Here is a 116,075-nt window from a genome sequence, read left to right as displayed (position 1 = left end):
AGCACAACCCCCTCCTCCCCCTAGATTTCTATCTTTCCTTATCATTGTATACCCATATACCACAAAGTCTAAAGTTGGTTTCAACCAAGTTTCCTGAATACACACTACATCCGGTTTTACAACCATTTCTTTAATAAAGTGCTTGAATTCCTGGCTATTGGCCAGTAAGCTCCTTGCATTCCATTGTAAAAGAATCACCATAATTAGTATTAACCAACACATGACACTTCCTGGCTTGACTGATTACTGAGGTTCTCCCTCACTTCCTCCCATGTCAGTCCTACTAACCCTAAATGGTTTACTGCTGCTTTTACCACCAGCTGAATTTTGTCACTTTTTGACTTTACCTCAGCAGTACTATTAATCACTCCTGCAATGAATGTTACTAGAGCCTTTTTGTCTACATAAATCCTGTCATTTGTTCTTTGTTGCATCTCTCGTATCCCTATTGCTCCCTGTTCATTAGGAGCATTATTCTGTTCTCTTGACATTCTTACAGCTTCTGCATAAGTGATCTTTCTTTTCACTCTTATTTCATGAATTTTAGTCTCTCGTCTCACAACCTCACACCCACTATATGCAACATTATGAGCTCCTCCACAATTGCAGCATTTTGGTTGAAATACTGTTCCGCACTTTCCATATTCATGATCACCCCCACATCTAGCACATCTCCTCTGCCTTTTACAGTTTTTAGCCACGTGTCCAAACCTTTGACAATTATAGCACCTCAATGGCTTTGGCACATACACCCTTACTGGGTAACTCATGAAACCCAGGAACACCTTCCTTGGCACTCTTTCTTCTTCAAATTCAATCAATACTGATTCACTTTCCTTTTTCACTCCCTCCTTTGTTGTTTTCAGTCTTTGAACATTCATTACTTTCCCTCCTTTGATATTCCTCTTTATCTCCTCCATATTTATACTCATCGGTATCCCCGTGATCACTCCTTTACAACCACTGTTTTGTGCTCCCACCCTCCCAGAGTATTCCACCTTGCATTTTCCTATCTCTTTTAGCTTGAGTGCTTTCTCAAGTTGTTCCTCATTCGCACATCTTACCAATAAGTTGCCATCATTAAGGACTTTTGCAAATACTATTTCCCCTATCTTATTTGTCAGAGTTGTTGTTAGCACAAATGGGTTAATTTTCTTCATATGTCCCTGAGCCTTCTCATTAAACCTAATTATGACAACACCTCCTCTCTGAGCTTGTTCATCTTCCTCACTTTCAGAGCTTTCTCCACTATCATTTCTTATTCTTTTATTCCCTTTGTCTTGGTTTTTATTCATCCGACCCCTCACTACCTCCTCATTCCCTTTATTTCTCCCTTCACAATAATCCACCTCTCCCCAGCTGCCTACCTCTGGTCCCAAGTCTCTATCCCTCTCCTTCTCCACTTTCTTTCCCTCAACCCCGCCTCTTAGCTTGTCCGCCATTACCAGACCCACACGACCCCCTCCCAGCAATTTCTGTTCCTTCCCCACTCTCTTTCCCCGCAACAGGTTCCAAAACACACTCACGCATCAAGCAAAACACAGCCAGCTTCCAGCAGCAGCCCACACTCAAGCACCGGTTCCATTTCCTTTCTTCCTTTTTCAATCTTTTTATTAGTTTCATAAAAATAAACATAACATAGTAGTAGTACAAAGTTATTGGGAAAACATTGTTATAATTAGAATAAGTGATTATAAAGCCAGATAACACTTAAATAATAAAATTCCCAATCATATAGGATACAAATGAATAATATAAAACAAAGAAAAATATCTATAAAGACATGAAAAAAGGAAAAAAAAATAACCCCCCAAAAAAGCTAATCTAAACAGAGTTAATCAACTAAACTAAAAAAAAAAAAAATGCACACACGAGGAAATCTGCAGAAGCTGGAAATTCAAACAACACACATCAAAGTTGCTGGTGAACGCAGCAGGCCAGGCAGCATCTCTAGGAAGAGGTACAGTCGACGTTTCGGGCCGAAGGTATAAAAAAGGGGCTGTTTTGTAACATTCTAAAACAAAGGAGAAAAGAGAAAACCTTAGTGTCGACGACTCTGTTCCTCTCAACCAATATTACAAAGAAATAAAATAAGTTTGGAAATGGTCAACTTACATTCATCTGAAAATGTTGAATAAATGGCCTCCAAGTCTTTTCGAATTTAATAGAGGGGTCATAAACAACACTTCTAATCTTTTTCCAAATTTAAACACAGCGTAGTTTGAGAAAACCAATGAAATGTGGTAGGAAGATTAATTTCTTTCCAATTCAGCAAAATGGATCTTCTAGCCGTGAAAATAAGAAATGCAATCATCCAACGAGCTGAATAGTTTAAATGATTTGATTCTATCATTGGTAACCGCAAATAGCAGTAATTAGGCGAGGTTGTAAGTCTATATTCAAAACCGTTAAAATAATATCAAAAATATCTTTCCAATGTTTTTCTACAAAGGACATGACCAAAACATGTGAGTTAAAGAGGCTATCTCGGAATGACATCTATCACATATAAGATTTATATAAGAGTAATAACGAGATAATTTATCTTTGGACATATCAGTCCTGTGCACTACTTTAAACTGTATCAACGCATGTTTAGCACATATAGAGGATGAGTTGACTGAAGAATTTTTTCCCATTTTTCAATCGGTACAGTGATCTTAAGTTCTTTTTCCCAATCAGTTTTAATTTTATGAGATACATCAGGACATAAAATCATAATTAAGCTATAAATAATAGCTGCAACACCTTTCTGAAAAAGATTTAAATCTATTATTTTCCAAAATATCCAGTGGAGATGAATGTGGAAAATTAGGAGAAACAGTAATTAAAAAGTTTCTAACCTGTAGATATCTAAAAAAATGTGAGATCTAGGTAAATTATATTTATTAGAAGTTGTTCGAAGGACATAAAACAATTATCCAAAAATAAATCACAAAATTGTACTATACCTTTGATTTTCCAATCTAAATAAGCTTGATCCATAGTGGAAGGTTGAGAAAAGAAATTAGATATAATAGATATATGCCATCCCCTTCTCGCAATTCCTCCGTCTCCGCCGCATCTGCTCTCAGGATGAGGCTTTTCATTCCAGGACGAGGGAGATGTCCTCCTTTTTTAAAGAGAGGGGCTTCCCTTCCTCCACTATCAACTCTGCTCTCAAACGCATCTCCCCTATTTCACACACATCTGCTCTCACTCCATCCTCCCACCGCCCCACGAGGAATAGGGTTCCCCTGGTCCTCACCTATCACCCCACCAGCCTCCGGGTCCAACGTATTATTCTCCGTAACTTCCGCCACCTCCAACGGGATCCCACCACTAAACACATCTTTCCCTCCTCCCCTCTCTGTTTTCCGCGACTCCCTTGTCCATTCGTCCCCCCCATCCCTCTCCACTGATCTCCCTCCTGGCACTTATCCTTGTAAGCGGAACAAGTGTTACACTTCCTCCCTTACCACCATTCAGGGCCCCAGACAGTCCTTCCAGGTGAGGCGACACTTCACCTGTGAGTCGGCTGGGGTGATATACTGCGTCCGGTGCTCCCGATGTGGCCTTCTATATATTGGCGAGACCCGACGCAGACTGGGAGACCGCTTTGCTGAACACCTACGCTCTGTCCGCCAGAGAAAGCAGGATCTCCCAGTGGCCACCCATTTTAATTCCACATCCCATTCCCATTCTGACATGTCCATCCACGGCCTCCTCTAATGTGAAGATGAAGCCACACTCAGGTTGGAGGAACAACACCTTATATTCTGTCTGGGCAGCCTCCAACCTGATGGGATGAACATCGACTTCTCTTCCACTGATGCCCCACCTCCCCCTCGTACCCCATCCTTTTTTTTTACTTTTTTACACACATTCTTTCTCTCACTCTCCTTTTTCTCCCTCTGTCCCTCTGACTATACCCCTTGCCCATCCTCTTTTTCCTCCCCCCCCGCTTGTCTTTCTCCCCGGACCTCCTGTCCCATGATCCTCTCATATCCCCTGTGCCAATCACCTGCCAAGCTCCTGGCTCCATCCCTCCCCCCGCTGTCTTCTCATATCATTTTGGATCTCCCTCTCCCCCTCTCACTTTCAAATCCCTTACTCACTCTTCCTTCAGTTAGTCCTGACGAAGGGTCTCGGCCTGAAACGTCGACTGCACCTCTTCCTAGAGATGCTGCCTGGCCTGCTGCGTTCACCAGCAACTTTGATGTGTGTTGCTTGAATTTCCAGCATCTGCAGAATTCCTGTTGTTAGATATAATAGGACTTGTTAAAATAAATTGGTTCAACCCAAAACGTTTTCGAAATTGAAACCATATACATAAAGTACGTTTAACTATTGGGTTAACAACAGGAATTCTGCAGATGCTGGAAATTCAAGCAACACACATCAAAGTTGCTGGTGAATGCAACAGGCCAGGCAGCATCTTCAGGAAGAGGTACAGTCGACATTTCAGGCCGAGACTCTTTGTCAGGACGGAGGGTCTGGACCTGAAACGTCGACTGTACCTCTTCCTAGAGATGCTGCCTGGCCTGCTGCGTTCACCAGCAACTTTGATGTGTGTTGCTTAACTATTGGGTTATCCATTTGTTTATACAATTTTGAAAGAATAAAAGGAAGCTAAGTCCCTAGAATAGAACCCAATGAAAACCCTTGTAAAGAATTACATTCAAGATTTACCCAATGTGGACTTGAAATTACATCCAAGTCCCGTAACCAAAATTTTAAATATCGAATGTTAATTGCCCAATAGTAAAATCTAAAATTCGGGAGCGCTAACTCCCCCTCTTTTTCAGATTTCTGTAAATGCCTTTTACCTAACCTAGGGTTTTTGCTTTGCCATATATATGAGGAAATTTTTGAATGAACATTATCAAGAAAAGATTTTGGAGTAAAACTTGGTACCGATTGAAATACATATAGAAATTTAGGCAGAATAATCATCTTGATAGCATTGACCCGACCGATCAGTGACAGAGACATTGGTGACCGGTTAGTAAACAAAAGTTTAATCTGATCAATTAAAGGTACAAAAATTAGCTTTAAATAAATCTTTATGCTTTTTCGTGATTTTAACCCCTAAATATATAAAAGAGTTAGTAACCAATTTAAATGGTAAATATCCATAAATAGGAACCTGCTTATTTAGGGGAAATAGTTCACTCTTATTAAGGTTCAATTTATAACCAGAAAAGTTACTAAATTGAGCCAACAAAGATAAAATAACAGAAATTGATTGCTCCGAATTGGAGATATATAATAACAAATCATCTGCATATAATGATAATTTATGTATTTCATTTCCACCGGTAATACCAAAAATGTTGGGCGAGTCTCGGATAGCAATTGCTAAAGGTTCAAGGCCAATATTAAATAATAATGGACTAAGAGGGAATCCTTGCCTAGTACCCCGAGACAGACGAAAAAAGGGAGATCTTTGATTATTCGTACAAACCGAAGCTACAGGGGTATAATATAACAATTTAATCCAAGATATAAGTATCGGACTAAAATTAAAATTAAAATTTTAAATAATAAAATTAAAATTTTCCTCTATTCTCTCTCCTTGATTGTCTAGAATATTCAAAGAAGCAATCAGATTAGGTAAATTACCACAATCATTTTATGAAGCTTCTATTTCTTTAATTCTTAAAAAAGAATAAAGATCTTACTGATTGTGCATCATATAGACCGATATCTCTTTTGAATGTAGATTCAAAATTTTTTTCAAAAAATTTAGCAACAAGGTTAGAGAAGGTATTACCTCAAATTATCTCTGTGAACCAAACAGGATTTATTAAAAACCGTTATTCTTCTTTTAATATCAGGAGGTTAATGAATATTGTTTATACCTCTTCACTTAACACTCTAGAATGTATTATTTCATTAGATGGTGAGAAAGCTTTTGATAGAGTTGAATGGCTATATTTATTTAGTGTGTTCGAGAAATTTAATTTTAGACCAGTTCGATTTCCATACCTCAGTTTCTTTGTGTATATAGAAAACTCAGCAGCTGTTTTAATGCAGAAAGCAGTTCCCATAAACAATATACTCAATATCAACGTATATCTAATGCCAAAGCACAATCCTCTTACAAATGAAGATATAAAACACAAGAGATTCTGCAGTTGCTGGAAATAGAGTACAGAGACTCACACATACACAATGCTGGAGGAACTCTGCAGTTCAGGCAGCAGCTAAGCAGAGCAGTACGCAGTCTGGACATGCTGAAGGGGCTCAGCCTAAACGTTATTTATTTATTCTTCTCCACATTTGCGGCCTGATCTGTTGATTTCCTCCAGTATTTTGCAGAAATTAACCACGTTTTTTTTCAATCAAACAGTTTCAAAATGTTTCTGATCTTTCATTGGTAGCCACATCCTGCCGGTCTGATTCCTCTTCCTCCTCCTCCTTGTAAATTCTAGATGCCATCTCTTTCTGGAGCCCCAAAGCCCTGACTCAGACTGACAACTCTTTGGTTTCTGACTCTGCTCCATCGAAGATTCACTCGCTAGTCTGCTGTCAGACTTTAGAGGCGCATTGCAACAACCCAGCTGTCTGAGGCACAGTCCTTTGAAATGAGTGAAAATGATGCAAAACTTTGAAAAGAACGGAGAAGAAGGAGTTTAACCAACTTCATCCAGAGCCCTGAAGGACGTCAAATCCACAGTGAGCTCATTGTCTTATTTAGCCTGGAGAGAAGCATGCAGGAAATTCATGCACATGTATAGGATGATGAGATGATGATGGTCGTATGCATAGCCAGAGGCTTTTTCCCAGGGCTGAAACGGCTAACACGAGGTAGGAATAGGTTTAAGCTGCTTGGAAGTAGGTACAGAGGAGATGTCAGAGCTAAGTTTTTTAAACAAAGAGTGGTGTGTGTGTGTGAATGCACTGCCAGTAACAGTGGTAGAGGCAGAAACAATAGGGTATTTTAAGAGACGCTTAGATATTACATATTACATAGATGTTAGATAGTACATGGAGCCTAGGAAAATAGAGGGCTATGCGGTAGGGTAATTCTAAGCAGTTTCTAGAGTGAGTTACATGGTCGGCACAACACTGCGGGCCAAAGGGCCTGTAACGTGCTGTAGGTTTCTGTGATTCCATGAAATTCAAGGGAAATCTCTTCTCCCACTGTGCGGTGACTAGTTGCAACCTGTCATCACAGGGAGAGTGAGAGGGGAACGGCAGGGACAGATTTTGGTATACTGATATGGAACAGAAACAAGGGCAGGGACTAGATGGGCCGAGTGGACTCTCTAGTGTACATTGCGAGTGTGGTAGAGACAGTAAGTACCTGAGACACGGGATTTGATAGAGAACTGATTTATCATTCACAGATCCACAATATTAAACACCAGTCTAATTTAAGGCTAACATCAGCAGAACAGACTCCTCCAATGCTCAGTGACCAGAGTTCAGTCCTGGGTGCGATGAGCAGCCGCAAGAACTGCAGAATCTGACACGGAGCAGGTGAAAGGCGGCTTCCCAGTGCGAAGCTGCTGGAGTTTCGGACATAATGAGGGATGTTGTCACGCTGCATCAATCGCAGGGTCAAACAGTTAAACAAAAGCTGGCCAATTGCATTAACAAAAGAGAGAGAGAGACAGAAAAAAACTTACAGGATACTGGATAACTCGGAATAACCTGGGCAGAAATTCACTGGGCAAGGATTCACTGGGCCGACAGAGCCCCGAGGGATTAACACTGCCCCTTTAGATCTACTCCAGGGCACGAAAGACTCCGTGCCCAGATTCGGGACAAGTTTACAGGTAACCAATTTGATGAGAGACAAACTTAATTGGATACCTACAAAGTCTGAAGGAGAATTAATTAGAAATATCCAAGGATAACTGCGATGGGATGGAAAACTATAGAAGACACTAACGTATAAAAACCCCTCCCATTATGGCCGGCACCTGACGGCCCAGTACTGTCTGCAATGTCCTTTGGAATTCTGAATTAAGGACAGGATCCAAAACATCTCTGGTTTCTCCGGACCATATCCCTCCCAAACTACCAAGTGTTGTAGTTGTCCCTTTAATTTCCATGAATGAAGCAGTCCATGGGCTGTGCAGACTGACTCACCGGCGATAATCCTTCGTGGCGAGGGGTGGGGGAGGGGAGAGAGAGGCATGTGTGGATTCCGTTTCAGGGCCAAGTAGGGACAACGCAAATATTTAAATTCCGATTCATGTAAGGTGGGATGAATTCTTAGAGAACGAGGAAGCTGTAATGTGCATGTTGCTGGGGCAGTTTTCTTCATGACTTTAAAGAGACCGATAAAGCCAGGGACTAGTTTCCGCAATTCCAGTTTGACGGACTTAGGTTGAACGGAGACCCGCTTATCAATATTGAAAGAGGGGCCTATGTCTGAGTCCATGAGGAAGGGCATCATCACCCTCATCTACAAGCAGAAGGGGGAAAGGGAGGACATTAGGAATTGGAGACCCATCTCTCTCCTGAATGTGGACTACAAGATCCTGTCCAAGGCTATCGCCAACAGGGTCAAGTCTGCTCTGAGACAGGTGATTCACCCGGACCAAACCTGTGCTGTACCGGGCAGGAAGATCTCAGTCAGCCTCGCACTGCTGAGGGATACCATCGCCTACGGGCAGGACAAGGGGGTGGACGCCTGCCTGGTCAGCTTGGACCAGGAGAAAGCCTTCGACAGGATATCGCACTCGTACATGGTGGACGTGCTCTCCAAAATGGGATTTGGGGAGGGAATCCGGAATTGGATCAGACTGCTCTACACAGACATCCATAGTGCAGTCCAGGTCAACGGGTGGGAAACAGACAGCTTCCCCATCAGGTCTGGAGTCAGGCAGGGCTGTCCCCTCTCCCCTGTCTTGTTTGTCTGCTGCATAGAACCCTTTGTGGAAGCCATCAGGAGGGATGAGTACATGAGAGGGGTGACGCTGCCAGGCAGTGGAGGGACCCAAGTGAAAACCTTCCTGTACATGGACGACGTCACCATCTTCTGCTCTGATCCGAGGTCAGTTCGCAGGTTGATTGGCACCTGCGAACAGTTCGAGCTGGCGTCGGGGGCCAGGGTCAACCGCACGAAGAGCGAAGCCATGCTCTTCGGCAACTGGCCCGACCAATCCAGCGTCCCCTTCACCATCAGGTCTGACCACGTGAAGGTGTTGGGGATCTGGTTCGGAGGGGCTGAGGCGTGCAACAAGAACTGGCAGGAGCGGACTGCCAAGGTGAAACAGAAACTGGGACTGTGGGGAGGGCGCTCCCTGTCGATAACGGGCAAGAACCTGGTCATCAGGTGTGAGGTGCTCTCAGGGCTGCTGTACTTGGCGCAGGTCTGGCCCGTCACCCGCTCCTACAGCTCGGAAATCACCCGGGCTGTCTTCAGATTCGTCTGGGGATCGAGGATGGAGCGGGTGAGATGGACCGTCATGCACAAGTCCCTGGACAATGGGGGCAAGAACGTCCCCAATGTCGCCCTCACCCTGATGGCCAGCTTCGTATGTGGCTGCATCAGGTTGTGTGTAGAACCCAGGTATGTGGGCACCAAGTACCACTATGTGCCCAGGTTCTACCTGTCACCCTGGCTACGAAGGATGGGTCTGGCCCCACTCCCGCACAACACCCCCGTCAGCTGGTCTGGCCGCCATACCTGTTCTTCGTAGAAAAGTTCTTCCAGGTCAACGTCTTTGACCACAGGGTCATCAGGCAGTGGTCGGCACGTAATGTCCTGCAGGCACTGCAGGAGAAGGACGTGATGGACACGGTGGGGTGGTTCCCTGAGCAGACTGTCCAGTTCATCTGGCAAAATGCCTCATCGCCAGATCTCACCAACAGGCACCAAGACCTCGCCTGGCTGGCAGTGAGAGGGGCCCTCCCAGTCAGAGCCCTCCTGTACGCCCGGAACGTCATCTCCACACCCCACTGTCCACGGGAGGACTGCAGTGAGGAGGAGTCCGTGACCCACCTCTTTGCACACTGTGGGTTCGCGGAGAAAGTGCGGAGGAGAATTGAGAAGACGGTGTCGAGATTCATGCCCAGCAGTTGCATAACCGAGGAGTCCCTGATTTACGGGCTGGTCCCGGAGATGGAGACCAATATCCAGTGCTGCTGGCAGATCACCAACTCGGTGAAAGATGCTCTTTGGTCGGCCCGAAACTTGTTGGTCTACCAGCACATGGAGATGTCCGTGGGAGAATGCTGCCGACTGGCACATTCTCGGCTGCAGGAGTACGTACTGAGGGACGCACTGAAACTTGGTGCAGCCACGGCGAAGGACCGTTGGGGAAGGACCACAGATAAGGATTCGTCACCCGCGGGAGTAAGAGGGGTCGGGTGGGGAGGAGTATTCCCCTCTTCAGCGGCGTGGGTAGGTGAATGAACATGGTGCCACAGGAGTGGCTGGAAATGTGGAGAGGTATAGACCGTAAACAAACTTCGGTAAAGGAATGACAGTCATTGCTTGGTTTTATTGTATATGGGTTTTATTGTCGACTAAGGTTTGAGGGTCAACGAATGATTTATTATCAACATCTTTATTTTGAATAAGGACTGAGAGAGTCAACACATGATTTATTGTAAATAACCCTATTTTATTGTATAAGGACTCAGAGTCAACGAATGTTTTTTTTTGCAAATAATTTTAGTTTGTAACATTTCTGAATAAAGTATATTTTTCGGGAAAAAAATCTGTTCTTATTAGTTTAATATCCCCTTATCTGGGGACCATATATTAAATTGATTTTTAGAAGAGGGAAATGGAATAGGGGCTTGTTCCGTCCACTCCGCGCATCGACCCGGTATTGTAGTGCCTCTGGGAGTGGTGCATCTCCCCTCGGGGAGGTTAAACAACAAATAAAGACTATAATTCAGTTATCCGTACGCATTAACCTTCTTAACCTTTTTTTCCTATTTCTTCGTCGTACTTTTAAATATAGTATTAATGGTAAGACTCTTGGCAGTGTGGAGGATCAGAGGGTCTTGGGGTCTGAGTCCATAGCACAGTCAAAGCAGCTGCGCAGGTTGACTCTGTGGTTGAGAAGACATTCGGTGCATTGGCCCTCATGAATCGTGGAATTGAATTTAGGAGCCAAGACGTAATGTTGCAGATATATAGGGCCCTGGTCAGTCCCCACTTGGAGTACTGTGCTTATTTCTGGTCGCGTCACTACAGGAAGGATGTGGAAGTCATAGAAAGGGTGCAGAGGAGATTTACAAGGCTGTTCCCTGGATTGGGGAGCATGCCTTATGAGAATAGGTTGAGTGAACTCGGCCTTTTCTCCTTGAAGTGACGGAGGATGAAAGGTGACCTGATAGAGGTGTATAAGATGATGAGAGGCATTGATCGTGTGGATAGTCAGAGGCTTTTTCCCAGGGCTGAAATGGTTGCCACAAGAGGACGCAGGCTTAAGGTGCTGGGGAGTAGGTACAGAGGAGATGGCAGGGGTAAGGTTTTTACTCAGAGAGTGGTGGAGGCGGATACGATAGGGTATTTTAAGAGACTCCTGGACAGGTACATGGAGCTTAGAGAAATAGAGGCTTATGGGTAAGCCTAGTAATTTCTAAGGTAGGGACATGTTCGGGACAACTCTGTGAGCCGAAGGGCCTGTATCGTGCTGTAGGTTTTCAATGTTTCTATGTGTCGTTCCACTGCTGTGTGAGACTGGTTGGTGCAGGAGGGAGATTCTCTCTGTGTCTGACCACGGGAGTTTGTGATGGAACTGTTGGGAAGGAGCTTCACGCTGTTTCTGACCCCCTTTCTTTTACAAAATAGCTTTATTATAAAATCAGTGCTACAATATATACACACCAGTGACTAACACAATTACTACTCTACAAATAGACAAAGGACATTAAACTGAAATGTTTCTATCTATGTCAATGATGGCATTATACACCGTGGAGCCCAACGTTCCCGGAGCGACCACGGATATAGGCAAACAAGGGGCTGCGGTCTCACACGTTACATGTACATGTGGTACACGGTCTCCTCTAGCCTGCAGAAGTGACATGCGGCTGGGAGATCCGTGTACAATCTAAAGCACGTATTAAAGTCCACAGCTTTATGCAGCAGCCTCCGCCCCAGATCCCCAAGTTGCATGGGAAGAACTCCCTCATAAAGGGACTTACACTGGGAAACAGCTGTGCCTGACCCTTTTTTATATATATACAAAATATCTTTATTACAAATTCAGTGTTATATATACAAACCAGTGACTAACACAACTACTTCACTACAAATAGACAATACACATTAAACCAAAATGTTCCCATCGTTATCAATGATGGCAATTACACCCCGTGGAGCCCAACAGTCCCGGGACGCCTCTAAGGTTGCCGTGGACTGCGCGTGTTCCTTATCAATATTTACCCGAGCACGAACATACCCCCTAAACATAGCCAGGCAGTGCGCCCGGGGAGAACCTCCTGCTACCCTTTTCCAGGAGCCACGGATGTCTGTTTTCGCCAGCCCCAGGAGCAAGTTGACAAGGACATCCTCATCCCTCTGTGCCCCCCTCCTTACTGGATGAATATATATAAATAGGGTGGGACTGAAATGCAACCAGAAGGCGAGAAGCAGCCCACGCAAATACACAAAAATGGCTTGCAGCCTCACACACTCCATGTACATATGGTGCACGCAGAAACAACATGCATCTGGGAGACCCGTGTGCAAACTGAAGAACTTATTGCAGAGCACCGCTCTATGCAGCAACCTCCACCCCAGATCCCCAAGGTGCAAGGGGACTCGTAAAGGGACTTCCACTGGGGAACCCCCAGTGTCTGATGCTGGGAGTGTATGATATGACAGTGTGGAGGGAGCCTCACTCTGTGGTCTGACACAGGAATTTTGGGATGGGTCGGCCTGGAGGGAGATTCTCGCAATGTCTAACACTGGAGAGATTTCTCTCTGTGTCTGACCCCCGTGGTGTGCAATGCAATGATGCAGAGGGAGCTTCACTCAGTATCTGACCATGGGAGTGTGTGATGCGATGGTCTGGAGGGAGTTCTCACAAAGTCTGACAATGGGAGTTTCTGATGGGACGGTGTAGATGGAGCTTCACTCTGTTTTTGAACCCGGGGGTGTGAGATGGGTCGGTGTGGAGGGGGCTTCACTCAGTGTCTGATCCCAGGAGTGTGCGCTGGAACTGCGCGGAGGAAACTTGACTCTGTGTCTGGCCCCGGGATGGTGTGCCGGGTCTGTGAAGAGGGAGCTTCAGCCCGTGTTGATTGCTTCTGTTCCCTTCTCTTGTTCGTGACCTCGGTGGACGCGGGTCAGATATTATACAGTATATCAGCTTCCAATCTCTTTTGTCGTTTCTGTCTGCGAGAGCAAGAAGAGCGCACAGGAAGGTGGGGGTCAGGATAGTGCGAGTATCTGGGGTATGAGGAAGCAGTGGTCAGCCTGGATGGGGATGGGGAGTGAAGAGATCCTGGGGACCAGACACCACCAGACTGACATCCCTCAGCCTGGAGCTGAGACACTGCTGTACCAGTGTGAGAAGCTCAGACACATTACTGCAGTTCACCGGGTGCGGGGGGCAGCAGTAACCCCCGGTCACTGTTTCTCCTCCAAAGAGACTCGAGTCCGATACCAAGGCAGGAAGTTACAGCGGTTTATTGAATTCATCATGACAAATGTAAATTAAACAATGTGTGAGCTGCTGACGTGCGGGAATAAATAAGCTGCTCCCGACTCACTCACAGTCACACACAATTAACCGACCAGCGACAAAGGGTGACCGGTTGAATAATCAGTCCCATTTCTCACCGTCACTCTGCATCGGGGAACCGATGAGTATAAAATCACACTGCAGGGCCGTGTCCGAGATCGCTGCAGATCCAGGGTCACTGCCGAGGGATTTGTCAATTTAGCATCATTATATCGGCCAGACTGCCGAATGCACCGTCCTCAGCAAAGGGAGCAAAAGGATTCTCTCCCGGGATAATCCCACCTGGGAAACGGGTGTCCCAGACGAGCCCCGGCCACCATGCTCATAGTGTCTCTGTAATTCTCAGGGGTCTCACGTGTGTGTGTGTGTGGGGGCGGGGGGGTGTCTAACGAGGACATCCGGTGGAAGCAGCGCTAGCGAACAGGAGGCGGAAACCCGTCACTACGGGAGCCAGTTCCGTTAAAACCGTTGGGAATTAAACCTGGCGCTCGGCCATTAAAGGGCGGGAGTTAAAGGGGAGGGCGAGGAATCGGCCAAAATGTCCCCATCCCGCGGGCGGGGATGTTCACACATTCAGATGTTCACACAGTCACTCTCAGTCCGGGTCTGGGTTCCTGCAGAGATCTCAGTTCCTTCTCCCCGGTCTCACTGAACTGATTCCCCACCAGCCTGAAACAGATCGAAGAGTAAAGATGAAATAAACAGATTACACAACAGTGTCAGTAACAGGGGACTGGGGTTAATGTTTCAACAACACTCACAGACAAATATCACCAGAAAACCCGCGGATCCGCTGATATTTTATCACACTGAACATTAACACAAACACTCACCCGATCCGCTCCAGACTCGGGAGGGTCAGTATGAGGCGGCGGAGAGCGGGGACAGATCGGTCTGTCAGCGAGTTTAATCCCAGGCTCAGCACCGTCAGTGATGGGTTTGCACTGAGAGCGGAGACGAGATCCTCGGCACCAGAATCTGTGAGACCGACACCCCACAGCCTGGAGATGAGAGAGAGTGAGGGTGAAGGACACAGAGAGAATGGAGACGGTACAAATCCCCGGTGTTTATCAGTAACACAATTACTGATCACATTAATGTTCAGTGTCAGACACCCAGTGACTGTAAACACAATCTCCCACAGTCTGGTACTTACCCCAGTTTCTGTATTTTACACTCCGGGTTCCTCAGAGCCGCAGACACCAGTTTCACTCCTGAATCTCGCAGCTGATTCCACCCAAGGCTAAACACAAACAGACAAATTGATGAACAAAGTGATTCAAACCGTGGGTCTGAGGGAATTTCTCTCACTCGGATATTTCAGGAAACATTAAACCCTTCAGTAAATCACTGATCAGAGTTCCCATCACTGTCAATGTCCCTCACTGCCCAGCTCCAGGGTATTCACCGAATGTCAGTAATTTAGTCTGTCGATGTGACCCTGCAAACTCCACATATTCTGTCTCATTCCCCGATGGTGAGAAAAGTGATACTGATGTGAGAGGGTCAGGAGGGGCAGGGATGAAGGTGGGAGAAAGTCCCACAGTGAGGAAGATTTGTAAATAGGGAAATGTCGATGGGAGATGGTGAAAGAAAAAGGAGGAGGAGGAAGAGGAAGAGAGATCCACCAGGAAGAATGGGGATGGGGAACAGTAACAGAGAAGGGCGATGAAGAGAGAAACCCAAGAAAAGAATGGGGATGGTAATTAGATTGCCCACAGGAGGAATGGGGATGGGGAAGAGATCCCCAAGAAAGGAAGTGGAATGGAGATGAGAGGGTACCACCGGAGGGTCCGAGGGGAAATGATGATCCTGCAAGACGAGATGATGCAGTCATAGTTTCATAGTTTGTACAGGAGGGGTGGGTATCTGCCCCTAAGATCATAATCGAAAGAGGAAATGTGCCCATGGGGTCTGGGTATCTGGCGGTGAGCACAATCACACAGGTGGACTGATGGTGATAGTCACACACGGGGAAGGGCAGGGGAGGACAATCTCACAATGGTGATTCTTTCCTTCTCACTGGGCCAGTCTGCTGACGGTCTCTTGTCCCTCACTGGGAAGGGGTGTGATTCTCTGACCCACCTGCTTGGGTCAGTGTCTCTATGGGTGTCAGTAACAGTGAGAAGTAACATTGTCAATGGACGTGTCACAGGCAGCGAGAAACACGGCCATTCCTGTGATTTACTACCATTAAACCAATGGCCGTTGTTCACTGATCTGATGAAGTCTCCAACATCCCTTCACAAGGAACCACAGAACCCTCCCATCCTTGGGGAATTACTGACCGATCCCCTGGTCATTGTCACAATTCTTCAATGTCTGATTCACTACAGTTTTACAATGAAACAACACAATGGAACAGTTTTACAGTTCAGAGTGAGAGATAAATCAAGTTACCCCAACTCCTGGCACTTGTGCAGCCCGGGTCCCAGCTGCTGGATTCCTTCACACTGAATGTGGCATCTCTGCAGGTTGAGGTATTTTATTGTATCACAGAGTCCAATGACATGAGACAGGACCACGCAGTCAATCGGGGTCAGTGTCACTTTACAGAATGAAAGTATTTCCAGAGACCCCAGTGCGGCCTGAGCCAGTCCACAATTCTGAGACTCAAACAGGTAGTGCAATGTCTTCAGGAGGTTCCTTTTACCAGCCTCACTCGTGTTTCCACTCTGGCGTTTAACCTCCTCCTTCACCCAGTCAATCACCCGGCAGGTTGTTTGATGAGGAAATGGACCCAGAAACTCCTCCAGGCCCCGAGTTGTTATTGGAGAGGAGAGACCAGCAACAAAATGGAGAAATATCTCAAATCGGCCATCCGTCGTGCTATGGGCTTCAGTGAGGAATTTCAGGATATCCCCGGGATGTGGATTCAGGAACTGAGCGAGCGCAGCTACAAACTCTTGGATGGTGAGGTGTGGGAATGTGTACACCACGCTCCGGGCAGAATCCTCTCTCTCCAAAAGCTCCATCAGGAACCCAGACAGGAACTGGGAAGGCTGCAAATTGTACTTGATCAAATCTCCACCTGTAAACAGAATCTTCTTCTCGGACACTCCTCTGAAGGCCATCTGACCAACCCTGAGTAACACATCACGGGGGTTCTCAATCTCACGGCCGTGGTTTTTCAGGATGTTGTAAATATAGTAGGAATATAGTTGGGTGATGGTCTTGGGAACTCGCTGTGGGTCCCTGACTCTTTGTGTGAAGAAGGGGCCCAGTGCCAGAGCAAGGATCCAGCAGTAAGAGGGGTTGTAGCTCATGGTGTACAGGATCTTGTTCTCCTCAACGTGTTTGAAAACAGCTGCTGCCACCGTCTGATCTTCAAAATGCCTGATGAAATACTCCTTCCGTTCCTCACCAGAAAATCCCAGGATTTCAGCCCAGATACTGATCTCTGCCTTTTCCAATAAATGTAACGCAGTGGGACGGGTGGTCACCAGCACTGAACACCCTGGGAGCAGCTTGCCCTGGATTAAACTGTACACAATGTCAGACACTTCACACCACCACTCGGGATCTGGGCACTGGTGCTTGGGTTCTGTATCTCTCCGACTGTCTGCAAAATTGATTCTGTGTTTGAATTCATCCAAACCATCGAATATAAACAGCAATCCCTCTGGGTTCTTCCAGACCTCTGTCAGGAAATTCCCAAAGTAAGGATACTGATCCAGAATCAGTTCTCTCAGGTTTTTTCTGCAGTTAATGGAGTTTAAATCTCGGAATTTGAAACTAAAGACAAACTGGAATTGTTGGTATATTTTCCCCGTGGCCCAGTCATGGACAATCTTTTGTACCATTGTTGTTTTCCCGATCCCCGCGACTCCAGCCACTGCAGCTGAACTCCCTGCTTTGGAATTACTCTGGGAAAAGCTGCTTTGGATCAGTTGATCCGTCCGGATTTTTTCCAGCTCTCCACGGAGATGTTTTTCTCTCCACTCCTCGTGGTCTCTGCCTCTTGCCAGCAGCTCATGTTCCACCAGTGTCCGATCTCGAACAGTAGAAATGACCGTGAGCTCAGCGTATCGATCAACCAGCTGGAAAACCTTCACCTTCTCCCTCATCAGGATCGTGTTCACTCTCAGTGTTTCCGTTTGTACCTGCAGAGTCTCCTTGTGTTTCTGTTGAACATCTTCCATGGGAACAGACAGTGGACAAACTGTTAGATGCCTCAACTCAGAACTCAGTATTTAAGTACACAAAAGTTAGCTCAAAGCTATTGCATTAATTGGATTTATCAATGGATGTTAGTACAGTAAATTCGATTAACAGACCCCTAACTGGACAGAGAGGCCTGGTCTAGATAAACACCAGATCATCACATTTGCACAATAATTGGGCTGTGAAGGTGAGTATTTCCCTGGTAGTTTACTGACCCTGACTGTCCCGTACTGGACAAACTCCCACTACTGTCACAGCTGTTATTCCTGTGGATGAAACTTTTAATCCCCAGTGTTGATGTGGTGTATGGAGATGTAGAAAAGGATGGTGATGTGTTGGGCAGTTTTGACTCCCCGTTGTAGAGCCTTCCAGTCCGCCACAGTTATGCAGCATGTCGGCCTGCCCTCTGCAGCACAGCTGTAGAAGGACGCGAGTGTAGATGAGAGTACAGGTCAGACAATGTCTGTGGAAAGGGGAGAAAGGGGAGATGCTACTGGTCTGTGACTTTAAATACGTTTCAAAACCATGCTAATTACAGGTCGGGTGGTTAAGAAGGGAGCATAGACCGAGGAATTTCGGTAGCAGTTGGTTCAGGATTTCAGCTGTCACAGGACCTGCATAAAACATAGAACAGCACAGGAATAGGACCTTCGGCCCACAAAGTTGGTGTCAGCATGATGCCAGATTAAACCCTGATATTTGAACATTTTCCCCATTTAGATAGTAGTCCGCACTATTGTTCAACACTTCTCCACGTTTCTCCACACCTTTTGTTAGATTTTAAAAGTTTACCTATCAGCCAACCTCCAACTCACTTTTGCTACATAATAATGTCTTTTCTTGGCTTTTACACAGTCCGTAACCGCCTCCTAAAGGTTCCTTTCAATCAAGTACCCTGAGAGGGTCTGGGTATCACAGTGTGTCAGGAACCGTCAAGGGGTGTGTGTTATCTAACAGACGGTCAGGACCCTGTCAGAAGTTTGAAGGATCCTACAGTGTGTCAGGATGTTGCCTGGTGTATGTGGCGTCTCACACTGTGTCAGAACCCTGTCAGGTGTGTGTGGGGTCTCACAGCGTGTCAGGGCGTTGCCTGGTGTTTGTGGGGTCTCTGAGCGTGTCAGAACCTGGTCAGTGTCGTGTTGGGTCTCACAATGTGTCAGGACCCTATCAGGCATGTGTGGGGTCTCACAGTGTGCCAGGACCCTGTCAAGCGTGTGTGGGGTCTCAGTGTGTCAGGACCCTGTCAGTAGTGTGTGGGGTCTCACAGTGTGTCAGGACCCTGTCAAGCGTGTGTGGGGTCTCAGTGTGTCAGGACCCTGTCAGGAGTGTGTGGGGTCTCACAGTGTATCAAGACCATGTCAGGGGTGTGTGGGATCTCACAGTGTGTCAGGACCCTGTCAGGGGAATGTGGGGCTCACAGAGTGTCAGGACCCTGTCTAGGGTGTGTGGGGTCTCACAGTGTGTCAGGACCCTTTCAGGCGTGTGTGGGGTCTCACAATGTGTCAGGACCCTTTCAGGCATGTGTGGGGTCTCAAAGTGTGTCAAGACCATGTCATGGCTGTGTGGGGTCTCACAGTGTTTCAGGACCCTGCCAGTGGTGTGAGGGGGCTCACAGTGTTTCAGGATCCTGTCAGTGGTGTATGGGGTCTCCATCGAATGTATTCGGCTGTGATAGGGAGCGTAGGAAAATATCGATTGTGGACATATTTACTTTAGAGAATGTGACAGGGTAGAAATGATGTTCTTCAATAATCAGGGAGTGTATCTGTTTGATATTCAGAAATGGTTGCGGGAAATTCACTGTCGTGTCTGTTCCCTGAGCAAACAACATGAGGATTAGTGAAGAACAAGCTTGTGGCGATTTACCAAACCCATGGTGCAGGGAAACTGAGGGGTTCCATTGACCGGATGTGGACTGGAACATCATTAACAGAGGTGACAGCGAAGTGAGTAGTTTGTAAACTTCCTGATTTGTCTATCTCTGGTCCCAGATTTAAATTATTATCTTTGGGATATGTTCTTGTAAATGAGAGAGACTGAACCAGCATTCTGGCCGAGGTTCCTTGTATTTCTGTTAAGAGCTTCGAATACTCAGATAAAACATGGGCTGATGCAATGTTAATAAGTTTTCTGATATTTGTCTTTCTGACAGTCTCTCCTCTGTTAAATGTGGCATTGTGTGATCCAACTCAGTCTGCGATGATGAAGCCTCACAATCTCTTGAGCTCATGCACTGCCCAGGCTCCATATTTACAGACATGATGGGCTTATGGATGTAGTGAGCTTTCCATCCAGACGGTCACAATTTAACTAATTGCAATATTATTTATAGATATTTTCAGTCCTTTGCACTTTCCTTGCTGTGATCCCTCAACCCTCGGTTTCCCTGTCCTAATTCCCATCTCTCACCCTTCCACAGTGTCCATCACACAATGCCGGCAGACAGGAATTTCAGCTTCTGTGGACTGAGCTGAGGAATTTGTCCCCCAATCTCACCCTCTCTAACACTGTAGCAGTGTTTGCACTAGGGAGTGCAGATGTGAACACAGCAGTGTTCATATGCTGCTCTGTGGTTGAACAGACCAGTTGGGATGTTACCTGCTTTTCTAATTAAAGTGATGCTATTATTACTCTTCTGTGACTGGAACTTCAGTGGACGCACAACTCTAAGAAAAGATCATCTGCAGGAACTGGGGGAGTTCAGAAAATGGTTAAGGATGACGCTGTTCAGGAGGTGGCAGTGGCTGGCAAGGGAAGGTTTTGACCGTTTGGTGTGAAGAACTATATTTTTTTCCATTCTCTTGATCGCCCCTTTCTCCACTCAGACTCCGTATCATGGTCCGGTCCCTGAAGTCCGCATTTCGGTTCATAGTCTGGTCCATCAACCCTTGCTCCAGGTTTTCCTGTCTACCCTGTTTCCGTTCCTATTGAGCACTAATTGAGGCAGCTGAATCTCATTGGGTCTGGCTGCATAAATACCTCCAGAGACCAGGGTGTGGCTGCTGGATTGTTCTTGTCCTTACTCCTTGTACCCCTTCCCCTGGTTTCTGTTTCCTCGCCTGAAGCCTTGCCTTGTCTTACCAGTAACTCTTGCCACACCTGAATTCTTGTCTTGGAGCCACCCTGTATCTATGTCCCTTCCTGTCCTTTGCTTCTGTTGGGTAAATCACTCCAGATTGCTGTTACTCTGTGGGTGGTTCTGTCCCTTACTGTCCCTTGCCTCCATCAGGTAAGCCAGGCCAGATTGCCATTACCCTGTGGTGGGCACTATCCCTTCCTGTCCTTTGCCTCAGTCAGGTAAGTCAGGCCAGATCGCTGTTACCCTGCGGTGGGTTTTGTCCCTTCCCGTCCCTTGCCTCCGCTGGGCAGAGATCCGCACCCTGCCCAGGTGTACCGCGCCCTGCCCAGGAGGAGCTGCAAAACCTCAAGTCTCTAGCCGAGCCTCACCCCAAGCCTCAATCTTCTAGTCTCAAGCCTCTGGTCTCCAGCTTCACCTCAAGCCTCTGGTCCCCAGCCTCGCCTCAAGTCTGAAGACTCCAGCCTCGTCCTGCCTGCCAGCCATGTCACATACTTGCCGAATTCAGGAATCTGAGCCAGAGGCAAAACCCAGGTTCTGTGTCCTTGTCTAGTCTCTGGCTCGGAGTCCAAGCCCGGGCTCCTAGCTCTCCTGTTCAGTCCTGTTCCGGGTTCCCGGTTTTCGTGTCCATGTCCTAGCCCTCACCCTGTATCCTAGTCCTGTCCCTAGTACTTGCAGGGGCCCTGGCTGAAATATTTAAAATGTCGCTGTCTACAGGTGAGGTGCCGGAGGATTGGAGAGTGGCTCATGTTGTTCCATTGTTTAAAATAGGATCGAAAAGTAATCCGGGAAATTATAGGCCAGTAAGTTAAACGTCGGTAGTAGGTAATTTATTGGAGGGAGTACTAAGAGACAGAATCTACAAGCATTTGGATAGACTGAGACTTATTAGGGAGAGTCAACATGGCTTTGTGCGAGGTAGGTCATGTTTGACCAATCTATTGGAGTTTTTTGAGGACGTTACCAGGAAAGTGGATGAAGGGAAGGCAGTGGATATTGTCTACATGGATTTCAGTAAGGCCTTTGACAAGGTCCTGCATGGGAGGTTAGTTAGGAAAATTCAGTCACTAGGTATACATGGAGAGGTGGTAAATTGGATTAGACATTGGCTCGATGGAAGAAGCCAGAGAGTGGTGGTAGAGAATTGCTTCTCTGAGTGGAGGCCTGTGACTAGTGGTGTACCACAGGAATCAGTGCTGGGTCCATTGTTATTTCTCATCCATATCAATGATCTGGATGATAATGTGGTAAATTGGATCAGCAAATTTGCTGATGATACAAAGATTGGAGGTGTAGTAGACAGTGAGGAAGTTTTCAGAGCCTACAGAGGGACTTGGACCAGCTGGAAAAATGGGCTGAAAAATGGCAGATGGAGTTTAATACAGACAAGCATGAAGTATTGCACGTTGGAAGGACAAACCAACGTAGAACATACAGGGTTAATGGTAAGGCACTGAGGAGTGCAGTGGAACAGAGGGATCTGGGAATACAGATACAAAATTCCCTAAAAGTGGCATCACAGGTAGATAGGGTCGTAAAGAGAGCTTTTGGTACATTGGCCTTTATTAATAAAAGTATTGAGTATAAGAGCTGGAATGTTATGGTGAGGTTGTATAAGGCGTTGGTGAGGCCGAATCTGGAGTTTTGTGTTCAGTTTTGGTCACCAAATTACAGGAAGGATATAAATAAGGTTGAAAGAGCGCAGAGAAGGTTTACAAGGATGTTGCCGGGACTTGAGAAACTCAGTTACAGAGAAAGGTTGAATAGGTTGGGACTTTATTCCCTGGAGCGTAGAAGAATGAGGGGAGATTTGATAGAGGTATATAAAATTATGATGGGTATAGATACAGTGAATGCAAGCAGGCTTTTTCCACTGAGGCAAGGGGAGAAAAAAACCAGAGGACATGGGTTAAGGGTGAGGGGGGAAAAGTTTAAAGGGAACATTAGTGGGGGGCTTCTTCACACAGAGAGTGGTGGGAGTATGGAATGAGCTGCCAGACGAGGTGGTAAATGCGGGTTCTTTTTTAACACTTAAGAATAAATTGGACAGATACATGGATGGGAGGTGTATGGAGGGATATGGTCCGTGTGCAGGTCAGTGGGACTAGGCACAGCCAAGAAAGGTCAAAATGCCTGTTCCTGTGCTGTAGTTTCTATGGTACTATGGTACTTCAATGTCTGTGTCTTGCACTTGGGTCCAGTCCCAGCCACCCCCTTATGATACTCCGGTGGGGATCTATAGTTGCAGGCCCTAGATCGGTGTGACCTCTTTCCTCAAACCCACCTGCTCTCTGCCTCTTTCCTCAAAATGTCCTTTGAAAACTCTCTCTTCAGCAAACATGGTTCGCTGTGTTCTCTGTCACAGTGCCAATATTTACCTGGTCAGATCCTTGTGGCTCAACAACTTAACAACCCTATGCAAATTACAACCGCTGGTGGAAACAAAGTTCAAGTTTCAACTTTATGAACTCTGTTTCAGCCTCATCTGGGCCATTGCGTACCATTCCGATCACCCCACTACCGGAGGGGTGTTGAGGCTTTAGAGACGGAGCAGAAGAGATTCACCAGGATACTGCCTGGTTTAGAGGGCATGTGCTACCATGAGACGTTGGATAAAATTAGATTGTTTTCTCTGGATCATCGGAGGCTGAGGGAAGCTCTGACACAGGTTGACAAGATTATGAGAGGCATAGATGGCTTGGACAGAGAGAATCAGTCTCCTGGGGTTGAAGTGTCTATTATTAGAGGGCCTGCAGTGAAGGTGAGAACGGGTTTGATTATTGGGGATGTGAGGGACAGACTCGTGGATGCCTGGAATGCATTGCCTGGTACCGTGGTAGAGGCAAATTGTTAGAGACTTCTAAGAGAGGTTTGGACCGGCACATGGATGTGAGGAAGATGGAGGCATACGGACGCGGTGTAGGAAGGAGGGATTCGAATTTGGGTGTGTTTGATTTACTTCTTAGCTGGTTCGGCACAATATTATATTCCTTAATGTCCTATTCCTGTGTTATACTCGTCAACGTTTAATGCACGTTCACTTACCTTTCAGCTCACTGGGCACCTCTAGTAAACCTTCAGCGGGATTTGATTGATGGGAGGGATCAAAACCTGTTTGAATTTAAACAAATTGAGGGAATGATGTGTAAAATTTTAAACTGTGATGTGTTGCAATCCAAATTTGAATTAATCTCTAATATTATCTCACCATGTTCCTGTATTTCCTTCAGTATTTCGTCTAACTTTGGGGCACCAATCCGCATTTTCACAAAGGTTTCCCACATCACCCTCCGGGCGTGGGAGCCTTTCTCCATCACCAGGCTCAGGAGGAGTTTAGAACTGTCCGCCCACTCTCCCTTATCAGCGAGATCAGAGATTTTCTGTGAAGAGTAACGGTGAACATATTGGGGACTGAGAGATTCACACAGAGAATGAGAAGTAAATGATGTGCTCTGTACCGGGATCACACGGAGCAGTCACCCGGACGGGTGCTGATCCTGTCTGCACATGCACTGTACATTCTGAGTGCAGAGCACACGGAGAGACATTCACCGTGAACCTGGTCCACCAGTCAATGAGATCCTGGCTGGTCTGCGATCTCTGAGTTGACGTGGCTCCAAATCCGTAAATAATTCCTTACTGGATTTGACGGTATAAGACAGAAATCAGAAAATAATGATCACAGAGGAAGAAAGAAGTCAGGAGGGTTTTTGTAACACAGTGAACAGTCTCAAAGAAGTTGTAGAAAAGATGATGTGATCCATCTGCTTAGTCTGCCAGTGTCCAACATGACAGCGGATTACCAGTTGACACCTGATGCCTTTTCTCTACCTTTTCCAGTGGAGGTTTATTCAGTGATTACACATTACGACATGGCAGTATTTTCCAATCCACTGCTTGCAATTACAGATTGTAACACAATCATCTCCACCCAGAACAGAACACACTCCAGCTCCTGTGGCACCCACTGATGATGCCCCGGTTCTCACTGACATCCTGCTGTCAGGCTGCACAGTCTTCCCAAACCAAAACCTCCCATCATATTTCCATTTAATACTGTGAGCCCACACAACTGTTACCTGCTCAACTCACTCCGAACACTGAGCAGCCACCCACCAGTCCGCGGGGTCTACTCACCCCTTTCTATCACTGGTTCAGATTCACATACACATGTTTGTGATTGCACGCACAGTATTTATTTCTGAGTTGTTCGTTTATCTAATTTAATACACGATGAGTCAGAGTTCTGACACCCATCAGTCCTGTGATGTGTGAAAATTCAAACCCATTCTCCCTCCCACTCACCCGATGTTCCTCTCCACTGAACTGATTCTCGGCCGTTAACGCCAGGCTCACTCCATGCACCCCTCCTTCCATCGCCTGCTCCAGCCTGTCCCGGTAGAAATCCGTCAGCTGCAGCAGCTGGAAATCATCCCAGCCTGTCAGGAGCTCGGTGATCACTGAGCTCGGATCTGTGAAAGGAAATGGGGGAAATTAAAGAAATTACTGACCACAATATTGGGCAGCAACTTTCTCTCTGGAACTTAAAGATGGTGTGGCAGGTCACAAAACACAGTCCGAGATATATATGGTAGGGGGAGCATGGTATGGAGAGCAGGTCCAAGAGGGAGGGGTGAGAGATCTGGTGGTGGGGACGGTGAGCCGGAGGTGGGACAGAAGGAGCGGAGGGACAGGAAGAGAGAGGGAGAGAGAGAGAGAGGTGGTGGAGTGGGAAGGGAGGTGTGGGGAGAGATGGAGAGGAGGGGGAGAAGGGAGGAGGGGGAGAAGGGAGGGTGGGGAGAGACGGAGAGGAGGGGGGATGGGAGGGGTGAGGAGAGATGGAGAGGAGAGGGGGAGGGGTGGAGAGACGGAGAGGAGAAGGGGAGGGTAGAGGTGAGGACAGAGGGAGAGGAGAGGCGGAGGGTAAGCGTGGGGAGAGAGGGAGGAGAGGGGGAAGGGAGGATGGGGAGAGACGAAGAGGAGAAGAGGAAAGGAGGGCTGGTGAGAGATGGAGAGGAGATTGTACTTCTTCCACTTGTGACTGTGTCCCCCCGGAGATGTTAGTTCTCTCTCTCTCACCTCTCTGCTGCTTCACAGATATTTTGAGAGTTGAAGATACTGAATTAAACCCAGATACAGAGTCAAGGCAATTGCCAACATACCCGTGACCTCTCCTGATGTTGATGTCTCAGGAATTCCTCCACTACCCACCCGTTCAGCCATGTCGAGGACAGATGTGGTCAGATTTTGCTGTGCTGTAACAAGCAAAATTAACAGTAGAATATCAGGCATTAATTGACCTATAAAGGAAAGCACTGTTTTTATGAAACATAACAACACATTTCCAAACATCTTGGGCCGATCCACCGAAGACTTGATACGACCTAATGTCCCTGCGGCAATCCCCCCCACAGACACACAATACTCAGTTCCATTCTATCCCTGCTTTGGTCCTCCTACCACTGGTGGCCCTGTGGTGAGTAATGGACAACGGTTACAGCAGTGTGGGCTGAAATATTTCTGCAGACCAATGGGACATCTATTTCTCTCGTCACTGAATTATACAGATTTCTCAGTCACACCTGATTCTCACTGTCTCTTTTCAGTTAAACAAATCCTGGCATTGACACCTATGGCAATATATGGGTTGAGTCTAAAAAGAAACACTCTGACATCCTGAACAATGCAGTCCCACACATAGCATCACGGCATCTTGTCCAGAACCACGACATTTTTTCCGGCAGGGTTTTAAGATCATTATTAGCACCTAATCTCCGGTCAAGATTTATTTACGCATTCATTTGGTTATTATCGGAGAGTTACATGGCACCTTGTTACACACAATGTAGACCCACCATGCATCAAAAACAGCAAGCTGGCAAAAACAGGTTTACGATAACTAAAACAAAATGCTTGAATTATTGAACAAGCGGACAGTACGTTGATACTTCATCTCGAAGACGGTGTAATCAAAGCTCAGCCTATCTGTAGCAGCCATGTATCTGCTGCCTACCTGTGTTGTATTCTGTGTTGTGTACTTATGATTGTCTTATGCTCCGGAGTGAGGTGGGGTAGGGCAGGGTAAAAGCGAAGGGAATCAGTTACATATTTGTGCTTTGTTCACTGCTGGGAACTGACGGATGTCATATCTTTCATTATTATCCATTCAAATACACTGAACTTACACTATGGTACCCTTCAGTTTCATCCCTACAAGATTGTATGTTTGCTGATTTCTCATAAAGGATTGAATACACCAACCTTTACAATCACCAGCTTTTACAATCCATACTGTAGTTGAGGGCACCTCATACAACTATAACACCCGTTGCAGTTGCCAACAATGAAATTCGGTTTGGCTACATTCTCGACAAATATTTCTCAATCTGACAATTATTTTAATAATGAGACCATAAGATATAGGAGCAGCAGTAGGCCATTCGGCCCATCCAGTCTGCTCCACCATTCAATGATAGACTGATCCAATTCTTCCAGTCATCCCCACTCCCCTGCCTTCTCCCCCATACCTTTTGCTGCCTTGGCTAATCGACAACCGATCTGTCTCCACCTTAAATACACCCAATGACTTGGCATCCACAGCCACCTGTGGCAACAAATTCAACAGATTTACCACCCATTGGCTAAAGTAAGTTCTTTGCATCTCTGTTCTAATTGGAAGTCCTTCAATTCTGAAGTTGTGCCCTCTTGCCCTGGACTCCTCTACCATGGGAAATCACTTTACCATATCTAATCTGCTCAGGCATCTTAACGTTCGGAATTGTTCTATGACATCTCCCCTCATTCTCCTGAACTCCAGGGAATACAGCCCAGGAGCTGCCAGGCGTTCCTCATACAGTAACCATTTAATTCCTGGAATTATTCTCATGAATCTTCTCTGAAGCCTCTCCAATGTCAGTATATCCTTTCTAAAATATGGAGCCCAGAACTGCACACAATACTCCAAGTGTGGTCTCACGAGTGCCTTATAGAGCCTCAACATTACATCCATGCTCTTATATTCTATATGTCCAGAAATGAATGCTAACATTGCATTCGCCTTCCTCACCACTGACTCAACCTGGAGGTTAACCTTTAGGATATCCTGCATAAGGACTCCCAAGTCTCTTAGCATCTCTGTATTTTGAATTCTCTCCCATCCAAATAATTGTCTGCCCGTCTATTTATTCCACCAAAGTGCATGACCATACACTTTCCAATATTGCATTTCATTTGCCACTTCTTTGCCCATTCCCCTAATCTATCTAAGTCTCTCAACAGGCTCTGTTATTCCTCAGCACTACCCGCTCCTCCTCCTACATTTATTTCATCGGCAAATTTAGACAGAAATCAATTTATCCCATAATCCAAATCATTGACATACATTGTAAAAATCAGCGGTCCCAACATCAACCCCTGTGGGACTCCACTGGTAACTGGCATCCAGCAAGAATAGGATCACTTTATTCCCACTGTTTTCTGCTGATCAGCCTACACACTCAAATTTCAATGTGAAATCAATCATATTGTGATCACTGTTCCCTAAGGTTTCCTTAACCTTAAGCTCTCTTATCACCTCCAAATCAATGCACAACACCCAAGCCAGCACAGCCAATTCCCTAATGGGTTCAACAACAAGCTGTTCTTAATAACCATTCCTTTGATATTCTACCAATTTTCTGTCTTGAGGTCCAGTACTGACCTGGTTTTCCCAATCGAATTTCATGTTAAAATCCCCAACGATTACTATGACATTGCCCTTCTGACTGGCCTTTTCCATCTCATAGAACATAGAACAGCACTGTACAGGCCCTTCGGTCCACAATGTTGTGCCAACCCTCAAACCCTGCCTCCCATATAACCTCCCACCTTTAATTCCTCCATGTACCTGTCTGGTAGTCTCTTAAATTTCCCTAGTGTATCTGCCTGCACCACTGACTCAGGCAGTTCATTCCATGCACCAACCACTATCTGAGTAAAAAACCTTCCTCTACTATCCCCCTTGAACTTCCCACCCCTTACATTAAAGCCATCTCCTGCTGTGATTTGTAATCCACATTCTGGCTACTGTTTGGAGGAATGTATACAACTGCCATTAGGGTCTTTTTGGGATCACAGAGACATGGCTCCAGGGTGACCAAAGATGGGAGCTCAACATTCAGGGATATTCAATATTCAGGAGGGATAGACATCAGAGAAAAGGAGGTGGGGTAGCATTGCTGGTTAGAAAGGAGATTAACACAATAGAAAGGAAGGACATTAGCCTGGAGGACATGGAATCGATATTGGTAGAGCTGAAAAACACTAAGGGGCAGAAAATGCTGGTGGGAATTGTGCACAGGCCACCTGACAGTAGTAGTGATGTTGGTGATGGCATTAATCAGGAAATGAGAAATGTGAGGTGTGGGGGAGACGGAGAGGAGAGGGGGAAGGGTGGAGTGGAGAGGATGGTGAGGAGAAGGGGAAGGGAGGGTGGGGAGAGACGGAGAGGAGAGGGAGAAGGAAGGAGTTGGTAGAGATGGGGAGGAGAGGGGGAAGGGAAGGGTGGGGGGTTGGAGAGGAGTGGGTGCACGGAGGGTTGGGGAGCGACCGAGAGGAGCGGGGGAAAGGAGGGGTGGAAAGAGACCAAGAGGAGAGCGGGAAGGGAGGGGTGGGGAGGGACGGAGAGGAAGGGGGATGGGAGAGGTGGAAGAGATGGGTGGGAGAGACGGAGAGGCGAGGGGGAAGGGAGGGGTGGCGAGAGATGGAAAGGAGATTATACTTCTTCCACTTGTGACTGTGTTCCCCTGGAGATGTTAACTCTCTCTCTCATCTCTCTGCTGCTTTCACAGATGGTTTCTGAAGTGCAGATACTGAATTAAACCCAGATACAGAGTCAAGGCAATTGCCAACATACCCGTGACCTCTCCTGATGTTGATGTCTCAGGAACTCCTCCACTACCCACCCGTTCAGCCATGTCGAGGACAGATGTGGTCAGATTTTGCTGTGCTGTAACAAGCAAAATTAACAGTAGAACATCAGGCATTAATTGATCTATAAAGGAAAGCACTGTTTTTATTAAACATAACAACACATTTCCAAACATCTTGGGCCTATCCACTGAAGACTTGATACGTCCTAATGTCCCTGTGGCAATCTCCCCACAGTCACACAATATTCAGTTCCCTTCTATCCCTGGATTGTGCACTTTTCCGGGACTCCCCGGAGTATCTGCTAGCTATATTGCAGACAAACCATTTTTAGGAACCAATCTTGTGTCTTGGACATGAGGTGATGCGTCAAAGGAATGGTAAGCCAGGTTGAGCAGACAGCGCCCACTGCTTTGGTGCTCCTACTACTGGTGGCGCTGTGGTGAGTAACAGACAACTGTTACAGCAGTGTGGGCTGAAATATTTCTGCAGACCAATGGGACATCTATTTCTCTCACCACTGAATTATACAGATTTCTCTGTCACACTTGATTCTCACCGTCTCCTTTCACTTAAACAAATCCTGGCATTGACACCTATGGGAATATATGGTTTGAGTCTAAAAAGAAACACTCTGACATCCTGAACAATGCAGTCCCACACATAGCATCACAGCATCTTGTCCAGAATCACGACATTTTCTCCGGCAGGGTTTTAAGATCATTATTAGCACCTAATCTCAGGCCAAGATTTATTTACGCATTCATTTGGCTATTATCGGAGAGTTACATGGCACCTTGTTACACACAGTGTAGACCCACATACATCAAAAACAGCAAGCTGGCAAAAACAGGTTTACAATAACTAAAACAAAATGCTGGAATTATTGAACAAGCGGACAGTACGTTGATACTTCATCTCGAAGACGGTGTAATCAAAGCTCAGCCTATCTGTAGCAGCCATGTATCTGCTGCCTACCTGTGTTGTATTCTGTGTTGTGTACTTATGATTGTCTTATGCTCCGGAGTGGGGTGGGGTAGGGCAGGGTAAAAGCGAAGGGAATCAGTTACATATTTGTGCTTTGTTCAATGCTGGGAACTGATGGATGTCATATCTTTCAATATTATCCATTCAAATACACTGAACTTACACTATGGTACCCTTCAGTTTCATCCCTACAAGACTGTATGTTTGCTGATTTCTCATAAAGGATCGAATACACCAACCTTTACAATCACCAGCTTTTACAATCCATACTGTAGTTGAGGGCACCTCATACAACTATAACACCCGTTGCAGTTGCCAACAATGAAATTCGGTTTGGCTACATTCTCAACAAATGTTTCTCAATCTGACGATTATTTTAATAATGAGACCATAAGATATAGGAGCAGCAGTAGGCCATTCGGCCCATCCAGTCTGCTCCACCATTCAATGATAGACTGATCCAAATCTTCCAGTCATCCCCACTCCCCTGCCTTCTTCCCCATACCTTTTGCTGCCTTGGCTAATCGACAACCTATCTGTCTCCACCTTAAATACACCCAATGACTTGGCATCCACAGCCGCCTGTGGCAACAAATTTAGCACCCATTGGCTAAAGTAAGTTCTTCGCATCTCTGTTCCAATTGGAAGTCCTTCAATTCTGAAGTTGTGCCCTTTGCCCTGGACTCCTCGACAATGGGAAATCACTTTACCATATCTAATCTGCTCAGGGATCTTAACGTTCGGAATTGTTCTATGACATCTCCCCTCATTCTCCTGAACTCCAGGGAATACAGCCCAGGAGCTGCCAGGAGGTCCTCATACACTAACCCTTTAATTCCTGGAATTATTCTCGTGAATCTTCTCTGAACCCTCTCCAATGTCAGTATATCCTTTCTAAAATAAGGAGCCCAAAACTGCACACAATACTCCAAGTGTGGTCTCACGAGTGTCTTATCGAGCCTCAACATCACATCCATGCTCTTATATTCTATACGTCTAGAAAGGAATGCTAACATTGCATTCGCCTTCCTCACCACCGTCTCAACCTGGAGGTTAACCTTTAGGGTTTCCTGCATAAGGAATCCCACGTCTCTTAGCATCTCTGCATTTTGAATTCTCTCCCCATCTAAATAATAGTCTGCCCATCTATTTAATCCACCAAAGTGCATGACCATACACTTTCCAAAATTGTATTTCATTTGCCACTTCTTTGCCCATTCCCCAAATCTATCTAAGTCTCTCTACAGGCTATGTTATTCCTCAGCACTACCCGCTCCTCCATCTACATTTATTTCATCGGCAAATTTAGCAGAAAACATTAATCCCATAGTCCAAATCATTGACATACATCGTAAAAATCAGCGGTCCCAACATCAAGCCCTGTGGGACTCCACTGGTAACTGGCATCCAGCAAGAATAGGATCACTTTATTCCCACTCTGTTTTCTGCTGATCAGCCTACACACTCAAATTTCATTGTGAAATCAATCATATTGTGATCAATGTTCCTTAAGGTTTCCTGAACCTTAAGCTCTCTTATCACCGCCGGATCAATGCACGACACGTAATCCAGCACAGCCGATTCCCCAGTGGGTTCAACAACAAACTGTTCTTTAAAACCATCCCTTTGATATTCTACCAATTTTCTGTCTTGAGGTCCAGTACTGACCTGGTTTTCCCAATCGAATTTCATGTTAAAATCCCCAACGATTACTATGACATTGCCCTTCTGACTGGCCTTTTCCATCTCATAGAACATAGAACAGCACTGTACAGGCCCTTCGGTCCACAATGTTGTGCCGACCCTCAAACCCTGCCTCCCATATAACCTCCCACCTTTAATTCCTCCAAATACCTGTTTGGTTGTCTCTTAAATTTCCCTAGTTTATCTGCCTCCACCACTGACTCAGGCAGTTCATTCCAACCACCAATCACTCTTTGAGTAAAAATAAAGTCCTCTACTATCCCCCTTGAACTTCCCACCCCTTACATTAAAGCCATCTCCTGCTGTAATTTGTAATCCACATTCTGGCTACTGTTTGGAGGAATGTATACAACTGCCATTAGGGTCTTTTTGGGATCACATAGACATGGCTTCAGGGTGACCAAGGATGGGAGCTCAACATTCAGGGATATTCAATATTCAGGAGGGATAGACATGGGAGAAAAGGTGGTGGGGTAGCATTGCTGGTTAGATATGAGATTAACGCAATAGAAAGGAAGGACATTAGCCTGGGGAGGACATGGAATCGATATGGGTAGAACTGAAAAACACTAAGGGGAAGAAAATGCTGGTGGGAGTTGTATACAGGCCAAGTAACAGTAGTACTGAGGTTGGGGATGGCATTAAACGGGAAATTAGAAATGCGAGGTGTGGGGAGAGACAGAGAGGAGAGGGGGAAGGGAGGAGTGGATGTCACAATCGTGGGGTATTGCGTGCAAGGGTGGACCCAAATGCAAGACACATCTTGTGAGGTTACTTAGATTTAGTTTATTGTTCGATACCAGGAGAGCAAGGCAGGAGCAGGAATAGCAAACTGGACAAGGTCTCAGGACTACGACTAGGCTGGGACCAAGGGTCTGGGCTTAGACTCGGAACCGGCTCCCAGAACTAGAGGAGACATTAAGAGGCCAGGGTATGGACTCCGAGCCCGAGACTGGGCAAGGACCCAGTACCTGGGTCTTGCCTCGGGCTCGGACACCAGAACCAGGCATGGACATGACATAGGCGAGGGAGGGGAGGAACATGGGAACACAGAGCCTCGGTCTCGGGAGAGCAGGTACATGGAACCATGGACACATACACAGAACGGGACCCCTCCTTGGGTACAGGACGTAGGGCCGGGACTCATGACCCTCCGCGGGGCAACGGCAAGACGGCCTGACCTACACCACAGAGGCGAGGACAAGACAAGATAAGACATGACTCCTCACGGGGCAACGGCAAGACAGCCTGACTTACACCACAGAGGCAAGGACAAGACAAGACAAGACATGGCTCGTCGCGGAGCAACGGCAAGACGGGCTGACTTACCCCATGGAGGCGAGGACCAGACAAGACAAGACATGACTCCCTGCGGGGCAACGGCAACACGGCCTGACTTACCCCACAGAGGCGAGGACAAGACAAGACAAAACCAACATGAATAAACACCAGACAGTACCTATATAGCTCCGACGATGGAACTAGACCGAAATGCAGGCGGGGGCTGCAGATGAGGGCTAGAGGCGAGAGAGGCAAAGAAGGGATTCAGACATGGGGGTAGGACAGGAATCACAGACCACCAGGCCAGGACTTGACTCAGAATTGCAAAGCCGCCAGGGCCAGAACTTCACTTGGAACTTGAATGCCGCCGGGAACAGGACTTGACTTGCTACTTGAATGCCACCAGAGCCAGGACTTGATGTGGAACCTCCAGGTAGTGTCAAGCTCTCGACTCGGTACGGGAACAGTAGACAGCGGTTCTTGATTCCCTCCGGCGGGTTAACTGACAGACCCACCTTGATGAGGAAACTTTGCAGGCTCGCTTTGACGAGGTACCTGAACAGGGTTGCTCCGGTGAGGAAAAGGCGAATTACCGGCACACGCTTCAGCAGAGACTAGGCTTCCTCCGGCCAGATGACATCGGCACACCGTACCTTAGATGACTTTGCCGATGCTCCCGCGCCGAACGGCTGAAAGCCGGAGACTATAAACTACCGGTTCAGCCGAGCATTTATTGCCTCAAATCACCAAAGTCGAGGGACACGGGAAAACAGGGATTTTAACATAAACAAGGTAAATTAAAAGGGATCCCGATCCGGACCATGACAGTGGAGAGACGGAGAGAAGAGTGGAAAGGGAGGGGTGGGGAGAGACGGAGAAGAGAGGGGGAAGGGAGGGGTGGAGAGAGACGAAGAGGAGAGGGAGAAGGAAGTGGTCGAGTGAGAAGGAGAGGAGGGGGGAAGGGAGGAGTGGAGAGATGGAGAGGTGAGTGGGAAGGGAAGGTTGGGGAGAGATGGAAAGGAGAGGGGGAGGGTAGGGGTGGGGAGAGAGGGCGAGGAGAGAGGGAAGAGAGGGGTGGTGGAGGGAGTGGAGAGGGGGAAAGGAGGGGTGGTGAGAGACTGAGAGGAGAGTGGGAAAGGACCGGTGGGGAGAGATGGAGAGGAGATGAGGAAGGGAGGGTTGGGAGGGATGGAGAGGAGATTGTACTTCTTCCACTTGTGACTGTGTTCCCCCGGAGATGTTAGTTCTCTCTCTCTCACCTCTCTGCTGCTTCACAGATATTTTGAGAGGTGAAGATACTGAATTAAACCCAGATACAGAGTCAAGGCAATTGCCAACATACCCGTGACCTCTCCTGATGTTGATGTCTCAGGAATTCCTCCACTACCCACCCGTTCAGCCATGTCAAGGACAGATGTGGTCAGATTTTGCTGTGCTGTAACAAGCAAAATTAACAGTAGAACGTCAGGCATAAATTGATCTATAAAGGAAAGCACTGTTTTTATTAAACATAACAACACATTTCCAAACATCTTGGGCCTATCCACCGAAGACTTGATACGACCTAATGTCCCTGCGGCAATCCCCCCACAGTCACACAATACTCAGTTCCATTCTATCCCTGCTTTGGTCCTCCTACCACTGGTGGCCCTGTGGTGAGTACTGGACAACGGTTACAGCATTGTGGGCTGAAATATTTCTGCAGACCAATGGGACATCTATTTCTCTCGTCACTGAATTATACAGATTTCTCAGTCACACCTGATTCTCACTGTCTCTTTTCAGTTAAACAAATCCTGGCATTGACACCTATGGCAATATATGGGTTGAGTCTAAAAAGAAACACTCTGACATCCTGAACAATGCAGTCCCACACATAGCATCACGGTATCTTGTCCAGAACCACGACATTTTCTCCGGCAGGGTTTTAAGATCATTATTAGCACCTAATCTCCGGTCAAGATTTCTTTACGCATTCATTTGGTTATTATCGGAGAGTTACATGGCACCTTGTTACAAACAATGTAGACCCACCATACATCAAAAACAGCAAGCTGGCAAAAACAGGTTTACGATAACTAAAACAAAATGCTGGAATTATTGAACAAGCGGACAGTACGTTGATACTTCATCTCGAAGACGGTGTAATCAAAGCTCAGCCTATCTGTAGCAGCCACGTATCTGCTCTCTACCTGTGTTGTATTCTGTGTTGTGTACTTATGATTGTCTTATGCTCCGGAGTGGGGTAGGGCAGGGTAAAAGCGAAGGGAATCAGTTACATATTTGTGCTTTGTTCACTGCTGGGAACTGACGGATGTCATATCTTTCATTATTATCCATTCAAATACACTGAACTTACACTTCGGTACCCTTCAGTTTCATCCCTACAAGACTGTATGTTTACTGATTTCTAACAAAGGATCGAATACACCAACCTTTACAATCACCAGCTTTTACAATCCATATTGTAGCTGAGGGCACCTCATACAACTATAACACCCGTTGCAGTTGCCAACAATGAAATTCAGTTTGGCTACATTCTCAACAAATGTTTCTCAATCTGACGATTATTTTAATAATGAGACCATAAGATATAGGAGCAGCAGTAGGCCATTCGGCCCATCCAGTCTGCTCCACCATTCAATGATACACTGATCCAAATCTTCCAGTCATCCCCACTCCCTTGCCTTCTCCCCCATACCGTTTGCTGCCTTGGCTAATCGACAACCTATCTGTCTCTACCTTAAATACACCCAATGACTTGGCATCCACAGCCGCCTGTGGCAACAAATTCAACAGATTTACCACCCATTGGCTAAAGTAAGTTCTTCGCATCTCTGTTCTAAATGGAAGTCCTTCAATTCTGAAGTTGTGCCCTCTTGCCCTGGACTCCTCGACCATGGGAAATCACTTTACCATATCTAATCTGCTCAGGCATCTTAACATTCGGAATTGTTCTATGACATCTCCCCTCATTCTCCTGAACTCCAGGGAATACAGCCCAGGAGCTGCCAGGCGGTCCTCATACAGTAACCATTTAATTCCTGGAATTATTCTCATGAATCTTCTCTGAAGCCTCTCCAATGTCAGTATATCCTTTCTAAAATATGGAGCCCAGAACTGCACACAATACTCCAAGTGTGGTCTCACGAGTGCCTTATAGAGCCTCAACATTACATCCCTGCTCTTATATTCTATACGTCTAGAAATGAATGCTAACATTGCATTCGTCTTCTTCACCACCGACTCAACCTGGAGGTTAACCTTTAGGGTATCCTGCATAAGGACTCCCAAGTCTCTTAGCATCTCTGTATTTTGAATTCTCTCCCATCCAAATAAATGTCTGCCCGTCTATTTATTCCACCAAAGTGCATGACCATACACTTTCCAATATTGCATTTCATTTGCCACTTCTTTGCCCATTCCCCTAATCTATCTAAGTCTCTCAACAGGCTCTGTTATTCCTCAGCACTACCCGCTCCTCCATCTACATTTATTTCATCGGCAAATTTAGACAGAAATCAATTTATCCCATAATCCAAATCATTGACATACATTGTAAAAATCAGCGGTCCCAACATCAACCCCTGTGGGACTCCACTGGTAACTGGCATCCAGCAAGAATAGGATCACTTTATTCCCACTGTTTTCTGCTGATCAGCCTACACACTCAAATTTCAATGTGAAATCAATCATATTGTGATCACTGTTCCCTAAGGTTTCCTTAACCTTAAGCTCTCTTATCACCTCCAAATCAATGCACGACCCCCTATCCAGCACAGCCGATTCCCCAATGGGTTCAACAACAAGCTGTTCTTAAAAACCATCCCTTTGATATTCCACCAATTTTCTGTCTTGAGGTCCAGTACTGACCTGGTTTTCCCAATCGAATTTCATGTTAAAATCCCCAACGATTACTATGACATTGCCCTTCTGACTGGCCTTTTCCATCTCATAGAACATAGAACAGCACTGTACAGGCCCTTCGGCCCACAATGTTGTGCCGACCCTCAAACCCTGCCTCCCATATAACCTCCCACCTTTAATTCCTCCATGTACCTGTCTGGTAGTCTCTAAATTTCCCTAGTGTATCTGCCTCCACCACTGACTCAGGCAGTTCATTCCATGCACCAACCACTGTCTGAGTAAAAAACCTTCCTCTACTATCCCCCTTGAACTTCCCAATACTTACATTAAAGCCATCTCCTGCTGTGATTTGTAATCCACATTCTGGCTACTGTTTGGAGGAATGTATACAACTGCCATTAGGGTCTTTTTGGGATCACAGAGACATGGCTCCAGGGTGACCAAAGATGGGAGCTCAACATTCAGGGATATTCAATATTCAGGAGGGATGGACATCAGAGAAAAGGAGGTGGGGTAGCATTGCTGGTTAGAAAGGAGATTAACACAATAGAAAGGAAGGACATTAGCCTGGAGGACATGGAATCGATATCGGTAGAGCTGAAAAACACTAAGGGGCAGAAAATGCTGGTGGGAATTGTGCACAGGCCACCTGACAGTAGTAGTGATGTTGGTGATGGCATTAATCAGGAAATGAGAAATGTGAGGTGTGGGGGAGACGGAGAAGAGAGGGGGAAGGGAGGGGTGGCGAGAGATGGAAAGGAGATTATACTTCTTCCACTTGTGACTGTGTTCCCCTGGAGATGTTAACTCTCTCTCTCATCTCTCTGCTGCTTTCACAGATGGTTTCTGAAGTGCAGATACTGAATTAAACCCAGATACAGAGTCAAGGCAATTGCTGACATACCCGTGACCTCTCCTGATGTTGATGTCTCAGGAGCTCCTCCACTACTCGCCCGTTCAGCCATGTCGAGGACAGATGTGGTCAGATTTTGCTGTGCTGTAACAAGCCAAATTAACAGTAGAACATCAGGCATAAATTGATCTATAAAAGAGAGCACTGTTTTCTTTTTAAACAGAACAACACATTTCCAAACATCTTGGGCCTATCCACTGAAGACTTGATACGTCCCAATGTCCCTGCGGCAATCACCCCACAGTCACACAATATTCAGTTCCCTTCTATCCCTGGATTGTGCACTTTTCCGGGACTCCCCGGAGTATCTGCTAGCTATATTGCAGACAAACCATTTTTAGGAACCAATCTTGTGTCTTGGACATGAGGTGATGCGTCAAAGGAATGGTAAGCCAGGTTGAGCAGACAGCGCCCACTGCTTTGGTGCTCCTACTACTGGTGGCGCTGTGGTGAGTAACAGACAACTGTTACAGCAGTGTGGGCTGAAATATTTCTGCAGACCAATGGGACATCTATTTCTCTCACCACTGAATTATACAGATTTCTCTGTCACACTTGATTCTCACCGTCTCCTTTCACTTAAAAGAATCCTGGCATTGACACCTATGGGAATATATGGTTTGAGTCTAAAAAGAAACACTCTGACATCCTGAACAATGCAGTCCCACACATAGCATCACAGCATCTTGTCCAGAACCACGACATTTTCTCCGGCAGGGTTTTAAGATCATTATTAGCACCTAATCTCAGGCCAAGATTTATTTACGCATTCATTTGGCTATTATCGGAGAGTTACATGGCACCTTGTTACACACAGTGTAGACCCACCATACATCAAAAACAGCAAGCTGGCAAAAACAGGTTTACAATAACTAAAACAAAATGCTGGAATTATTGAACAAGCGGACAGTACGTTGATACTTCATCTCGAAGACGGTGTAATCAAAGCTCAGCCTATCTGTAGCAGCCATGTATCTCCTGCCTACTTGTGTTGTATTCTGTGTTGTGTACTTATGATTGTCTTATGCTCCGGAGTGGGATAGGGCAGGGTAAAAGCGAAGGGAATCAGTTACATATTTGTGCTTTGTTCAATGCTGGGAACTGACGGATGTCATATCTTTCAATATTATCCATTCAAATACACTGAACTTACACTATGGTACCCTTCAGTTTCATCCCTACAAGACTGTATGTTTGCTGATTTCTCATAAAGGATCGAATACACCAACCTTTACAATCACCAGCTTTTACAATCCATACTGTAGTTGAGGGCACCTCATACAACTATAATACCCATTGCGGTTGCCAACAATGAAATTCGGTTTGGCTACATTCTCAACAAATGTTTCTCAATCTGACGATTATTTTAATAATGAGACCATAAGATATAGGAGCAGCAGTAGGCCATTCGGCCCATCCAGTCTGCTCCACCATTCAATGATAGACTGATCCAAATCTTCCAGTCATCCCCACTCCCTTGCCTTCTTCCCCATACCTTTTCCTGCCTTGGCTAATCGACAACCTATCTGTCTCTACCTTAAATACACCCAATGACTTGGCATCCACAGCCGCCTGTGGCAACAAATTTACCACCCATTGACTAAAGTAAGTTCTTCGCATCTCTGTTCCAATTGGAAGTCCTTCAATTCTGAAGTTGTGCCCTTTGCCCTGGACTCCTCGACCATGGGAAATCACTTTACCATATCTAATCTGCTCAGGCATCTTAACGTTCGGAATTGTTCTATGACATCTCCCCTCATTCTCCTGAACTCCAGGGAATACAGCCCAGGAGCTGCCAGGAGGTCCTCATACACTAACCCTTTAATTCCTGGAATTATTCTCGTGAATCTTCTCTGAACCCTCTCCAATGTCAGTATATCCTTTCTAAAATAAGGAGCCCAAAACTGCACACAATACTCCAAGTGTGGTCTCACAAGTGTCTTATAGAGCCTCAACATCACATCCCTGCTCTTATATTCTATACGTCTAGAAATGAATGCTAACATTGCATTCGCCTTCTTCACCACCGTCTCAGTCTGGAGGTTAACCTTTAGGGTTTCCTGCATAAGGAATCCCATGTCTCTTAGCATCTCTGCATTTTGAATTCTCTCCCCATCTAAATAATAGTCTGCCCGTCTATTTAATCCACCAAAGTGCATGACCATACACTTTCCAATATTGCATTTCATTTGCCACTTCTTTGCCCATTCCCCAAATCTATCTAAGTCTCTCTGCAGGCTCTGTTATTCCTCAGCACTACCCGCTCCTCCATCTACATTTATTACATCGGCAAATTTAGCAGAAATCATTAATCCCATAGTCCAAATCATTGACATACATCGTAAAAATCAGCAGTCCCAACATCAAGCCCTGTAGGACTCAATTGGTAACTGGCATCCAGCCAGAATAGGATCACTTTATTCCCACTCTGTTTTCTGGCGATCAGCCTACGCACTCAAATTTCATTGTGAAATCAATCATATTGTGATCAATGTTCCTTAAGGTTTCCTTAACCTTAAGCTCTCTTATCACTTTCGGATCAATGCACGACCCCCTATCCAGCACAGCCGATTCCCTAATGGGTTCAACAACAAGCTGTTCTTAAAAACCATCCCTTTGACATTCTACCAATTTTCTGTCTTGAGGTCCAGTACTGACCTGGTTTTCCCAATCGAATTTCATGTTAAAATCCCCAACGATTACTATGACATTACCCTTCTGACTCACCTTTTCCATCTCATAGAACATAGAATAGTACAGCACAGTACAGGCCCTTCGGTCCACAATGTTGTGCCGACCCTCAAACCCTGCCTCCCATATAACCTCCCACCTTTAATTCCTTTATGTACCTGTCTGGTAGTCTCTTAAATTTCACCAGTGTATCTGCCTCCACCACTGACTCAGGCAGTTCATTCCATGCACCAGCCACTATCTGAGTAAAAAACCTTCCTCTACTATCCCCCTTGAACTTCCCACCCCTTACATTAAAGCCATCTCCTGCTGTAATTTGTAATCCACATTCTGGCTACTGTTTGGAGGAATGTATACAACTGCCATTAGGGTCTTTTTGGGATCACATAGACGTGGCTTCAGGGTGACCAAGGATGGGAGCTCAACATTCAGGGATATTCAATATTCAGTGGGGATAGACATGAGAGAAAAGGTGGTGGGGTAGCATTGCTGGTTAGATATGAGATTAACGCAATAGAAAGGAAGGACATTAGCCTGGGGAGGACATGGAATCGATATGGGTAGAACTGAAAAACACTCAGCGGCAGAAAATGCTGGTGGGAGTTGTATACAGGCCAAGTAACAGTAGTAGTGAGGTTGGGGATGGCATTAAACGGGAAATTAGAAATGCGAGGTGTGGGGAGAGACAGAGAGGAGAGGGGGAAGGGAGGAGTGGATGTCACAATGGTGGGGCATTGGGCGCAAGGGTGGACCCAAATGCAAGACACATTCTGTGAGTTTACTTAGATTTAGTTTATTGTTCGATACCAGGAGAGCAAGGCAGGAACATGAAATAGCGAACTGGACAAGGTCTCAGGACTACGACTAGGCTTGGACCAAGGGTCTGGGCTTAGACTCGGAAACGGCTCCCAGAACTAGAGAAGACATGAAGAGGCTGGGGTATGGACTCCGAGCCCGAGACTGGGCAAGGACCAAGTACCTGGGTCTTGCCTCGGGCTCGGACACCAGAACCAGGCATGGACATGACATGGGCTAGGGAGAGGAGGAACATGGGAACACAGAGCCTCGGTCTCGGGAGAGCAGGTACATGGAACTATGGACACATACACAGAACACAGAGTCAGGACCCCTCCTTGGGTACAGGACATAGGGCTGGGACTCACACACAGAACAGAGAGCCGGGACCCCTCCTTGGTACAGGACATAGGGCCGGGACTCATGACCCTCCGCGGGGCAAAGGCAAGGCGGCCTGACTTAACCCACAGAGGCGAGGACAAGAGAGAACATGACCCCCTATGGGGCAACGGCAAGACGGCCTGACCTACACCACGGAGGCGAGGACAAGACAAGACAAAACAAGACATGACTCCTCGCGGGGCAATGGCAAGACGGCCTGATTTACCCCACGGAGGCGAGGACAAGACAAGACAAAACCAACATGAATGAACACCAGACAGTACCTATCTAGCTCCGGCGATGGAACTAGACCGAAGTGCAGGCGGGGGCTGCAGACGAGGGCTAGAGGCGAGAGGGGCAAAGAAGGGATTCAGACGGGGGGTAGGGCAGGAATCACAGACTGCCAGGCCAGGACTTGACTCGGAATTGGGAAGCCGCCAGGGTCAGGACTTCTCTTAGTACTTGAATGCCGCCAGGGCTAGGACGTGACTTGGAAGTTGAATGCCGCCGGGACCAGGACTTGACTTGTTACTTGAATGCTGCCGGAGCCAGGACTTGACGTGAAGCCTCCAGGTAGTGGCGACCTCTCGACTCGGCCCAGGAACAGTAGACAGCGGTACTTGATTCCCTCCAGCGGGTTAACTGACGGACCCACCTCGGTGAGAAACTTTGCGGGCTCGCTTTGGTGAGGTAACTGGACAGGGTTGCTCCGGTGAGGAAGGGCGAATTACCGGCACACGCTTCGGCAGACACTAGGCTTCCTCCGGCCAGATGACATCGGCACACTGTACCTTGGATGACTTTGCAGACACTCCCGCGCCGAACGGCTGAAAGCCAGAGAGTATAAACTACCGGTTCAGCCGAGCGTTTATTGCCTCTAATCACCAAAGGCGAGGGACATGGGAAAACAGGGAATCAATGGTCTGGATTGTAACATAAACAAGGTAAATTAAAAGGGATCCCAATCCGGACCATGACAGTGGAGAGACGGAGAGGAGAGCGGGAAGGGAGGGGTGGGGAGAGACGGAGAGGATAGGGGGAAGGGAGGGGTGGAGAGAGACGAAGAGAAGAGGGAGAAGGAACTGGTCGAACGAGAAGGAGAGGAGGGGGGAAGGGAGGAGTGGAGAGATGGAGAGGTGAGTGGGAAGGAAAGGTTGGGGAGAGACGGAAAGGAGAGGGGGAGGGCAGGGGTGGGGAGAGAGGGAGAGGAGAGGGGGAAGAGAAGGATGGTGGACGGAGTGGAGAGGGGGAAAGGAGCGGTGGGGAGAGATGGAGAGGAGATGAGGAAGGGACGGAGAGGAGAGGGGGAGGGTAGAGGTGGGGAGAGAGGGAGAGGAGATTGTACTTCTTCCACTTGTGACTGTGTTCCCCCGGAGATGTTACTTCTCTCTCCCTCACCTCTCTGCTGCTTCACAGATATTTTGAGAGGTGAAGATACTGAATTAAACCCAGATACAGAGTCAAGGCAATTGCCGACATACCCGTGACCTCTCCTGATGTTGACGTCTCAGGAGCTCCTCCACTACCCACCCGTTCAGCCATGTTGAGGACAGATGTGGTCAGATTTTGCTGTGCTGTAACAAGCAAAATTAACAGTAGAATGTCAGGCATTAATTGATCTATAAAAGAGAGCACTGTTTCCTTTTTAAACAGAACAACACATTTCCAAACATCTTGGGCCTATCCACTGAAGACTTGATACGTCCCAATGTCCCTGCGGCAATCCCCCCACAGACACACAATATTCAGTTCCCTTCTATCCCTGGATTGTGCACTTTTCTGGGACTCCCTGGAGTATCTGCTAGCTATATTGCAGACAAAACCTTTTTAGGAACCAATCGTGTGTCTTGGACATGGAGTGATGCGTCAACGGAATGGTAAGCCAGGTTGAGCAGACAGCTCCCACTGCTTTGGTGCTCCTACTACTGGTGGCCCTGTGGTGAGTAACAGACAACGGTTACAGCAGTGTGGGCTGAAATATTTCTGCAGACCAATGGGACATCTATTTCTCTCACCACTGAATTATACAGATTTCTCTGTCACATCTGATTCTCACCGTCTCCTTTCACTTAAAGGAATCCTGGCATTGACACCTATGGGAATATATGGTTTGAGTCTAAAAAGAAACACTCTGACATCCTGAACAATGCAGTCCCACACATAGCATCACAGCATCTTGTCCAGAACCACGACATTTTCTCCGGCAGGGTTTTAAGATCATTATTAGCACCTAATCTCAGGCCAAGATTTATTTACGCATTCATTTGGCTATTATCGGAGAGTTACATGGCACCTTGTTACACACAGTGTAGACCCACCATACATCAAAAACAGCAAGCTGGCAAAAACAGGTTTACAATAACTAAAACAAAATGCTGGAATTATTGAACAAGCGGACAGTACGTTGATACTTCATCTTGAAGATGGTGTAATCAAAGCTCAGCCTATCTGTAGCAGCCATGTATCTGCTGCCTACCTGTGTTGTATTCTGTGTTGTGTATTTATGATTGTCTTATGCTCCGGAGTGGGGTAGGGCAGGGTAAAAGCGAAGGGAATCAGTTACATATTTGTGCTTTGTTCAATGCTGGGAACTGACGGGTGCCATATATTTCATTATTATCCATTCAAATACACTGAACTTACACTATGGTACCCTTCAGTTTCATCCCTACAAGATTGTATGTTTGCTGATTTCTCAGAAAGGATCGAATACACCAACCTTTACAATCACCAGCTTTTACAATCCATATTGTAGTTGAGGGCACCTCATAAAACTATAATACCCATTGCGGTTGCCAACAATGAAATTCGGTTTGGCTACATTCTCGACAAATGTTTCTCAATCTGATGATTATTTTAATAATGAGACCATAAGATATAGGAGCAGCAGTAGGCCATTCGGCCCATCCAGTCTGCTCCACCATTCAATGATAGACTGATCCAAATCTTCCAGTCATCCCCACTCCCCTGCCTTCTCCCCCATACCTTTTGCTGCCTTGGCTAATCGACAACCGATCTGTCTCTACCTTAAATACACCCAACGACTTGGCATCCAGTGCCGCTTGTGGCAATAAATTCAACAGATTTACCACCCGTTCACTAAAGTCAGATCTTCGCATCTCTGTTCTAAATGGACGTCCTTCAATACTGAAATTGTGCCCTCTTGCCCTGGACTGCCCTGCCATGGGAAATCACTTTGCTGTATCTAATCTGCTCAGGCATCTTAACATTCGGTATTGTTCTACGAGATCTCCCCTCATTCTCCTGAACTCCAGGGAATACAGCCTAAGAGCTGCCAGGCATTCCTCATACACTAACCCTTTAATTCCTGGAATTATTCTCGTGAATCTTCTCTGAACCCTCTCCAATGTCAGTATATCCTTTCTAAAATAAGGAGCCCAAAACTGCACACAATACTCCAAGTGTCATCTCACGAGTGTCTCATAGAGCCTCAACATCACATCCCTGCTCTTATATTCTATACGTCTAGAAAGGAATGCTAACATTGCATTCGCCTTCCTCACCACCGTCTCAATCTGGAGGTTAACCTTTAGGGTTTCCTGCATAAGGAATCCCATGTCTCTTAGCATCTATGCATTTTGAATTCTCTCTCCATCTAAATAATAGTCTGCCCATCTATTTAATCCACCAAAGTGCATGACCATACACTTTCCAAAATTGTATTTCATTTGCCACTTCTTTGCCCATTCCCCAAATCTATCTAAGTCTCTCTGCAGGCTCTGTTCTTCCTCAGCACTTCCCGCTCCTCCATCTACATTTATTTCATCGGCAAATTTAGGCAGAAATCATTAATCCCATAGTCCAAATCATTGACATACATTGTAGAAATCAGCGGTCCCAACATCGACCCCTGTGGGACTCCACTGGTAACTGGCATCCAGCCACAATAGGATCACTTTATTCCCACTGTTTACTGCTGATCAGCCTACGCACTCAAATTTCAATGTGAAGTCAATCATATTGTGATCACTGTTCCCTAAGGTTTCCTTAACCTTAAGCTGTCTCATCACCTCCAGATCAATGCACGACACCCAATCCAGCACAGCCGATTCCCCAATGGGTTCAACAACAAGCTGTTCTTAAAAACCATCCCTTTGACATTCTACCAATTTTCTGTCTTGAGGTCCAGTACTGACCTGGTTTTCCCAATCGAATTTCATGTTAAAATCCCCAACGATTATTATGGCATTACCCTTCTGACTCGCCTTTTCCATCTCATAGAACATAGAATAGTACAGCACAGTACAGGCCCTTCGGTCCACAATGTTGTGCCGACCCTCAAACCCTGCCTCCCATATAACCTCCCACCTTTAATTCCTTCATGTACCTGTCTGGTAGTCTCTTAAATTTCACCAGTGTATCTGCCTCCACCACTGACTCAGGCAGTTCATTCCATGCATCAGCCACTATCTGAGTAAAAAACCTTCCTCTACTATCCCCCTTGAACTTCCCACCCCTTACCTTAAAGCCATCTCCTGCTGTAATTTGTAATCCACATTCCGGCTGCTGTTTGGAGGAATGTATACAACTGCCATTAGGGTCTTTTTGGGATCACAGAGACATGGCTCCAGGATGACCAAGGATGGGAGCTCAACATTCAGTAATATTCAATATTCAGGAGGGATAGACATGAGAGAAAAGGAGGTGGGGTAGCAGTGCTTGTTAGAGAGGAGGTTAACGCAATAGAAAGGAAGGACATTAGCCTGGAGGACATGGAATCGATATTGTTAGAGTTGGAAAACACTAACGGGCAGAAAATGCTGGTGTGAGTTGTGTACAGGCCACCGAACAGTAGTAGTGAGGTTGGGGATGGTATTAAACAGGAAGTTAGAAATGCATGCAATAAAGAAACAGCAGTTATAAAGGGTGACTTCATTCTGCATATAGATTGGGTGAACCAAATTGGTAAGTGTGCTGAGGAAGAGGATTTCTTGGAATGTATGTGGGATGGTTTTCTGAACCAACATGTCGAGGAACCAACTAGAGAGCAGGCCATTCTAGACTGGGTATTGAGCAATGAGGAAGGGTTAGTTAGCAATCTTGTCATGCGAGGCCCCTCAGGTAAGGGTGACCATAATATGGTGGAATTCTTTATTAAGATGGAGAGTGACATATTTAATGAAGAAAGCCGGACTATCCCTATCCCTACTACCTTTTTGGAACAAGGGGAAAACATTCGCCTCCCTCCAATCCTCCAGTACTATTCCCGTGGACAAAGAGCAAATAAAGATCCTAGCCAGAGTCTCAGCAATCTCTTCCTTTGCCTCATGGGAGTAGCCTGGGGAATATTCCGTCAAGCCCCAGGGAATTATCCGTCCGAATGTATTTTAACGACTCCAACACCTCCTCTCCCTTAATATCAACATGCTCCAGAACATCAACCTCACTCATATAGGAACAACTGTGGGGAGAAGAACAAAGTGGCAATTCACATTCACAAACTATGTTTAGAATGGCTTCAAACATTTTGCGCTTTTCATGCAGATCTCCAGCAACCTGACTTTCTCAAATCCAAACGTAACACACACAAACTAGTGCAAGATCTTAGCCCCGAAATGTCGACAGTTTACTCTGCTCCATAGATTCTGCCCAGACTGTGTGTGTGTTAACCTGAGTTTCTTCTTGAGTTCCTCTGCCTGACAGACAAGTGACAGCGAGGGGAAATTTCCAAATACCGTTTGAACACTGAACCGTGTTCATTTCTACTGTTTAATCTCAGCATTTGGAATAGGAGCTTAACCTCTCCTCAGAATAGCAGCCTTTGCTTCCAAAGAACTTCAGAACCAAATATCTGAGCTCAGAAGAGAAATAGTTGTTCAACACCTTAGAAACCTTGGTAGCCGGATCCGCGGGTCCATTTTACCTGGTCAAAAACGCTGATATCAGGATCCAGATCAGCGGTAAAACGGGAGCGGGAAATGGGATCACGTGACCGGTGGAGGGTCTCCCACCTGAACCGGTGACTCTGCTCCTCGCCCCTCAAACACAACCTACCCACCGCTGTATTTTCCAAATTATGTCATATTTACACCAGCCACATTTTTAATTATTCCCTCCATATCTTCCCCAATCCCTTTACTCCACCACTGGATCACAGAGTTAGGGGTTCGATTCACACACAATTCAGACCCAAACGGGAAATGTGCAGGTTTGTTTTAAATCACTTCTATGTTTATAAACACTAATTTCTATTCACATTCCTCCGCCCTCACTGGACAGGAACACTGAAACATCAAGTGGGAAACAGCAGGTGGCCATTCAGCCCCTCAAACAATCAACAAGATGACTCCTGCTCTCCCATCTCAGCCACATGTTTCTGCCCAATCCTCATTTCCTCAATCCCTTCAATCTCCACACATCTGCCGGCCTCTGTTTTATGTGAAGACGATCACCGAGTCTTCACCGCCCTCTGTGGTGGGGATTTACAGACATTCACCACCCTCGGAGTAGAGATATTTCCCCTCATCTCAGTCCCAGACAGTCCACCCCCTTTTTCAGAGACTGGGATCCCTGGTTCAACCGGTAATGATGTTGTGCATTTCGATGTGTTCACCTCTCAGTCCTCAATTCTCTAAATGAAAGGGTTATCGCATTTGATCTTTCTTCATATGATGACCCCACCACTCCAGGGATCAGTCTGGTGAATCTTCATTGCACTCTCTATAACAAATACTCACCAACCTCTTTGTTAATCCTCTATGGAATTAATTTCCATCTTGTGCAGTCCCCGTGTTGCCCCAACCATTCACCTCCCACCCCATCACTACTTTCACCTTCCCACCTCCCCCCTCACCTGAATCCACCTCTCACTCCCCAGCTCTTGCCCCATCCCCACCCCTCACTCTTTTCTTTGACTATTTCCCATCCACTCTCAGTCCAGAGGGAGGGTCCCGGCCCGAAATGTTGATGGTCCATTTCCCGCCACAGATGCTGCCCGACCCACTGAGTTCCTCCGGCAGTTTGTTCTTTGGTCGGTTAACCCGTGTTAGTGTGGGGAGCGGAATTTTACACCATATTCCAGGTACAATCTCAACAAAACCGGAATAATTATGAAAGTCATTTTCACCCATACCCAATAACTCTTACAATAAGTACAATGTATTTTTGACCTCCCTCCCTTCGCAGTGCACCTCAGTCCCTCACCATTAAACACACTCAGTGTTTCTGCTTCTCCTACAGAAGTGGGTGATCTCACATTTCCCACATCGGGCTCCGGCTGACCCGTTGTTACTTTTGCCTCCGTAACCCTGAAACGTCTCGACAGACATAGATCATAGAACAGTACAGCACCAGAACAGGCCCTTCGGCCGACAATGTTTTGCTCAACCAATTAAATTCGTAATCAAATGGCCAACGAAACTAATCTCTTCTGCCGATACAATGTTCAGATGCTTCAATGTTCCTCGCATTCATGTGCCGATCTAAACGTCTCTTAAAAAGTCCCACCTCCCATGTATCTGCCACTACCATCACCCCCGGCAGCATGTTACAACAACCCACCACTCTCTGTGTAAGAAACATTTACCCCTCACACCACTTTTTAAATTACCCTCTCTCACTTTAAATGCATGGCCTCTGTTGTTAGACGTTTCAACCATTGTCTAACTATGCCTCTCATAATCTTATAAACCTTGATGAAGATTCAAACCAGCCTGAAGCTCTCCAGAGAAACTCCAACTTTATTCAACTTTTCGTTACACCCCACACCCTCTACTCCTGGAAATATCCTGGTAAGCCTCTTCAAAGTCCTGACATCCTTTGTTGTAGGAGGCGAGCCGAACTGTCTAAAATAGTCCAGATGTGGCCCAACTCAAGTTTTATGAAGCTGCAACATAACTTCCGGAACTTTGAATGCAATATCATGACTAATAAAGGAAAGCATGCCATCTGCCTTATTAACCACCCTATCAATCTGTGTCGTCTCTTTCAGGGAGCGATGAATTTGGACTCCAATGTCCCTGTGCTCATCGACACTGTTAAAGGTCTTGAGTTAAACAGTGTACTGGCTCTTTCCATTTGATCTACCGCGGTGCCAAGATGATCATCACTGCTCAAATTTCATTGAGTTTTCTCAGGTTCTGTTGAACTTATTGCCAAGTGAGCAAATACAGGTACAGAAACACACTGACTTGTAGCAGCATCACAGACAAGTACATTCAAATAACACACAAAACATAAATTATACAGTTCTGTGTCACTATCAATATAGAAATACAAGTTTTATATCATTAACAGTATACAAATATATATTTTGTGTCAATAACCATAAGTATACGTTGTATCATCAACACCCACTGGGACATCCTATAGGCCCAAGAAGGGTCTGGTTATTCCTTCTCTTTAAAAACACAGACAACAGGAATAGTAACAGGCCATTCGTCCCCTCGAGCCTGTCCTGCATTGAATAAGTCCCGGAGCTGGTCCACCATTACCTCCCAACACCACTCCGATCCCCACTTTCCGGTATCAAGCCGATGGGCAAGCGGGCTCCTCCTACCTCTCAGTGATACATCAGACACCATCCGCAGGAGGCGCTTCAAAAACGCCCCCAACTTCCCTCCGATGGAAATGGTTCTGAGCTGACGGAGAGTATGGCATGGGAGATGGGGACAGTGTCAAAGGAGGTAACGCCCCCTCGGATGGTCAGCCTCCGTTATTTGGTGTAAGCACTGACTGACATCTCTTTCCATCAATGGAAATAACGTAGCTTTTAAATACTCTGTTGACAGTGGCGGTGGGGGTAGGGTCAGGTGATTAGTAATTCAGCCGTAAGTACGTCTCGGCGCGAGCAGGGTAGCACGTGTACCATGTAAGGAAGCGCCTGTATGACATAAGGTACCGCACACATGACTTCAGATGCCAGTGAGGGGGGCATGATATTTTAAAACACCTGAATAGACGTTTAATATGATTGCAGAGGGATAACAAAAACAGTCATGTGGTTCGCCCTGCTGTGCCATTGTTAGTGGAGTGGGTAGCGTGCTGTTTGTCTCCAACTGGGTCACAAAAGCACAATTATTTTGTGGAGGACTTCTAGGCTGATCTGGTTTCGCATAGCTTTAATCAGTGCAGCATCTCGTTGTTCAGTATTTTGAAAATCATCTGTTTTACTAATGTAACTAGAATTGCCAGCCGGGTCTCCACACAGTGTATTAGTCAACAGATACCTACAGTCTTTAAATCGTGGCAAACTAAACACTCTGACAATGTGGACCATGGGTTCCCCTTCCTGTAAAATCCAGGGGATCATTCACACAGCTGGTCGCTGAGAGGAATTACGTTTGTTGTTAATGTTTGCCCAGAGTCGGGTGGATGGAGTTGACTTAGAGGTCGGGAGTGTAACAGACAAAGAGCCGGACAAACGTGCCCTCTCCATTATCCTTCCGGCTTCCAACCAACGGTGGCTCTGCAGGGATCTCTGGCCACTGACAACGACCTGAGGTGTTGGGAGCCATGGTGATACTCCAACTATAAAAAGGCTCGTTGCCGAACCCCAGTGTTGCCGTCCGGCGGCGGTGAGGCAGCGGCTGATCTCGGGTTTGTGTAATTCGAAGACCGATTGCAGTGGGAAAAGGTTGGGACTGTGTTATGACGGACGGCCTCGGGCTCTGGGCTGTTCTGTCCCGGAGACCGGATTTAGCTTTGCGCCCAAGCCCGGGCTGTGAGATCGGTTACTTGTGGTTGCCCAAGCTGGGAGAGGGTTTTGTGGTGAAGCGGATCTTTTTGTGTGTGGGTAGACGTTATAGGTGGACGTGTGGGTGTGGGGTGACTGTGGGTAGGTGTGGATTCGTAGACGGTGGGTGGGGTAGGAAGATTGGAGAAAGTGGAAGATTGGTAGTTCAATCACCCAGAGAAGATGGGGCCCAGGGCAAATTAAGGTGTAAACCAGGGAGGATCTGGTCCATTGGATCTGACAGGATATGTGTCCTTTCAGAAAGCAACAATTCTCTCTTCATATTAATTTCTATCTAATCTTCTTTTGAACATTGTGCTTGTTATAGAGTCCCAGAGTCTGGGGACAGTTGTCACCATCATGGGCTGCGAGTGCAGATTGGGAAGTGGTGTGCGGTGTCAGTGACCTCTGTAGCGGAGAAGGACTTGGGTTTGTAAAGCCTCTTAGAAACCACAGAAACCATAGAAAAACTACAGCACAGAAACAGGCCTTTTGGCCCTTCTTGGCTGTGCTGAACCATTTTCTGCCTAGTCCCACTGACCTGCACACGGACCACATCCCTCCATACACCTCCCATCCATGTATCTGTCCAATTTATTCTTAAATGTTAAAAAAGAACCCGCATTTACCACCTCATCTGGCAGCTCATTCCATACTCCCACCACTCTCCGTGTATGAAGAAGCCCCCCCACGATGTTCCCTTTAAACTTTCTCCCCTCACCCTTAACCCATGTCCTCTGTTTTTTTTTTCTCCCCTTGCCTCAGTGGAAAAAGCCTGCTTGCATTCACTCTATCTATACCCATCATAATTTTATATACCTCTGTCAAATCTCCCCTCATTCTTCTACGCTCCAGGGAATAATGTCCTAACCTATTCAACCTTTCTCTGTAACTGAGCTTCTAAAGTCCCGGCAACATCCTTGTAAACCTTCTCTGCACACTTTCAACCTTATTTATATCCTTCCTGTAATTTGGTGACCAAAACTGAACACAATACTCCAGATTCGGCCTCACCAATGCCTTATACAACCTCATCATAACATTCCAGCTCTTATACTCAATACTTTGATTAATAAAGGCCAATGTACCAAAAGCTCTCTTTACAACCCTATCTACCTGTGATGCCACTTTTAGGGAATTTTGTATCTGTATTCCCAGATCCCTCTGTTCTACTGCACTCCTCAGTGCCCTACCATTAACCCTGAATGTTCTTCCTTGGTTTGTCCTTCCAAAGTGCAATACCTCACGCTTGTCTGTATTACACTACATCTGCCATTTTTCAGCCCATTTTTCCAGCTGGTCCAAATCCCTCTGCATGCTTTGAAAACATTCTTCATTGTCCACTACACCTCCAATCTTTGTATCATCAGCAAATTTGATGATCCAATTTACCACATTATCATCCAGATCATTGATATAGATGACAAATAACAATGGACCCAGCACTGATCCCTGTGGCACACCACTAGTCACAGGCCTCCACTCAGAGAAGCAATTCTCTACCACCACTCTTTGGCTTCTTCCATCGAGCCACTGTCTAATCCAATTTACCACCTCTCCATGTATACCTAGCAACTGAATTTTCCTAACTAACGTCCCATGCAGGACCTTGTCAAATGCCTTACTGAAGTCCATGTAGACAACATCGACTGCCTTCCCTTCACCAACTTTCCTGGTAACCTCCTCGAAAAACTCCAATAGATTGGTCAAACATGACCTACCATGCACAAAGCCATGTTGACTCACCCTAATAAGTCCCTGTCTATCCAAATGCTAGTAGATTCTGTCTCTTAGTATTCCCTCCAATAACTTACCAACTACCGACAACAAACTTACTGGCCTCTAATTTCCCGGATTACTTTTCGATCCTTTTTTAAACAATGGAACAACATGAGCCACTCTCCAATCCTCCAGCACCTCACCTGTAGACACCGTCATTTAAAATATATCTGCCATGCCCCCTGCAATTTCAACACTAGTCTCCTTCAAGGTCCGAGGGAACACCCTGTCAGGTCCTAGGGATTGATCCACTTTAATTTGCCTCAAGATAGCAAGCACCTCCTCCTTTTCAATCTGTACAGTTTCCATGATCTCACTACTTGTTTCCTTTAATTCCATAGACTTCATGCCAGTTTCCTTAATAAATACAGACACAAAAGAACCATTTAAGATCTCCCCCATTTTTTTTGGTTCTGCACATAGCCGACCACTCTGATCTTCAAGAGGACCAATTTTATCCCTTACAATCCTTTTACTCTTAATAGACCTGAAAAAGCTCTTTGGATTATCCTTCACTTTGACTGCCAAGGCAACCTCATGTCTTCTTTTCGCCCTCCTGATTTCCTTCTTAAGTATTTTCTTGCACTTTTTATACTCCTCAAGTACCATACAAATTAGCCAGAGAAAGTGGCTCACCTGAGCACTGGGAGAAATTCAGAGTTCAGCAGAGGAGGACAAAGGGCTTAATTAGGAAGGGGAAAAAAGATTATGAGAGAAAACTGGCGGGGAACATAAAAACGGACTGTAAAAGCTTTTATAGATATGGAAAAAGGAAAATACTGGTAAAGACAAATGTAGGTCCCCTGCAGACAGAAACAGGTGAATTGATTATGGGGAGCAAGGACATGGCAGACCAATTGAATAACTGCTTTGGTTCTGTCTTCACTAAGGAGGACATAAATAATCTTCCAGAAATAGTAAGGGACAGAGGGTCCAGTGAGATGGAGGAACTGAGTGAAATACATGTTAGTAGGGAAGTGGTGTTAGGTAAATTGAAGGGATTGAAGGCAGATAAATCCCCAGGGCCAGATGGTCTGCATCCTAGAGTGCTTAAGGAAGTAGCCCAAGAAATAGTGGATGCATTAGTGATAATTTTTCAAAACTCGTTAGATTCTGGACTAGTTCCTGAGGATTGGAGGGTGGCTAATGCAACCCCACTTTTTAAAAAAGGAGGGCGAGAGAAACCGGGGAATTATAGACCGGTTAGCCTAACGTCGGTGGTGGGGAAACTGCTGGAGTCAGTTATCAAGGATGTGATAACAGCACATTTGGAAAGCAGTGAAATGATCGGACAAAGTCAGCATGGATTTGTGAAAGGAAAATCATGTCTGACGAATCTCATAGAATTTTTTGAGGATGTAACTAGTAGAGTGGATAGGGGAGAACCAGTGGATGTGGTATATTTGGATTTTCAAAAGGCTTTTGACAAGGTCCCACACAGGAGATTAGTGTGCAAACTTAAAGCACACGGTATTGGGGGTAAGGTATTGGTGTGGGTGGAGAATTGGTTAGCAGACAGGAGGCAAAGAGTGGGAATAAACAGGACCTTTTCAGAATGGCAGGCGGTGACTAGTGGGGTACCGCAAGGCTCAGTGCTGGGACCCCAGTTGTTTACAATATATATTAATGACATGGATGAGGGAATTAAATGCAGCATCTCCAAGTTTGTGGATGACACGAAGCTGGGTGGCAGTGTTAGCAGTGAGGAGGATGCTAAAAGGATGCAGGGTGACTTGGATAGGTTGGGTGAGTGGGCAAACTCATGGCAGATGCAATTTAATGTGGATAAATGTGAAGTTATCCACTTTGGTGGCAAAAATAGGAAAACGGATTATTATCTGAATGGTGGCCGATTAGGAAAAGGGGAGGTGCAACGAGACCTGGGTGTCATTATACACCAGTCATTGAAAGTGGGCATGCAGGTACAGCAGGCGGTGAAAAAGGCGAATGGTATGCTGGCATTTACAGCGAGAGAATTCGAGTACAGGAGCAGGGAGGTACTACTGCAGTTGTACAAGGCCTTGGTGAGACCACACCTGGAGTATTGTGTGCAGTTTTGGTCCCCTAATCTGAGGAAAGACATCTTTGCCATAGAGGGAGTACAAAGAAGGTTCACCAGATTGATTCCTGGGATGGCAGGACTTTCATATGAAGAAAGACTGGATGAACTGGGCTTGTACTCGTTGGAATTTAGAAGATTGAGGGGGGATCTGATTGAAACGTATAAGATCCTAAAGGGATTGGACAGGCTAGATGCAGGAAGATTGTTCCTGATGTTGGGGAAGTCCAGAACGAGGGGTCACAGTTTGAGAATAGAGGGGAAGCCTTTTAGGACCGAGATTAGGAAAAACTTCTTCACACAGTTGAGGCCAGTTCATTGGCTATGTTTAAGAGGGAGTTAGATATGGCCCTTGTGGCTACAGGGGTCAGGGGGTATGGAGGGAAGGCTGGGGCGGGGTTCTGAGTTGGATGATCAACCATGATCATAATAAATGGCGGTGCAGGCTCGAAGGGCCGAATGGCCTACTCCTGCACCTATTTTCTATGTTTCTATGTTTCTATTTACTCCCTGTTTCCTATACATGTCATACAATTCTCTCTTCTTCTTTATCAGAGTTGCAATATCCCTTGAGAACCAAGGTTCCTTATTCCTATTCACTTTGCCTTTAATCCTGACAGGAACATACAAGCTCTGTACTCTCAAAATTTGTCCTTTGAAGGCTTCCCACTTACCGATCACATCCTTGCCAGAGAACAACCTGTCCCAATCCACGCTTTTTAGATGCTTTCTCATTTCTTCAAATTTGGCCTTCTTCCAGTTTAGAACCTCAACCCTTGGACCATATCTATCTTTATCCATGATCAAGTTGAAACTAATGGTGTTATGATCAGTGGAATTTATGATCTCTTGTGAGATATAAATGTCCTTGCAGTGGATTCAGATCTGGTGGCATATCTGGAGTTTGCAAAGGGAAAGGGAGTAGGGTCGTGGATAAAAAGAGAGTGTTTTAACTGGGAAAGAACGGTCACCAGTACAGGAGTAGTTTAATAGAATACTACAGCATATTACAGGCCCTTCAGCCCACAATGTTGTGCTGACCCTCAAACCCTGCCTCCCAGATAACCGCCTACTATAAATTCCTCCATATACCTGTCTGGTAGTCTCTTAAAGTTCACTACTGTGTCTGCCTCCACCACTGACTCAGGCAGTGAATTCCACGCACTAATCACTCTTTGAGTAAAAAACCTTCCTCTAATATCCCCCTTGAATCCTCACCCTCTAACTTAAAGCCATGTCCTCTTGTATTGAGCAGTGGTGCCCTGGGGAAGAGGCACTGGCTATCCACTCTACCTATCCCTCTTAATATCTTGTACATCTCTATCATGTCTCCTCTCATCCTCCTTCTCTCCAAAGAGTAAAGCCCTTGCTCCCTTAATCTCTGATCATAATCCATACTCTCTAAACCAGGCAGCATCCTGGTAAATCTTCTCTGAACCCTTTCCAATGCTTCCACATCCTTCCTATAGTGAGGTGACCAGAACTGGATACAGTACTCCAAGTGTGGCCTAACCAAAGTTTTATAGAGCTGCATCATTACATCGCGACTCTTAAACTCTATCCCTCGACTTATGAAAGTTAACACCCCATAAGCTTTCTTAACCACCGTATCTACCTGTGAGGCAACTTTCAGGGATCTGTGGACATGTACCCCCAGATCCCTCTGCTCCTCCACACTACCAAATATCCTGCCATTTACTTTGTACTCTGTCTTGGAGTTTCTCCTTCCAAAGTGTACCACCTCACACTTCTCCGGGTTGAACTCCATCTGCCACTTCTCAGCCCACTTCTGCATCCTATCAATGTCTCTCTGCAATCCTCAACAATCCTCTACAATCCTCTACACTATCTACAACACCACCAACCTTTGTGTCATCTGCAATCTTGCCAACCCACACTTATACCCCCACATCCAGGTTGTTAATAAAAATCACGAAAAGTAGAGGTCCCAGACCAGATCCTTGTGGGACACCACTAGTCACAATCCTCCAATCTGAATGTACTCCCTCCACCACCACCCTCTGCCTTCTGCAGGCAAGCCAATTCTGAATCCACCTGGCCAAACTTCCCTGGATCCCATGCCTTCTGACTTTCTAAAAAAGCCTATCGTGTGGAACCTTGTCAAATGCCTTACTAAAATCTATGTAGGTCACATCCACTGCACTACCTCATCTATGTGCCTGGTCATCTCCTCAAAGAACATCTCTCAGGCTTGTTAGACACGTGCTGTCCTTCACAAAGCCATGCTGACTGTCCCTGATCAGACCATGATTCTCTAAATGCCTCTAGATCCTATCTCTAAGAATCTTTACCAACAGCTTTCCCACCACAGATGTAAGGCTCACTGGTTTATAATTACCCGGACTATCCCGACTACCTTTGGTGAACAAGGGGACAACATTCGCCTCCCTCCAATCCTCCGGTAACATTCCTGTGGACAATGAGGACATAAAGATCCTAGCCAGAGGCTCGGCAATCTCTTCCCTCGCTTCGTGGAGCAGCCTGGGGAATATTCCGTCAGGCCCCGAGGACTTATCCGTCCTAATGTATTTTGACAACTCCAACACCTCCTCTCCCTTAATATCAACATGCTCCAGAACATCAACCTCACTCATATTGTCCTCACCGTCATCAAGTTCCCTCTCATGGGTGAAATCAGAAGAGAAGTATTCATTGAAGACCTCGCTCAATTCCACAGCCTCCAGGAACATCTTCCCACCTTTATCTCTAATCAGTCCTTCCTTCACTCCTGTCATCCTTTTGTTCTTCACATAATTGAAGAATGCCTTGGGGTTTTCCTTTACCCTACTCGCCAGGTCTTCTCATGCCCCCTTATTGCTCTTCTCAGCCTCTTCTTAACCTCCTCTCTTGCTTCACTATATTCCTCAATAGACCCCTCTGATCCTTGCTTCCTAAACCTCATGTATGCTGCCTTCTTCCACCTGACTAGATTTTCTACCTCACTTGTCACCCATGGTTCCTTTACCCTACCATTTTTTATCTTCCTCACCAGGACAAATTCGTCCCCAACATCCTGCAAGAGATCTCTAAACATCGACCACATTTCCATAGTACATTTCCCTGCAAAAACATCATCCCAATTCACACCCACAAGTTCTAGCCTTATAGCCTCATAATTTGCCCCTTCCTCAATTAAAAATTTTCCTTCCTCTCCGATTCTTTCCTTTTCCATGATAATGCTATAGGACAGGGAGCAGTGGTCACTGTCCCCCAGATGCTCACCCACTGAGAGATCTGTGACCTGACCCGGTTCATTACCTAGTACTAGATCTAGTATGGCATTCCCCCTAGTCGGCCTGTCCACATACTGTGAAAGGAATCCATCCTGGACACACTTAACAAATTCTGCACCATCTTAACCCTTGGAACTACTCAGTTGCCAATCAATATTAGGGAAGTTAAAGTCACCCATGATATCAATCCTGTTATTTTTGCACCTTTCCAAAATCTGCCTCCCAATCTGCTCCTCTGTATTTCTGCTGCTACCAGGGGGCCTATAGAATACCCCCTGTAGAGTAACTGCTCCCTTCCTGTTCCTGACTTCCACCCATACTGACTCAAAAGAGGATCCTGCTGCATTACCCACCCTTTCTGTAGCTGTAATAGTATCCCTGACCAGTAATGCCACCCATCCTCCCCTTTCCCCCCATCTCTATCCCTTTTAATGCACTGAAATCCAGGAATATTGAGAATCCATTCCTGCCCTTGTGCCAGCCAAGTCTCTGTAATGGCCACGACATCATAATTCCATGTATGTATCCAAGCTCTCAGTTCATCACCTTTGTTCCTGATGCTTCTTGCATTGAGGTACACACACTTTAGCCCTTCTACCTTACTGTCTTTACACCGTTTATTCTGCTTCTCTTTTCTCAAAGCCTCTCTGTATGTTAGATCTGGCTTTACTCCATGCACTTCTTTCACTGGTCTATTGCTCTGGGTCCCATCCCCCTCGCAAATTAGTTTAAACCCTCCCGAACCATGCTAGCAAACCTACCTGCAAGGATATTGTTCCCCCTTGAGTTCAGGTGCAACACATCCAATCTGTACAGGTCCCACCTTCACCAGAAGAGATCCCAATGATCCAAAAATCTAAAACCCTGCCCCCTGCACCAACTCCTCAGCCACGCATTCAACTGCCATCTCCTCCAATTCTTACCATCACTGTCACATAGCACTGGCAGCAATCCTGAGAACGCCACCCTTGAGGTCCTGTTCTTCAGCCTTCTGCCTAGTTCCCAAAACTCACACTTCAGGACCTCATCCCTCTTCCTGCATAAGTCGTTGGTACCAACATGAATCACGACTTCTGGTTGCTTTCCCTCTCGTACCAGGATGTCATGCACCCAGTCATGAGACATCCAGGACCTTCGCACCCGGGAGGCAACAAACCATACGGGTGTCCTTCTCACGTCCACAAAATCTCCTGTCTGCTCCCCTGACTATAGAGTCTTCAATGACGACAGCTCTCCTCTTCTCTGTCCCACCCTTCTGCACCACAGGGTCATACTCAGTGCCAGAGGCCCTGCCACTGTGGCTCCCACCTGGTCGGTCGTCCCCACCAACAGTATCCAGGACGGTAAACTTATTATTCACGGGAATGGCTACAGAGGTGCTCTGCACTACCTGTCTACTCACCTTTGCTTTCCCCCTTCTGACCCACTTCCGGCAGCCTAGGTGTGACTACCTCCCTGTAGCTCTCATCTATGACTGTCTTGTTCTCCCTTACAAGTCGAACATCATCCAGCTGGTGCTCCAGATTCCTTACACGGTCTTGCAGATCGCCCAGCCGCATGCACATCTGGCAGATGTGACTCTGCGGGAGAGGGGCGTTCCCCCAAGACTGCCACATCTCATGAGAGGCACATCACCGTCTCAGGAGACATTGTAAAGACTAACTGCGAGCAAGCTCGTCCTCCGCCTGTCCTTGTCGAAGCCTCTCGAGTCAAAGCCTAAAAGCTCCACTCCTTCACTGGCCCACTCACTCACTGGCCGCTTTCCACAGGCCGCTCCGCTTGAGCTACCCCTCCTAATGATGGTTTTAGTTGTTTTTTTTAAATGATCTTGCAGATAATGACAGATGAAGAGGCCTCAGGAAGAGAGTGAGCCCGGAGGACACCCGAAGCTATCAAGGTCAGACGGGGAGATGAAATGTGATGTGGTTTCCTTTGCAATGGTGATAAGCAACCATCTCAAGCCAGGAGATAGGTGCTAAATTAAAGGACAGGACCTCCAGGGTTGTAATCTCAGGATTGCTAATGGTAACATGTGCTAGTGAGGTCAGATATAGGAAGTCAATGCAGTTTAATATGGGACAAAGGAGTTCATGTAGTAGGAAGGGCATAAGATTCTGGATCATTGAGCTCTCTTCCAGTAAAATTTTACCTATATAGAAGAGATGATTGTACCTGAATGGGAAGGAGAATAATATCCTCGTGGGAAGGTCTGTTAATGCTGCATTGTATGGGTTTAAACTGGAGTTGCAGGGGGATGCGAACCTGGGTACCAGAACAGTTAGTGGAGAGGGCGTGGAGGTAGCTGTTGATAAGACAGACAGAATTAGAATCAAACTGTTAAGCAAGGTGTGACTAGATTCCTGAGCTGTGTATATTACAATGCAGGAAGTATCGTAGGAGAGGTGGAGAATAGCCCTGAAGATGAGGTAGCTGGTTTACAAACAGAGGCGATGTGAAGTGATGAGAAGCTGTAGAAAGGGCATAATTGCAGTCAACGGGATGGGTTACAACATAAAGGCGGACAAAATCGAAAAGGGTGAATACGGGCATGAAGTTGTTGTATCTGAATGTGCGCAGCGTAGGGAATAAGGCAGAATAGATGAACTTGAAACACAGTTGCAGATTGTCTGGTATGATGTTGTAGGCATCACGGAAACATGGCTGATCGATTATAGCTGGGAGCTTAATATCCAAGGGTACGCATTGTGTCGAAAGGACAGGCAGGAAGGTAGAGGGGAAGGTGTTGCTCTGTTGGTGAAAAATGGAATTAAATTATTAGAAAGAGGTGACATAGTGTTGGAAGCTGATGAATCATTGTGTATTGAACTAAGGAATTGCAAGGGTAAAAAGATCTAGATGGGAGTTAAATACAGGCCCCCAAACGGTAGTAAGGAAGTGGTCTACAAATTACAAAGGGTGATAGAAAATACGTGCCAAAAGAGCAATGTTGCAATAGCCATGGAAGATTTCCATATGCAGGTAGAGTAGAAAATTAGTTTGGTGCTGGATCCCAAGAGGGGGAATTTATAGAATGCCTATGCAATGGCTTTTTAGAGCAGTTCGTGGTTAAGCCCAGTCTGGGATCAACTATTCTGCATTGGGTGTTGTGCAATGAACCAGAATTGATTAGAGAGCTTCAGCTGAAAAAACCCTCAGGGGAAAGTGATCATGATATGATTGAATTCATCCTGAAAAGGAGAGGCTAAAGTCTGATGTATCTGTGTTATGGTGTAGTAAAGGGAATTACAGAGGCATGAGAGAAGAGTTGGCCAGAATAGATTGGAACAGAACTAGGCAGAATAACGGCAGAGCAGCAATGGCTGGATTTTCCAGAAGCAATTCGAAAGGCACAGGTTATTTACATCCCAAAGAGGAAGAAATATTCAAGAGTAAAGATAACACGAATGTGTCTAACAAGAGCAGTCAAAGCCAAAATAAAAGCCAAACAGAGAGCATACAACAGAGCAATCAGTAATGCAAAGTTACAGGATTGGGCTCTTTTTAGAATCAACAGAAGGCACTGAAAAAAAACATTAAGAAGGTAAAGACGGATTAGGAAAGTTAGCTTGACAATAATATTAAAGAGGATACCAAAAATTTCTTCAGATATATCAAGTGTAAAGGAGGCAATTTCGGTAGCAGGTGTTTCAGGATTTCAGCTGTCACAGGACCTGCATAGCACACAGAACAGCACAGGAATAGGCCCTTCAGCCCACAATGTTGGTGCCAGCATGATGTCACATTAAGCTCATTCCACCTGCCTCCGGTGGTAATTATTCCCCCCATTCGCTGAATGTTGATGTGCCTGTCTAAATCTCTAACATCTGTCTGCATCACCACCTCTGGCAGCATATTGCAGGCACCCACCACTCTGTGTAAAAGAAAATGCATTTTCCCCCATCTCATCCCAAATCAATAGCCTCTATTATCTGATATACAGTATCTACACCAAAAACACTCTGACTATCTTCACCTCTCATTATATAACCCAACATATGGTATCCTTTCAACCCTTTACACTTCATATAAAATAATTCAAGTTTGTCTACCCACTCCTTAAAGTTTATGCCCTCTAATCTAGGATGTGAGTTGCATTTCTCTTCAGCTCCCATGAAGGTCTTCACATCTTTCCTGTAACGGCGGACAGAATTGCACCAATACTCTAAAGGGAGCCAAACCGAAGTTTTATACAGCTGCGACATAAAGATTCACATTCAGGGAGCATTGGACATGGACACCAAGATCCCTCTAGACATTAATGATGTAAGGGTCATGACCTTTACTCTATACCTCCCCCGTATATTTGATCTCCTGCATTGCAACAACTCATTCTTCTCTGGATTAAACCCTATCTGATATTTCCCCATCTGAATCTACAACTGATCGACATCCCAATGGATTCTTTCACACGCCTCTTCGTTCTCCACAACTCAGTGTCTCATTTCAGTATCATTAAACTCATCTCTCCCTGTCAGACTAAATTTACAACATCTCCCATCAAGATCCACAGGTGCTGCCATCGTTGAATTTAACCCCCTTTGGAACACGCCGGACCAACATTCTGGAGCAACAGCTGTCCTGTGGCTCAAAATAGTACAGAACGGAAGAGGAGGGCAGTGGTAAGATGGAAATCTATAGTTTGGGTGACAGATAGGCAATTCTGTGGATGCAGGACACAAACAAGGATGATAGTTTGTCTCCCAGCTGCCAGAGTTCCTGTGTTTCTGAGCGTGTGCACAATATTCTGAAATGGGAGGGTGAACAGCTGGAGGTGTACATAATGGTACCAATGAGATGGGTAGAAAAAGTGTGGAGGTCCTGAAAGCAGAACAAAGGGGGTTAGGAAGGAAGCTGAGAAGCAGGGCCTCAAAGTTCGTAATCTCGGGACTGCTGTCTGTGCCACGCGACAGTTGGTGTAGGAATAGAATGAGGTGGAGGATAAATGAAGGATTGGAGAAAGGGGCAGGATTCAGATTTTTGGATCATTCGGACCTCTTTTGGGGCAGGCGTGATCTGTACAAAAAGAACGGTTCCACTTGCATATGAGGGGGGACCAATGTCCTGGCAGGGAGGTTTGCTAATTATGTTGTGGAGGGTTTAAACTAGATTTGCAGGGCGATGGGAACCGAAGTGAAGAGGCAAAGGGTGGGGTAGTTGCAGCACAAATAGACACAGCTTGTGGGGAGTTTGTGAGGAAGGAGAGGAAGACTTTAGGGCACTCAGCCTGATGGTTTGAATTTTAATGCAAGGAATATCACAAACAAGGGCGATGAACTTAGAGCGTGGAATAATACGTGGAAATATGACGTTATAGCCTTTACAGAGACTTGGATGTCTCAGGAGCAGGAATGGCTGCTGAGTGTGCCAGGCTTTAGATGTTTTGAAAATGAACAGAGAGGGAGGCAAAAGAGGTGGGGGCATGGCATTGCTAATTAGGGATAGTGTCACGGCTGTAGAAAAGGACAAAGTCATGGAGGGATGTGGATGGAAGTCAGAAACAGGAAAGGAACAATAACTCTACTGTCCCAATATCTCTACCATCCCAATTGTAACAGGGATATCAAGGAGCACACAGGGAGGCAGATTCTGGAACGGTGCAATAATAATATGGCTGTTGTGATGGGAGATTTTAACTTCCCTAATATTGATTGGCATCTCCTCAGCACAAGGGTTTTCGATGGGGTAGAGTTTGTTAGGTGTGTTCAGGAAGGTTTTCTGATGCAATATGTAGCTAGGCCAACTAGAGGAGAGTCTGTACTTGATCTGGTATTGGAAAATGAACCGGTAAGGTGTCAGGTCTCTCGGTGGAAGGGCATTTTGGAGGTAGTGACCACAACTCTATCTCCTTCACCACAGCTCTGGAGAGGGATAGAAGCAGCAATTTGGAAAAAAAAACATTTAATTGAGGTGGGGGGAAGTATGATGCTAATAGGCAGGAATTCGACAGCGTAAATTGGAAGCAAATGGTCACAGGGAAATGCACGGCAGAAATGTGGCAAATCTTCAGGGAACACTTGCATGGAGTTCTGCATAGATATGTTTCAATGAAGCAGAGAAATGGTGGTAGAGTTAAAGAAACATGATATATAGTGGATGTAGAAAATCTAGTTAAGAGGAAAGGAAAAGCTTACGAAAGGTTCAAGAAACTAAGTACTGGTAGAGAACCAGAAAATTACAAGGTTGCTGGGAAGCAGCTTAAGAATGGAATTAGGAGAGCCAGAAGGGGCCATTGGTGAGCAGGATTAAGAAAACCCCAAGGTTTTCTACAAGTATGTGAAGAGCAAGAGGATAAGCCGTGTGAGAATAGGACCAATCAGGTGCGATAGAAGAAACGTGCATGGGGTCAGAGGAGGTAGTGGAGGTACTTAATGAATACTTTGCTTCAGTATTCACATTGGAAAAAGACCTTGGCAACTGTGCGGAAGACTTACAATGGACTGAAATGCTTGAGCATATAGACATTAAGAAAGAGGATGTGCTGGAGCTTTGCAAAGTATTCAGTTAGATAAGTCACCAGGACCGGATGAGATATACCCCAGGCTGATGTGGAACGTGAGGGAGGAGATTGCTGAGCCTCTGGCGATGATGTTTGCATCATCAATATGGACGGGAGAGGTACCGGAGGATTGGATGGCTGCAAATGGTGTTCCCTTGTTCAAGAAAGGGAGTAGAGGTTACCAAGGAAATTATAGAACAGTGAGTCTGACATTAGTGGTGGGCAATTTGTTGGAGAAGAGTCCGAGAGGCAGGATTTATGAGCATTTTGAGAGACATAATCTGATTAGCGATATTCAGCATGGTTTTGTCAAGGGCATTATGTGCCTTACAAACCTGATTGAATTATTTGAGGATGTAACAAAACACATTGATGAAGGTAGAGAAGTGGATGTAGTGTATATGGATTTCAGTAAGGTATTTGATAAGGTTCCCCATTCAGAAAGTAATGAGGCATGGGATTCAAGGAGACCTTGCTTTGTGGATCGAGAATTCGCTTGCCCACAGAAGGCAAAGAGTGGTCGTAGATATTTCGTATTCTGCATGGATGTTGGTGACCAGTGGTGTGAGAAGGGGAAGATGAACTTCCACCCACATAAGTGTGAAGTGTTTCATTTTGGTAGATCCAGTTTGAAGACAGACTATAATATAGCTGTAAATGGTAAGACTCATGGCAGTGTGGAGGATCTGAGATATCTTGGGGTCCGTGTCAACAGTACACTCAAAGCTGCTGCGCAGGTTGACAGTGTTGTTAAGAAGGCGTATGATGTGTTGGCATTCACCAATCATTGGATTGAGTTCCAAAGCCATGCGGTAGTGTTACAGCTATACAAGAGCTGGGTGCGACACCACGGAATACTGTGTTCAGTTCTGGTCACCTCACTACAGGAAGGATGTGGATAGTATAGAGAGAGAGTGGAGAAGATTAACAAGGATGTTGTCTGGATTGGAGGGCGGACCTTATGAGAGTAGGTTGCGTGTACTTGGCCTTCTCTCCTTGGAGCGACGGAGGATGACAGGTGACCTTTTATAGGTGTATAAGGTGATAAGGGGCATTGATTGTGTGGATACCCAGAGGCTTTTTCCCAGGGCTGAAACGGCTAACATGAGGGGAATAGTTTTAAGGTGTTTGGAAATAGGTACCAAGGGGATGTCAGGAGTAAGTTATTATTTTTTTTCTTTTTACACAGATGGTCGTGGGTGTGTGGAATGCACTGCCAGTGGCGGTGGTGGAAGCGGATACAATAGGGTCTTTTAATGGCCTCTTGGATAGGCACATGGAGCTTAGGAAAATAGAGGTCTATGCGCTGGGGAAATTCTTAGCAGTTTCTAGAGTAGGTTATATGGTCGGCAGAATACTGTGGGCCAAAGAGCCTGTAATGTGCTGTTAATTTATATGTGTTTTATGTTCTATGTACCATATCCATGGTGCAGGGAAACCGAGGGGCCTTATTGTCTGAATGTAGACTGGAAAAGCATTAAATGTGGTGACAGAAAAGTGAGCAGATTTCATGATTCATCAATCTCTGGAGCAATACGTAATTTAACATCTTTGGAATTTGAACTTGGCAATGAGAGAGACTGACCCAGTATTCTGGTCGAAATTCCTTATGTTTCTGTTCAAGAGCTTCAAATATTCAAATAAAACATGGGCTACAGTAAGATTGGTAACTTTTGCAATATCTGTCTTTCCTTTGCCCTCTCCTCGTAAGTTTGGCGTTGAGTGATCCAACTCAGTCTGTGAATATGAAGTCTTACAATCTCTTGTGCCATCTACTGCCCCGGGCTCCATTTTCACAGGCACGATGCGCTTACGGATGTAGTGAGCTTCTGATCCAAACGATCACAATGTAATTAATTGCAATATTATTTCTACATATTTTCAGTCCTTTGCACCTTCCTTGCCGCAATCCCACAACCCTCGGTTTCTCTGTCCTAATTCCCATCTCTCACCCTTCCACAGTGTCGATCACGCAACACCGGCACACATGAATTTCAGCTTCTGTGGACTGAGCTGAATATTTTGTCCTCCATCTCAGCCTCACTAACATAGTCTCTTGATGGACTTCCCAGGATTATTGAGTTGGAACTTACACTAGATAACTGTAGCAGTGTTTGCACTAAGGTAGTGCAGATGTTAACAGAGTGGGGTTCATATGCTGCTTCGGGGTTGAACAGACCAGTTTGGGATGTTAACTGCTTTTCTCATAAAATGGATGCTGTCATTGTTTTCTCTGTAACAAGAACTTCAATGGACACCCAATTATAAAAATGATGACTTGTAGGATCTGAGGGAATTTTAAAAAGTGATTTAGGATGAGGGCTGTTCCGGGGTTTGGTTGGCTGTAGGGGAATGATTTCACCTTTCGCAGTAACAATAAAAAAAAAGGAAAATCTAATTTTCACTCCTCCAGATTGTCGTCTTCTCCACTCTGATTCTGGTGGAGGGACCTGTCGTTGCAGGACCCAGAGAAGTGTTTTCCCTTTCAGCAAACATCCCAACTTTCTGTGTTGTTCCTCATAATATCATACGATCATAAGATATAGGAGTAGAAGTAGGCCATTTGGCTCATTGAGTCTCCTCCGCCATTCAAACATGGGCTGCTCCAATTCTTCCAGTCATCCCCACTCCCCTGCCTTCACCCCATGCCCTTTGATGCCCTGGCTAAGCAGAAACCTATCTAACTCTGCCTTAAATATCCCAGTGACTTGGCCTCCACAGCAGCTCATGGCAACAAAATCCAGAGATTTGCCACTCTCTGTCCAAGGTAATTTCTCCGCATCTCAATTCTAATACAACTTCCTTCAATCCTTAAGTTTTGCCCTCTTGTTGTAGAATCCCCTACCATGGGAAATAACTTTGTCATATGTAATCTTTTCAGGCTTTTTAACATTCAGAATGTTTCTATGAGATCTCCCCTCATTCTCCTGAACTCCAGGGAGCACAGCCCAAGAGCTGCCAGACGTTCCTCATAAAGTAACCCTTTCATTCCGGGAATCATTCTCGTGAATCTCCTCTGAACCTTCTTCAATGTCAGTATATCCTTTCTAAAATAAGGAGCCTAAAACTGCACACAATACTCCAAGTGTCGTCTCACGAGTGCCTTATAGAGCCTCAACATCACATCCATGCTCTTATATTCGATACCTCTAGAGATGAATGCAAATATTGCATTCGTCCTCTTCACAATCAACTCAACCTGGAGGTTAACCTTTCGGGTATCTTGCAGAAAGACTCCCAAGTCCGTTTGCATCTCTGCATTTTGAATTCTTTCCCCATCTAAATAATAGTCTGTCATTTATTTCTCCCACCAAAGTGCATGACCATACACTTTCCAACAGTGTATTTCATTTGCCATTATCTTTGCCCATTCCTCTAAACTATCTAAGTCTCTCTGCAGGCTCTCTGTTTCCTCAACACTACCCGCTCCTCCACCTATCTTTGTATCATCAGAAAATTTAGCCACAAATCCATTAATACCGTATTCCAAATCATAGACATACATCGTAAAAAGCAGTGGAACTCCACTGGTAACTGGCAGCCAGCCAGACTAGGATCCCTTTATTCCACTCTCTGTTTTCTGCAGACCAGCGAATGCTCCACTCACACTAGTAACTTCATGGGCTCTTATCTTCCAAAGCAGCCTCATGTGTGGCACCTTGTCAAAATGCTTTCTGAAAATCCAAGTACACCACACCAACAGCATCTACTTTGTCTACCCTGCTTGTAATTTCCTGAAATAATTGCAGTAGGTTTGTCAGACAGGTCTTTCCTTTCAGGAAACCATGCAGGCTTTGGCCTATCTTGTCATGAGTCCCCAGGTACTCCGTAATCTCATCCCTAACAATCAATTCCAACAACTTCCCAACCACTGATGTCAGGCTAACAATTCTATAGTTTCTTTTCTGCTGCTTCCCACCCTTAAATAGAGAAGTAACATTTGCAATTTTCCAGTAATCCAGTACAATGCCAGAATCTATCAATTCTTGAAAGATCATTGTGAATGCCTCCACAATCTTTCCAGCTACGTCCTTCAGGACCCGAGGGTGCATTCCATCAGGTCCAGGAGATTTATCCACCATCCATGTCCTGTGAAAACCAACCTTTCAACAAACATTTTCCATGCGTCTCAATGTGTCACGTTGCCAACATTTCCCGTTGGCTCAACAACGACATGGCCCTACACAATATCAACCTTTGGTGGAATCAGCGGTTTCTTCACTTACCTTCCGGCTCACTGGGAACCTTCGGTACGGGTCGATGGACCGGAACACAACCTGTTCAGATTTAAACAATTTGGTGAATTGAAATGCGTGAAATTATTGAATATGTCGAGTTTGAATCTTAAATTAGAATAATCTCTGATATTAACTCACCATGTTCCTGAATTTCTTTCAGTATTTTTTCCAACTTTGGGACACCAATCTGCATTTTGACAAAGGTTTCCCACATCACCCTCCGGGCGCGGGAGCCTTTCTCTGTCACCAGGCTCAGGAGGAGTTTACAACTGTCCGCCCGCTCTCCCTTATCAGCGAGATCAGAGATTTTCTGTGAAGAGTAACAGTGAACATATTGGGGACTGACAGATTCACACAGAGAATGAGAAGTAAATGATGTGCTCTGTAACGGGATCACACTGAGCAGTCACCCGGACGGGTGCTGATCCTGTCTGGACATGGACTGTACATTCTGAGTGCAGAGCACACGGAGGGACATTCACCGTGAACCTGGTCCACCAGTCAATGAGATCCTGGCTGGTCTGTGACCGCTTCATTGACGTGGCTCCAAATCCATAAATAATTCCTCACCAGATTTGACCATGTAGAACAGAAATCAGAAAATAACGATCATAGATGACAAAAGAAGTCAGAAGGGTTTTTATAACAGAGTGAGCAGTCTCAAAGAAGTTGCAGAAAAGATGATGTGATTCATCTCGTTAATCTGCCAGTGTCCAACATGGCAGCCGATTACCGGCTGATGCCTGATGCCTTTCCTTTGCCTTTTCCAAGTGGAGGTTTATTCAGTGATTACACATTACAGCTTGGCAGTGTACCCCGGTTCACACTGTTTGCAGTTACAGATTGTAACACAATCATCTCCACCCTGAACAGAACACACTCGAGCTCCTGTGGCACCCGCTGATGATGTCCCGGTTCTGACATCCTGCAGTCACGCTGCACGATCTTCCCAAACCGAAACCTCCCATCATATTTCCATTTAATACTGTGAGCTCACACAACTGTTACCTGCTCAACTCACTCCGAACACTGAGCAGCCACCCACCAGTCCGCGGGGTCTACTCACCTCTTTCTATCGCTGGTTCAGACTCATATGTTTATTTCCCAGTTGTTCGTTTATCCAACTTAATACTATGAGTCAGAAATCCGACACCCATCAGTCCTGTGATAAGCGAGAATTCAAACCCATTCTCCCTCCCACTCACCTCATGTTCCTCTCCACTGAACTGATTCTCGGCCGTTAACGCCAGGCTCACTCTGTGCACCGCTCTTCCCATCGCCTGCTCCAGCCTGTCCCGGTAGAAATCCGTCAGCTGCTGCAGCTGGGAATCATTCCAGCTCGTCAGAAGCTCGGTGATCACTGAGCTCCGACCTGTGAAGCAAAATTGGTCAGATTAAAGAAATTGCCGACCCCATATTGAGCAGCAGCATTCTCTCAGGAACATAAAAGATGGTGTGGCAATCCAAAATATATATGACAGTGAGAGAGGGGGTCAAAGTGGGAGGAGGGGAGACATCCGGTGGTGGTGGGGTGTGGGGGTGGGAGAGGGAGAGGGAGAGGGAGAGGGAGAGGGTAAGAGAGAGAGAGAAGTAGTGGAGCGGGGAGGGAGGGGTGGGGAGAGACGGAGAGGAGGGGTGAAGGGAGGGGTGGGCAGAGAGGGAGAGGTGAGGGGGAAGGGAGGGTAGGGAGATACGGACAAGGGAGGGGGAAGTGAGGGCTGGGGAGAGCTGGAGAGGAGAAAGGGAAGGGAGGGGTGGGGAGAGACAGAGAGGAGAGGCGGAAGGGAGGGGTGGGAGAGATGGAGAGGAGATTGTACTCCTTCCACTTTTGACTGTGTTCCCCCAGAGATGTTAACTCTCTCTCATCCCTCTGCTGCTTTCACAAATATGTTGTGAAGTGCAACTACTGCTTTAAACCCGGATGCAGAGTCAAGGCAATTGCCGACATACCCGTGACCTTTCCTGATGTTGACGTCACTGGAACTCCTCCACTACCCACCCGTTCAGCCATGTCGAGGACAGTTATGGTCAGATTTTCCGGCGCTGTAACAAACAAAATTAACAGTAGAGCTTCAGGCATTAATTGAAGTGTAAAGGAGAACGACACACTTCCAAACATCTTGGGTCAATCCACTGAAGACTTGATATGGGCGAATCTACTTGCTTCCATCCACCCACAGTCACACAATACCAATTCCCCTCTATCCCTGGATTGTACAGCGTACCGGGATTCACCGGAGTATCTACTCGCTATATTGCAGGCAACTCCCGTTAAAGAACCAAGCGTGTGTCCTGGACTGGGAGTGATGTGTCAACAGAATCGCAAGGCAGGTGGAGCAGACAGCGCCCACTGCTTTGGTCCTCCTACCACTGGTGGCGCTGTGGTGAGTAATGGACAACTGTTACAGCAGTGTTGGGTGAAACATTTCTGCTGACCAATGGGACATCTATTCCTCTTGTCACTGAATTATACAGGTTTCTCAGTCACACCTGATTCTCACCGTCTCATTTCAGTTTATCATCGCCTGGCACTGGCACCTATAGCAATATATGGTTTGAGTCGATAGAGAAACACTCTGACATCCTGAACAATGCAATTCCACACATAGCATCGCAGCATCTTGTCCAGAACCACGACATTTTCTCCGGCAGGGTATTAAGATCATTATTAGCACCTAATCTTCGGTCAAGATTTATTTACACATTCATCTGGCTATTATCAGATAGTTACATGGCACCTTGTTAAACACAATGTCGACCCACCATACATCAAAAACAGCAAGCTGAGAAAACCAGATTTAAAATAACAAACAAAATGCTGGAATTATTGAACAAGACAGACAGTACATTGATACTTCAGATCGAAGACCGTGTAATCAAAGCTCAGCCTATCTGTAGCAGCCATGTATCTGCTCTCTACCTGTGTTGTATTCTGTGTTGTGTATTTATGATTGTCAGGATTGTATATTTGCTGATTTCTAATAAAGGATCGAATACACCAACCTTTACAATCATCAGCTTTTACAGTCCATATTGTAGTTAAGGGCACCTCATAAAACTATAACAAACCTGTCGCAGTTGCCAACAATGAAATTCGGTTTGGCTACATTCTCAACAAATGTTTCTTAATCTGACGATTATTTTAACTATAAGACCATAAGATATAGGAACAGCAGTAGGCCATTCGGCCCATCCAGTCTGCTCCACCATTCAATCATAAAATGATCTAATTCTTCCAGTCATCCCCGCTCTCCTGCCTTCTCCCCCATACCTTTTGCTGCCTTGGCTAATCGACAACCTTTCTGTCTCTACCTTAAATACACCCAACGACTTGGCATCCACAGCCGCCTGTGGCAACAAATTCAACAGATTTACCACCCATTGGCTAAAGTAAGTTCTTCGCATCTCTGTTCTAAATGGACGTCCTTCAATACTGAAGTTGTGCCCTCTTGCCCCGGACTCCCCTACCATGAGAAATCACTTTGCTGTATCTAATCTGCTCAGGCATCTTAACATTCGGAATTGTTCTATGAGATCTCCCCTTATTCTCCTGAACTCCAGGGAATACAGCCTAAGAGCTGCCAGGCATTCCTCATACACTAACCCTTTAATTCCTGGAATTATTCTCGTGAATCTTCTCTGAACCCTCTCCAGTGTCAGTACATCCTTCCCAAAATAAGGAGCCGAAAACTGCACTCAATACTCAAAGTGTGGTCTCACGAGTGCCTTATAGAGCCTGAACATCACAACCCTGCTCTTATATTCTATATCTCTAGAAATGAATGCTAACATTGCTTTCCCGGACTCAACCTGGAGGTTAACCTTTAGGGTATCCTGCATAAGGACTCCCATGTCTCTTTGCATCTCTGCATTTTGAATTCTCCCCTTCTAAATAATAGTCTGCCCATATATTTCTTCTACCAAAGTGCATGACTATACACTTTCCAACACCGTATTTTCATTTGCCACTTCTTTGCCCATTCCCCTAAACTATCTAAGTCTATCTGCAGGCTTTCTTATTCATCAACACTACCCTCTCCTCCACCTACATTTGTTTCATCTGCAGATTTAGCTAGAAATCCATTGATACAGCAGTCAAAATCATTGATGTACATCGTAAAAAGCAGCAGTATCAACATTGACCCCTGTGGAACTCCACTGGTAACCGGCATCCAGCCAGAGTAGGATCACTGTATTCCCACTCTCTCTGTTTTCTGCTGATCAGCCTACACACTCAAATTTCAATGTGAACTCGATCATATTGTGATCACTGTTCCCTAAGGTTTTCATAACCTTAAGCTCTCTTACCACCTCTGGATCACTGCACGACACCCAATCCAGCACAGCCGATTCCCCAGTGGGTTCAACAACAAGCTGTTCCTAAAAACCATCCCTTTGACATTCTACCAATTATCTCTTTTGAGGTCCAGTACTGACCTGGTTTTCCCAATCCAGTTTCATGCTAAAATCCCCAATGATGATCATGACATTGCCTTTCTGACACGCCTTTTCCATCTCCTGCTGTAATTTGTAATCCATATCCCAGGCCTGTTTCCAACTGCCATTAGGGTCCTTTTTCCCTTTCCATTTCTTAACTCAACCCATATAGACTCTACACCTTCCGACGGTATGTCAGCCCTTTCTAATGATTTAATTTTTTTTTATAGACAGGTCCATATCACCCCTATATGTACCTACTAACCTATCTTTCCGATACACGGTATATCCTTGGAGGTTCAGTTCCCAATGGCATCCATTCTTTAGCCAAAATTCAGAGATGGCCACAACGTCATAGTTGCCAATCTGTAGCTGAATTTCAAGATTGTCTATTTTATTCCTTGTGCTGCGTGCATTCAAGTACAACACTCTCGGTCCAGTATATGCTGCTTTCTGTTTTAATTGCACCACGACTCTATTACCCTGTAACTCATCCCACTGGCTGTGAGTAAGCCTCAGATCCTGCCTGTCCGTTCTATCATCTCTGTTGCCTGCTATCTTTGATTTATTTCTGTTTTCCCCTTCCTGAGCCCTATCAGTCCGGTTCCCACCCCCCTGACAAATAGTTTAAACCCTGCCGAACAGTTCTATTATTCCTGCCTACTAGGATATTTTGGCTTCAGGAGTAACCCGTCTTTTTTACAGGTCGTCCCTCCCCCAGAAGCAGCCCCAATGATCCAGGAACCTGAAGCCCTGCCCCCCTACACCATTTTCTCAGCCACGCATTAATATGCCTGATCATGCCATTGATGAAAACACTATCAGGAGAACACTAATGGTAAACACTAATGGGAGATTTTAGAGCAGTATTAGGACACGACGCTGTGCCCGTTTCTATTTTTAAACTTTCACTGTACAATTGCGTAGCCACAAGTTTTCAAGACGTTCCCGGGCTCCTAAAAGAACCTGGAAAATCACCAGATCTTTCTGTTTCTAAAATCAAACCTCACTGAAATTTGAACACCGCATGCTAATAGAATGATCTCAGTGAACAAATATATAATCATCCCTCACACCACAACATCTGGAGGTGATACGGACTTAACCTTCTGATCACAGTAAGACCATATTTGGCCCATCTAGTTTGATCCAACCTTATTCTCCTGCATACATTAAACCCTCAATCTCCTTAAAATCAAGAACATAACAGTCTCTGCCGTATCACAATGACAGCCTCCAACACCCTGCGTGGCAACAAATTCCACAGATTAACCATCCATTGGCTGAAGAAATTCCTCTCATCTCAGTTTTAAAGGGAAGTTTCTTTATTCTGAAGGTGCAACCTCGGATTTCAGACTCTCTGACCAATGGAAGTATCCCCTCCATGTCCACTCTATTCAGGCTATTCAACATTAAAAGGTTTAAGTAAACTCCCAGCCAGTTCCGTCGCTCCGAACTCCACTGAACACAGGCCCAGGACCATCCAACGCTCCTCATAGTTAAAGCCTATCATTCATGTGATCATTCTTGTGGAAATTGTTAACAACAACTGTACTGAACACATTTTCAGGAATAACGGGCAAATTGGTACCAGGATAATTTACGGGAAAAAAACTGATTTTTTTAAAAACTGTTCTACTAACCATCACAAAATGCACAGGTCCATTATCAGGAGATTTCAAACATTCCAGGGTGAATGTAATTAAAATTAAACTGGAATTATTTGAAACGGTCAGCAGGTAAGGAACAGCTGTGGGGAGAGGAACAAAGTAACAATTCAGGTTCACAAACTTTCGTTAGAATGGCTTCAAACATTTTTCCACTTTTAGTGCGGATCTCCAGCATCCTGACTTTCTCAAATCCAAATGAAACGCACACAAACTACTACAAGGTCTTAGCGGGCCATCCCAGCCCCAAAATGTCGACTGTTTACTCTTCTCCATTGATTCTGCATAGTCTGCTGATTTCCTCCAGCATTTTGTGTGCGTCAACTTGAGTTTCTGTTTGATTTCTTCCGCCTGACAGACAGGTAACAGTGAGGGTAATTTCCAAATACGGTTTGAACACTGGACTGTGTCTATTTCTACTGTTGTAAACACAGAACTGCCCATTTAATCTCAGCATTTAGAATAAGAATTTATCCTCTCCTCAGAATAGCAGCCTTTGCTTCCAAAAGAACTTCAGAACCAAATGTCTGAGCCCAGAAGAGAAATACCCATTCAACACCTTAAAAACCTTGGTGACCCGATCTGCGGCTCCGTTTTACCTGGGTCAAAAACTGTGATATCAGGATCCAGATCTGCAGTTAAACGGGAGAGGGAAATGGGATCATGTGACCGGTGCAGGGTCTTCCACCTGAAGCGGTGACTCTGCTCCTCGCCCCCCAAACCCTACCTACCCACCGCTGAATTTTCCAAATTATTTCATATTTACACCAGCTACATTTTTAATTATTCCCTCCATATCTCCCCCGATCCCTTTACTCCACCACCAGGTCACAGAGTTATGGGTTCGATTCACATCCCAGTCCGACACACACTTCAGACCCAAACGGGAAATGTGCAGGTTTCATTTAAATCAGTGTCCCCAGCCTCAGGGCCGCGGAGCATGCAGGGGTGCAGTGGTAGTCGGAGCACACCCAGCACATCTTTTAAGAAAAAAAACGAAATAAACAAGCTAATTAATTAGGTGCCGCCCAGCACGTAAGTGTCGGCACAGATCAGAGGCGATTGCTGATTTCACTTGCTCTACGCAATGTTCAGTCCTCTTTCCAAGGCGCTGGAGCCTTTCACTGTTCCATTGTTTGGTCAATTTAAATGCCAGCTCAGACAGGCTGAAAAGACAGGGCTGTCAGGATCGAGGTGACATGTTGCATCTACACAAACTTCTGGTAAAGTACAGGCGCTGCCTTGCTTTCTTTGTAATGACGGATATGTGCTGCTTCCCAGACAGATCCTCTGATACTTTTCAGAGAGAGAAATGTCAATCCTTAATGCCAAAGAATTTGAAGTTATTGACGCTTTCCACCTCAATTCCTCTAATGAAGACTGGCTTCTGGGTGGCAACTAATTAATTAGCTTGTTTATTTCAGCTTTGTTCTTAAAGATGTGCTGGCTGTGCTCTGGCTACCACTGCAGCCCTGCATGCTTCGTGGCCCAGTATCAGCCCATGGCCCGGAGGTTGGGGACCACTGATTTAAATCACTTCTTTGTCAATAAACACTAAATTCTATTCACATTCCTCTGGCCTCACTTGACAGGAACACTGAAACATCAAGTGAGAAACAGCTGGAAGTGGCCATTCAGCCCCTCTAACCATCAACAGAATGGTGGCTGCTCTCCCATCTCAGCCACATGTTTCTGCCCAATCCTCATTTCCTTGATCCCTCCGGTCTCCACACATCTGCCGACCTCTGTTTTATGTGAGGACGATCACTGAGTCTTCACCGCCCTCTGTGGTGGGGATTTACAGACATTCACCACCCTCGGAGTGGAGACATTTCCCCTCATCTCAGTCCCAGACAGACCACCCCCTTTTTCAGAGACTGGGATCCCTGGTTCAACCGGTAATGATGTTGTGCATTTCCACGTGTTCACCTCTCAGTCCTCGATTCTTTAAATGAAAGGGTTATCGCATTTGATCTTTCTTCATATGATGACCCCACCACTCCAGGGATCAGTCTGGTGAATCTTCATTGCACTCTCTATAACAAATACTCTCCAACCTCTTTGTTAATCCTCTATGGAATTAATTTCCATCTTCTGCAGCCCCGTGTTGCCCCAACCACTCACCTCCCACCCCCGTCACTATTTCCACCTTCCCACCTCCCCCTCACCTGGATCCACCTCTCACTCCCCAGCTCTTGCCCCATTCTTGTCATGGTCCAGATCGGGTTCCCTTTAAATTTATGTTGCTTGTGTTACGATCCGGACCGTTGACACCCTGTTTCCCTTTGGTTCCCTGTTTTCCTGTATCCCTCAGGCTTGGTGATTAGAGGCAAATTACTCTTGGCTGAACAGGCAGTTTATTAGTGTCTGTCTTTCAGCAGTTCGGTGCGAGAGCATCAACGAAGGTAGTTGCGAGGCAATGTCATCTGGCCGGAGCTAACTAACTTCTTGCCGGAGCACCTAGAATCCTCCCGAAGCAAGTGCCAGCAAGCCGCCTTCCCATACCGGAGCAGGTCGGTCAAAGTTAAACCGCCGGGGTTAGTCAAGAGCTCACCGCTGCACGGAGCGTACTTGGGGCCGGTTATAGTACTGTCCACCATTGTGTGGTCTCTGTATCCATGTCCTGCGTCTAAAAGCAGTCCCGGCACTGTACCCTGGAAGGGTCCTGACCTTGCGTCAAGTAGAGACCTGACTCGATCCTGTGTTTAAGGAGGATTCCCGGCTCAGTGTCTTCTGTCCTGTGTCTGAGTCTGTCCAATGAATAACAAGAGTCCCGACTCCCAGCTGTGTCTATGGAGGATTCCAGGCTCAATGTTTTATGCCCTGTTCCTGAGTCTGTCCCTGGCTGGCTTTGGAGGTTCCAAGCATCAAGTCCCGGCTCTGGCGGTTCCGGGCATCAAGAATCAAGTCTGGGTCCAGAGTTCCATGTCCCATCCCTAAGGCCAAGTCGTTGTTCCTGTCCCTGCTCCTAGTCTGTGTCATGTCCATGTGCCTTGTCCTGTAGCCTAGCCATGTCTCGTCTTTGCCTGGATATGGGGTCCGACCCCAAGTCAAAACCAAGGTTCCGGGTTCCTTTCCAGTCTCGGGCTCGGAGTCCTTGTCCAGGTTCTTAGTTCCTAGTTCCTTGACCTGGCCCCACTTTCCTAGTCTTAGCCTTAGCACAGTCCCTGTGTCCCAGCCTTAGTTTAGGGCTTGTTCCTTGTCCATTACGCTATCTCCCGCTTCTGCTTTGCTCTCATTGCAACAAGAAATAAACTGAATTTAGTTAACCTCACAAACAGTGTTTTTGTCTCTTGCATTTGTTGGCAGAAGGGATTTGATTGGTTAACATTTTGAGAACAAATTTAATTGTTTGAGCACAGCATTGTGGGCCGAAGGGCCTGTTCCTGTGCTGTACTGTTCTATGATCTGTGTCTGTTGTCGAGAGGTTTCAGCGTAACATCTCTGACTATTTCCCGTCCACTCTCAGTCCAGAGGGAGGGTCTCGGCCCGAAATGTTGACGGTCCATTTCCCTCCACAGATGCTGCCCGACCCACTGAGTTCCTCTGGCAGTTTGTTCTTTGGTCTGTATGACCCGTGTTAGTGTGGGGAGCGGGATTTTACACCATATTCCAGGTGCAATCTTAACAAAGCACAAATAATTGTTAAAGGCATTTTCACGCTTATACCCAATAACTCCTACAATAAATACAATATACCTTTGACCTCCCTCCCTACCCACTGCACCTCAGTCCTTCTCCGTTTAAACACACTCAGTGTTTCTGTTTCTGTTACAGAAGTGGATGATCTCACATATTTCACATTGGTCTCCAGATGACCTGTTGTTCCCATTCACTCCTTTTGCCTCCATTACGCTGAAACCTCTCGACAACAGACACAGATCATAGAACAGTACAGCACAGGAACAGGCCTTCGGCCCACAACGCTGTGCTCAACCAATTAAATTTGTTCTCAAAATGTTAACCAATCAAATCCCTTCTGCCAACAAAATCTCCATATTCTATTTCCCTCACATTCGTGTGCCTATCGAAACTTCTCTTAAAAGTCCCCAGTGTGTCTGATCTACCATCACCCCAGGCAGCACATTCCAGCAACCGACCACTCTCTGTGTATGAAACACTTGCACCTCACAGCTCCTTTCAAACTACTCTCTCTCACCTTAAATGCATGGCCTCTGGTTTTAGACATTGCTACCACTGTAAGAAGATATTGTCTGTCTACTCTATCTACGCCTCTCATAATCTTATAAATGTCTATCAAGTCTCATCTCAGCCTGCACGGCTCCAGAGAAAACAAGCCAAGTTTGTCCAACCTCTCCTTACAAGCTCATGCCCTCTAATCCAGACAATATCCGTGTCAACTTCTCTTCTGCGCCCTCTCCAAAGCCCCGACATACTTCCCAGAATGGGGCGACCAGAACTGTATGAAATAGTCCAGATGTGGTCTAACTTGAGTTTTATGAAGTTTGAATTCAACATCTTGACAAATAAAGGCAACCATGGCGTCTGCCTTCTTAACCACCCTGTCAATCTGTGTAGCCACTTTCAGGGAGCGATGAACTTGGACTGCAATATCCCTCTGCTCATCAACACTTTTAAGAGTCTCGCATTTAACAGTGTACTGTCTCTTTCCATTTGACCTACCGAGGTGTCAAGACGATCATCACTACTCAAATCTAACTGAATTTTCTCAAATGCGCAAGTACGGGAAGGTACAGGTGCAGAGAAACACTGACTTGTAGCAGCATCACAGGCAAGTACATTCAGATAACACACGGAAAACAAATTATACAATTCTCTGTCAGTAAGAATATAAAAGTATCATTTTTATATCATTACCAACATATAAATATAGAGTTTTGTGACGTGACCAATTTATAAATATACATTTTGTGTCAATAACAAGCTTAAAAATGTTGAATTTGGCTCGTCCGTCAAATTGTTGACACAGTTTGGGAACAACTCGGCTCCACGCACTGGTCCCTGCAACAGCCACTGGGACATCCTGCAGTCTGGTTATTCCTTCTCTTTAAGCACACAGACAACAGGACCAGGAGAAGTCCACTCGGCCCTTACAGCCCGTCCTGTCATTCCAATAAGATCCCGGGCCAGTCCATCCTTGACCTCTCCCCACTCTAATCCCCACTTAGCCTGGACCATTGGCCCCACTTGCAGGTCAACAGTCTGCCGGCGTTTACCCCCCCAATGTGGTGAATCCCTCTGCACGCCACCACCGTTGGCTCAGACATTTCCACAGATGAGACCCTCTGGGACAAACTTCTTGTCCCCCCCCCAGCCTTCTTCTGCCGGCATCCCTCTCTGCCCAGGGAGCCGGCATCAAGCCGATGGGCCAAGCAGTCTCCTCCTACCTCTCAACCATACATCAGACTCCGGCCGCAGGAGACACCTCACAATCGCCCCCAACTTCCCTCAGAGGGAAATGGAAATAAATCAGAAAGCAGACATTTACTTTGGGATTTGTTCTGCTTTGACGAGAGTTCGGAATGAGACCGAGACAATGGTGGTAACACCCTCTCAGCTGGTCTGCCTCCACTATTGGGTGTAACCAGTGACTGACATCTCTTTGCATCAATGGGAATAATGTAGCTTGTAAATTCTTCGTTGATAGCGCCGGTGGCGGTGGGATGATGTGATTCGTACCTCAGCCGTTATCCCGTCTCAATGTGAGCCGGGCAGCGCGGTTGAGTGAACTCGGCCTTTTCTCCTTGGAGTGACGGAGGATGAGAGGTGACCGGATGGAGGTGTACAAGATGATGAGAGGCAGTGATCATGTGGATAGTCAGAGGCTTTTCCCCAGGGCTGAAATGGCTAGCATGAGAGGGCAGAGTTTTAAGGTGCTTGGAAATAGGTACAGAGGAGATGTCAGGGGTAAGACTTTTACGTAGAGAGTGGTGAGTGTGTGGAATGAGCTGCCGGCAACAGTGGTGGAGGCGGATATGATAGGGTGTTTTAAGAAACTCCTGGATAGGTAGATAGAGCTTAGAAAAATAAAGGACTATCGGTAACCCTAGGTTGTTCCAAGGGCCTGTAATGTGCTGCAGGCTTACTATGTTTCTACGTGTTGACGTAAAGTACCACACACGTGTCGTCAAATCCAGGTGTTGGAGAGCACTTGTATTTTAAAACACTTGAATGCCCGTTTAATATGGTTTCAGAGCGACAGCACAATCAATCATGGGATTCAGTCGGCTGTGTGGTTGTTGGAGTGGGCAGCGTGCTGCTTGTCTCGAATTTGGTCACAAACCCCAGTTGTTTGGGGAGAACTATCTAGGCAGATCTGGTTTCAGGTAGTTTAATCACTGTAGTTTCTCGCTGTTCAGTATTTTAAAAAAACATCTGTTTTACGAATGTCAACCAGAATTACCAGCCAGGTCTACACATAATGTAGACAACAGAAGACCTATCGTTAGTGTAGTTTTTAAATCCTGGTAAACTAAACACTCTGACAATGTGTAATATATGGAACCCTTCCTTTTAAAAGCCAGGGGATCATTCAGAGAGCTGGTTGCTGAGAGGAATTATGTTTGTTGATTGTTGAAGTTCGCCCAGAGTTAGATGGATGGAGTCGATGTAGAGTTCGGGAGTGTCACAGAGAAAGGGCCGGACAGCTGAGCCCTCACCGTTGTCCCTCCGACTTCCGACCAGTGGTAGCTCCGCGGGGATCTCCGGCCGCTGCTGGTGCTGAGGGGTCTGTGTTGAGGGTGGTGGAAAGACACTCGGAGACTGCAACAGGATTAACATGGAATCGGGATCTTGCCTCTCAGTCCAACACCGTGATCTCCAGCTCACCGAGTTAGTCATAAATTCCATACCCTGACGCAGCTGGGGCACATAATTAATGCACAATGCTGGATGTAAAAAGTTCATCAATTTAAAGTTTGTTCTCAGCTCAACCATATAAATAAAATTATATCTCCGTTCGAATGCAGTCATTATAACAGCTTACATTAATTAAATTGTCAGAGCTTTTCCAGTCAACAGACCGATACGCATAACTGGACCACACGTCCCTCAAAACTAACGCTGCAGATAATGACATCACGGCTGATCTGATCTGAAATTTCATTCCGTATTACCCCATGTCCATCCCTGTGACCCACTGTTTATCAAGAACCTCGCCCTTCAACAGAATCACAGTCTTTGCTTCCACTGGCCTTTGGGGAGAAGAGTTCAAAACACCCTCAATCGACACAGGAACAATAGATCTATTTCTCTGAAATTAGAAATTCTGGAAACGGAACAAGCGTTTGCTGTACTGGCCTCGCACACTTGCTTTGAAACAGGTGGCCTTTGTTCTAGAGCTCTTCTTAATCTTTACTTAACCTGTCTAAAATGTCAGTTGTACAAACACGTAACATAGGAAAACATAGAACATAGAAAACCTACAGCACAATACAGGCCCTTTGGCCCACAAAGTTGTGCCGAACATGTCGTTACCTTAGAAATCACTAGGCTTACTCATAGCCTTCCATTTTTCTAAGCTCCATGTACCTATCCAAAAGTCTCTTAAAAGACCTTATCGTAGCCACGTCTACCACCATTGCCAGCAGCACATTCCACGCACTCACCATTCTCTGAGTGAAAAACTTACTCCTGACATCTCCTCTGTACCTACTCCCCAGCACCCTAAGCATGTGTCCTCTTGTGGAAACCATTTCAGCCCTGGGAAAAAGCCTCTGACTATCCACACGATCAATGCCTCTCATCATCTTATACACCTCTGTCAGGTCACCTCTCATCCTCCATCGCTCCAAGAAGAAAAGGCCGAGTTCACTCAGCCTATTCTCATAAGGCATGCTCCCCAATCCAGGCAAAGTCCTTGTAAATCTCCTCTGCACCCTTTCTATGGTTTTCACATCATTCCTGTAGTGACGCGACTGGAACTGAGCACAGTACTCCAAGTGGGGTCTGACCAGGATCCTATATAGCTGCAACATTACCTCTCGGCTCCTAAATTCAATTCCACGATTGATGAAGGCCAATTCACCGTACGCCTTCTTAACCACAGACTCAACCTGCGCAGCTGCTTTGAGTGACCTATGGACTCTGACCCCAAGATCCCTCTGATCCTCCACACGGCCAGGAGTCTTACTATTAATACCATATTCTGCCATCATGTTTGACCACTTCACATTTATCTGGGTTGAACTCCATCTGCCACTTTTGCATCCTATCAATGTTCCGCTGTAACCTCTGACAGACCTCCACACTCTCCATAACACCCTCTAACCTTTCTGTCATCAGCAAACTTACTAACCCATCCCTCATTCAGGTCATTTATAAAAATCACGAACAGTAAGTGTCCCAGAACAGAACCCTGAGGCAAACCACTGGTCACTGACCTCCATGCAGAATATGATCCGTCTACAACCACTCTTTGCCTTCTCTGTGCAAACCAGTGCTGGATCCACAAAGCAATGCCCCCTTGGATCCCATGCCTTCTTACTTTCTCAATAAGCCTTGAATGGGGTACCTTATCAAATGTCTTGCTGAAATCCATATACATTACATCTACTGCTCGTCCTTCATCAATGTGTTTAGTCACACCCTCAAAAAATTCTAACAGTAGGAACACAAAATGCACAGCTGCCAGAAGTGACTTAAAGAAAACAATTATCTCCTTGATCGCTGATCCAATGCACAGACAACTGGTTGTTTGGAAATAAAGATCCAAAATAAATATCAGAAGCTGAATTATTCTCACCTCAATTCCCAGAGAATTTTCTGACAATGTGAATACGGTGTATCGTTTTTTACAAATAACCCGGCCCACCGCCCCACACGGATCTCTCGTAACCATGACAACACACACAACACTGCAGGAACTCAGCAGGTCAGGCAGCTCTATGGATGGGTGTAAACAGTCGACGTTGCGGACCGAGTCCCTTCATCAGGACTGGAATGGAAAGGGGAAGAGGGCAGATGGTTGACTGATTTGGAAGGTGCGGCTTGTTGTTCTGTGAGACTCGGTGCTCAGGGTCTGCGTGCAGGCAGCTGCCTGTCCATGTACATTCCTCAGAACAGGGAGCGGCCGTTCCGCTGAAATCAAATCCAAACCGGTTCGACAAGACACTTGTTCAAATGTGAAAAAAGTTTAATATTGTATTTAACCCTTTCTGCTACATGGCGCGATGTAAAGAACATTACATGTAGCCTCAAGGTGACTGTACTTTTCTTTCATAGATGCTGTCTGGCCTGCTGAGTTCCTCCAGCATTTTGTGTGTGTTGCTTGGATTTCCAGCATTTGCTGATTTTCTCTGGTTTCAGAGAGATCAATGACGGGTCATTGCCGTGTGGGATATTTCGCATGTCACTACCGAGGTGAGAGATGCCTCTGCTCGCACTCAGTAGAAACCAGCCTGGAGAGTATTTCTGGTTGACGGCAAATAATTCGTTCTCTTAATCCATTTGGACAGTAATTGACTCATTAACATGAACGTGTCAGGACTTCCTTCTCCCACTAAATTCACTCCCGAACTGAGCAAAGCCGAGCCTAGCTGCAAACGCTGAATAGTTGTACAGAATCATAGACAACACTCACCTCTGATGATGTAACCGGACGGCGTTCAGTGTGATCCCGGGAATCAGAGTCTGACTACCCGGGTGACCGACAATGTTCCTGCACCGGTGTGCTCACCCTGTACGGAGAGTTGAGTCTGTGCTGCGGCTCCCGAGGCCACTCGGCTGTGATGTGTCCGTCGCTCATTACAGATGGACAGGGCCGGGTGAGCCGGGGTAGAGCGGGACTGCCGCAGTCCGGGTCACACTAACTCTCACCGGCTCAGGACGGGTCTGACAGCCAGAGTGGGATCAATGTAGCAACCCTAAAGAGGAATACAAACAGGCTCCATTAACCTTTCTGTCCGGATTTCCGTGTCGATCTCTCATTTTTCTTTCATCGCAACCAGTGGGGCGGAGTTTCTCCGTTTAACTCAGCCAGTCCCAGGCTGCGGATTTGATCCAGTCCGGGTTCTGGGAGGGTCTGATCTCCGCCCGTGTGTAAACAGGACTGTCCGGCGTAGGTACAGTTTCAGCTCAAACGTCAGGTACAGGGGCCCGCCTCTTTTCGCTGAAATTAAACCAAACACGTTTGGCTAGATATATGTACACTGAACTGGAATGCATCTAGTCAGAGATTTCTTAGCTCTTCTCGATTCAGGGGAATTTACTAACATTCATGTACTAACACTATCATTGAAAGATTACTGTATTTCCATCCGGAAAACTATTGTCACAAGAATCCCCCTCGCCCACAGTTAACAGCGGGTTTCATTTCACAAGCAGTGGAAGTTGATCCACACCCTGCCGGAAGTACTTGTGGAATTTGTTTCTCTTAAAAGTCATATGTTCCAAATGGCTAGAAGATTTACCCGGGGGGGGGGGAGGGGTGTGATGGGCTGATTGAAAATGGACGTTACTGAGAAAGTGATGCAAGAACTTAAGTAAGACTGTTGTCAGAATGGCCGCCTGGGAGGGAGTGACGTACTGATTGAAAATAAGTGCCAGGAAGGGAATAGTGTGCTGATTTAAATGGGAGCCTCACTCCCCTCTATCCCCTCACCTAACCCTCACTCTTCCCATTCCTCTACGCCATCTACCCTATCTATACCCCTCATTTCTTTTAGACCTCCATCTAATCTCCCCCAAATCTTCTGCGTTTCAAGGAACAAAGTCATAACCTATTCAATCTTCCCTTATAACTCAGGTCCTTGAATCGCAGCAACATCCTTGTAAATTTTCGTTATACTCTGTCAACCTTATTTAAATCTTTCCTGTAGCTAGATGACGCAAACTGCACTCAATACTCCAAATTAGGCCTCATAAACTTCTAATGTAACTTTAACATAGCATGCAATCTCCTGCACTGAATTATTTGTGAAGGCCAATTTTCCCAAAGTTTTATTTACTACCTAATCACGGTGAACCGCCACTTTCAATGAATTATGGACCTGTATTCCTGACGCCTTTGCTCCACCACATTCCTCAGTGCCTACTGTTCACTGTGTAAGACCCACCCTGGTTGATCCTGCAGAAGAGCAACTCCTCAGACTTGTCTGCATTAAATTCTATCTGCCATTTTCAGCCCACTTTTCCCGCTTGTCCAGATCCCAATGCAAACTAATAGTCTTCTTCGGTGTTAACTACACCCCCAGTCTTGGTGTCATCCACAAACGTGCTGATTCAGTTCACCATATTGTCATCCAAATCATTGATATACATGACAAACAGCAACGGACCAACAGCGATATCTTGGGTATTCCACTAGTGACAGCTCTACACAGGAAAGGCAAACATCTATTACCGCGCTCTGCCTTCTCCCACAATACCAATGTCCACAATAATTTATTACCTCATTCTGAACGTCAAACAAATGCCCTTTCTTGGTCAATCTCTCACACAGGAACTTGTCCAGTGACAAGTAGACAATATCGACTGCCTTGTCATCATCAATTGTTCTGATAACATTCCTCGTAACGTCCTAGAGCAAATCTATAAGATGGTCTGGAAAGCAAATGTCATGTTGATTATTCCTAATCTTCCCTGCTCATATATCATATATCCGGTCCTATCAATAACTTTCCAACTTCTGATGTCAGGAGCACAGGCCCATAATTTCCTGCTTAATATATATTAAAGATTTCTTAACCAGTGCACAAAAAATGACCTATCCTCCAATCCTCTGGTACCTCACCCGTCACTGAACATAATTTTAATATATTGGCTATGTTCCTGCAAATTGCTCGCATGCCTCCCTCGGAGTACGGGTGCCCCAGTCGCCGGGGATTTATTGACTCTGATTTGCCTCAGGTCAGCAACCACGTCCTCCTGTGCAATCTCTGTCATGTCCATGATCTGCTTCTGTTTTGTTTCACTTGTGTAGATTTTATCCAGTTCCCGAGTAAATGCAGATAGAAACATAGAAACATAGAAAATAGGTGCAGGAGTAGGCCATTCGGCCCTTCGAGCCTGCACCGCCATTTATTATGATCATGGCTGATCATCCAACTCAGAACCCAGCCTTCCCTCCATACCCCCTGACCCCTGTAGCCACAAGGGCCATATCTAACTCCCTCTTAAATACAGCCAATGAACTGGCCTCAACAGTTTGCTGTGGCAGAGAATTCCACAGATTCACCACTCTCTGTGTGAAGAAGTTTTTCCTAATCTCGGTCCTAAAAGGCTTCCCCTCTATCCTCAAACTGTGACCCCTCGTTCTGGACCTCCCCAACATCGGGAACAATCTTCCCGCATCTAGCCTGTCCAATCCCTTTAGGATCTTATACATTTCAATCAGATCCCCCCTCAATCTTGTAAATTCCAACGAGTACAAGCCCAGTTCATCCAGTCTTTCTTCATATGAAAGACCTGCCATCCCAGGAATCAATCTGGTGAACCTTCTTTGTACTCCCTCTATGGCAAAGATGTCTTTCCTCAGATTAGGGGACCAAAACTGCACACAATACTCCAGGTGTGGTCTCACCAAGGCCTTGTACAACTGCAGTAGTACCTCCCTGCTCCTGTTCTCGAATCCTCTCGCTATAAATGCCAGCAAACCGTTCGCCTTTTTCACCGCCTGCTGTACCTGCATGCCCACTTTCAATGACTGGTGTATAATGACACCCAGGTCTCGTTGCACCTCCCCTTTTCCTAATCGGCCACCATTCAGATAATAATCTGTTTTCCTATTTTTGCCACCAAAGTGGATAACTTCACATTTATCCACATTAAATTGCATCTGCCATGAGTTTGCCCACTCACCCAACCTATCCAAGTCACCCTGCATCCTCTTAGCATCCTCCTCACTGCTAACACTGCCACCCAGCTTCGTGTCATCTGCAAACTTGGAGATGCTGCATTTAATTCCCTCATCCAAGTCATTAATATATATTGTAAACAACTGGGGTCCCAGCACTGAGCCTTGCGGTACCCCACTAGTCACCGCCTGCCATTCTGAAAAGGTCCCGTTTATTCCCACTCTTTGCTTCCTGTCTGCTAACCAATTCTCCACCCACACCAATACCTTAACCCCAATACCATGTGCTTTAAGTTTGCACACTAATCTCCTGTGTGGGACCTTGTCAAAAGCCTTTTGAAAATCCAAATATACCACATCCACTGGTTCTCCCCTATCCACTCTACTAGTTACATCCTCAAAAAATTCTATGAGATTCGTCAGACATGATTTTCCTTTCACAAATCCATGCTGACTTTGTCCGATCATTTCACCGCTTTCCAAATGTGCTGTTATCACATCCTTGATAACTGACTCCAGCAGTTTCCCCACCACCGACGTTAGGCTAACCGGTCTATAATTCCCCGGTTTCTCTCTCCCTCCTTTTTTAAAAAGTGGGGTTACATTAGCCACCCTCCAATCCTCAGGAACTAGTCCAGAATCTAACGAGTTTTGAAAAATTATCACTAATGCATCCACTATTTCTTGGGCTACCTCCTTAAGCACTCTAGGATGCAGACCATCTGGCCCTGGGGATTTATCTGCCTTCAATCCCTTCAATTTACCTAACACCATTTCCCTACTAACATGTATTTCACTCAGTTCCTCCATCTCACTGGACCCTCTGTCCCTTACTATTTCTGGAAGATTATTTATGTCCTCCTTAGTGAAGACAGAACCAAAGTAATTATTCAATTGGTCTGCCATGTCCTTGCTCCCCATAATCAATTCACCTGTTTCTGTCTGCAGGGGACCTACATTTGTCTTTATCAGTCTTTTCCTTTTTACATATCTATAAAAGCTTTTACAGTCCGTTTTTATGTTCTCTGCCAGTTTTCTCTCATAATCTTTTTTCCCCTTCCTAATTAAGCCCTTTGTCCTCCTCTGCTGAACTCTGAATTTCTCCCAGTCCTCAGGTGAGCCACTTTCTCTGGCTAATTTGTATGCTACTTCTTTGGAATTGATACTATCCCTAATTTCTCTTGTCAGCCACGGGTGCACTATCTTCCTTGATTTATTCTTTTGCCAGATGTAACAACTCCATTTGACATCTCCCCAGTCCTTTTTGCTTCCACGCCTAAATTACCATACTGAAAATCCAGAGAATACATTTTATCCCTTGTAATCCCTCTGTTCTTAAAATATCTGTGCAATCCCATAGGATCCTCCATCACGTTGTCTGCTAGGGCAATCTCGTCCCTTCTTATAAACATTCTGGTTTCTTTCTTAAGCGTTCCATTGAATTTCTTGCACGCCCTAAGTACCTCATTTATTCCTGCCTGCCTCTACTTGCCACATACCTCAAATTTTCTCTTTACTAGGGCTCAATATCTCTTGAAAACCAAAATTCCCCAAAACTGATACATTTACTTTTTGTTCTGCCAGGCACATACAAGCTTTGAATTGTCAAAACTTCACCTCTGATGTTCTCCAACCGACAAGGTACACCTTCGCCAGAAAACAGCCTGTTCCAATCCACACTTTCTGATTACATCAAAATTGTCCTTTCTCCAATTTAAAATGTCAACTCACGAACCAAGGAACATACATCAAAGTTGCTGGTGAACGCAGCAGGCCAGGCAGCATCTATAGGAAGAAGTGCAGTCGACGTTTCAGGCCGAGACCCTTCGTCAGGACTAACTGAAGGAAGAGTGAGTAAGGGATTTGAAAGCTGGAGGGGGAGGGGGAGATGCAAAATGATAGGAGAAGACAGGAGGGGGAGGGATGGAGCCGAGAGCTGGACAGGTGATAGGCAGAAGGGGATACGAGAGGATCATGGGACAGGAGGTCCGGGAAGAAAGACGGGGGGGGGGCGACCCAGAGGATGGGCAAGAGGTATATTCAGAGGGACAGAGGGAGAAAAAGGAGAGTGAGAGAAAGAATGTGTGCATTAAAAAGAGTAACAGATGGGGTACGAGGGGGAGGTGGGGCCTAGCGGAAGTTAGAGAAGTCAATGTTCATGCCATCAGGTTGGAGGCTACCCAGACGGAATATAAGGTGTTGTTCCTCCAACCTGAGTGTGGCTTCATCTTTACAGTAGAGGAGGCCGTGGATAGACATGTCAGAATGGGAATGGGATGTGGAATTAAAATGTGTGGCCACTGGGAGATCCTGCTTTCTCTGGCGGACAGAGCGTAGATGTTCAGCAAAGCGGTCTCCCAGTCTGCGTCGGGTCTCACCAATATATAAAAGGCCACATCGGGAGCACCGGACGCAGTATATCACCCCAGTCGACTCACAGGTGAAGTGATGCCTCACCTGGAAGGACTGTTTGGGGCCCTGAATGGTGGTAAGGGAGGAAGCGTAAGGGCATGTGTAGCACTTGTTCCACTTACACGGATAAGTGCCAGGAGGGAGATCAGTGGGGAGGGATGGGGGGGACGAATGGACAAGGGAGTTGTGTAGGGAGCGATCCCTGCGGAATGCAGAGAGAGTGGGGGAGGGAAAGATATGCTTAGTGGTGGGATCCCGTTGGAGGTGGCGGAAGTTACGGAGAATAATATGTTGGACCCGGAGGCTGGTGGGATGGTAGGTGAGGACCAGGGGAACCCTATTCCTAGTGGGGTGGTGGGAGGATGGAGTGAGAGCAGATGTACGTGAAATGGGGGAGATGCGTTTAAGAGCAGAGTTGATAATGGAGGAAGGGAAGCCCCTTTCTTTAAAAAATGAAGACATCTCCCTCGTCCTAGAATGAAAAGCCTCATCCTGAGAGCAGATGCGGCGGAGACGGAGGAATTGCGAGAAGGGGATGGCGTTTTTGCAAGAGACAGGGTGAGAAGAGGAATAGTCCAGATAGTTGTGAGAGTCAGTAGGCTTATAGTAGACATCAGTGGGTAAGCTGTCTCCAGAGACAGAGACAGAAAGATCTAGAAAGGGGAGGGAGGTGTCAGAAATGGACCAGGTAAACTTGAGGGCAGGGTGAAAGTTGGAGGCAAAGTTAATAAAGTCAACGAGTTCTGCATGCGTGCAGGAAGCAGCGCCAATGCAGTCGTCGATGTAGCGAAGGAAAAGTGGGGGACAGATACCAGACAGTCCCCCACTTTTCCTTCGCTACATCGACGACTGCATTGGCGCTGCTTCCTGCACGCATGCAGAACTCGTTGACTTTATTAACTTTGCCTCCAACTTTCACCCTGCCCTCAAGTTTACCTGGTCCATTTCTGACACCTCCCTCCCCTTTCTTGATCTTTCTGTCTCTGTCTCTGGAGACAGCTTATCCACTGATGTCTACTATAAGCCTACTGACTCTCACAACTATCTGGACTATTCCTCTTCTCACCCTGTCTCTTGCAAAAACGCCATCCCCTTCTCGCAATTCCTCCGTCTCCGCCGCATCTGCTCTCAGGATGAGGCTTTTCATTCTAGGATGAGGGAGATGTCTTCATTTTTTAAAGAAAGGGGCTTCCCTTCCTCTACTATCAACTCTGCTCTTAAACGCATCTCCCCCATTTCACGTACATCTGCTCTCACTCCATCCTCCCACCACCCCACTAGGAATAGGGTTCCCCTGGTCCTCACCTACCACCCCACCAGCCTCCGGGTCCGACATATTATTCTCCGTAACTTCCGCCACCTCCAACGGGATCCCACCACTAAGCATATCTTTCCCTCCCCCCCTCTCTCTGCATTCCGCAGGGATCGCTCCCTACACAACTCCCTTGTCCATTCGTCCCCCCCATCCCTCCCCACTGATTTCCCTCCTGGCACTTATCCGTGTAAGCGGAACAAGTGCTACACATGCCCTTACACTTCCTCCCTTACCACCATTCAGGGCCCCAAACAGTCCTTCCAGGTGAGGCATCACTTCACCTGTGAGTCGACTGGGGTGATATACTGCGTCCGGTGCTCCCGATGTGGCCTTTTATATATTGGTGAGACCCGACGCAGACTGGGAGACCGCTTTGCTGAACATCTACGCTCTGTCTGCCAGAGAAAGCAGGATCTCCCAGTGGCCACACATTTTAATTCCACATCCCATTCCCATTCTGACATGTCTATCCACGGCCTCCTCTACTGTAAAGATGAAGCCACACTCAGGTTGGAGGAACAACACCTTATATTCCGTATGGGTAGCCTCCAACCTGATGGCATGAACATTGACTTCTCTAACTTCCGCTAGGCCCCACCTCCCCCTCGTACCCCATCTGTTACTCTTTTTAATGCACACATTCTTTCTCTCACTCTCCTTTTTCTCCCTCTGTCCCTCTGAATATACCTCTTGCCCATCCTCTGGGTCACCCCCCCCCCCGTCTTTCTTCCCGGACCTCCTGTCCCATGATCCTCTCGTATCCCCTTCTGCCTATCACCTGTCCAGCTCTCGGCTCCATCCCTCCCCCTCCTGTCTTCTCCTATCATTTTGCATCTCCCCCTCCCCCTCCAGCTTTCAAATCCCTTACTCACTCTTCCTTCAGTTAGTCCTGATGAAGGGTCTCGGCCTGAAACGTCGACTGCGCTTCTTCCTATAGATGCTGCCTGGCCTGCTGCGTTCACCAGCAACTTTGATGTATGTTGCTTGAATTTCCAGCATCTGCAGAATTCCTGTTGTTCACGAACCAAGGTATCCTTTTCTATATTTCCTTTCTCTAAATACATTGTAATCCCCAGAAACAAAGAGTTCCCCTAAATAAGCCTCTGTCACGTGTCCTGTTTCATTCGCACACTGGAGATCAGGTATCACACTCTTTCTCATTGGGATTTCAAAGTACTGATTAAGGAAGCATTCTGGAACGTCTTTGACAAACTCTATACTATCTAGTTATTTTACAATATGGGAGCCCCAGTCAATATGTGGATAGTTAAAATCTCCTACTCTAACAAATTATGTTTCTTGCAATAATGCGATCTCTCTGCAAATCTGTTTCTCTAAACCTGTGGACTGTTGGATGGTCTGTAATATAGCCCCATTAACGTTTGTACCTTTTTTATTCCTCGGTTTTCAGCTCCAAAGCATCATTAGGTTCAATACTTAGGGGGGCAGATAGGAGATTCAGTGACCACAGGAGAGACAGCAGGTGATGTTGTGCCATCAGCATCGGCCTGAGGGGTAAACTGTGCCAAGTTTGAATTGGGCTGGTTCCTTGCATACTTTCCATCTGTGCTGTGTTGAGCGTCGAGCTAGCAATTTGGCCTTGTATAAAACAGTCATGTACTAAGGAAACAGCAAGAAAAGCCGCCCGATGTGACACAACATGTGAGAAGGATGAACAAAAGGGACACCAGGATGGTGTGTTGCCTCCTGGCTGCTCGGGTCCATGATATATCAGAACGTCCGCAGGATATTCTGAAGGTGGGGGTGGGGAGATAGCCAGAGATCGTGGCGCACATTGGAACCAGTAACATGGACGGAAATGGGAAAGATATCCTACACAGTAAGTATATGGAGTTGGAAAGAGGCTGATGAGAAGGACCTCCAAGGTTGTAATCTCCAGGTTACTCACTGTGCCACGACTAGTGCAGGTAGGAATGGGGTGGTTGCATGGATGAACAAGTGGCTGAGGAGATAGTGCAGGGGAGAGGGCATCGAGTTCTTCGATCATTGGAACCTTTTCTGGGGAAGAGATGACCAGTACAAGAGGGACGGGCTGCACCTGAACTGATGGGGAACCCATATCCTGGCCGGGAGTTTTGCTGATGCTACTCAGGAGAGTTTAAACTAGTTTTGCATGGGGCTAGGAAGTGAAGCTCCAGGTCATTAAGGGAAGCATTGGACTAGAAGGTAGATATAAGGGAACATATTGAAAAGCAAAATCGATGTAACAGGTATGATTGATCGGATAGTTGCAGTGTGTATATTTTAATACCAGGAGTATTATGGGTACAGGTGATTAACAAAGAGCATGGACCAGAACATGAAACTACGATGTTGTAGCCATGACTGAAAGTTGGTTGAGAGAGGGGCAGAAATGGGTGAGTGATGTACCAGGTTTCCGAAGTTTTCGAAAAGATGGAGGAGGCGGTGAAAGTGGGGGGATGGGGAGTTGCACAGCTGCATTTGGGAGATACATATAAACATGGAAACATAGAAAACCTCCAACAAAATACAGGCCCCTCGGCCCACAAAGTTGTGCCGAACATGTCCCTACCTCAGAAATTACTTGGCTTACCTATAGCCCTCTATTTCTCTATGCTCCATGTACCTATCCAAAAGTCTCTTAAAAGACCCTATCGTATCCGCCTCCACCACTGTTGCCAGCAGCCCATTCCACGCACTCACCACTCTCTGAGTAAAAGACTTACCCCTGACATCTCCTCTGTCCCTACTCCCAAGCACCTTAAACCTGTGTCCTCTTGTGGCAACCATTTCAGCCCTGGGAAAAAGCCTCCGACTATCCACACGATCAATGCCTCTCATCATCTTATATACTCAATGCCTCTCATACGATGGAGAGGTCAGACACTGAGTGCATTTCAGTGGAACTCAGGAAGAGGGAGGGTGTAATCACACTGATGACATTGTACTGCAGACCCCCAATAGCCACCGGAACATTGAGGCACAGATATGTAAATAGATAAAGGAAATTTGTAAAAATAATAGGGCTGCTGTCATGGTGGATTGCGATGTCCCTAATATAAGCGGGGTCATACTTAGTGTAAGGGTTTAGATGGGGCAGAATTTGTTAAGTGTGTACAGGAAGGCTTCTTAAATTAATATGTGAACGGTCCAACGAGAGGAGGGGCCATACTGGACCTGGTGTCGGATAAAGAGTTTGGCCAAGTGATTGACCTTTCAGTGGGTGAATAGTTAGGGAACATTGAAAACAAATCCTTAACATTCAGAAGAGCGATGGATGAGAAGAGGCATAGTTCAAGTGAGAGTGTTTTAAATTGGAGTAGGACAAATTGCGAGGAAATTAGGTAGGAACTAAGCAGAGTTAATTGGGAACATTTTGTCTGGCAAGTCAACATCGGACATGTGTACGGTGTTTTAAGATCAATTGTAAAGGAAAGGTATTTTCCTGTTAGAAGGAAGGACCAGGTTGGAAAGTCAAGAGAATGGTTAGATGTCCAGAAAGGTAATGAATTTAGTCAAGAAGGGAAAGGAAATGTACGTAAAGCTTCAGAAGTTAGGATCAAACAAAACACATGACGAGTATAAAGGTGCCAGAAAATAACTAATGAAGGTAGTTAGGAAATCCAGGAGTGGCCATGAAAAGTCATTGGTAGGATTATGGTATGCATGTACAGAATCCTAAGAAACACTATACATACATCAAAAGCACGAGGGTAACTATGGAGAGAGTGCGACGACACAAGGATAAAGAGGGAACATATTCCTGGATGAAGAGAATGTGAGTGAGGTACTTAATGAGTACTTTGCCTCAGTATTTACCAAGGATATTATATGGAGCACCAGGAAATCAGTGAAAAATGTATAAACACGTTAGGGCATTTGAAAGTGAAGACGGAGGAAGTGTTGGGCCACCTAGTGAATATTAAAGCGGATAGGTCCCCAGGGCCTAATGGTTGTTGAAGGAGACAAGAAATGAGATTTCTGCATCCTTGTGTCACTGCCAGCCGCAGGCATGTCTCCGGATGACTGGCAAGCAGCTAATGTTGCACCTTTCTTTATGAAAGGAACAAGGGGAAATTCGAGAAACTGCAGACTGGTGAGTCTCACATCAGTTGGACTGGAATAGCTGAAGCAAATTCTTTGTGATAGGATTTATGAATATTTAGAAACCTTGGCCTAATTAGAAGAGCCAGAATGGCTGTGTTGGGTAGGTCGTGCCCTACCAACTTGCTTTGAGTTTTTTTTTGACGAGGTGACAAAAGTGATTGATGAGGGTAGGGATTAATGCAGGTATGGCGCTGGATGTTGTCCACATGTACTTCAGTAAGGCATTTGACAAAGTCCCTCATGGGGAGCGAAACCAAAAGATAAGGATACATGAGATCCACGGCGAATTGGCTGTTTGAATTCAGAACTTCCTTAACGAAGAGTTTAACCCAGAGAAATACGAGTCATTGCACTTCGGTAGGGCAAATGCTTAACAGTATGGCAGAGCAGAGAGATCTTGGATCCAAAATCATAGTGGCTACACGGGTCGATAGGTGGTTAAGAAGGTTTATGGAGGGGGGACTTCCGGGTCATCAAGGGAATGGCGGCGTAAGGAAAAGGTCTCTCGACAAAAAAGAAGGTAAACTGCCCTAAAATCGAATTTAGACAAATACTTAATATTGCATAACTATACTAATAAAAGGGGCAAGGATGATGTCTAAGAACAAGAATAAAAAGTCCGCTTCGAAGGCTGATAAACATAAAGAGATGCAGCAAGGCGAAGGGCCTAGCTCTCCCACGGCAAGCCAGGACGGAGATAATGAGGGGGAATCGGTGACTCTGTCTTTGATTCTCGGAGAGATTCGTGAGTTCCGACAAGATAACAGCAAACAGCTGGAAGATATTAAAGGAGAAATAGTAGAAACTAACTCGCGGATAGATGAAGCCGAAGCGAGGATTGTTGGAATTGAAGAGAAGCTACAAAATGCAGAGGAAGTGATAGCAGAAATGCTGAAGCTACAAGACCAACTCCAGTGGAAACTAATAGATCAAGAAGGCCGCTCGAGAAGGGAAAATGTGAGGATCTACGGAGCTCCCGAAGGAACCGAAGGTAAACCCGGATTGATGATTCCCTTCGTGGAGAAGCTGCTTAGAGAGAACCTTGATATACCGGCCGCAAAAGACCTACAGATAGAAAGGGCTCACCGCGCGTTGGCACCACAGCCTCCGGCAGGCGCCCAGCCCAGATCGATTCTGATCAGATTTCTCAGTTACAGAACGAAGGAAGAGGTGCTTAAAAGAGCATGGCAAAAGAAAGGTTTCACGTGGAACAACTGCAAAATCAGTTTAGACCACGACTACGCACCGGGGATTCTTGCCAGACGGAAGGAATATACGGAAACACGGAGAGTCCTGAAGGAAAACAACATCAGATTCCAGACCCTGTATCCAGCTCGGCTGAGAGTCTTTTACGACGAAGGGACAAAAACTTACGCTACGGTGGAGGAGGCAACGTCGGACCTGGCGGACCGGGGACTACCTATTAAAGTTATCACCCAACCGGAGTCGCTACTGGAGAGGATTCGGCAGAAGTCGTGGCAGTTAGTGGGGCGAGGACGCTCCACTCGAAACAGAGTGTCAAACTACAAGGAAAAGCTGCAAATATTCAACGCGAATGTACAGAGAATACAGATTAATTAAGAGAAATGACTGAAAAGAGTAAATCGGACTTAAAAGTAAAATGAAAACTGGTAATTGAAAATAATCTAGGCGGAATAACTTGAATGATAGCAATATGGTCGAGACATAAATAGGAGAAAATTCTCTATGATTATTCAAACTGCTGAGGGCCCTCTAACACAGGGTGAAGATAGAGGTTATCCCTCTGAACTGAGGCGGGTCGGTGCTCAGGCCTCACTGTGGGAAGTCGGGGAAAATCTTCAAATGTTATACGTTCAGAAATGTCTAGGGTGTGGTTATATGTCTTGGTTTACTGTTGAGAAGGGATTGCTTACTGTTTGGTTAGAAAAGGAGAGTGCTTTTTTTTCTACTAGAGAAAAATGCAAACTGAATTGGTAAAAATAATTTCCTATAATGTTAATGGGGTTTTGAATCCAATTAAAAGAAATAAGATTATGTCTAAATTGAAAAAAGAGAGGGCACAAATAGCTTTCCTCCAGGAAACACATATGAGCCAATCTGAACATGGAAAATTAAAAAGAATGGGCTTTAAGCATGTATTTTATTCATCATATAAATTGAGTCACAAAAGAGGGGTACTACTTTAATATCAAGTACTCTTAATTATGAACATATTTCAGAGACTAGAGACAAAGAAGGACGGTTTGTAAAAATCACAGGAAGAATAGAAGGTACAGAAATAACATTGCTAAATGTTTATGCTCCTCCAGGTAGTGAATGGTCATTTTATAGACACATTTTTGACCTAATGGTCAGTTCTCGAGGGGTAGTAATTTGTGGAGGGGATTTTAATATTAGATTAAATCCTATATTAGATTCTTCAAGAATAGTTACTCAGAATAAACCTCTGACTCGGAAAGTGAATTCATTGATGGAGGAGTTGGGAATTATAGATGTCTGGAGGGAATTACACCCTACTAGTAAAGATTATACATATTACTCTTTCCCTCATTCAGCCTATTCAAGGATAGACTATTTCTTTATCTTTAATACAGATAGACTCAGGATAAAAAACTGTAATATTGCAACAATTGATCTGTCGGATCATAGCCCAGTCTCTATGTCTCTAATCCTGGAAAGGAAAATGAGGAAAACACTATGGAGGCTAAACTCACATATACTTAATAACCCAAAAGTAATGGAGAGATTAAGGGGAGAAATCAAAGAATATCTAGACCTTAATGACATGGGAGAAACATCACCAGTGATTTTATGGGATACATTGAAAGCTGTACTGAGAGGGAAAATTATTTCCATTACTACTCACATGAAAAAAATCAATGCACAAAAATTAGCAGACCTTCAAGGAAAATTAAAACAACTTCAAGTTGGAGATAGCAACAAAAGTAATTCAAATCGAAAACAGGAAATTAGGAAATTGCAAAGTGAAATTGATGATATTTATACGTTGGAAACTCAAAGAAATTTTCTTTACCTGAGACAAAAGAATTATGAAGTAGGAGGTAAATCAGCTAGATTATTAGCATATAAATTACGAAAACAACAAGCAGACAATACAATTCATAAAATAAAGAATCCAAAGACAAAGTTTGTGGAGAGTACAATAGGGAAAATTCAAGAGAGTTTTGAAACGTATTATCGAGAGCTGTACTCCCAACCCCGGGCCCCCAATGAGCCCTATATAGACAGTGTATTGAATTTTTTAGATCTACCTAAACTTACAGATTTACAAAATGAAAGTTTATTAGAACCAGTAACTGTCAAAGAACTGAACGTGGCCATCTCTAGGTTAAAGGCTGGAAAGTCCCCGGGTTCTGATGGGTTTACCTCAGAGTGGTACAAGTCCCTGAAGACACAGTTAGCCCCATTACTACTTAACACCTTTAATTGGATCTTGCAGAGAGGAGAAACTCCACCTTCCTGGAGAGAAGCGATTATTTCAGTTATTCCTAAAGAGGGTAAAGATAAACTAGAATGTGGCAATTATCAGCCAATTAGTGTTCTTAATTTAGATTACAAACTATTTACATCTATATTAGCGCGCAGATTGGAAAAGCTTTTACCTGGCCTAATCCATTTAGACCAGACTGGATTTATTCAACAAAGACAAACACAGGACAACATAAGGAGAACTCTGCACATATTAGAACAGGTTAATAAGAACGAGACAGAGACAATGGTAGTAGGATTGGACGCTGAGAAAGCTTTTGATTCGGTTAGTTGGGCATTCCTATACAGAGTGTTAGGAAGATTCGGCTTTCAAGAAAGGTTTATTAAAGTAATTCAGACTCTGTATGACAGCCCAACAGCCCGAATTAAGATAAATGGGGACCTCTCTGACTCCTTCATTTTAGAGAGAGGCACTAGACAGGGATGCCCAATTTCTCCTCTCCTTTTTGCGCTATATATTGAACCACTTGCCCAACTAATAAGACAGATCGAAATCGTAAAAGGTATCAAGGTGGCAGGGATTGAACAGAAAGTGGCGTTATTCGCAGATGATGTTTTGGACTATCTGAGTGAACCAGAAAAATCATTTATAGGATTGTTTACACTGTTGGATGACTTTGGGAAAATATCAGGTTATAAAATAAATGTAAAGAAAACGCAGGTTATGTCCCTAAATTATACACCATCCAAAAAATTGCAGGATACATACGATCTTAAGTGGGAAGCTAAATCATTAAAATATTTAGGAATAACCCCGCCGAAGGATCTTTCAACACTGTCACAGGTAAATTATGGGCCATTAATCTCAGAGATAAAAGCAGATATGCATAGATGGAATCTTATCCCCTTTTTAAGTTTAAATTCAAGGATAAATACTATAAAAATGAATATTCTTCCTCGGTTATTATATCTTTTCCGTACTTTACCAGTGGAGGTGGATGATAATCAATTCAGGGAATGGGACAAATGGATTTCCCGCTTCATTTGGCAAGGAAGGAAACCTAGAATTCGATATAAAACTTTACAGTTAGGGAAGGAAAGAGGAGGTATGGTTCTTCCTTGCCTGAGAAATTATTTTTATGCCTCACAGATAACCCCTCTGTTATATTGGTGTAATAGGGAATATAAGGCTAGATGGAAGGAAATAGAATTTGGATTAGTTGACAGTTTTCCTCTTCAGGCCTCAATAGCTGACAAAGGATTGACGGCCCAGTTGGAAAAATTTAATAATGCTTGGATAAATCTTACATTAAAAGTATGGCAGAAGGTGGTTAATTCATGTGGAATTAATAACATGCTAAAACTCTTTAGATGGTGTGCATATGATACCGAATTCCTTCCCAACAGAGGAGATAAAAGATTTGAGCTATGGATAAAGAAAGGTCTTACAACCTACCTCTCATTTATAGATAAAAGAGTATTACAAAGTTTCCAAATCCTGCAGGACAAACATGGCCTAGAACATAATGACTTTTTTAGGTACCTTCAAATACGAAACTATGTTAACCAGAGTTGTAGATATACAGACCTATCAACAGTAGAATTAGAATTTTTCAAGATTCTGAATTCGGCTTGCAGTTCAATACCTAGTAAATCAGTTTCTCGCCTATATAATGCACTCTCCCATGCTAAAAATGTAAATACACTGTATATTAAAGAGAAGTGGGAGAAAGAAGCGGGGTTGGTACTTTCAGAGGAGGCTTGGGGGAAAATCTGCAGCTTTCAATGGTCCTCGACTAATTCTTTGACTTGGAGAGAACATTGTTGGAAAAACATTATAAGATACTTCAAGACCCCATATCAGGAAAAATATAAAGATACAAATGTGATGTGTTGGAGAAGGTGCGGCTCTAAGGAGGCAAATCACTTTCATATTTTCTGGGATTGCCCTAAATTAAGTCTATTTTGGGAAGGTATTCATAGAACATTAGTTAAGGTACTTAGGTCCCAGATACCTCTGAACTTTGAGACGCTCTATTTGGGGCATGTATTGTTCCTTGAACAGAAGGAAGACATAAAGTTGCTGCAGGCCCTCTTAGCGGCAAGTAAGAAATCAATCACTAGAAAATGGCTAAATCCAATACCACCTACAATAGAAGATTGGTACGAAATTATCTTGGAAATATTTAAAATGGAAAAGTTGACCTACTCCCTGAGAACTCAAAAAGAAACATTTTATCAAATCTGGAATAAATGGATTGAATATATAACCCCAATGCGAGCAGACTTTAGATGACTCTCCTAATGATTTATATTGCTCTTCTCATCAACACAGTAATATTGCTAACGTAAGCACCCCTAGTCTAAATGTTTGTTGTTGTTTTTTTTTTGGAAAATAGAGAATTAACACAAGTAAAGGGAAAGATTTGGGAAAGGGATAAAAAAAAGAAAAAATTAAGTAAATAAGTACATAGGGATTGGATAATTATGTCTGCGGGCAGGAACAAGCACGAACAAATTGGGATATAAACACCTATAATGGTTGGTATATAGGCTTGTATGCAACATTTTGGACCAGTGGAAATGGTCCAGAAGGGTTGTATGGAAACTATTATTACCATTTTTCTTAACAACTAATTTCATTACTTAGCCTAATAGGTTGGATTTACCACAGTACATAATTATCTATTTAAATGTTTATTTTGCTTTTATATCATCTCAATGTGTACTTAAGAATGTATAAATAATTGTAGTTTTATACATATAAAAAAATGGAAAAGGTTATATGTGTGAAAAAAGTACATGATAATTGTGAACTCCTTATCCAAATAAAAATAAAATTTAAAAAAAGGTTTATGGAATGTTTGCTTCTATTAGTGGAGGTATTGACTTCAAAAGTCAGGAGGTTATGTTGCACATTTATAAAACTCTAGTTAGGCCACATCTGGAATACTGCATACAGTCCAGGTTGCTGCAGTACAGAAAGGGTGCTGAGGCTTTGGATAGGGTGCAGAAGATGTTTATTAGGATGCTGGCCTGTATAGAGTTCATGACCTATCACGAGAGACTGGATAAACTTTGGGTTGTTTTCTCTGTAACGCTGGAAGCTGGGGGGAGATCTGACAGAGATTTACAGGATTATGAGAAGCATAGATAGAGTGGACAGAGTATCTGATTCCCAGGGTGTAAATGTCTAATACCGCAGGGCAGGCATTGAAGGTGAGAGAGGATAAATTCAAGGGGGGTTGTGAGGGCTCAGGTTCTTTATTCAGAGAGTTGTTAGTGACTGGTATGTGCTACCTGGTACAGAGGAAAAGCTATTAAAGGCTTTTAAGGGATTTTTGGATAGACATGTGGATGTAAGGAAGACGGATGGATATGGACATGGTGTAGGTAGGGGGGATCAGTGTTTGGGTGCTGTGATTTACTTTGTAGCTGATTCAGCAGAACATTTTGGGCCACATGGCCTGAACGTGTGCTGTACTCTTCTATGTTCTATGTGGAAGTGTTCTCCGGTCTGTTTTGACTGGGCAATGACATGACATTTTCCCTGACTATTAACGCCACAACCCCACTTTCGTCACTTCCCCACACTCTGTAGCATCTAAAATAATGAAACACCTGAATATTAAGGTTCCAGTCCTGCCTTCCTGAACAAAGTCTAATGGCTACAATAGGTCATCTGCCTGTCCGTCAATACTTCCTACATTGTAATATACGAAACTCAGATCATCAGTCACAGCATGATTAACCTTTTGATTCCTGACCTTGTCTGAAGACTTAACAACATCTGTTTGAGAAACTTGGATAAGTTGATGAATGGGAAGGGATGGTGGGAAACTTAATAAGAACCATGTAGAGTAAAATTCCCGGTGTGGTATAGGGAAACAGGGAATCGTGTGCTGTAAAACACCTAATGTGAAATATGGAGACTGGGAATCGTGTGCCATGGATTTGTTCAGTGACTTGTGATCAGCCATGACTAACATCCTTGGCACTGAGGATGAATAAGTAGTTAATCTGATAATTTTGACCAGACACAGCTCCTCATCATGCTTATCCCACACTTCACGGTCCAAACCCACAGCCCCTCTTTACTCGACTCACATCTCACTCATCCCTCTCTCCTCGCAACTCTGCTCACAGACATCCTTGCACACTGCTCCCTCGCTCACCCATCCCACCTCGCCCACTCATGCACACCCCTCCTTCATCACCCTCCTCTATCACCGCACAATCCCCACCTACTTTCCTCTCCCTCTCCCTACCACTCTCACTAAATCACGGACACACTCTCCTTCTCTTCTCTTATGCCACACAATCCCACACGCAGTCACTTTCTATTACGCATCCCCCTCTACCCCCGCCCTCCCCTTTCTCTCCCCAATCTCTACCCGTCTCATTTATCTGCTACCCATCTTTCCCACTCTCTCTAGCTTTCTCTATCTCCTCTCTCTAGCCATCTCTCTAAGCCATTCTCTCCCCTCTCTTTCTCCCACCGTCTCTCACACTCTCTCCCCCTCTACCTTCACTCACACTCACCGTCATCTTCGCTTTCCCATCACGCTGTTCACCCCTCACTCTCCCCCAGACCCGCACCCTCACCGACATTTAAAAGGTTTGTGGAAACTGTGGAACATCGTAGGTTCCGGATTCTAGATTATGATCTTTATCTTAAAGAATGCTGCAGTTAGGAATGTCATGGACTGATTTATTTAAGTGACCATTGAAGAATGTTTTTAACCCAACTGCAGATGATACGAGACTGAGATAAACATAAAATGCTGGAAACTCAGGGCAAACAGGGCAGCGACTGTGAATAGTAATGTTGCGGGTTTGAGACCCTGGGTGATTTTCTTTAAATCATGTTAAAGATTCTCTCGCTGTTCCCCGCAGCAGAAAGGGTTAAATACAATATTAAAGTGACTCTCTCTGCGCCTGCATGACAGCATTTTTCGGAACTGGTTGGCCTTGATTTTAGCAGAAAGGCGGCTCCCTGTTCTCAGGAATGTGCATGGACAGGCAGTTGCTTACACACAAATCCTGAGCACCGAGTTTCACAGAACAACAACCTGAACCTTCAAATCAATCCATTATCTGTCCTCTTCCCCCTTCATTTCCAATTCCACTGATGAGTCTCGGCTTGAAGCATCGAAATTATTCAGTTCCATAGATGCTGATCCCTACGCCCCCAGTCTTAGCATTACCTGCAAATTTGCTGATCCAGTTAAGCAATTATCATGCAGATTGTTGGTTTCGATGAGAAAGAACAAACGAGCCGGCACTGATCCCTGCAGCACTTCATTGTTCACAGACCTCCAGTCAGAGAGGTAACCATCTACTACCACATTGCAGCTTCTCCCACCAAACCAATGTCCAGTTCAATTTACTGCCTGATTTTGAATGTCGAGCAACTGAAACTTTTTGACTAAATTCCCATGTGGAACCTTGGCGAATGCCTTCCTAAAGTCCATGTAGGCAACATCCACTGTCTTGTCTTCTATAAGATTGCTGAGGCACAACCTACCACGCACAATGCCTGGTTGACCATCCTTAATTAGTCAATGTCTATCCAAATGGTCTTACATCCGGTCCCTCAGAATATCTTTCAATAAATTTCCCACTACTGATACCAGGATTCCTGGCCTCTAATTCCGGGTTTATTTTTGGATGTTCTCTGAAACAGTTGAACAACATTAGCTGTCTTCCAATCCTCCACTACCTCTCCTGTCGCTATGGATGATTTAAAGATCTCTGCTCCGGCCCCTGCAAATTCTGCACTTGCATCCCTCACGATCTGAGGAAGATCTTGTCAGGCCCGAGGGATTCATCCTCCCTAATTTGATTGAAGTCAGCAAACACCTCCTTCTCTCAAATCTGTATATGGTCCGTGACCTCGCTACTGTTTTCCCTCACTTCTACAGTCACTGCGTCCATCTCCTGAGTAAATACAGATGCAAAATTCCACGTAAGCTCACCTCCATCTCCTTTTTGGCTTCATGTATGGAGTACTGTTCTGATCTTCCAGAGGACCAATGTTATCGCTTGCAAGCCTTTTGCTCTTATCTGTAGAATCTGTCAGTACTGGCCTTCACCTCATGCAATCCTTTAGCACTCCGGATTTCTCAAGTGTTTGCTTGCATTTCGTATACTCAATAAGTACATCATTTCTCCTTATACCTGCCTATACCTACTATGGATCTCCTTTTATCTCTTAACCAGAGTCTCAACATCTCTCATAAAACAAGTTTCCTTAAACCAGTTATCCTTGCCTTTTATTCTGACAGACACATACAAATTTATACTCTCACAATTTCACTTCTGAAGGTCTGCCACTTATTTGAACACCTTTGCCAGGAAAGAGCCTGTCCCATTCCACATATGCCAGTTAATTTCTGATACCACCCAATTTGTAATATCAACACAACTAACCTTGATCATATTTCCTTTAATCCAAATGACTTTCAAAACAGTTCCCAACACCATTTAAAAGGTGAGTTCCAACTGCAACTGGGAACGTTGTAAGTTCCATACCGGAGGTAATGTTCTTTATATTAGGGAATGGCACACTAGGGAATGCCACGGACTGGTTAATTCAAAGGAATCGGGGAAAATATTTGTTCTTTACATCCTGTTAAAATCTCTATCGCTGTATCCTGCAGCAGACATGGTTAGATACAATATTAAAGTGACTTTGCGACTTTGGGTGAAGTATCGAACCAGTTCGTTTTGATTTCAGCAGAAAGGCTGCTTTTGTTCTCAGGAATGTGCACGGACAGGTCCCGAGGAATGTGTAGAGAAAGGTCTTGAGCACCGAATCTCACCGAACAACAACGCGAATCAATCAAACAATGATCAGAGCAATGGCGTGATATTATCCCTGACTGGTAACGCCCCATCTATAATCCCTTCCCCTTTGTCGGACCTAAAACAATGGAACACCAGAATATTGAGCTGCCAGTCGAGATCCTCCTGCAACCAGGCATCAGTAATGGCTGCAATATCTTAATTCCATGTGTTAATCCATAAACTGAACTCATCTGCTTTTGCTACCTCATGCATTGAAATATATGCAGCTCAGGATATTAGTCGCACCAATCTCATCTATTTGATTCCTGACTTTGTCTGAGGCCCTAACAACATGTCTCCAGAAACCCCCAGTATCTGTTCAGGTACTCTGTTCCCCATCCCCTGAAACTCTCGTTTAACCCCCAGCACACACTGCAGCACGAGCAAACGCATTCCTTCTAGGGTCTTATTCCCACCTCCCTGTTCAGGGACAAACCGACTCCTCTGTACAATTCCCAGCTTCCCTGCCGCGAGCTGATCCTTTCCGTACTCAGTCGGCTAACCTGAGTGAGCTACGTCTTCTCACACTTCGGATCCAGATTGGCCGCTGCTCAGAGAGGGGTACAAATCCCCAGTGCTTATCAGTAACACAATTACTGATCACATTAATGTTCAGTGTCAGTCACCCAGAGACTATAAACACAATCTCCCACAGTCTGGTACTTACCGCAGTTTCTGTATTTTACACTCCGGGTTCCTCAGAGCCACAGACACCAGTTTCACTCCCGAGTCTCCGAGTTCATTAAAACTCAGGCACAGCGCCGTCAGTGATGGGTTTGTACTGAGAGCGGAGACGAGATCCTCGGCACCAGAATCTGTGAGACCGACATCACTCAGCCTGGAGATGAGAGAGAGTGAGGTTGAAGGACACAGAGAGACAGGAGACAGTACAAATCCCCAGTGTTTATCAGTAACACAATTACTGATCACATTAATGTTCAGTGTCAGACACCCAGTGACTGTAAACACAATCTCCCACAGTCTGGTACTTACCACAGTTTCTATATTTTACACTCCGGGTTCCTCGGAGCCGTAGACACCAGTTTCACTCCTGAATATCCCAGTCTGGCCTGGCTGGGTTACTCCAGCATTTTATGTATATTACTTTGATGTCCAGCATCTATAGATTTTCTCGTGTTTGAGATTCTACCTTGTATTCCTTGGTAGCCTCCAACATGAATACATGAAAATCGATTTCTCCTTCAGGTAAACAAATTTCGCTCTATTCCCCACACTGACTTTTTGCCTTTTCTCACCTACCTGTATCTTCCCTCAGGGCCCCGCCTCCTCTCTATTCTACTGTTTTCCACTCTCCTCTCCTGTTACTTTCCTTATTCTGCAGCCCTTGACCTTTACCACACGTCTCACCTCACCTATTGTCCTCCAGCTATGCGTCACTCCCAATCCCCTTCACTGGAAACGTGCTGAGTTTGGCAGAGGAAACACCTCCAGGAAACTCCACTGATGTTCACTGAACAGGAACTAGGAAAACCGATGGGAAGTTGATTGTTGCCCCTCCAAAACCTGAACTATACTCTCATATTTGTGAACTCCTGGCAATGTTCTAGACATCTGCTGCTACCTTTTATAACTGCAGGTGAAGGCATCTTCTCTTTCAGGAACAGTTTGGGGGTGAAAGAGACTCTGTCTATTGCCCAGACTCTGACATCGCTCACAGAACTGCTGTTGTCTTCCTGTTGGTGTTTCATCCACATCCACCTGATTCAGGACCTCCTGTTCCTTTCACTCAGGTAAGGCGTTACACGTTCAGCAGAGTGTTCGACCATTCCCAGTACAACGTCCCTGAGCTGTAACTGTTTGATTGTTCCTGTGCTCAAGGCCGATTTACAGTACTCATGGCCCCGTTTGATGGCATTTTCTCTGTGTATGTTTCTTTCTCTGATATTTTGGTTGTATGTGAACGAACCGCATAGAAGTTTAAGTATAAAGATCCCTGTCATCATACCTGTGTCCATTCTGAATCTGACTGACGACTGTTGATTGCCGTTTTATTGTTTACACTTTGGTTCTGGTGCAGGAAAGCTCCGCCTGCTGGTGACGCTCTGAATTACACACAACAAGCAGACATCAAGTCAGATTTTCTCTTGTTGGTGAGTCAGCGACAGCAGGATTACTCTGCAAGTATGACAGTATCTCCATCCTCTTTATCGGAGCAGTGGTCGCTGTAGGGATCAAACATTCCCCGTTACAATCGACGCCCACACCATGTCTACATGCCTGTCCACTGATATCTGTTGCATCCCAATGATGGAGTTATAGAGCGGCATATACAGTCCCTTCAGCCCAAGGAGACTATGCTGACCACAGTGACCACCATGATGCTCCCAGTTTCCCGTGATAGTCCCAAATCACTCAGGGCCCAGAGCCTCTCTATACTAATCTAAACTGCTTCTTGAATAACATTGTGTAATCGCAAGTCCCTCAGCTACTTCCACCGGCAGTTCACTACCCATAATCTTTAAACTCTGCTTGAAAAAATGGTGGATCATATCCCTTTTAAATATTCCCCTCTCACCATAAATCTCATTCTGTTGTTTTGGGCTCCACCTCCTAAAAGAAAGCCCACCTAGAGGTCTGGCACCTAACCGGGTTCGCTGCCTAGACGAGACACAGTACGGCATCTCATCCAGCAGGCCCATCCACATACTATGTCAGGAATCCTTCCTGGACTCGCATAACATTCTGCCCCATTTTCTGAAACATATTTTTAATAAAGAGGTGGGAATCAACATTAAGGAAGATGAAATCATCAACTATAACAATCAGGTTATATTTTCAACTTTCCAAAAGCTTCCAACTTATCATCTCCTCATTGTCCTCAGGGGTAGGGGAGTCTAGGGAATACATCCACAGCAATTATACATTTCCTACGATTACACCAGGCCTGCCAAAGGGTTTCAGCCCAATACATCGACTGTCCTTTTTTTCCATAGAAGCTGTATGGCCTGCTGATTTCCTCCAGCATTTTGTGTGTGTTTCTGACTTTCAGCCACACTGAATCCGTATCTGCTACTCGTTGTCCCAGTGAACACTGGGGTGGGGAGATGCTATAGAGTACTCCCAGTGTGATTACTTCCTCACTGTGCCCGACTTTCACCCATACTAGATGGTGATAACATGAACCATCATCTACTGAACCATGTTCTAAGTTACTTATTCTTCATACTTATTGTATTGAAGGATATACATTTTTCGAAAGGGCAGGCAGGAAGGCATAGGCTGTGGTGTGGCTCTGTTGGTAAGAGACAGAATTACATTGTTTGAAGGAGGTGACATCGGGTCAGAGAATGATGAATCTTTGTGAGTGGAGGTAAGACATTGTAAGGGTAATAAAAAAGCATTATGAGACTCATAATGGGGTTGAGATTGCAAAGGGAGCTGGGAAATGCATGTAAGGGTCGGCTGTAAGCTGTGTAAGGGTGATGTCACAATTGTAATGGGGGACTTGAATATGCAAGGGGATTGGGAAAATCAAGCATACTTAAGCTGTCAGATCGCAAGAGAGCGAACTTGTTGAATGCCTATGAGATCGCTTTTTAGAGCAGCTTGTGCTTGAGTCTACTCGAGGAAAGGCTATCTTGGATTGTATGTTGAGTAATAACCCAGATCCTATTTGGAAGCTTAACGTAAAGAAGCAGTTCGGAGACAGCAATAATAATAATATGATTGAATTCATACTGCAGCTTGAGAGGGAGAAGCATAACCCACATGTATCAGCATCACAATGGAACAAAGGGAATTGCTGAAGCATGAGAGAGAAGCTTGCCCAGCTGGATTGGAGGAGGATACTGGCAGGATGACGGCAGAGCCGAGATGGCTGAGGTTTCTGGGAATAGTTCACAAAGCACAGGATAGATATGTCCCACAGAGGAACAAGTTCTCAAATGGCAGGGGTAGGCAACCATGGCTGACAATGGAAGTTAAGGACTGCATAAAAACCAAGGAAAGGGCATATAAGGTAGCATAAGTGATTGGGAAGTTGGTTGATTGGGAAGATTTCAAAATCTAACAAAAGGCAATTTAAAAAGTTATAAAAATGGTAAAGATGAAATGTGAGGGCAGACTAGCCAATAATATAAAGCAGAATAACAAAAGTTTTTTTTTAGTTATATAAAGAGTGAAAGGGGGTTGAAAGTTGACATTGGATACTGGAAAATGATTCCTGTGAGATAGTAATGTGGGACAATGAAATGGCAGATCCATTTATTGGGTATTTTCCTTCTGTCTTCACTGTGGAAGACACTATCAGTGTTCCAGAGGTCTGAGAGTGTCAGGAAGCAGGATTGAGTGCTGTTGGTATTACAAAGCAAAAACAGTGCTCAGCAAACTCAAAAGTCAAAAGGTCAATAAGTCACCTTGGCAGATGGATTACATCCCATAATCCGGAAAGGGGTTGCTGAAGAGATAACGGGTGCATTGGTCATGATCTTTCAAGAATCACTTGATTCTGGTATGGTCCCAGAGGACTAGAATATTGAAAATGTCAACCTAGTCTTTAAAAATAGAGGAAGATAAAATAATGCAAATTATCGGCCATTTAGACTGATGTCAGTGGTTGGGAAAGTGTTGCAGTCTATTACTAAGGATGAGATTTCGAAGTACTTGGAGACGAATGATAGAATAAGTCAGCACGGTTTGAAAGGAAAGCTTGCCTGACGAATCTGACACAGTTCTTTGAGGAAGTAGCAAGCAGGGTGTCATAAAGGAGACGCAATGGATGCATTTCCTTCAATTTTCAGAAGACATTTGATAAAGGTGCCGCACAAGGCTGCTTAACAACGATAAAACCCGAACGCATTACAGGAAAGATACTGGCATAAGTATCGGAATGTCTGACAGTCAGGAGGCAGGGAGTAGCAATAAAAAGGGCCTTTTCTGGTTGGCAGCCGGTGACTAGTGGTGCTCCTCAGGGGTCAGTATTTGGACTGCTGCTTTGCACATTGTTTGTCAATGATTTCGATAATGGAATTGATGGCTTTGCGGCAACGTTTTTGGATATAAAGATAGGCAAAGGATTAGTATGTGCTGAGGAAGCAATGCGATTGCAGCAGGACTTAGACAAATTAGAACAATGGGCAAAAGGTGACAAATCAAATGTAGTATTGGGAAGTGTATTTGGTAAAAGGAACAATAGTGCAGACTATTATCTAAATAGGGCAGAGGTTCAAACATCAGAGGTGCAGAAGGACACAAGAGTCCTTGTGTAAGACTCCCAGAAGGTTAATTTATAGGTTATGAACATAAGAGCAAAAGAAATAGGAGCAGGAGTCGGCCATCTGGCCCATCGAGCGTGTTCTACTATTTAATAAGTTCATAGCTGATCTGGCCATGGACTCATCTCCACCTACCTGCCTTTTCCCTCCATAGCCCTTAATTCCCATAAAATGCAAACATTGCAATATTCACAACCTTCTCTCAAATATATTAACTAAGGTAGCCTCCACTGCTTCATTGGGCACAGAATTCACCACTCTCCAGGAAAAGCAGTTCCCTTGTCATCTCTGTCCTAAATCTACTCCCCCGAATCTTGAGGATATGTCCCCCAGTTCTAGTCTCACCTACCAGTGGAAACAACTTTCTTGCCTCTATATTATCTATCCCTTTCACAGTTTTATATCTTTCTATAAGATCTCCATTCTTTCTTCTGTATTCCACGAGTCCAATCCCAGGCAACTCAAATCCTCCTCATAGTCTAAGCCCCTCATCTCTGTAATAAACCAGTGAAATTCCTCTGCACCGTCTCCAAAGCCAGCATATCCTTCCTCAAGTCAGGATACCAGGACTGTACACAGTACTCCAGTTTCAGCCGCACCACTAACTTGTACATTTGCAGCATAACCTCCCTGCACTTTAATTCAATCCCTGTAACAATGATGGTCAGCTTCCTATTTGCCTTCTTGATAGCCTGCTGCATGTGCAAACCAAACTTTTATGATTCATACACAAACATTCCCAAGTCCCTCTGCACAGCAGCAGGCTGCAACTTTTAACCATTTAAATAATAATCTGCTGTTTCATTTTCCAAGTGGATGACCTCACATTAACCAACATAGTACCCCATCTCCAGACCCTAGCCCACTCACTTAACCCATCGATATCTCTCTGCAGACTTTCCATATCCTCTGCACAATTTGCTTTTCCATTCAATTTAATATCATGAGCAAATGTCTATAAACTACACTCGTTCCCTCTTCCAGATCGTTAATGGATATTGTGAGCAGTTGCGGGGCCAGCACTGACTCCTGCAGCAAACCGCTCACCACTGATTGCCAACCACCCATATATACCAGCTCTCTGTCTTCTATCAGTTAACAAATCCTCTGTCCATACTAATACATCATCCCCAACTCTGTGCATCCTTATCTTATAGATAAGTATTTTATGCAGCACCTTGTCGAACGCCTTCTGGTAATCCAAGTAAGTAATGCCCATCTGTTCCCCTCTACCCACTGTACTTGTTATACCCTCAAAGAACTTCAGTAAGTTTGTTAATCAGGACCTGCCTTTGTTGAATCCATGCTGCATCTGCCTGAAGGATCCATTTCTTTCCAGATGCCTCACTAATTCTCCTTTAATGATAGTTTCAAGCATTTTCCAAACTACAGATGTTAAAGTAACTGGCCTAGTTTTCTGCCTTTTTCCTACATCATTTTTAGAACAGTGGTGTAACATACACCGTCTTCCAACCTGCCCAGAGTCCAGAGAATTTTGGTAAATTATCACCAAAGCCTCGATTATAACTTCTGCCTTTTTATTTCAGTACCCTGGGATGCAATCCCTCAAGACTGGGGGACTCGTCTGTCTTCAGGCCCACAAGTTTGCTCAGCAATACCTCTTTAGTGGTAATTATTGTATCAAGTTTCTCACCTCCCATCGCATCCATAACATCTGACAAGTTGAGTCTATCTTAAAGAAGGCAAATGCAATGTTGGCATTTATTTCAAGGAGAATAGAATATAAAAGCAAAGAGGTAATGCTGAGCCTGTATAAGACTCTAGTCAAGCCGTATTTAAGAGTCTGGGATATGAAGGATTCATTGTTCAGTCACAGTAAGGCATAAGACGTGGGAGCAGAGCTACGTGATTCGGTCCATCAAGTCTGTTCCACCCCAACACCGAGCTGCAGAAATGGAGATTAATTACACGAAGTTTGTAAGGAGATAGCAGATATCTGTAGTAAGCACGAGGTTGTGATTGTGGGAGATTTTAATTTTCCACACATAGACTGGGAAGCCCTACTGTTAAAGGGCTGGATGGTTTGGAGTCTGTAAGATGTGTGCAGGATAGTTTTTTGCAGCAATATATACAGGTACCAACGAGAGAAGGGGCAGTGTTGGATCTCCTGTTAGGGAATGAGACAGGTCAGGTGACAGAGGTTTGTGTTGGGGAGCACTTCGTGTCTAGTGATCACAATGCTATTAGTTTCAATATAGTTATGGAAAAGGATAGGTCTGGAGCCAGGGTTGAGATTTTTGATTGGAGAAAGACCAACTTTGAGGAGATGTGAAAGGATTTAGAAGGAGTGAACTGGGACAATTTGTTTTATGGGAAGAATGTAACAGAGAAATGGAGGTCATTTAAAGGTGAAATTTTGAGAGTACAGAATCCTGTTAGGTTGAAAGGAAAGGTTAAAAATTTGAGAGAGCCATGGTCTTCAAAGGATATTGGAAACTTGGTTTGGAAAAAGAGAGAGATCTACAATAAATATCGGCAGCATGCAGTAAATGAGATGCTCAAGGAAAACAAAGAATGTAAAAAGAACCTTAAGAAATAAATTAGAAAAGCTAAAAGAAGATACGAGGTTGCTTTGGCAAGTAAGGTGAAAAGAAATCCCAAGTATTTCTACTGTTATATTAATAGCAAAAGAATAGTGAGAGATAAAATTGGTCCCTTGGAGAATCAGAGTGGACAGATAAATGTGGAGCCAAAAGAGATGGGGGAGATTCTAATGAATTTCTTTTCTTCGGTATTCACTAAGGAGAGGGATATTGAATTGTGTAAGACAAGGGAAAACGTAGGGAATTTATGGAATGTATTATTATTAATGAAGAGGAAGTACTGTAGCTTTTAAAGAATATTAAAGTGGATAAGTCTCCGGGTCCTGACAGGATATTCCCTAGGACATTGAGGGAAGTTAGTGTGGAAATAGCAGGGGCACTGACAGAAATATTTCAAATGTCATAAGAAACGGGGATGGTGCCGGAGGATTGGCGTATTGCTCATGTTGTTCCACTGCTTATAAAGGGATCTAAGAGTAAGCCTAGCTATTATCGGCCTGTGAGTTTGACATCAATGGTGGGTAAATTGAGGGAAAGTATTCTTAAAGGTGGTATAAATATAATTATCTGGTTAGACAGGGTTTGATTAGGAACAGGTAACATTGATTTGTGCTGGGAAGGTCATATTTGACAAAACTTATTAAATTTTTTGAAGAGGTTACTAGGAATGTTGACGAGGGTAAAGCAGTGGATGTTGTCTATATGGACTTCAGTAAGACCTTTGACAAGGTGCCACACAGAAGGTTAGTTAGGAAGGCTCAATCGTTAGGAACTAATATTGAAGTAGTAAAATGGATTCAGCAGTGGCTGGATGGGCGACGCCAGAGAGTACTGGTGGATAAATGATTGTCAGATTGGAGGCCACTGACTAGTGGTATGCCTCAGGGTTCTGTACTGGGCACAATGGTATTTGTCATTCACATTAATGATTTTGATGATGAGGTTGTAAATTGGATTAGTAAGTATGCAGATGATACTAAGATAGGTGGAGTTCTGGATAATGAAGTAGGTTTTCAAAGCTTGCAGAGAGATTTAGGCCAGTTACAAGAGTGGGCTGAAAGATGGCAGATGGAGCTTAATGGTGATAATTGTGAGGTGCTACATTTTAGTAGGACTAATCAAAATAGGACATATATGGTAAATGGTAGGGCATTGAAGAGTGCAGTAGAACAGAGGGATCTAGGAATAATGGTGCATAGTTCCCTGAAGGTGGAATCTCATGTAGATAGGGTGGCAAAGAAAGCTTTCGGTATGCTAGCCTTTATAAATCAGAGCATTCAGTATAGGAGTTGGGATGTAATGTTGAAATTGTACAAGGCATTGGTGAAGCCAAATTTGGAGTATTGTGTACAGTTCTGGTCACCGA

The 116,075-nt window shown here is 45.3% G+C and overlaps 1 protein-coding gene and 1 pseudogene across 1 annotated transcript; one reads left to right on the top strand and one right to left on the bottom strand.

Annotated features, from left to right (window-relative positions):
• Positions 1-10,630: 10,630 nt before the first annotated feature.
• Positions 10,631-10,809, top strand: LOC134341827 (U2 spliceosomal RNA; annotated as a pseudogene).
• Positions 10,810-14,155: 3,346 nt separating this feature from the next.
• Positions 14,156-71,914, bottom strand: LOC134341824 (NACHT, LRR and PYD domains-containing protein 3-like). The gene is made up of 13 exons (XM_063039760.1): positions 71,886-71,914; positions 71,141-71,307; positions 70,074-70,245; positions 69,924-69,974; positions 43,897-43,989; positions 38,540-38,632; positions 25,195-25,361; positions 24,098-24,269; positions 23,935-24,000; positions 16,050-17,784; positions 14,806-14,892; positions 14,483-14,650; positions 14,156-14,318 (listed from the first exon to the last, which is right to left on the bottom strand). Exons 2-13 carry the CDS (start codon positions 71,210-71,212, stop codon positions 14,231-14,233), a joined length of 2,964 nt encoding a protein of 987 aa, XP_062895830.1. The 5' UTR covers positions 71,213-71,307; positions 71,886-71,914; the 3' UTR covers positions 14,156-14,230.
• Positions 71,915-116,075: the final 44,161 nt, after the last annotated feature.

Source organism: Mobula hypostoma, unplaced genomic scaffold, assembly GCF_963921235.1.
Source record: "Mobula hypostoma unplaced genomic scaffold, sMobHyp1.1 scaffold_110, whole genome shotgun sequence".
NCBI lineage: Eukaryota > Metazoa > Chordata > Chondrichthyes > Myliobatiformes > Myliobatidae > Mobula > Mobula hypostoma.
Note: the sequence above shows the minus strand (reverse complement) of the source record. Positions and strands in the feature narration are given on the sequence as shown.

Coding starts and splice junctions, on each gene's coding strand:
- LOC134341824 (XM_063039760.1), bottom strand. CDS start 71,212: ATGGGAAGAGCGGTGCACAGAGTGAGCCTGGCGTTAACGGCCGAGAAT. Junction 43,990..69,923: donor GGTTCCCAGTGAGCCGGAAG/GTAAGTGAAGAA, acceptor TGCTTGTTACAG/CACAGCAAAATCTGACCACA. Junction 14,893..16,049: donor CACAAGTGCCAGGAGTTGGG/GTAACTTGATTT, acceptor GTTTGTGTTTAG/CCTTGGGTGGAATCAGCTGC.